General features: G+C 50.3%; 4 protein-coding genes, 1 long non-coding RNA gene, 1 other non-coding gene and 3 pseudogenes across 9 annotated transcripts; 4 read left to right on the top strand and 5 right to left on the bottom strand.

Annotated features, from left to right (window-relative positions):
• LOC119942090 overlaps positions 1-5,232 on the bottom strand; it is a 6,478-nt pseudogene extending 1,246 nt beyond the window's left edge.
• Positions 5,233-5,624: 392 nt separating this feature from the next.
• On the bottom strand, positions 5,625-16,862 carry LOC119942081 (maestro heat-like repeat family member 5). Its single transcript, XM_038762738.1, is given in 15 exon segments — positions 5,625-5,643; positions 7,020-7,075; positions 9,483-9,631; positions 10,405-10,629; positions 11,416-11,557; positions 13,708-13,754; positions 14,223-14,291; positions 14,510-14,612; positions 14,914-15,039; positions 15,153-15,308; positions 15,575-15,753; positions 15,957-16,098; positions 16,411-16,525; positions 16,706-16,781; positions 16,784-16,862. Coding segments are annotated over 15 exon segments (1,683 nt in total).
• A 21,111-nt stretch (positions 16,863-37,973) lies between these two features.
• On the top strand, positions 37,974-49,812 carry LOC119942070 (maestro heat-like repeat family member 5). Its single transcript, XM_038762728.1, is given in 15 exon segments — positions 37,974-38,011; positions 38,612-38,775; positions 39,586-39,647; positions 44,339-44,493; positions 44,826-44,976; positions 45,502-45,686; positions 46,373-46,510; positions 46,690-46,804; positions 47,123-47,266; positions 47,477-47,653; positions 47,921-48,076; positions 48,191-48,316; positions 48,607-48,709; positions 48,928-48,996; positions 49,465-49,812. Coding segments are annotated over 15 exon segments (1,881 nt in total). The 3' UTR covers positions 49,563-49,812.
• On the top strand, positions 49,626-57,107 carry LOC119942060 (annotated as a pseudogene).
• A 582-nt stretch (positions 57,108-57,689) lies between these two features.
• On the top strand, positions 57,690-68,979 carry LOC119942049 (annotated as a pseudogene).
• Positions 68,980-69,366: 387 nt separating this feature from the next.
• LOC119942038 (amine sulfotransferase-like) lies at positions 69,367-84,361 on the bottom strand. The gene is made up of 5 exons (XM_038762698.1): positions 84,210-84,361; positions 74,383-74,602; positions 73,548-73,679; positions 70,166-70,272; positions 69,367-69,406 (listed from the first exon to the last, which is right to left on the bottom strand). Exons 1-5 carry the CDS (start codon positions 84,359-84,361, stop codon positions 69,367-69,369), a joined length of 651 nt encoding a protein of 216 aa, XP_038618626.1.
• A 10,403-nt stretch (positions 84,362-94,764) lies between these two features.
• On the bottom strand, positions 94,765-122,331 carry LOC119947793 (amine sulfotransferase-like). Of its 3 annotated transcripts, none has more exons than XM_038769374.1 (8): positions 120,635-120,734; positions 118,308-118,425; positions 114,458-114,631; positions 109,100-109,308; positions 106,108-106,234; positions 98,551-98,645; positions 96,954-97,134; positions 94,765-94,967 (listed from the first exon to the last, which is right to left on the bottom strand). In XM_038769374.1, the coding sequence occupies exons 1-8, from the start codon at positions 120,704-120,706 to the stop codon at positions 94,843-94,845; spliced, it is 1,101 nt and encodes a 366-aa protein (XP_038625302.1). In that variant the 5' UTR covers positions 120,707-120,734; the 3' UTR covers positions 94,765-94,842. The 3 variants fall into 3 exon arrangements, with proteins under 3 accessions (XP_038625302.1, XP_038625310.1, XP_038625318.1); XM_038769382.1 differs by having other exon boundaries at positions 109,289-109,308; XM_038769390.1 differs by lacking the exons at positions 118,308-118,425; positions 120,635-120,734 and adding an exon at positions 122,193-122,331.
• On the bottom strand, positions 104,426-104,563 carry LOC119924495. The gene has a single exon (XR_005449206.1). It is a non-coding gene; the product is annotated as a small nucleolar RNA SNORA7 (small nucleolar RNA).
• Positions 122,332-132,944: 10,613 nt separating the features above from the next.
• On the top strand, positions 132,945-140,389 carry LOC119919523. 2 transcript variants are annotated; one of them, XR_005447699.1, is made up of 3 exons: positions 132,945-133,055; positions 134,465-134,548; positions 140,349-140,389. It is a non-coding gene; the product is annotated as an uncharacterized LOC119919523 (long non-coding RNA). The 2 variants fall into 2 exon arrangements; XR_005447700.1 differs by lacking the exon at positions 132,945-133,055 and adding an exon at positions 133,153-133,290.
• The last annotated feature ends 1,469 nt before the right edge of the window (positions 140,390-141,858 follow it).

Here is a 141,858-nt window from a genome sequence, read left to right as displayed (position 1 = left end):
GGCCTCCGACTTCCCCGCTCACCAAGGAAGAGCACAGCAGTTGCTTGCACCCCTGTCTAGGGGCTGTTGGTGTAGCCCAGAGCCTAGGAGATAAACATCTGGAGGCTGCCCTTTAATGTCTTCATTTGGGGAGGAAGAGAGTGAGACCGCAGCCCGACCCCTTCCCAACCTGCTGTGGATGCCAACACACCACAAACCTCCCTGGTCCCACGGTCTTCAGAGAATCACTGCCATCTCCATTCCCTCTCCAGGCACTAGGCATCGTCCTCCACCGGCCCTTCCAGGCTCCCGACCACCGAATCCCAGTGCTGTTGCGAGCTCACCCCAAGCCACCTCCCTATGGAATCCAGGGGTCTCCCCACAATTCCCACCGGAGCCCGCGAGGACTGCCCAAGACCGTCGTGAGCCCGCTCACCATATATAGCCAGATGGTGCAGGAGGCCCCGTGCAATCCCTGCTCCCCCATCAGTTCCAGCTCACTGATTTAATTTTCTCCCAACCCAGGCTGTGGGTCAGGGAGAAGAAAGTCTCTCTGGCTTTCTGGAGAAATAGGGACAGATGCCGGTCAGTGAGACAGAGAGGCCAGGTACCAAGTGACGGAGAGAAAGGGAGGGGCCGAGGCAAGGCTGGGCACACAGACGGCGAGTGACTTACTTTCTGTATGGCAGCATCCTCGTCCATCATGTGGACGAGGACGGGCAGGATATGCCGGATCAATTCCCGCCGGAGCCCAGTTTGCTTCTCCCTGACCCCGCCATGGCCCATGGCTCCAAGTAGCTCCAAGGCGGCAACGCACACTCGAGCTCTCTCCTTGGGGGAACACACAGCCGGGGTTGCCAGAGGGAAGGGCCGAAGGCAGGCAGTGGGTGGTTGGGTGGGGGTGGGGACAGCTGTGTTGGGGATGAATCTGGGGAAGGGGCAGCCCCGAGGTGGTTCTGAATGGGGAAAGGTGGGGCAGAGAGGAGAGAAGGGCAGAGTAGAGCAGAGGACAGTCCTTTCTGGCTAGGAGTCAGAGGGTCCTAGCCTCACGGCCCAGAAGCTCAACCCCGGACCCCAACTGCAGGCCTAGGAATCACGTCGTTGATGTAGGGGCCCAGCATTGAAGCGATCTCCTTCTGGAGACCCTTCAGACCCCACTGCCCCAGGCTGTGGGCCACTATGATTACAGTGGCCAAGGCCTCCATGAGGGACTCCTCTCCCTCGTAGTATAGTCCCTCCAGTAGGGCTGGAAGCTGGGCCTGGAGCAGTGACCCCTGAGGGGACAAGAAGAGAGAGCAGGGTCGAGAAGGGCTTTCGCCTCTGTCGGCCTCCTGCCGCCACCAGGCCCTCCCTGAGGAGATGATGGGGGTGGCGGGATCCAGGGCTGAGATCTCCCTGCCCCGGCTCCCTCAGGCTAGGCTCTGGGCTCTGGGCTCTGGGTCCTGGGGCGGTGGGGGCCGGGCCTCAGCCTCTCACCTTTTCCAGGTTAAGAGGTTGGCTGTTGAGGGCCTGGAAACTGGTGATCCGATCCGTGGGGTCGGGGTCCTCCAGGCCATCCTGCAGTATGCTCTGGAGAGCCGCAGGTACCAGGACTAACTCCCACTCGGGGATCCAGATGAGCTGCCGAGAGAAACACCATCTGTGGATGGGTCGTGGGAGGAGGCGGGCCCCTCGGGGAAGGGGAACTTGGGTCCCCCGAGAAAGTATGGAGATTCACCGGGCGCTGCAGGGGGAGGGCCGTCCACAGCGGAAGAGCTGGAGCAACGGATCAGCTCCTCCCGGCTCCTCCCTCTGCCCCCTGAATCCTGCCCACTCCCAACCCCACCCCACGCTGTCTCCTAGTGTCTGGGGCTCCACGGTCCCTGCCTGGCTCCACTGGCCCCACGCTTGGCACGGCACGGTCTTCACAGGCCCTGTGGCACTGGCACTTACATCAGCCAGGAGGCCCATGGCAACACCCCGTCCCTGCGAGCCCATCCCGGGCAGATGAGTCGCCATCACCGTCAGGAGGCCACCCACGACGGGGTACCTGTTCTGGACCATTGTCCTGGGGAAGACGGCACAGCCAGTCTGAGCCCAGGGGGTTGCCCCGGAGCCCTGGGGCTGGGAAACCGGAGCTTGGGGTATGGAAGAGCTGGGCCAGGGGGTTCCCGATTAGGCTCCTCCTGCCGGCCCCCTCCCCCAGCCCCATCTCCCCGGAGACCCTTGTGCTTCAGCTCCCCTTTACCTGGCCTGCAGGACCACGCCCTCCTGGAAGGTTTCCAGGAACGAGAACAGGTCCCAGCCGTCCTGCAGCTCCAATGAAGTGAATGTCGTCCAGCTGTCCTGGCTGGAGACCAGTCCCTTCAGGTCCTCCAGAGAGGTCCTGAGGAACATCCGATCCGTCACCAAAACGTGCCGATCTCACCTTCGCAACATCTCCAAGATCTGCCCTTTCCTCTCCATCCAAACTGCTACCCTGCTGGTTCAATCTCTCATCCAATCCCGACTGGATTACTGCATCAGCCTTCTCTCTGATCTCCCATCCTCCTGTCTCTCCCCAGTCCAGTCTATACTTCACACTGCTGCCCGGATCATCTCTGTGTAGAAACACTCTGGGCATGTCACTCCCCCCCCCTCAAAAATCTCCAGTGGCTAGCAGTCAACCGACGCATCAGACAAAGACTCCTCACTCTTGGCTTCAAGGCTCTCCATCACCTCACCCCCTCCTACCTCACCTCCCTTCATTACTTCTCCAGCCCAGCACGCACACTCCGCTCCTCTGCCTCATACCTCCTGCCTGTGCCTTGTTCTCACCTGTCCTGCCGTCGACCCCCGGCCCACGTCCTCCCCCTGGCCTGGAACGCCCTCCCTCCTCACATCTGCCAAGCTAGCTCTCTTCCTCTCTTCAAAGCCCTACTGAGAGCTCACCTCCTCCAGGAGGCCTTCCCAGCCTGAGCCCCCTCCTTCCCCTCACCATCCTCCCGGCCCTACCTGCTTTCCCTCCCCACAGCACCTGTATATATGTTTGTACAGATTTAGTACTCTATTTATTTTACTTGTACATAATAATAATAATAATAATAATAATGGTATTTGTTAAGCGCTTACTATCTGCAAAGCACTGTTCTAAGCGCTGGGGTAAATACAAGGTGATCAGGTTGTCACACATGGGGCTCAGGGTCTTATTCCCCATTTTACATATTTTACATATGAGGTAACTGAGGCCCAGAGACGCTAAGTGACTTGCCCAAAGTCACACAGCTGACAATTGGCAGAGCTGGGATTCGAACCCTTGACCTCTGACTCCAAAGCCCATGCTCTTTCCATTAAGCCACGCTGCTTCTCAGCATGTAGTAAATAGTAATAGTAGTAGTAATAGTAATAGTAGTAATAGTTGTAGTAATAGTAGTAATAGTTGTAGTAATAGTAGTAATAGTAAATAGTACATATTTACTATTCTATTTATTTTGTTAATGATGTGCATCTAGCTTTACTTCTGTTTATTCTAATGACTTGACACCTGTCCACATGTTTTGTTTTGTCGTCTGTCTCCCCCTTCTAGACTGTGAGTCCGTTAGTGGGTAGGGGCCATCTGTATATGCTGCCAACTTGTACTTCCCAAGCTCTTAGTGCAGTGTTCTGCACACAGTAAGTGCTCAATAAATATGAATGAATGAATGAATGAATAGCCGTGGGGGCGGGGAGGCGAAAGCGGTTGTTAGGAAAACGGACTTGAGGAAGTCACGGAAATGCCCTTGACTGTGACAGATTCCCCCAGCCTGAAGACTGGGACACATATCGGAGCAGCTCCCCAGTGGCCCCCAGCCCCACCAGTTGCCAGTTTCCAAATCCTGGTGTGCCCAGCCTCGCAGACCAGCAGGGACCACCCAGGCCCCACAACACCCTCTCGCCCTGCCCACCTCCCAGCGCTCCCTTAGTCCAGGATCCAACTTCCCCAGGCCCCTTTCCTGCTCAGAGCAGAAACTGGGACCCACATTTGTTTGCTGCATTTTTGTCCCTGTCAGTTTGGGCCCATTTAGAGGCAAAGGCAGCAAACTCTCCTCCCCGACTCAGTAGCCTCATCGACCATCCACAGAGCACCAGAATAGAAGTCAGGGACAGCTTCCTCCTGAGTAGAGCCAGTGTAGCCCCTCAAATCTCCACCGGCACCTCCCACCCACCATGTTGACACTACTACCCCCTTTGGTCGGTCCCTGCCTGCCAACATTTCAAACCCCAAGGACCGGGCCCAGCCCCAAACGCCGGCTTCGGCAGAAACCACCCGCCACATCAGGCTGTGGCTGCACCCACACCCGCAGGCCTGTGGGCCACCTTCTCCTGCCCCGTTTCCCAGCTCCCCTCACCTCCAGGGATGAGGGTGGAGGGCATGGTGTGCTCTGTGGCCTCCTGCTCCCTCTCTGCCCACAGGCCCAGCTCCAGCACAGAGTGCACCTGGGTGAGGAGGACCAGGAAGAGCTGGGGTGAGAACTGGGTTAATAAGATTCCTACCAGCAGCTGGACCTGAGCCCTCCCCCCAGCACAGACCCCAGTGGGCCTCACCCTGGGTTTGGAGGCCCCAACCTCTCCACTGTCTCTGCTCTCAACTGACCTTCCCTCTTCCCTTGAGGCTCTTTGGCCTCCTGCTCCCAGCCCCCCAGCAGGCCCGGTTCCAGCTTGAGACCCCAGGTTGGAATGGGTAGTGCTCAGCTAGGGGTCCTGTCCTGGTCCTTGGCTCCCCAGACCTTGGGATTCATGAGGGTGCCCTCCCCATAAGGCCCAGGAGTTGCCCCTCTTCCCAGCCAGGGAACAGAATGAAGAGCGTTAAAGTGGAAGGACTCAACGTAGTAGCAGTAATCAGTGCTTACACTCTCCTCTCAAGAAACAGTTGGGAAAGATGAGGGAGTAGATGGTGGAGTGGGGGTGCTGGAGCTGAGGAGATGGCTACGATTTTATCAGTGAAGTGGATGGCAAAACCAACATGGGCAAGAAATGGGAAGAAGTTGGCATTCGGGGTTAAAGGAGAGAATTAAAGGTCAGGCGTTGTCGGTGAGGGCAATTGTCGATAGGGGAAGAGAAGTTTTGCTGGGCAACAGTCTCTGCCCTTAATGAGCTTAGAGACTAGAGGGGGACAAGAGGGAACAAGAGGAAACTGCTACTTCTGGGGCCCTGAAGGACAAATTCAACCAGCCTCACCGAGCCATCTTCCCCTGAAGCTTCTACCTGGTGGGCTGTGGCTCCAGACTTGTGTAGCAGCCCGGGGAGAATCCCCATTGCATGGCTCACACTGGCTGAGCAAAAGCTCTTCAATCTGAAGCAGTGTGGCTCAGTGGATAGAATACGGGACTGAGAGTCAGAAGGTCATGGGTTCTGATCCCGGCTCTGCCACGTGTCTGCTGTGTGGCCTTGGGCAAGTCACCTCACTTCTATGAGCCTCACTTACCTCACCTGTAAAATGTTGATTAAGACTGTGAACCCTATGTGGGACAGGAACTGTGTCCAACCTGACTACCTTAGATTAATCCCAGCATTTAGAACAGTGTTTGGCACATAGTAAACACTGAACAAGTACCATAATAACAACAATAATAACAATCATGGTAATAATTAGTATTATTATTAATCTGGCCAGGACCTTCCTGTTTAGGCTTTCCCCTGGACTGTGGTCAGGGGGTCAGCAGAGGCCTGAGGAAAGAAGAGCCAGGAATGGGGAAAGTGTGGAGCTGCCCCTCACAGAGGTACTCCTACTGAAATGATAATAATAATAATAACGATGGCATTTGTTAAGCGCTTACTATGTGCCAGGCACTGTTCTGAGCTTGGGGGGTGGTGGAGGGGATACAAGGTAATCAGGTTGTCCCCCATGGGGCTCAGCATCTGAATCCCCATTTTACAGTTGAGGGAACTGAGGCCCAGAGAAGTTAAATGACTTGCCCAAAGTCACATAGCTGACGAGGGGCAGAGCCGGGATTCAAACTCTTTCCACCGAGCCATGCTGCTTCTCGCTACTGTAGCCACGGCTCTGCTCCCTGGCATGTGCTTGTAGGTAGGGTTTCACTATGGACTATGGGTTTTTTGGCTGTAGACAAATGAAAAGACATTAAAATGATCAAAATGGCAAAACAACATTGAAAAGTAAAGTCCAACGTCTGATATGAGAGCAAAAGAGCATCACAGCTCAAAGGGCAGTTTCAGATTTGGTGGGGCTGTTCTGAGTCCAACAGTCCCAACTGTCACAATCTTCCCAACATTCTCAAGGTTGGGGACGGTTGGGCCCCCCGGGCCTTCTGCCTGTCCGTTTGGGGGGCTTGGGTGGCATTTGGGTTGGGCCGATCCTTTGGCTGGCAGCGCTATAGGGTTCTGCTGTTGGAGGAGTTGCGGGATCTCACATCGCTACTATATCCTTATCCTGCCTTAGGCCGTGCTAGAAGAGAAGGTCTGCACACAGTACTCTGCATGCAGTAACTGCTCAAAAATAATTAGGATAATGATCGTGATGATGGTATTTATTAAGCACCTACTATGTGCCAGGCACCGTACTGAGTGCTGGAGTGGATACCAGCCTACTGGGTGGGACACAGTCCCTGTCCAGCATAGGGCCCACAGTCTTAATCCCCATTTCACAGATCAGGTAACCGATGCCCAGAAAAGTGAAGTAACGTGCCCCAGGCCACACAGCAGACAAGTGGCGGAGTCAGCATTCGAACCCATGACCTTAGGATCCCTGGGCCCGTGCTCTATCCACCGTGAGGATACCAAGGACGTCGATGATGGTGATAGAAGAGTTTTGTGGGGCACCCAGCAGACAACCAGCTGAGGACCAGGTGAGTAAATCCAAGATCTGAAAGTGCTTCAAGGAGAAGGGAATGAGTCACCCTAACCTAAGGCAGCTGGGAAATGAAGGAAGATTAGGACAGAGTAGGCCTTGTTGGATTTGGTTCTCGAGGAGGGATTGGAGCCCTTCTAGGGCAAATCTTGTTGACATGAAGGCATTAAAAAATGACTTTTTATTTGTCAAGAAGAGAGTTGGTGGAGTGGTGAAGGCAGCTGCTGCCTGTCACCTGTTTATGGACTTTTGAAAGTAACGGCCATACGGATGTGAGATGACAGCTGGAACCTGGGGATGCAGAGGACTTTCGTTGAATAGTTCATCTATAATTCATCTCTTTTTTGCTCTTTTATTGCTCCCTAATCAATTCCCACACCACAGTCCCCACCAAACCTTGAACTTGAGGTGACTTTTCCCGGGTCACACAGCAGTCAAATGGTGGAGTAGAATTAGAACCCAGTTCTTCCAACTGCCAGGTCCACGCTCTTTCTCCTAGTTTGCTCTTACTGTACCCGTATGTCTGTCTGCGAATGTAATTTGGCCTAGGGAAGCAGACTGTCCTTGACTAAAGAAGTTTCAGAGTGTAGGCAAAATGTCACTTGGAGTTTCTGTCACCCAGGAATGAATGAATGAATGAATGAATGAATGAATGAATGAATGAATGAATGAATGAATGAAGGGAGCAAGCCAGGGTGATGCCGAAGGGAGAGGGAGAAGAGGAAAGGAGGGTGTAGGCAGGGAAGGTCTCTCGACGGAGCTGTGCCTTCCATAAAGCTTGGAAAGGGGAGAGACTAACTGTCAGATTTGAGGGGGGGGGGGGGCATTCCAGGCCAGACATAGGACCTGGGCGAGAGGTTGGCGGCGAGAGAGATGAGCTCTAGGTACAGTGAGAAGGGTAACATTAGAGGAACGGAATGTGTGGGATGAGTTATTGTAGGAGAGTAGCGAGTTGAGGTAGGAGGGGGCGAGGTGACTGACTGCTCTAAGGCCAATGGCAAGGAACTTCTGTAGCATTCTGCAGAGGTGGATGGCAACCACTGGAGCCACCTGTATATATGTGTATATGTTTGCACGTATTTGTTACTCTATTTATTTTATTTGTACATATTTATTCTATTCATTTTATTTTGTTAATATGTTTTGTTTTGTTGTCTGTCTCCCAGTTCTAGACTGTGAGCCCACTGTTCGGTAGGGACCATCTCTATATGTTGCCAACTTGTTCTTCCCAAGTGCTTAGTACAGTGCTCTGCACACAGTAAGCACTCAATAAATACGATTGAATGAATGAATGAATGAATGAATGAAATCATTCAGTTTGAGGTGATGGGAGCACAGCCAAGTGGAGGTGTCTTGAAGACAGGAGACTATGCAAGACAGCAGAGAAGGAAAGAGCTCAGGGCTGGAGAGAGATCAGGGCTGGAGATGTAGGTGAGGATGGGTCTGAAATGGATGTGGTCGACCTGATAGCTGGATTTCTGCCCACAGGACTCTATGGGTTGAACACCTGAGGAGAGGAAGCTTACTGGAGATTGGTGCGAGATCACCAGAGGGAAAGGGGTACAAAGGACAGGCTCAATGGAAAGGGCAGAATTGAGGGTGGGGAGCTGGGCATCAAGAGAGGGGAGGTTGATGAGGTGATTTCAATATTGAACTTGATGGTCTGGGATAAGTGGAGGTGCTTAAGAGACTGGAGGTCTCTGGGGAGGGAGAAGACAGTCTGCAGAGGAGAGAAGGCAGCTGAGGAGGTGGTGGTTGGAGAATGGGATTTCACATTTGGCGAGTTGAAATGGGAGGAAACGAGACCCTGCCCACAATGGCCCGCTCCTGAGGATCTGAAAAAGAAGTTCTTGCTTGCCACGGCTAGGAAAAATCTTTATTCCTTGAGCGGAGAATACCCCCTCTTTACCATGCTGCGATTTGTCGGCGGTGCGGGGGAGGGTGTTGGGGAAAATTTCAAGGAGCTGCTGTGAAGCTGGAAATGGTTGCCTAATATCTGTCTTTTTCCTTTTTTTAAAAATGGTATCTGTTAAGCACCATATGCCAGGCACTGTACTAAGCACCGGAGTAGATGGTAGCGAATTAGATTGGTTACAGTCCATGTCCTACATGAAGTTTATAGTCTTAATCCCTGTTTTCCAGATGATGTAACTGAGGCACAGGGAAATTAAGTGACTTACCCAAGGTCACACAGCAGACACGTGGAAGAGCCAGGATCAGAACCCAGGTTCTTCGAACTCCCATGCCTGTGCTCTTTCCACTAGGTCACTTTGAACTGTGTTTCCTGAAGGATTAGGGTCATTTTGATCGTTGACCCATCTGTCAGGTGAAATCCTTCAAGATCACCAGCACACCGGTAATCCAGTCAATTGCACCTTAGGTAATTTGTTCATTTGTCTCGGACCCTGCTAAGCCTGTCTCCTCAACCCTCACTCCCCTCCAATCCCAGAGTTGAGACCCCCAGGCCCGGAGACATCAATTAATCAATCAATTGTATTTATTGAGCATTTACTGTATGAAGATCACTGTATTAAGCTCTTGGGAGAGTACTATGCAACGCTAGTACTATGCAACTATATTCCCTCCCCACACTGAACATAGAGCCTGGAGGGGGACAATGATAGGCAACTGCTACTTCTGGGGCCTGGAGGATAAATTCAACCAGGCCTTCCCAGTCACCTTCTCCTGAGGCTCCTACCTGATGGGCTGAGGCTTCAGACTTGTGCAGCATCACAGGGAGAATCCCACTTGCATGGCTCATCATGGCTGATCCGGAGCTCTTCGATCTGGCCAGGACCCTCCTGTTGAGGCCCGGCTCTGTACTGCCGACAGGGGGTCGGCCGAGGCCTGAGGAGAGAAGGGCCAGGAGTGGAGGAAGTGGGGAGCCGCCCCCTAGAGAAGTTCTCCTGCTGTAGCCTCCGCTCTGCTCCCTGGCACGTGCCGCTCAGGGTTAACGATAGATAAATGAGAAGAGCTTAAAATGATCAGAACAGCAAAACAATATGGAAAAATCAAGTTCAACGTTTGAGATGAGAGCAGAAGAGCTTTGCAGCTCAAAGAGGTTTTCCATCTCCTCACCACATTGACTGGGCTGTTGAGAGTCCAGCGGTCCCCAGAGTCGCAGTCTTCCCAACATTCTCAAAGTTGGAAAGGCCTGGGTCCCGCTGGGTCTTCTTCCTGCCTGATTGGTGCGGGGCACGATGGGAGTCTTGGATGGCATTTGGGTTGGGCTGACTCTTTCCCTGGCAGTGGGCTACAGGGTTCTGATGTTGGAGTGGCCAGGATCTCACACTGTTACTGTGTCCTTATCCTGCTTATTGCTGTGCTAGAGGAGAAGCTCTGCACACAGTATTCTGCACACAGTAAGTGCTCAAAGTGCTCTGTACTAATCGCCGGGGCAAGTACAAGGAAATCCGGTTGGACACAATCCCTGACCTGTGGAACTCTCAGTCTCAATCCCCATATGAAGTGTGCAGTTTGCACTTCAGCATATCACTTCCCATGATCACAGAGGAGCCAGACTGGTAGGCTCCAAGGGAAAAGGTAAATGTCGACACACCCATCGACTCTTCTAAGAGCAGAAGACAGTGGAACTATAATTAGTAGATTAGGGTCATAACGCGGAAGAAGCTCGATGTAACGGTCAACAAGCGTAGTATAAAGATTGGGGGGAAACGTCAGTTGCTGCTGCTCACTGCTATCCGAGAGGACAGCTGAGACAGTCTGGGCAGGGGACCTTCCGACGGGAACGTAGGCCTGTACTTGGCTGCTCACTGTCCTCCTTGGGGAAGGCAGGGGCAGCCTGGGCCTGAAGGGTTTCTTGGCCAGGAAATGCCCGTGTCGGTCTGACCCGTTAAGAACCCGGACATCAAATGGGACTGATCGCCCCACGATAGGAGATTTTCAGTGCTCCTGAGTTGAGGGCTTAAATAATGCCAGAGATCTCATCACCCCTGATTTGAGGGCTTAAGAGGAGCAGGATCGGTTGGCTAGATTTTTTTCTGTATGTCAATCAATATTTTCTTACTGTGATACTGAATACCGTGGTTTATTCTGTCTGTGAAACTGACTCACCAAACCCCTTCTCCTTAATTGACTCTATTGGGAAGTAACACCATTTCCAGATGAGGTAACTGAGGTGCAGAGAAGTGAAGTGACTTACCCAAGGCCACACAGCAGACAAGTGGTGGAGTAGGGATTAGAGCCCATGACCTTCTGACTCCCAGGCCCGTGCTCCCGGCCCCCCAGCAAGCCCAGTTCCAGCGTGAGACCCCAGGTCGCAATGTGTAGGGCTCAGCTAGGGGTCCTGTTCCGGTCCTTGGCTCCCCAGACCCTGAGATTCGTGAGGGTGCCCTCCCCACCAGGCCCAGGAGCTGCCCCTCTTCCCAGCCAGGGAACAGAATGAAGAGAGTCACAGTGGGAGGGCTCACCGTAGTAGCAGTAATCAGTGCTCACTCTCTCTCCTCTCAAGAAGCAGTTGGGAAAGAGAAGGGAGTAGATGATGGAGTTGGGGTGCTGGAGCTGAGGAGATGGTTACGATTTTGTCAGTGAAGTAGATGGCAAAACCAACATGCGCAAGAAATGGGAAGGCATTGGCATTCGGGGTTAAAGGAGAGAATTGAAGGTCAGGCCTTGTCGCTGAGGGCAATAGTCGATAGGGGAAGGGAAGTGCTGCTGGGCAAAGGCGAAGGCAAAGTTGGGGTTGAGGCTGAGATGGATGTGGTCGGGCTGGTGGCTGGATTTCTGCTCACAAGAGCTCCGCAGAATGAGCACCTGACAAGGGGAAGTTTACTGTGGAGTGGTGGGAGATTGTTGGAGGTATGGGGGCGCAAGGGATGGATGAACTCAGTGGAGAGGGCAGACTTGAGGATGGGGATTTGTGCATCAAGAACGGGGAGGTTGATGAGGGAACATTCAGATGGGACAAGATGGCCTGGAATAAGTGGAGGTGCTTAAGGTATTGAAGGTCTCTGTGTGAGGGAGAGGATAGTATGGGGAGGAATTGGGCTGTGTGAGATGGAAGGCACGTGAGGAGTTGGTGGTCAGAGAGTGTCAGTTCAGATCTGGCAAATTGATATAGGCAGAATCTATGCCCTGTGCCCTGTGTCCTGCTCCTGAAGATCAGAAAAAAGGCCCTCACTTGCCACAGCTCTGGGAAATATAATCCCTTTGTCTGAGAAAAGCCTCTCTTTCCTGGGCTGCCATTTTTCAGAGGTGAGTTGGAGTGGGCTGGAGGGACTCATATAAAAGTCAGGAATGCAATTTCTCCTCTGGAGATAACTCCTGATCACATGAAAAAGGGGAACTTCCAAAAGCTGGTGCAAAGTTCCAAGGTGATTGGCTAGCTGATTGCCAGATTCCAATCTTCTGGGTTTCCTGAAGTATTAGCATCATTTTACTGATCCTGTATCAACTGGAAGTGACTTGCCAATGTCCCACAGCAGTCGAATGGTGGAACTAGAAATAGAATTGTAGATTAGACTACTAGCCTGTAGGCCTTCTAGAACATAAGCCCGGTGTGAGCAGGGATTGTCTCGATGGCTGAATTCTACTTTCCGAGCACTTAGTACAGTGCTCTGCCCACAGAAAGCGCTCAATAAATACCAATGAATGAATGAATGAATGAAAGAACCCGTACCTTCTAGGGAAGCAGCGTGGCTCAGTGGAAAGTGCCCAGGTTTGGGAGTCAGAGGTCATGGGTTCTAATCCCACCTCCGCCACTTGTCAGCTGTGTGACTTTGGGCAAGTCACTTAACTTCTCTGGGCCTCAGTTACCTCAACTGTAAAATGGGGATTAAGACTGCGAGCCGCACGTGGGACAACCTCATCACCTTGCACCCTCCCCAGCGCTTAGAACAGTGCTTTGTGCATAGTAATCGCTGAACAAATGCCATCATTATTATTATGCTTATTATTCTGATTCCCAGGCCCACATCCTTTCCAGCAGGCCAGGCTGCTCTAATTACGTCCTTACATCTGTCTGCAGGTCTAATTTGGCCCAGGAAATGCGGGCGACTAAAAGTGATCCAGAGTGTAGACAGAAGGTACTTAGAGTTCTAAATTTAAATCCGGTTCAAAGTTTCCACACCCTCCTCCTTTATGTCACTTGGTCCATGGGCACAGGTGCCCAGACGTTGTGGAAGGATAGGAAGCAATGTCCAAGGTTGTAGTGGTTGCAGGAAAAGGTGAGGAAGTATGAAAAGGGTGGTGAGGGAGCAGAGTAGGAGAGGGCAGAGGCAGGAGACACAGGATCCCTAGGTGAAGTCCCCGGGAATGCTGGACCCGTCACCTTTACTTCAATGATGTAATGGCTCAAACTTCCCTGATTCAGGACAAAAACATTCACATGCCTCTACTACTCATCTGGAACAACCTGAGATTGCAATTCTGGGCAACTTGAAGAGAGGGTTATCCGGCTTCAGTTCAGGAACAATTTGAACGTTTTTACTTCAGATTCAGTCTTTGGGAACCAAAATGGCCGTGGCATCACGTTGAACCCTGCTGCTTTTGAGCAAAATGCTAGGGAGTCCTTGTGGACTCAGCTTCTCCAGCAGCCAACACCACAGTGGCAGCAACTGCCACTGCCCCGTCGGAAGGAGAGGATGGCATTGAGCTCATCAGCAGACCTCGAGAACCCGGGCCAGCTTTGATCTGCCTCAGCCAAGCAACAGTTCCTATTCAGTTCAGGGCAAAATGCTATGAGTGCAAAAGAGTAGCAGTAGGAGTAATGAGAGTTAGGGAGCAATGCTTTCTCTCACGTGGGCACATCCTTCAGAAGCCCCAGGCTACTCTGGGCTCTGTGAGACCATGTAGCAGCCTGGCACTTGGACTGGTCCCACCACCACCTCTTCCTGTTTCTCTTCTCCTCTCCCTCAGGTTGTCTCCCTCCAGCCCTGGCTCCTCTTTGTCCACATGGAGCTGACAAAGTCACAGATCCAGGGCAAAGGGTCTGTTCTTAGACGTTGAAATGCTGAAACGAGGGGAAAGTTCTTGGGAACCCGGAGCTGCATTTTCCTGGGCAACAACCAAACCCTCCACCTCCTTTTCTCCTCCTGCAGCTCAACCTCCCCCTTTTCCTCTTCCTCCTCATTCTCCTCCTGCTTGGACCCTCAAAGGGTTCTCCCTCTCTCTTCCCCATTCTTTCCCATCTTTGTTCAGTTTTCACGTATCCAGGCCAGAGGGGTCCAGGGACTGGAGGTAGAGGGCAAGGAATAGGTGGGAGAATGAAATGCTTAGCCGTGGAGACTGGAGGGGAGATCCTAAAAGAGAATAGATTGAGAAGAGAACAAAGCAGGGAAGAAGGGAAAGGGGAGAGAGTAGTGACAGAGTCCAGGGCAGGGGAGAGAGGGATGGGGAAAAAGGGAGAGTTGAAGTGGGGGAAATACAGGCTGGAGAGAGAGGCAGACAGAGGGCATCGATGCTGTTGTCCAGTCTCCACTCTGGGAGAGGTAGTTGAAATCGTATTCCGAGAGCCACGCCTCTCTCCTACTATAGTAGTTAGTGTACATTGGTGGGAAGAAATGAAGAATCTGCCATGTGCTAGGCCAGCACTCTGCCCAATCGGTTGCCTCCCTGGGGAACTTTCCAGGGCTGGGATCCACTTGGTGCCCCCAGAGCCCAGGGGCCCCAGTGGTAGTGGAGAGAAGGGTCCGAGAGGGGCCGTCCCTGGGGCCGGGGGTGGCCAGAGAGGCCGTTCCACCTGGGGGCTCTGACTTCTCCGCTCACCAAGGAAGAGCACAGCAGTTGCTCGCATCCCTGTCTGGGGGCTGTTGGTGTAGCCCAGAGACTGGGAGATAAATATCTGGCAGCTGCCCTTTAATGTCTTCATCTGGGGAGGAAGAGAGTGAGACCCCAGCCTGACCCCTTCCCAACCTCTTCCCAACCTGCTGTGGATTCCCAAACACCACGAACCTCCATGGCCCCGTGGTCTGCAGAGAATCACTGCCATCTCCATTCCCTCTCCAGGCACTAGGCATCGTCCTCCACCAGCCCTTCCAGGCTCCCAGCCACCTCATCCCAGTGCTGTTATGAGCTCACCCCCAGCTACCTCCCTACGGAATCCAGGGGTCTCCCCACAAGTTCCCACTGGAGCCCAGAAGACTGCCCCTGAGGGTCCTGAGCCCACTCACCATATAATTCCAGATGGTGGGGGAGGCCCCATGCACTCCCTTCTCCCCCATCAGTTTCCAGCTCACGGACTTGATTTGCCTCCAACCCAGGCTGTGGATCAGGGAAAAGAAGGTCGTTCTGGCTTTCTGGAGAAATACGGCAGATGCCAGTCAGTGAGACAGAGAGGCCAGGTACCAAGTGATGGAGAGAAAGGGAGGGGCCGAGGCAAGGCTGGGCACACAGACAGTGAGTGACTTACTTTCCGTACGGTAGCATCCTCATCCATCATGTGGACAAGGATGGGCAGAATATGCCGGATCAATTCCTGCCGGAGCCCAGTTTTCTTCTCCCTGACCCTGCCATGGGCCATGACTCCAAGCAGCTTTAAGACGGCAACGCACACTCGAGCTCTCTCCTTGGGGGAACACACAGCCGGGGTTGCCAGAGGGAAGGGCCAACGGCAGGCAGTTGGCGGGTCTGTGGGGGTGGGGACAGCTGTGTTGGGGAAGAATCTGGGGCAGGGGCAGCCCTAGGGTGGTTCTTAATGGGGGAAAGTGGGGCAGAGAGGAGAGAAGGGCAAAGCAGAGCAGAGGGCAGTCCTTTCTGGGTAAGAGTCAGCGGGTCCTGGCCTTGCGGCCCAGAAGCTGATCCTCAGACCCCACCTGCAGGCCTCGGAATCACGTTGTCAATGGAGGGGCCCAGCATCAAAGCAATCTCCTTCCAGAGACCCTTCAGACCCCAATGCCCCACGCTGTGGCCCACCCTGATCACAGTGGCCATGGCTGCCAAGAGGGACTCCTCTCCCTCGTGGTATAGTCCCTCCAGGAGAGCCGGAAGTTGGGCCTGGAGCAGTGACCCCTGAGGGGACGAGAAGAGAGAGCAGGGCGGAGAAGGGCTTTCGCCTTCATCAGCCTCCTGCCCCCAACTGGGCCCTCCCTGAGGAGATGATTGGGGTGGTGGGCTCCAGGGCTGAGCTCTCCCTGCCCTGGCTCCCTCAGGCTGGGCTCTGGGCTCTGGGCCCTGGGGCGGTGGGGGCCGGGCCTTGGCCTTAGCCTCTCATCTTTTTGCGGGTTGAGGGGTTGGCTGTTGAGGGCCTGGAGACTGCTAACCTGCACCGTGGGGTCAGGTTCCTCCAGGCCACCCTGCAGTATGCTCTGGAGAGCAGCAGTTTCCAGGACTGACTCCAACTCAGGGATCCAGATGAGCTGCCAAGAGAAACACCATATGTGGATGGGTCATGGGAGGAGGTGGGCCCCTTGGGGAAGGGGAACAAGGGTCCCCCGAGAAAATATGGAGACTGACCGGGCGCGGAAGTGGGAGGGCCGTCCGCAGCGGAAGAGCCGGAGCAATGGATCAGCTCCTCCCGGCTCCTCCCTCCGCCCCCTGAACCCTGCCCACTCCCAGCCCCACCCCACGGTGTCTCCTAGTGTCTGGGGCTCTATGGTCCCTGCCTGGCTCCACTGGACCCATGCTCGGCGCGGGACAGTCTCCGCGGGCTCTATGGCACCGGCATTTACCTGGGCCAGGAGGCCCATAGCAACGTGCGGTCCCTGCGGGCCCATCCTGGGCAGATGAGTCACCACCACCGTCAGGAGGCCACCCACGACGGGGTACCTGTTCTGGACCATTGTCCTGGGGGAGACAGCACAGCCAGTCTGAGCCCAGGGGGTTGTCCGGGAGCCCCGGGGCTGGGAAACCGGAGCTTGGGGCATGGAAGGGCCGTGCCAGGGGTTTCCCGATTAGGGTCCTCCTGCCGGCCCCCTCCCCCAGCCCCATCTCCCCGGAGACCCTTGTGCTTCATCTCCCCTTTACCTGGCCAGTAGGACCACGGCCTCCTGGAAGGTTTCCAGGCACGAGAACAGGTCCCAGCTGTCCTGCAGCTCCAATGAGTGAATGTTGTTCAGCTATCCTGGCTGAAGACCAGCCCCTTCAGGGCCTCCAGAGAGGTCCTGAGGAACATCCGATCCATCACCAAAACCTGCCGGTCTCGCCTCGGCAACATTGCCAAAATGCACCCTTATCTCTCTATCCAAACTGCTACCCTGCTGGTTCAATCTCTCATCCTATTCCGACTGGATTACTGCATCAGCCTCCTCTCAGATCTCCCACTGTCCTGTCTCTCCCAACTTCAGTCTATACTTCACACTGCTGCCCGGATCATCTCTGTGCAGAAACGATATGGTCATGTCACTCGGCTCCTCAAAAATCTCCAGTGGCTACCAGTCATCCTACGCATGACGCAAAAACTCATCCCTCTCGGCTAGTCATGAAGCTGACTCCCAGCAACTTGAGCCCCCCTCTCTGCAACCAGACCCTCTTATGGAGAAACATAAGGGAGCAATGCCTTCTCCCATGTGGGCGCATCCTTCAGAAGCCGCAGGCACTCTGGGCTCTGTGAGGCCATGGAGCAGCCTGGCACTGGCACTGGTCCCACCACCACCTCTTCCTGTTTCTCTTTTCCTCTCCCTCAGGTTGTCTCCCTCCTGCCCTGGCTCCTCTTTGTCCACATGGAGCTGACAAAGTCACGGATCCAGGGCAAAGGGTCTGTTCTCAGACGTTGAAACGCTGAAACGGGGGAAAAGTCATTGGGAACCCGGAGCCACATTCTCCTGGGCAACAACCAAACCCTCCACCTCCTCTTCTCCTCCTCCAACTCAACCTCCCCCTTTTCCTATTCCTCCTTATTCTCCTCCTGCTTGGACCCTCAAAGTGTTCTCCCTCTCTCTTCCCCATTCCTAAACATCTTCTCTTAGTCTTCACATATTCAGGCCATAGGGGTCCAGGGACTGGAGACAGAGGGCAAAGAAGAGGTGGGAGAATGAAATGCTTAGCCATGGAGACTGGAGGGGAGATCCTAAAAGAGAAGGTATGGAGTAGAGAACAAAGCAGGGAAGAAGAGGAAGGGGAGAAAGTAGTGACAGAGTCCAGGGCAGGGGAGAGAGGGATGAGGAGAAAGGGAGAATTGAAGTGGGGGAAATACAGGCTGGAGAGAGAGGCAGACAGAAGGCATTGATGCTGTTGTCCAGGACTCACTCTGGGAGAGGTAGTTGAACTCGTCTTCCGAGAGCCACTCCTCTCCCCTACTGTAGTAGGTGGTGTATACTGGTGGGAAGAAATGAAGAATCTGCCATGTTCTAGGCCAGTGCTCTATCCAATCTATCATCTCCCAGGGGAACTTTCCAGGCCGGGATCCACTTGGTGCCCCCAGAGCCCAGGGGCCCCGGTAGTAGTGGAGAGAAGGGTCCGAGAGGGGCCGTCCCTGGGACTGGAGGTGGCCAGAGAGGCCATTCCATCTGGGGACTCCGACTTGCCCACTCACCTAGGAAGAGCACAGCAGTTGCTCACACCCCTGTCTGGGGACTGTTGGTGTAGCCCAGAGCCTGGGAGATAAACATCTGGTGGCTGCCCTTTAATGTCTTCATCTGGAGAGGAAGAGAGTGAGACCCCAGCCCGACCCCTTCCCCAACCTGTTGTGGATGCCCACACACCACGAACCTCCCTGGTCCCACGGTCTGCAGAGAATCACTGCCATCTCCATTCCCTCTCCAGGCACAAGGCATTGTGCTGCACCGGTCCTTCCAGGCTCCCGGCCTCCTCACCCCAGTGCTGTTGCGAGCTCACCCCCAGACACCTCCCTACGGAACCCAGGGGTCTCCCCACAATTCCCACCAGGGACTCTGAGGACTGCCCCAGACGGTTCTGAGACTGCTCACCATGTAATTCCAGATGGTGGGGGAGGCCCTGTGCAATCCCTGCTCCCCCATCAGTTTCCAGCTCACGGACTTGATTGGCCTCCAACCCAGGCTGTGGGTCAGGGAAAAGAAGGTCGCTCTGGTTTTCTGGAGAAATAGGGCCAGATGCCGGTAAGTGAGACAGAGAGGCCAGGTACCAAGTGATGGAGAGAAGGGGAGGGGCTGGGGCAAGGCCGGGCACACAGACAGTGACTGACTCACTTTCCCTACGGCAGCATCCTCGTCCATCATGTGGACGAGGATGGGCAGGATATGCCGGATCAATTCCCGCCGGAGCCCAGTTTGCTTTTCCCCGACCCCGCCATGGGCCACGGCTCCAAGCAGCTCTAATGCGGCAATGTGCACTCGAGCTCTCTCCTTGGGGGAACACACAGCCGGGGTTGTCGGAGGGAAGGGCGGATGGCAGGCAGTGGGAGGGTGGGTGGGGTTGGGGACGGCTTTGTTGGGGATGAATCTGGGGAAGGGGCAGCCCTGGGGTTGTTCTGAATGGGGAAAGGTGGGGCAGAGAGGAGAGAAGGGCAGAGCAGAGCAGAAGGCAGTCCTTTCTGGGTACGAGAAAGAGGGTCCTGGCTTCGCGGCCCAGGAGTTGATCCCGGACCCAAACCGCGGGCCTTGGACACACGTCATCGATGTAGGGTCCCAGCATAGAAACGATCTCCTTCCGGAGACCCTTCAGACCCCACTGCCCCAGGCTGTGGGCCACCCTGAACGCCATGGCCAAGGCCGCCAAGAGGGACTCCTCTCCCTCAGGGTACAGTCCCTCCAGGAGGGCCAGAAGCTGGGCCTGGAGCAGTGACCCCTGAGGGGACAAGAAGAGAGAGCTGGGTCAAGAAGGGCTTTCATCTCCGCCGGCCTCCTGCCGCCAACTGGGCTGTCCCTGAGGAAATGATGGGGTTGTCGGGCTCCGGGGCTGAGATCTCCCTGCCCTAGCTCCCTCAGGCTGGGCTCTGGGCCCTGGGCCCTGGAGTGCTGGGGGCCGGGCCTCGGCCTCTCACCTTTTCTGGGTTGAGAGGTTGGCTGTTGAGGGCCTGGAGACTGGTGACCTGCACTGTGGGGTCAGGGTCCTCCAGACCACCCTGCAGTATGCTCTGGAGAGCAGCAAGGTCCAGGACTGACTCCAACGTGAGGATCCAGATGACTGCCAAGAGAAACACCGTATGTGCATGGGTCATGGGAGGAGGTGGGCCCCTCGGGGAAGGGGAACAAGGGTCTCCCGAGAAAAGATGGAGACTGACCGGGAGCGGCAGGGGGAGGGCCGTCCGCAGCGGAAGAGCTGGAGCAATGGATCAGCTCCTCCCGCCTCCTCCCACCACCCCCTGAACCCTGCCCACTCCCAGCTCCACCCCACGGTGTCTCCTAGTGTCTGGGGCTCCATGGTCCCTGCCTGGCTCCGCTGGCCCCACGCTTGCCACGACACGGTCTCCGTGGGCTCTATGGCACCGACATTTACCTGGGCCAGGAGGCCCATAGCAACCTGAGGTCCCTGCGGGCCCATCCTGGGCAGATGAGTCACCACCACCATCAGGAGGCCACCCACGATGGGGTGCCTGTTCTGGACCATTGTCCTGGGGGAGACGGCACAGCCAGTCTGAGCCCAGGGGGTTGTCTGGGAGCCCTGGGGCTGGGAAACCGGAGCTTGGTACATGGAAGGGCCGGGCCAGGGGGTTCCTGATTAGGCTCCTCCTTCCGGCCCCCTCCCCCAGCCCCATCTCCCCAGAGACCCTTGTGCTTCAGCTCCCCTTTACCTGGCCAGTAGGACCACGTCCTCCTGGAAGGTTTCCAGGCACAAGAACAAGTCCCAGCCGTCCTGCAGCTCCAATGAGTGAATGTTGTTCAGCTATCCTGGCTGAAGACCAGCCCCTTCAGGGCCTCCAGAGAGGTCCTGAGGAACATCCGATCCATCACCAAAACCTGCCGGTCTCACCTCTGCAACATTGCCAAGATCCACCCTTATCTCTCCATCCAAACCGCTACCCTGCTGGTTCAATCTCTCATCCTATCCCGACTGGATTACTGCATGTGCCTCTTCTCAGATCTCCCATCCTCCTGTCTCTCCCAATTTCAGTCTATACTTCACGCTGCTGCCCGGATCATCTCTGTGCTGAAGCGCTCTGGGCATGTCACTCCCCTCCTCAGAAATCTCCAGTGGCTACCAGTCATCCTACGCATCATGCAAAAACTCATCACTCTTGGCTAGTCATGAAGCTGACCCCCAGCAACTTGAGCCACCCTCTCTGGGACTAGGCCCTCTTATGGAGAAACATAAGGGAGCAGTGCCATCTCCCACGTGGGTGCATCCTTCAGAAGTCCCAGGCCCCTCTGGGCTCTGTGAGGCCATGGAGCAGCCTGGCACTGGGACTGCTCCCGCCACCACCTCTTCCTGTTTCTCTTTTCCTCTCCCTCAGGTTGTCTCCCTCCAGCCCTGGCTCCTCTTTGTCCACATGGAGCTAAGTCACAGATCCAGGGTGAAGGGTCTGTTCTCAGACGTTGAAACACTGAAATGGGGGGAAAGTTCATGGGAACCCAGAGCCGCATTCTCCTGGGCAACAACAAAACCCTCCACCTCCTCTTCTCCTCCTCCAGCTCAACCTCTCCTTTTTCCTCTTCCTCCTTATTCTCCTCCTGCTTGGACCCTCAAAGCGTTCTCCCTCTCTCTTCCCCATTCCTAACCATCTTCACTCAGTCTTCACATATTCAGGCCATAGGGGTCCAGGGACTGGAGATAGAGGGCAAGGAAGAGGTGGGAGATTGAAATGCTTAGCCATGGAGACTGGAGGGGAGATCCTAAAAGAGAAGACATGGAGAAGAGAACAAAGCAGGGAAGAAGGGAAAGGGGAGAAAGTAGTGACAGAGTCCAGGGCGGGGGAGAGAGGGATAAGGAGAAAGAGAGTGTTGAAGTGGGGGAAATACAGGCTGGAGAGAGAGGCAGACAGAGGGCATCGATGCTGTTGTCCAGGACTCACTCTGGGAGAGGTAGCTGAACTTGTCTTCTGAGAGCCACGCCTCTCCCCTACCAGTATGTGGTGTATACTGGTGGGAAGAAATGAAGAATCTGCCATGTTCTGGGCCAGCGCTCTGTGCAATCGGTCATCTTCCAGGGGAACATTCCAGGGCCGGGATCCACTTGGTGCACCCAGAGCCCAGGAGCCCCGGTGGTAGTGGAGAGAAGGGTCCGAGAGGGGCCGTCCCTGGGACCGGAGGTGGCCAGAGAGGCCGTTCCACCCGGGGGCTCCGACATGCCCACTCACCAAGGAAGAGCACAGCAGTTGCTCACACCCCTGTCTGGGGGCTGTTGGTGTAGCCCAGAGCCTGGGAGATAAACATCTGGTGGCTGCCCTTTAATATCTTCATCTGAGGAGGAAGAGAGTGAGACCCCAGCCTGACCCCTTCCCAACCCCTTCCCAACCTGCTGTGGATGCCCACACACCACGAACCTCCCTGGTCCCACGGTCTGCTGAGAATCACTGTCATCTCCATTCCCCCTCCAGGCACTAGGCATCATCCTGCACCGGCCCTTCCAGGCTCCCGGCCTCCTCATCCCAGTGCTGTTGAGAGCTCACTCCCAGATACCTCCCTACGGAACCCAGGGGTCTCCCCACAATTCCCACCAGAGACTCCTAGGACTGCCCCCGATGGTTCTGAGCCTGCTCACCATGTAATTCCAGATGGTGGGGGAGGCCCCGTGCACTCCCTTCTCCCCCATCAGTTTCCAGCTCACGGACTTGATTTGCCTCCAACCCAGGCTGTGGTTCAGGGAAAAGAAGGTCGCTCTGGCTTTCTGGAGAAATAGGGCCAGGTGCCGGTCAGTGAGACAGAGAGGCCAGGTACCAAGTGACGGAGAGAAGGGGAGGGGCCGGGGAAAGGCCGGGCACACAGACGGTGAGTGACTTACTTTCCATACGGCAGCATCCTCATCCATCATGTGGACGAGGACAGGCAGGATATGCCGGATCAACTCCCTCCGGAGCCCAGTTTGCTTATCCCCGACCCCGCCGTGGGCCACAGCTCCAAGCAGCTCTAATGCGGCAATGCACATTCAAGCTCTCTCCTTGGGGAGCACACAGCCGGGGTTGCCAGAGGGAAGGGCTGATGGCAGGTATTGGCTGGTTGGTTGGGGTTGGGAGTGGCGGTGTTGGGGATGCATCTGGGGAAGGGGCAGTGCTGGGGTGGTTCTGAATGGGGAAAGGTGGGGCAGAGAGGAGAGAAGGGCAGAGCAGAGCAGAGGGCAGTCTTTTCTGGGTACGAGTCAGAGAGTCCTAGCCTCGCGGCCCAGGGGCTGATCCCCGGACCCGACTCGCGGGCCTAGGACACACATCGTCGATATAGGGGCCCAGCATAGAAGCAATCTCCTTCCGGAGACCCTTCGGACCCCGCTGTCCCAGGCTGTGGGCCACCCTGATCGTCGTGGCCAAGGCCGCCAAAAGCTACTCCTCTCCCTCAGGGTACAGCCCTCCAGGAGGGCTGGAAGCTGGGCCTGAAGCAGTGACCCCTGAGAGGACAAGAACAGAGAGCTGGGTCGAGAAGAGTTTTCGCCTCCGCCGGCCTCCTGCCGCCAACCGGGCCCTCCCTGAGGGGATGTTGGGGTTGTCGGGCTCCAGGGCTGAGATCTCCCTGCCCTGGCTCCCTCAGGCTGGGCTCTGGGCTCTGGGCCCTGGACCCTGGGGTGGTGGGGGCCAGGCCTCGGCCTCTCACCTTTTCCAGGTTGAGGGGTTGGCTGTTGAGGGCCTGGAGACTGGTGACCTGCACTGCGGGGTCAGGGTCCTCCAGACCACCCTGCAGTATGCTCTGGAGAGCAGCAGGGTCCAGGACTGACTCCAACTCGGGGATCCAGATGAGCTGCCAAGAGGAACACCATATGTGCATGGGTCGTGGGGGGAGGTGGGGCCCTCGGGGAAGTGTAACAAGGGTCCCCCGAGAAAAGATGGAGACTGACCGGGAGCGGCAGGGGGAGGGCCCTCCACAGCGGAAGAGCCGGAGCAACGGATCGGCTTCTCCCGGATCCTCCCTCTGCCCCCTGAACCCTGCCCACTCCCAGCCCCACCCCACGGTGTCTCCTAGTTTATGGGGCTCCATGGTCGCTGCCTGGCTCTGCTGGCCCCACGCTCGGCATGGCACAGTCTCCACGGGCCCTATGGCAGAGGCACTTACCTTGGCCAGGAGGCCCATGGCAACGCTCGGTCCCTGCGGGCCCATCCCGGGCAGATGAGCCTCCAACAGCCTCACGATGGGGGACCTGTTCTGGACCATTGTCCTGGGGGAGACGGCACAGCCAGTCTGAGCCCAGGGGGTTGTCCGGGAGCCCTGGGGCTGGGAAACCGGAGCTTGGGGCATGGAAGGGCAGGGCCAGGGGGTTCCCAATTAGGGTCTTCCTGCCGGCCCCCTCCCCCAGCCCTATCTCCCCGGAAACCCTAGTGCTTCAGCTCTCCTTTACCTGGCCAGGAGGACCACGGCCTCCTGGAAGGTTTCCAGGCACGAGCACAGGTCCCAGCTGTCCTGCAGCTCCAATGAGTGAATGTTGTTCAGCTGTTCTGGCTGAAGACCAGCCCAGCCCCTTCAGGGCCTCCAGAGAGGTCCTGAGGAACATCCGATCCATCACCAAAACCTGCCGGTCTCACCTCTGCAACATTGCCAAGATCCGCCCTTATCTCTCCATTCAAACGGCTACCCTGCTGGTTCAATCTCTCATCCTATCCCGACTGGATTACTGCATCTGCCTCCTCTCAGATCTCCCATCCTCCTGTCTCTCCAAACTTCAGTCTATACTTCACGCTGCTGCCCGGATCATCTCTGTGCAGAAACGCTCTGGGCATGTCACTCCCCTCCTCAAAAATCTCCAGTGGGTACCAGTCATCCTACGTATCATGCAAAAACTCATCACTCTCGGCTAGTCATGAAGCTGGCTTCCGGCGACTTGAGCCCCCCCCCCTGGGACCAGGCCCTCTTATGGAGAAACATAAGGGAGCAATGCCTTCTACCACGTGGGCGTATCCTTCAGAAGCCCCAGACCACTCTGGGCTCTGTGAGGCCATGAAGCAGCCTGGCAATGGGACTGGTCCCACCACCACCTCTACCTGTTTCTCTTTTCCTCTCCCTCAGGTTGTCTCCCTCCAGCCCTGGCTCCTCTTTGTCCACATGGAGCTGACAAAGTCACGGATCCAGGGTGAAGGGTCTGTTCTCAGACGTTGAAACGCTGAAACGGGGGGAAAGTTCATGGGAACCCAGAGCCGCATTCTTCTGGGCAACAACCAAACCCTCCACCTCCTCTTCTTCTCCTCCAGCTCAACCTCTCCCTTTTCCTCTTCCTCCTTATTCTCCTCCTGCTTGGACCCTCAAAGCGTTCTCCCTCTCTATTCCCCATTCCTAACCATCTTCGCTCAGTCCTCACATATCCAGGACATAGGGGTCCAGGGACTGGAGATAGAGGGCAAGGAAGAGGTGGGAGAATGAAATGCTTAGCCGTGGAGACTGGAGGGGAGATCCTAAAAGAGAAGACATGGAGAAGAGAACAAAGCAGGGAAGAAGGGAAAGGGGAGAAAGTAGTGACAGAGTCCAGGGCAGGGGAGAGAGGGACGGCGAGAAAGGGAGAGTTGAAGTGGGGAAAATACAGGCTGGAGAGAGAGGCAGACAGAGGGCATCGATGCTGTTGTCCAGGACTCACTCTGGGAGAGGTAGTTGAACTCGTCTTCCGAGAGCCACGCCTCTCCCTTACTGTAGTAGGTGGTGTATACTGGTGGGAAGAAATGAAGAATCTGCCATGTTCTAGGCCAGCGCTCTGTCCAATCGGTCACCTCCCAGGGGAACATTCCAGGGCCGGGATCCACTTGGTGCCCCCAGAGCCCAGGGGCTCCGGTGGTAGTGGAGAGAAGGGTCTGAGAGGGGCTGTCCCTGGGACCGGAGGTGGCCAGAGAGGCCGTTCCTTCCGGGGACTCCGACTTGCCCACTCACCAAGGAGGGGCACAGCAGTTGCTCGCACCCCTGTCTGGGGGCTGTTGGTGTAGCCCAGAGACTGGGAGATAAACATTTGGTGGCTGCCCTTTAACGTCTTCATCTGGGGAGGAAGAGAGTGAGACCCCAGCCCGACCCCTTCCCCAACCTGTTGTGGATGCCCACACACCACGAACCTCCCTGGTCCCACGGTCTGCAGAGAATCACTACCATCTCCATTCCCTCTCCAGGCACTAGGCATCGTCCTCCACCGGCCTTTCCAGGCTCCTGGCCTCCTCATCCCAGTGCTGCTGCGAGCTCACCCCCAGACACCTCCCTACGGAAACCAGGGGTCTCCCCACAATTCCCACCAGAGCCTCCGAGGACTGCCCCCGACGGTTCTGAGCCCACTCACCATGTAATTCCAGATGGTGGGGGAGGCCCTGTGCAATCCCTGCTCCCCCATCAGTTTCCAGCTCACGGACTTGATTGGCCTCCAACGCAGGCCGTGGTTCAGGGAAAAGAAGGTCGCTCTGGCTTTCTGGAAAAATAGGACCAGATGCCGGTCAGTGAGACAGAGAGGCCAGGTACCAAGTGACGGAGAGAAAGGGAGGAGCCGGGGCAAGGCCGGGCACACAGACAGTGAGTGACTTACTTTCCGTACGGCAGCGTCCTCGTCCATCATGTGGATGAGGACAGGCAGGATATGCCGGATCAATTCTCGCCGGAGCCCAGTTTGCTTTTCCCTGACCCTGCCGTGGGCCATGGCTCCAAGCAGCTCTAATGCGGCAATGCGCACTCGAGCTCTCTCCTTGGGGGAACACACAGCCGGGGTTGTCGGAGGGAAGGGCGGATGGCAGGCAGTGGGAGGGTGGGTGGGGTTGGGGACGGCTTTGTTGGGGATGAATATGGGGGAGGGGCAGCCCTGGGGTGGTTCTGAATGGGGAAAGGTGGGGCAGAGAGGAGAGAAGGGCAGAGCAGAGCAGAGCAGAAGGCAGTCCTTTCTGGGTACAAGTCAGAGGGTCCTGGCCACGCGGCCCAGGGGCCGATCCCCGGACCCAACCCTCGGGCCTCAGACTCACGTCGTCGATGTAGGGTCCCAGCATAGAAGCGATCTCCTTCCGGAGACCCTTCAGACCCCGCTGCCCCAGGCTGTGGGCTACCCTGATCGCCGTGGCCAAGGCCGCCAAGAGGGACTCCTCTCCCTCAGGGTACAGTCCCTCCAGGACGGCCAGAAGCTGGGCCTGGAGCAGTGAACCCTGAGTGGACAAGAAGAGAGAGCTGGGTCGAGAAGGGCTTTCGCCTCCGCCGGCCTCCTGCCGCCAACTGGACCCTCCCTGAGGAGATGAGGCGGTTGTCGGGCTCCAGGGCTGAGATCTCCCTGCCCTGGCTCCCTCAGGCTGGGCTCTGGGCTCTGGTCCCTGGGCCCTGGGGTGGTGGGGGCCGGGACTCAGCCTCTCACCTTTTCCGGGTTGAGGGGTTGGCTGTTGAGGGCCTGGAGACTGGTGACCCGCACTGTGGGGCCAGGGTCCTCCAGACCACCCTGCAGTATGCTCTGGAGAGCAGCAGGGTCCAGGACTGACTCCAACTTGGGGATCCAGATGAGCTGCCAAGAGAAACACCATATGTGCATGGGTCGTGGGAGGAGTGGGCCCCTCGGGGAAGGGGAACAAGGGTCCCCCAAGAAAGGATGGAGACTGACCGGGAGCGGCAGGGGGAGGGCCGTCCGCAGCGGAAGAGGAAGAGCCGGAGCAAAGGATCGGCTCTTCCCAGCTCCTCCCTCCACCCCCTGAACCCTGCCCACTCCCAGCCCCACCCCATGGTGTCTCCTAGTGTTCGGGGCTTCACGGTCCCTGACTGGCTCTGCTGGACCCACACTCGGCGCGGCACGGTCTGCACGGGCCCTATGTCACCGGCACTTACCTTGGCCAGGAGGCCCACGGCAACGCTCCGTCCCTGCGGGCCCATCCCGGGCAGATGAGTCTCCAGCAGCCTCAGGAGGCCACCCACGATGGGGGACCTGTTCTGGACCATTGTCCTGGGGAAGACGGCACAGCCAGTCTGAGCCCAGGGGGTTGCCCGGCAGCCCCGGGGCTGGGAAACCGGAGCTTGGGGCATGGAAGAGCCGGGCCAGGGGGTTCCCGATTAGGCTCCTCCTGCCGGCCCCCTCCCCCAGCCCCATCTCCCCAGAGACCCTTGTGCTTCAACTCCCCTTTACCTGTCCAGCAGGACCACGACCTCCTGGAAGGTTTCCAGGCACGAGAACAGGTTCCAGCCGTCCTGCAGCTCCAAGGAAATGAATGTGTTCCAGCAGGCCCGGCTGGAGACCAGCCCCTTCAGGGCCTCCAGAGAGGTCCTGAGGAACAGCCGTGGGTGGCAGCGGGGGAGGGGAAAGCGGCTGTTAGGCAAATGGACTTGAGGGAGTCACGGAAACACCCTTGACTGTGACAGTCAATCCCACTGACCAGGCCACTAGAACCCCAGTTTACAGGAGGACACTCTTCCCACTGTTCCCAGAAACCACCTCACTGCCCATCCAGGGAACTGAGCCAGGGAACCTCTAGACTGTGAGCCCACTGTTGGGTAGGGACCGTCTTTATATGTTGCCAACTTGTACTTCCCATGCACTTAGTACAGTGCTCTGCACACAAAAAGTGCTCAATAAATACGATTGAATGAATGAACTAAGCAAAGGGGTCACAGGGGCACAGGGGCAGGGTTCAGGCTGAGGGGCCACAAGGGAAGGAACTCCGTGCCCCGGGGTCAGTCCTGCCCCTCATCCCCTCCCTCTGGGGCCAGTCGGGGTGTGGACTCACCGTAATGGACTCCAGGCTGTGTCTGTCCCAGGTAGCACAGTCGCTGGCCCCCGATGCCGGTCACTTCAGTATGCAGGACGTAAGCACCCCGAGTACATGGGAGGCGTGGTGGGCGTCGGCTCCCAAGGCTCTCCAAATCTCCAGGGCCAGTCTGTGGAGGCCTCGACTGGACTCAGCCTTCCCACCCTACCCCGACTCTGCCCAGCCCCCAGGAGCCCTTCCACCCCCGTAGCTGGTGTCTGGGACGCAGGAATGGTGGAGCTCGGCTGGGGGATGCAATGATCCGGAAGATGACTCTCGGCGGTCATAGCATGGTCACGAAGATGACTCCCGGCAACTCGTCGCCCCCCTCTCTGGGACCAGGCCCTCTTATGGAGAAACACCTGGGGCAAGCAGCCACGAAGGAGGGCTCTGGAGTCGCTCCACCTGGGGCCAGCCTGGCTGGGATCGCTTTGCACCCAGCCGGCAGTGGAGCAGGCCGTACCTGTCCAGCGGCAGCGAGTGCTCTAGTAAAACCAGCACCACGGTCTGAGAATGGCGGCAGGTGAGCGGGGCCAGGGCTTTCAGGAAGAGGGTCTTCCAGGCTGGAGTGCGGGAGGAGGCGAGGTGTAGAAACAGGCTCCTCCAGAGGTCGGCCACCTGGAGGGCAACAGGTGACAGAGGGCCGGTGTCAGACTCAGCTCCTCCCATGACCCTCTAACACAGCCCGTGCAGTTAGGAGGGAGTCGAATCCAGGCAGTGGGTTGGTGAGTGAAGACCGATCCCATTTCAGACACGGAGCAGAGAAAATCCCCGGGGATTGAAAACCGACCGGGAATATTCCTCTGGACCGTAACTATCTGAGAGCTTGCTTTGACTTGAGAGGGACTGAATTTGAGAGCTGTAGATTCTACCTGGAAATCATATTCCAGAATGGTAAGAATTGTGATATTTGTTACCCATTTGCTGTGGATCAAACACTGGGTTAAACACTAGGGTAGTCACTAGGGACTGAATGTTTTTGTAGAAAAATCGTCTGGGTAGCAGAGTTAAGCATAGATGTGAGTGGGGAGAGTCAGGAGGAAGGGAAGTCAGCCAGGAGGCTGATACAGTACTCAAGGGGGATAGAGTAAGTGCTTGGATTAATATGGTAGTGATTTGGATAGAGAGGAAAGGGTGGATTTCTATGACATTGTGAAAGTTGCTCTGATAGGATTGATCATTGACTAGACGTAGATCGAATGTGTGAGTTAAATGAGAGAGCCGAGTCAAGGATAATGTGGAGGTTTCGGGCTCATAAGGCCGGAAGGGTGGTTGTACCATCCACGGTGATGGGCGAAACAGGGGGAGGACAGGGTTTGGGTGGGAAGAGGAGGAGTTCTCTTTTGGACACCTTAGGTGGAAGGAATTGGTGGGACATCCAAGTAGCGACGCCTTGAAGGCGGGAAGAAATGTGAGACTGCAGAGAGGGAGAGAGATCAAGGATGGAGATGTAGAGTTGGGAATCATCTGCATAGAGGGGGTAGTCGAAGCCAGGGGAGTGAACGTGTTCTCCGAGGGACTGGGTGTAGATGGAGAATAGAAGGAGACCCAGAATTGAACTTTGAGGGATTCCCACAGTTATGGGGTGGGGGGCAGGGGAGGAGCCTGCCAGAGAGACTGAGAATGAGCAGCCAGAGAGATAGTGAGCAAAGAGGCACGGAGCCCCCATCGGGCAGACGAAGAAACTGAGGCCCAGAGAAGTTCAATGATCTTGGGATCACACACCTTGCAAGAAGTGGAGTCTCACTGAAAAGCCAGGTCCTCTGAGGCCCAGGCCCCAGGCCCTTTCCACCAGGCCATGCGATAGTGGCCATGCACTGGCAAATAGGTGACAACAAAGGCGCTAGCCTTGGGCCAAGACCAACGGTCCTATCCCTACTGAGTCGACCCCATTCCCCCCTCGACCCCATCTCCATCCACTCCACCGATAGTGTGGCTGGGCAGGCCTGGGAAGTGAGGAGAGGCGAGCCGGCCCCGCAGCCTCTGAGGACAATCCCGTTCAGGTCTTCTAGCCCTCTGTCCCCGGGTGGGGGGCCTCACCTGCTCAGCTGTGGCCCCGGGCTTCTGCAGCAGGACGGGGAGGACCCTGAATGCATCGCTCACCCTAGCCAACCTGGTGCTCTTCAAACCCATCAGGACCTCCTGGGTAAGGTCCCTCACCTGGACTGCTGTAAGATCCTTGGCCAAGACCTGAGGAGAGAAGAGCCAGGTGAGGGATGGTCTGGGTGCTGCCCCCCGGGGAGGCTCTCTCAGGCGCTGTCCTCCCCCCCAGCAGAAGCTCTTTGGTCCCAGAAGTCCCTGTTTCTGGTATTGCCCCCTCCCCACCCCACAAATCTCAGCAGCAGCTCCTCCTGGAGCACCCAGCCTCCCTCTACTGCCAGATCCTCTTCCAACAGTGATGCGGAGAACGCACCAGTCTGTCTGCTCCTTGTAAACCTCCAGTCGGATGGGTCTCTCTTCTGCAGGGTCTACCAGTCTCAAACATCCATTTCTGATCCTTGGATATTGGGCTCTCTGCCCGCTGTGTCCCACTTTTGGGATCTCTTCTCCCGCTACGTTCCAGTCTCCTAACTTCTCATCTCTACTTCCTTCTCAATTCTCCCATCTCTGACCCACTGCGCAAGCCGTTGCCCCTGCCTGGAATTCCCTTACCCTCACACCTGCCTCACCACCTCACTCCTCGCCTTCAAATCCCTCCTAACTAATCCCCTTCTTCAGGAGAAATTCCCGGATGAATCCCTACACATTCCCGGATGAATCCCTACCTCCATGTCGAAGCTCTTTCCGGTAGCCGTTTCAGCCAACCTCATCTATATTATCACGGTTTATTGTACTGATCTATTCCTTCTGGCCTTCCTTTGGCCGTCCAGGAGGTATTTAAGCTTTTTTTTGTGTTCCTCTTGTTACTGTACCTGCCAGGTCTCCCCACTTTAGATTGCAAGCTCCCAGAGGGCAGAACTCACACCTTCTAGTTCGATTGAGTGCTCCTGAGCACTTAGGACACACACTGTAGCTCCTCAGTAATTCATTGAACCTTGCTGGTTCAATCTCTCGTCTTATCCCGACTGGATTACTGCGGCAGCCTCCTCTCTGATCTCCCATCCTCTTCTCTCTCCCCAATTCAGTCTATACTTCCCGCTGCTGCCCGGATCATCTCTGTGCAGAAATGCTCCGGGCATGTCCCTCCCCTCCTCAAAAATCTCCAGTGGCTGCCTGTCAACCTGCACATCAAGCAAGCACTCCTCACTCTCGGCTTCAAGGCTGTCCATCACCTCGCCCCCTGCTACCTCACCTCCCTTCTCTCCCTCTCCAGCCCAGCCCACACCCTCCGCTCCTCAGCCGCTAAGCTCCTCACTGTACCTCGTTCTCACCTGTCCCGTCGTCGATCCCTGGGCCATGTTCTCCCCCGGGGCCTGGAATGCCCTTCCTCTGTACATCTGCCAAGTTAGCTCTCTTCCTCCCTTCAAAGCCCTACTGAGAGCTCACCTCTTCCAGGAGGCCTTCCCAGACTGAGCCCCCTTTTTACTCTCCTCCTCCCCATCACCGCCCCCCGCCCTACCCCCTTCCCCTCCACACAGCAACTGTATATATGGTGCTGTATATAGAGTAGGAGCTTTCTTACTCTACTTGTTTTACTGGTCCATATTTACTATCCTATTTATTTTGGTAAAGATGTGTATGTATTTAGCTTTAATTCTATTTGTTCTGAAGACTTTGCAGGCTCCTCCTCCCCCTCCCATCCCCTTACTGTGAGGGTTCGTCAAGGTTCAGTTCTTGGTCCCCTTCTGTTCTCGATCTACACTCACTCCCTTGGTGACCCCATTCGCTCCCATGGCTTTAACTGTCATCTCTACGCTGATGACACCCAGATCTACATCTCTGCCCCTACTCTCTCCCCCTCCCTCCAAGCTCGCATCTCCTCCTGCCTTCAGGACATCTCCATCTGGATGTCTGCCTGCCACCTAAAACTCAACATGTCCAAGACTGAACTCCTATTCTTCCCTCCCAAACCCTGCCCTCTCCCTGACTTTCCCATCACTGTTGATGGCACTACCATCCTTCCTGTCTCACAAGCCCGCAACCTTGGTGTCATCCTCGACTCCGCTCTCTCATTCACCCCTCACATCCAAGCCGTCGCCAAAACCTGCTGGTCTCAGCTCCGCAGCATTGCCAAGATCCGCCCTTTCCTCTCCATCCAAACCGCTACCCTGCTCGTTCAAGCTCTCATCCTATCACGTCTGGACTGCTGTATCAGCCTCCTCTTCGACCTCCCATCGTCTTGTCTCTCCCCACTTCAATCTATACTTCATGCCACTGCCTGGATTGTCTTTGTCCAGAAACGCTCTGGGCATGTTACTCCCCTCCTCAAAAATCTCCAGTGGTTACCAATCAACCTACGCATCAGGCAGAAACTCCTCACCCTCGGCTTCAAGGCTCTCCATCACCTCACCCCCTCCTACCTCGTCTCCCTTCTCTCATTCTACAGCCCGGCCCACACCCTCCGCTCCTCTTCCGCTAATCTCCTTACCGTGCCTCGTTCTCTCCTGTCCCACCATCGACCCCCGGCCCACGTCATCCTCCTGGCCTGGAATGCCCTCCCTCCCCACAGCCATCAAGCTAGCTCTCTTCCTCCCTTCAAGGCCCTACTGAGAGCTCACCTCCTCCAGGAGGCCTTCCCAGACTGAGCCCTCTCCTTCCTCTCCCCCTCCTCCCCCTCTCCATCACCCCCGCCTTACCTCCTTCCCTTCCCAACAGCACCTGCATAAATGTATATATGTTTGTACGTATTTATTACTCTATTCATTTGTTTATTTTACTTGTACATATCCATTCTGTTTATTTAATTTTGTTAACGTTTTATTTTGTTCTCTGTCTCCCCCTTCTAGACTGTCAGCCCACTGTTGGGTAGGGACCATCTCTGTGTGTTGCCAACTTGTACTTCCCAAATGCTTAGTACAGTGCTCTGCACACAGTAAGCACTCAATAAATATGATTGATTGATTGATTGATTGATTGACTTGACACCTGTCCACATGTTTTGTTTTGTTGTCTGTCTCCCCCTTCTAGACTGTGAGCCCATTGTTGGGTAGGGACCATCTCTATCTGTTGCCAACTTGTACTTCCCAAGTGCTTAGTCCAGTGCCCTGCATACAGTAAATGCTCAATAAATACGATTGAATGAATGAATGAATGAATGAATGAATGAATGAATTCTGATGATGATGGTGATGACTCTCGGTGTCTCTGGGCCCTGGAGTGTCTCAGTCCCAGAGTGCGTCTTGCTGGAAAGAGGAGGTGAAGTCTGGGCTGCTGGGGAATGTGTTCTTACCGGGAGATCTCCTTCGGCCTGGATCCCATGGGGCTCGTTAAGGATGAGCCGGAAGCAGCATTCTGAGAGAGGGAAACCTCGTTGTGAAAGCTGGATCAGAGGGGTGCTTCATTCATTCGCTCATTCATTCATTCATTCATTCATTCATTCATTCATTCATAATGCTTACTAAGTCCACAGCACTGTACCCAGTGCTTGTGAGAGTACAATCCAACAATAAGCTGACACATTCCCACTCCACAGTGAGCTTATAGACTAGAGGGGAGACAGACACTGCTATCAATGAATCAGTGAATAAATTGCAGACATGGACGTAAGCGCTGTGGGGCTGGGAGGAGGGATGAATAAAGGGATCGAGTCAGGGCCACACAGAAGGGAGTGGGAGAAGAGGAACAGAGTGCTTAGTCAGGGAAGACCTCTTGGAGGAGCTGTGGATTCAATAAGGCTTTGAATAGTGGGAGAATAATTGTCTATCGGAGAGAGGGAGTTCCAGGCCAGTAACGAGAAGTGGGTGAGTGGTCAGCAACGAGATAGACGGGATCTCTCCCCTACGCTCTCCGCCCCTATCTGGAGGACTCTAGGACTGGAGCTTCCCCTCCACCGGGCCCCGCCCCCACCCCCTGGCTCCTCACCTCTCTCCTGTACTTCTTGGCTGATGGTTGCCTCCCCAGGTGCTGGAACGATCCAGACGGGGCGTGGCCAAAACACTCTTCTAATGATCTTAGGGATGCAGCCCAGGCAGCTCCCCTCCCTAGGAGTCTCGCCTGCTGGAAAAATTCTCCTGGAGGACGGGGGAAAGGGACGAGTTAGGGACCGTACAGGAGCAGAGCAAGGCTCCTGGGGTGGGATGCTCCTGTCCCCCATCCCTCCCGGCTTCCCACCTGCAGAGCAGCGGGGAAGGACCTCCTGCCCTTCCCACCCCACTGCCAATGCCGACTTTCTTCCCCTTTCCCCCCTCTTCAGGTCTCTCTACATGTTTTCCTTCTGGGCCCAATCTACACCCCAGACCCCTCCCTCTGGATTTGCCCCCTCCAGGCCCTCCCGGTCAGATAGAAAGATGGACTCACCCTCTGGGACGAGGCATCCCGCAAACATGTTCACACACTCTCCTTCCACTAACCTCCTCTAGCTGAAACACCCTCTTCCTCAACCAATCAAAACCCCACTCCCAACACCTAAAAACAAAATCCTTCTCTCGCCTCTCCGAACTCCAATCTCCTCTCACTCTCCAACCAAACAAACCACCACCAAACCGCCACTGATATCTCTCCACCAACACCACCACCACTACCACCTCCACTCTCTCCAACTCCAACCCCTCACTGATCCTCTGGGGACTTTCTTTCCCAGAGTGGGCTGTGTCCATGGTGAGATCTGGGCTGCCTGGGATTAGTTTCATCTTCAGGTAGTTTTATTTTATGGGCCGGGTCCCCTTAACTATCCCTGCTCCCGGGACCATGTCCATCAAAAGGGAGAAACACCGTGGCCTAGTGGATAGAGCACAGGAGTGGGAGTTAGAGGGACCTCAGTTATGTCAAGCAGAGACTCAGCAGTGTGGCCTAGTGGAAAGAACATGGTCCTGGGGTCAGGAGAAGACCTGGATTCCAATCCCTGCTTGGTCACTTGCCCACTGTGTGACCTCGGGCAAGTCCCACAACATCTCTGTGCTTCAGTTTCCTCATCTGTAAAATAGGGACTCAATAGCTGTTCTCCCTCCCACTTAGACCGTGAGCCAGCCCCAAGTGGGATAGGGACTATGTCTGGCCAGATTAGCTCATATCTACCTCAGCGCTTAGTACAGGACTTGGCGCATAGTAAATGACACATAAAAACAGTAAAAGAAATTTGACCTTAAGGCTCTCAACCAGCTCTATCCCTCTTACAGAGAAGAAACACTGTCTAGTGGAAAGAGTATGAGCCTGGGACTCTGAGGAGCTAGGGTCTAATTCCAACTCTACCACATACCTCCTGGGTGAACACGGTCAAGTGGCTTAACTGTTCTGTGCCTCAGTTTCCTCATCTGTAAAATGAGGATTAAATGCCCGTTTTCTCTCCTCCTTAGACTGGGAGCCCCATGTGGGACAGGAACTGTGCCTGCCCTGCTTATCTCGCTTCTACCCCAGAACTTAGAAAAGTCCTTGACACATAATCGGTACTGAATAAATACAATAATGATTATGAGGTTTATCTACCTTCCTTTTCAGCTACTCTGCAACTCCTTCTCTTTGTTCTTTTCAAGCACCTATTCACCACGGTTCATCTCTCGCTGCTAACCCCTATCTCACACTCTCCCCACGGCCCTGGTCACCCCTCCCCATAAAGACCCAACTGACCACAGCTCCCCTCCTCTTCCAATCCCTTTGGAAATCTCACTTCCAGGAGAAAGCCATCTCTGACTCAACTCTATCCCCTCCGCCTCCCAGCTCAGAACCCCCAACTGCCACTTTGACATTTCTGCACCACTTAGGAATTCAAAACTTCCTGGAGTACTTCTGTGTATATCTTGCATACCCTATTTCAATCGAAATAATAGTAATAACAATAATAATAATAATAATAAATGCATTTGTTAACTATTTACTATGTGCCAACCACTGTTCTAAGCCCTGGGGTAGATTCAATAACAGTAATGATAATAATGATAATGATGGTATTTGTTAAGCGCTTACTTCATGCCAAGCACTGTTCCAAGCTCTGGGGGAGATACCAGGTAATCAGGTTGCCCCACATGGTACTCACAGTCTCAATCCCCATTTCACAGATGAGGCGACTGAAGCCCAGAGAAGTTCAGCGACTTGCCCAAGCTCACACAGCTGACAAGTGCCAGAGCCGGGATTAGAACCCATGTCCTCTGACTCCCAAGACAGCGCTCTTTCCACTAAGCCACGCTGTCCCTTTGCTCATTTCTTCCGTCTTTAATATCGCCTCTTCTCCTCCACTAGACTCCAGGCTCCCCAGAGGGCAGGGATCATGTCTTCTTCATAATCTCTGCTAAGTGCTTAGTACAGTTCCCTGCTCACTGTAGGGGCTCACTTATGTGAATTGATGGATTGCTTCAGGATCAATGCTGGAAAGCTCGACTACCCTGAAATGATTCTGTCGGTCTCTGGACTCGTGCTAGCTCACTAACTAAAAGGTACTAGTAAAACCATTTTATCCTATTGCTTTTTGGATTTTCATGGGATTTGTTAAGTGCATAGTACGTGCCAGGCATTGTACTGAGCACTGGGGGAGATAAAAGCTAAATCAGGCTGGACACAGTCCAAATCCTCCATGGGACTCACAGTCTTAATGGTCATTTACAAATGAGGTAACTGAGGCACAAAGAAGTTAAATGACTTGCCCAAGGTCACACAATAAACATGTGGTGCAGCTGGGATTAGAACCCAGGGCCTTCTGACTTCCAGGCCCATGCCCTACGCCCTAGACCAAGCTATTTCTGCTCCTCATTCAAGCAATAAGAAATCCCCCTTCGTCCAGGGAGATCTAGCTCCATTTACGGCTGAACATGTATCCATGTAATTTTGTGCTTGGTAATCTCTGAAAACAGATTTTTGTCCAAGTCTGATAAATTACATATCCTGGAAAAATAGTGGGAATTTGCTTTCAAACATAGTGCCTTGAATTTTTGTGAGTCCCTGAGTTTATATGATATTATTGTATGTGTCCACACACACACACACATATATATATATCTATACATATATATGTATATCTGCATGTGTATCAGCGCTATGTTCTTTGCACATAGTAAGTGCTTAATAAATGCCATCATGATCATTATTATATATGTCTTCTTCACTACGGATATGTTTGTACGTGTGTATGCTTGGTTTCTTTTTCAATAAGGTAGAGTGTGGGGCAAAGGCCGCAGACAGCAACCACAAGGCTCAACCACTCCCTGGGCCACCTCACGGACAGTACACCACAGTCCCAGAATGGGGGACTCGCCAACCAGGGAGGGCAGGAAAAGGGGACAAAGAGGCTTTTCCATCTCCCCCAAGTTAATGTCCTCAGCCCAGGAAGCTGAGGGGCACCGGATCAGCCTCACCCACGGGGCTGAGGACCAGCGGGTTCAGATGATGAAGGCGGTGAGGACTGGGGCAGAGGTCCCCCAGAGGGCATGGGAATACAGGGATGAAGTCTGCAGGTCCGAGACCCCTGAGCAGTTTGGAAAATGGGGGAGGGAAGGGGCTGGGCAGTGCTATCCCCTTTCTGGCTCCCACAGCTGACCCATCATGGCCCGGACCTACGAGGGGTCAATTGTGATCCATCGGTAATGTCACAACGGGCCTAGGAGGGGACTACCCGGCTCGGTGGTGGAAGGGCTTTTGTGAGGGGTTGGAGTTGGAGAGAGCAGAGGTGGTAGTGGTGTTGGTGTTGGTGGAGAGATATCAGTGATGGTTTGGTGGTGGTTTGTTTTGTTGGAGAACGAGAGGAGATTGGAGTTCAGAGAGGCGAGAGAAGGATTTTGTTTTTAGGGGCTGGGGGTGGGGTTTTGATTGGTTGAGGAAGAGGGTGTTTCATCTAGAGGAGGTTAGTGGAAGGAGAGTGTGTGAACTTGTTTGCGGGATGCCTCGTCCTGGAGGGTGAGTTCATCTTTCTATCTGACTGGGAGGGCCTGGAGGGGGCAAATCCAGAGGGAGGGGTCTGGGGTGTAGATTGGGCCCAGAAGGAAAATGTGTAGAGTGACCTGAAGAGGGGGGAAAGGGGAAGAAAGTCGGCATTGGCAGTGGGGTGGGAAGGGCAGGAGGTCCTTCCCCGCTGCTCTGCAGGTGGGGAGAAGGGAGGGATGGGGGACAGGAGCATCCCACCCCAGGAGCCTTGCTCTGCTCCTGTACGGTCCCTAACTTGTCCCTTTCCCCCTGTCCTCCAGGAGAATTTTTCCAGCAGGCGAGACTCCTAGGGAGGGGAGCTGCCTGGGCTACATCTGTAAGATCATTAGAAGAGTGTTTTGGCCACGCTCCGTCCAGGTCATTCCAGCACCTGGAGAGGCAGCCATCAGCCAGGAAGTACAGGAGAGAGCTGAGGAGCCAGGGGGTGGGGGCGGGACCCGGTGGAGGGGAAGCTTTAGTCTTAGGGTCCCCCAGGTAGGGGCGGAGTGCGTAGGGGAGAGATTCCGTTTATCTCGGCTACTGTGGCTCTGTGGAAAGAGCCTGGGCTTTGGAGTCAGAGGTCATGGGTTCAAATCCCAGCTCTGCCAACTCTCAGCTGTGTGACTTTGGGCAAGTCACTTAACTTCTCTGTGCTTCAGTTACCTCATCTGTAAAATGGGGATTAAAATTGTGAGCCCCTCGTGGGACAACCTGATCACCTTGTAGCCTCCCCAGCGCTTAGAACAGTGCTTTGCACATAGTAAGCGCTTAACAAATACCGACATTATTATTATCCCATTTATCTCCTCGCCGACCACTCACCCACATCTTGCCACTGGCCTGGAATGCCCTCTCTCTGACAGATAATTACTCTCCCACTATTCAAAACCTTATTGAATCCACAGCTCCTCCAAGAGGTCTTCCCTGACAAAGCACTCCATTCCTCTTCTCCCACTCCCTTCTGTGTGGCCCTGACTCGATCCCTTTATTCATCCCTCCTCCCAGCCCCACAGCGCTTATGTCCATGTCTGCAATTTATTCATTGGCTCATTTATAGTAATGTCTGTCTCCCCTCTAGTCTATAAGCTCACTGTAGAGTGGGAATGTGTCAGCTTATTGTTGGATTGTATTCTCCCGAGCACTGGGTACAGTGCTCTGGACTTAGTAAGCACTATGAATGAATGAATGAATGAATGAGCGAATGAATGAAGCACCCCTCTGATCCAGCTTTCACAGCGAGGTTTCCCTCTCTCAGAACGCAGCTTCCGGCTCATCCTTAACGAGCTCCATGGGATCCAGGCCGAAGGCAATCTCCCGGTAAGAACGCATTTCCCAACAGCCCAGACTTCACCTCCTCTTTCCAGCAAGACCCACTCTGGCACTGAGACACTCCAGGGCCCAGAGACACTGAGAGTCATCACCGTCGTCATCAGAATTCATTCATTCATTCATTCATTCATTTAATCAATCATATTTATTGAGCATTTACTGTGTGCAGGGCACTGGACTAAGCACTTGGGAAGTACAAGTTGGCAACAGATAGAGACGGTCCCTACCCAACAACGGGTTCACGGTCTAGAAGGGGGAGACAGACGACAAAACAAAACATGTGGACAGGTGTCAAGTCAATCAATCAATCAATCATATTTATTTAGCGCTTACTGTGTGTAGAGCACTGTACTAAGCGCTTGGGAAGTACAAGTTGGCAACACACAGAGACAGTCCCTACCCAACAGTGGGCTCACAGTCTAGAAAGGAGAGACAGAGAACAAAACAAAACATATTAACAAAATTAAATAAACAGAATGAATATGTACAAGTAAAATAAACAGAGTAATAAATACGTACAAACATATATACATTTATGCAGGTGCTGTTGGGAAGGGAAGGAGATAAGGCGGGGGATGGAGGGGGGAGGAGGGGGAGAGGAAGGAGGGGGCTCAGTCTGGGAAGGCCTCCTGGAGGAGGTGAGCTCTCAGTAGGGCCTTGAAGGGAGGAAGAGAGCTAGCTTGATGGATGTGGAGAGGGAGGGCATTCCAGGCCAGGGGGATGACGTGGGCCGGGGGTCGACGGCGGGACAGGCGAGAATGAGGCACAGTGAGGAGATTAGCGGCAGAGGAGTGGAGGGTGTGGGCCGGGCTGTAGAAGGAGAGAAGGGAGACGAGGTAGGAGGGGTTGAGGTGATGGAGAGCCTTGAAGCCGAGGGTGAGGAGTTTCTGCCTGAGGCGTCAGTTGATTGGTAGCCACTGGAGATTTTTGAGGAGGGGAGTAACATGCCCAGAGCGTTTCTGGACAAAGACAATCCGGGCAGTGGCGTGAAGTATGGATTGAAGTGGGGAGAGACAAGACGATGGGAGATCGAAGAGGAGGCTGATACAGTAGTCCAGACGTGATAGGATGAGAGCTTGAATGAGCAGGGTAGCGGTTTGGATGAAGAGAAAAGGGTGGATCTTGGCAATGTTGCGGAGCTGAGACCAGCTGGTTTTGGCGACGGCTTGGATGTGAGGGGTGAACGAGAGAGCGGAGTCAAGGATAACACCAAGGTTGCAGGCTTGTGAGACAGGAAGGATGGTAGTGCCATCAACAGTGATGGGAAAGTCAGGGAGAGGGCAGGGTTTGGGAGGGAAAACAAGGAGTTCAGTCTTGGACATGCTGAGATTTTGGTGGCAGGCAGACATCCAGATGGAGATGTCCTGAAGGCAGGAGGAGATGCGAGCCTGGAGGGAGGGGGAGAGAGCAGGGGCAGAGATGTAGATTTGGGTGTTGTCAGCATAGAGATGACAGTTGAAGCCATGGGAGCGAATGGGGTCACCAAGGGAGTGAGTGTAGATCGAGAACAGAAGGGGACCAAGAACTGAACCTTGATGAACCCTCACAGTAAGGGGATAGGAGGGGGAGGAGGAGCCTGCAAAGTCTTCAGAACAAATAGAATTCAAGCTAAATACACATCATTACCAAAATAAATAGGATAGTAAATATGGACCAGTAAAATAAGTAGAGTAAGAAAGCTCCTACTCTATATACAGCACCATATATACAGTTGCTGTGTGGAGGGGAAGGGGGTAGGGTGGGGGGGGGGGTGATGGGGAGGAGGAGGGTAAAAAGGGGGCTAAGTCTGGGAAGGCCTCCTGGAAGAGGTGAGCTCTCAGTAGGGCTTTGAAAGGAGGAAGAGAGCTAACTTGGCAGATGTACAGAGGAAGGGCATTCCAGGCCCCGGGGGAGAACATGGCCCAGGGATCGACGACGGGACAGGCGAGAACGAGGTACAGTGAGGAGCTTAGCGGCTGAGGAGTGGAGGGTGCGGGCTGGGCTGGAGAGGGAGAGAAGGGAGGTGAGGTAGCAGGGGGCGAGGTGATGGACAGCCTTGAAGCCGAGAGTGAGGAGTGCTTGCTTGATGTGCAGGTTGACAGGCAGCCACTGGAGATTTTTGAGGAGGGGAGGGACATGCCCGGAGCATTTCTGCACAGAGATGATCCGGGCAGCAGCGGGAAGTATAGACTGAATTGGGGAGAGACAAGAGGATGGGAGATCAGAGAGGAGGCTGCCGCAGTAATCCAGTCAGGATAAGACGAGAGATTGAACCAGTAAGGTTCAATGAATTACTGAGGAGCTACAGTGTGTGTCCTAAGTGCTCAGGAGCATTCAATCGAACTAGAAGGCGTGAGTTCTGCCCTCTGGGAGCTTACAATCTAAAGGGGGGAGACCTGGTAGGTACAGTAACAAGGGGAACACAAAAAAAAGCTTAAATACCTCCTGGATGGCCAAAGGAAGGCCAGAAGGAATAGATCAGTGCAATAAACCGTGATAATATAGATGCGGTTGGCTGAAACGGCTGCAGGAAAGAGCTTCGACATGGAGGTAGGGATTCATCCGGGAATGTGTAGGGATTCATCCGGGGATGTCTCCTGAAGAAGGGGATTAGTTAGGAGGGATTTGAAGGCGAGGATTGAGGTGGTGAGGCAGGTGTGAGGGTAAGGGAATTCCAGGCAGGGGCAACAGCTTACGCAGTCGGTCAGAGATGGGAGAATTGAGAAGGAAGTAGAGATGAGAAGCTAGGAGACTGGAAAGTAGCTGGAGAGGAGATCCCAAAAGTTGGACACAGTGGGCAGAGAGCCCAATATCCAAGGATCAGAAATAGATGTTTGAGGCTGGCAGACCCTGCAGAAGAGAGACCCATCCGACTGGAGGTTTACGAGAAGCAGACAGACCGGTGCATTCTCTGCATCACTGTTGGAAGAGGATCTGGCAGCAGAGGGAGGCTGGGTGCTCCAGGAGGAGCTGCTGTTGAGATTTGTGGGGTGGGGAGGGGGCAATACCAGAAACAGGGACTTCTGGGACCAAAGAGCTTCTGCTGGGGGGGAGGACAGCACCTGAGAGAGCCTCCCCGGGGGGCAGCACCCAGACCATCCCTCACCTGGCTCTTCTCTCCTCAGGTCTTGGCCAAGGATCTTACAGCAGTCCAGGTGAGGGACCTTACCCAGGAGGTCCTGATGGGTTTGAAGAGCAACTGCTTGGCTAGGGTGAGCAACGCAGTCAGGGTCCTCCCCGTCCTGCTGCAGAAGCCCGGGGCCACAGCTGAGCAGGTGAGGCCCCCCCACCCGGGGGCAGAGGGCTAGAAGACCTGAACGGGATTGTTCTCAGAGGCTGCGGGGCCAGCTCGCCTCTCCTCACTTCCCAGGCCTGCCCAGCCACACGATCGGCGGAGTGGATGGAGATGGGGTTAAGTGGGGAATGGGGTCGACTCAGTAGGGATAGGACCGTTGGTCTTGGCCCAAGGCTAGCGCCTTCATTGTCACCTATTTGCCAGTGCGTGGCCACTATCACATGGCCTGGTGGAAAGGGCCTGGGGCCTGGGCCTCAGAGGACCTGGCTTCTTAGTGAGGCTCCGCTTCTTGCAAGGTGTGTTATCCCAAGGTCATTGAACTTCTCTGGGCCTCAGTTTCTTTGTCTGCCCGATGGGGGCTCCGTGCCTGTTTGCTCACTATCTCTCTGGCTGCTCATTCTCAGTCTCTCTGGTGGGCTCCTCCCCTGCCCCCAAACCCTTAACTGTGGGAATCCCTCAAAGTTCAATTCTGGGTCTCCTTCTATTCTCCATCTACACCCAGTCCCTCAGAGAACACGTTTACTCCCCTGGCTTCGACTACCCCCTCTATGCGGATGATTTCCAACTCTACATCTCCATTCTTGATCTCTCTCCCTCTCTGCAGTCTCACATTTCTTCCTGCCTTCAAGGCATCACTACTTGGATGTCCCACCAATTCCTTCCACCTAAGGTGTCCAAAAGAGAACTCCTCCTCTTCCCACCCAAACCCTGTCCTCCCCCTGTTTCGCCCATCACCGTGGACGGTACGACCACCCTTCCTGCCTTATGAGCCTGAAACCTCCGCGTTATCCTTGACTTGGCTCTCTCATTTAACTCACACATTCGATCTACGTCTAGTCAACGATCAATCCTATCAGAGCAACTTTCACAATGTCATAGAAATCCACCCTTTCCTCTCCATCCAAATCGCTACCACATTAATCCAAGCACTTACCCTATCCCCCTTGATGATTTACTCCCTTCTGGCTGATTTCCCTTCCTCCTGACTCTCCCCACTCACATCTATGCTTAACTCTGCTACCCAGACGATTTTTCTACAAAAACATTCAGTCTCTAGTGACTACCCAAGTGTTTAACCCAGTGTTTGATCCACAGCAAATGGGTAACAAATATCACAATTCTTACCATTCTGGAATATGATTTCCAGGTAGAATCTACAGCTCTCAAATTCAGTCCCTCTCAAGTCAAAGCAAGCTCTCAGATAGACAGTTCCAGTCCAGAGGAGTATTCCCGGTTGGTTTTCAATTCCCGGGGATTTTCTCTGCTCCGTGTCTGAAATGGGATCGGTCTTCATTCACCAACCCACTGCCTGGATTCGACTCCCTCCTAACTGCACTGGCTATGTCAGAGGGTCGCGGGAGGAGCTGGGTCTGACACCGGCCCTCTGTCACCTGTTGCCCTCCAGGTGGCCGACCTCGGGAGGAGCCTGTTTCTACACCTCGCCTCCTCCCGCACCCCAGCCCGGAAGACCCTCTTCCTGAAAGCCCTGGCCCCGCTCACCTGCCACCATTCTCAGCCCGTGGTGCTGGTTTTACTAGAGCACTCGCTGCCCCTGGACAGGTACGGCTTGCCCCACTGCCGGCTGGGTACAAAGCGATCCCAGCCAGGCTGGCCCTAAGTGGAGCGACTCCAGAGCCCTCCTTCCTGGCTGCTTGCCCCAAGTGTTTCTCCATAAGAGGGCCTGGTCCCAGAGAGGGGGGTGACGAGTTGCCGGGAGTCATCTTCGTGACCACAATATGACCGCTGAAAGTCATCTTCCGGATCATTGCATCCCCCAGCCGAGCTCCCCATTCCTGCGTCCCAGACGCCTGCTACGGGGGTGGAAGGGCTCCTGGGGGTTGGGCAGAATCGGGGTAGGGTAGGAAGGCTGAGTCCAGTCGAGGCCTCCACAGACTGGCCCTGGAGATTTGAAGAGCCTTGGGAGCCGATGCCCACCATGCCCCCCATGTGCTTGGGGTGCTTACGTCCTGCATACTGGAGCGACCGGCATCGGGGGCCAGCGACTGTGCTACCTGGGAAATGCACAGCCTGGAGTCCATCACGGTGAGCCCGCCCCCTGACCAGCCCCAGAGGGAGGGGGCGGGGGCAGGGCTGACCCCGGGGCACAGAGTCCCTTCCTTTGTGGCCCCTCAGCCTGAACCCTGCCCCTGTGCCCCTGTGATCCCTTTGCTTAGTTCATTCATTCAATCGTATTAATTGAGCATTTTTTGTGTGCAGAGCACTGTACTAAGTGCATGGGAAGTACAAGTTGGCAACATATAAAGACGATCCCTACCCAACAGTGGGCTCACAGTCTAGAAGTTCCCTGGCTTAGTTCCTTGGCTGGGCAGTGAGGTGGCTTCTGGGAACAATGGGAAGAGCGTCCTCCTGTGAACCGGGGTTCCAGTGGCCTGGGCAATGGGATTGAACCCGACTTGGCCTCTGCCCATCCCTGCCTGGGGTTTCAGGCTCCAGAGGCACTTTGGGTTCAGGTCGGAGAGGACAGTGGAATGACACCAGCAGCTTCTCTGAGAGCAAGTCGGGTGGCATGAGGGAACTCCGGGCTGAGACCGTGCGTACTCCCCACAGGCCACCAACACCGTGTACGAACTAATCTTCGCACGGGAGTACTCCCAGCTTGTGACCGAGTTCTTACCCCAGCTCTTCCTGGCCCTCCTCACCCAGGTGCACTATGTGCTGGAGCTGGGCCTGCGGGCGGAGTGGGAGCAGGAGGCCAGAGAGCCCACCGTGCCCTCCACCCTCGGCCCCTGGAGGTGAGCGGAGCCGGGAAGCGGGGCGGGAGAGGGTGGCCCACAGGCCTGCGGGTGTGGCTGCGGCCACAGCCTGATGTGACGGGAGGTTTCTGCTGAAGCTGGGGTTTGGGGCTGGGCCCGGTCCTTGGGGTTTGAAATGTTGGCAGGCAGGGACTGACCAAAGGGGGTAGTACTGTCAACGTGGTGGGTGGGAGGTGCCGGTGGAGATCTAGGGGGCTACACAGGCTCTACTCGGGAGGAACCTGTTCCTGACTTCTGCTCTGGTGCTCTGTGGATGGTCGATGAAGCCACTGAGTCGGGGAGGAAGGTTTGCTGCCCTTGACTCGAAACGGGCTCAAACCGACAGGGACAAAGTGCAGCAAACAAACGTGGGCCCCAGTTTCCGCTCTGAGCAGGAAAGAGGCCTGGGGAAGTTGGATCCTGGACTGAGGGAGCGCTGGGAGGTGGGCAGGGTGAGAGGGTGCTGTGGGGCCTGGGTGGTCCCTGCTGGTCTGGGGGGCGGGGCACGGCAGGACTTGACAACTGGCAATTGGTGGGGCTGTGGGGCACCGGGGAGCAGCTCTGATATGTGTTCTGGTCTTCAGGTTGGGGGAGTCTGTCACAGTCAAGGGCATTTCCGTGACTCCCTCAAGTCCAATTGCCTAACGGCCGCTTTCCCCTCCCCCGCCTCCACGGCTGTTCCTCAGGACCTCTCTGGAGGCCCTGAAGCGGCTGGTCTCCAGCCGGGCCTGCTGGAAGACATTCATTTCCTTGGAGCTGCAGGACGGCTGGGACCTGTTCTCGTGCCTGGAAACCTTCCAGGAGGGCGTGGTCCTGCTGTCCAGGTAAAGGGGAGCTGAAGCACAAGGGTCTCCGGGGAGATGGGGCTAGGGGAGGGGCCGGCAGGAGGAGCCTAATCGGGAGCCCCCTGGCCCGGCTCTTCCATGCCCCAAGCTCCGGTTTCCCAGCCCCGGGGCTCCCGGGCAACCCCCTGGGCTCAGACTGGCTGTGCCGTCTTCCACAGGACAATGGTCCAGAACAGGTCCCCCATCGTGGGTGGCCTCCTGAGGCTGCTGGAGACTCATCTGCCGGGGATGGGCTCGCAGGGACGGAGCGTTGCCATGGGCCTCCTGGCCGAGGTAAGTGCCGGTGCCATTGGGCCCGCGGAGACCGTGCCGCGCCGAGTGTGGGTCCAGCGGAGCCAGTCAGGGACCGTGGAGCCCCGGACACTAGGAGACAGCGTGGGGTGGGGCTGGGAGTGGGCAGGGTTCAGGGGGTGGAGGGAGGAGCCGCGAGGAGCCGATCTTTTGCTCCGGCTCTTCCTCTTCCGCTGTGGACGGCCCTCCCCCTGCCGCGACCGGTCAGTCTCCATCCTCTCTCGGGGGACCCTTGTTCCCCTTACCTGAGGGGCCCACCTCCTCCCACGACCCATGCACATACGGTGTTTCTCTCGGCAGCTCATCTGGATCCCCGAGTTGGAGTCGGTCCTGGATCCTGCTGCTCTCCAGAGCATATTTCAGGGTGGCCTGGAGGACCCTGACCCCACGGTGCGGGTCACCAGTCTCCAGGCCCTCAACAGCCAACCCCTCAACCCGGAAAAGGTGAGAGGCCGAGGCCCGGCCCCCACCACCCCAGGGCCCAGGGCCCAGGGCCCAGAGCCCAGAGCCCAGCCTGAGGGAGCCAGAGCATGGAGATCTCAACCCTGGAGCCCGACAACCCCATCATTTCCTCAGGGACGGCCCGGTTGGCGGCAGGAGGCCGGCGGAGGCGAAAGCCCTTCTCGACCCTGCTCTCTCTTCTTGTCCCCTCAGGGGTCACTGCTCCAGGCCCAGCTTCCGGCCCTCCTGGAGGGACTGTACCCTGAGGGAGAGGAGTCCCTCTTGGCGGCCTTGACCACGGCGATCAGGGTGGCCCACAGCCTGGGGCAGCGGGGTCTGAAGGGTCTCCGGAAGGAGATCGCTTCTATGCTGGGCCCCTACATCGATGCCGTGAGTCCGAGTCCCGCGGGTGGGGTCCGGGGATCAGCCCCTGGGCCACGAGGCCAGGACCCTCTGACTCGTACCCAGAAAGGACTGCCCTCTGCTCTGCTCTGCCCTTCTCTCCTCTCTGCCCCTCCTTTCCCCATTCAGAACCACCCCAGGTCTGCCCCTTCCCCAGATTCCTCCCCAACACAGCCGTCCCCACCCCACCCCCACCCCCCCACTGCCTGCCGTCGGCCGTTCCCTCCGGCAACCCCGGCTGTGTGTTCCCCCAAGGAGCGAGCTCGAGTGCGCATTGGGGCATTGGAGCTGCTCGGAGCCGTGGCCCACGGCGGGGTCGGGGAAAAGCCAACTGGGCTCCGGCAGGAATTGATCCGGCATATCCTGCCCGTCCTCGTCCACATGATGGACGAGGATGCTGCCGTACGGAAAGTAAGTCACTCACCGTCCGTGTGCCCGGCCTGGCCCCGGCCCCTCCCTTTCTCTCCGTCACTTGGTACCTGGCCTCTCTGTCTCACTGACCGGCACCTGGCCCTATTTCTCCAGAAAGCCAGAGTGACCTTCTTTTCCCTGAACCACAGCCTGGGTTGGAGGCAAATCAAGTCTGTGAGCTGGAAACTGATGGGGGAGCAGGGACTGCACGGGGCCTCCCCCACCATCTGGGAGTACATGGTGAGCGGGCTCAGAACCGTCGGGGGCAGTCCTCGGAGGCTCTGGTGGAAATTGTGGGGAGACCCCTGGATTCCGTAGGGAGGTGTCTGGGGGTGAGCTCGCAACAGCACTGGGATGAGGAGGCCGGGAGCCTGGAAGGGCCGGTGGAGGACGATGCCCACTGCCTGGAGAGGGAATGGAGATGGCAGTGATTCTCTGCAGACCGTGGGACCAGGGAGGTTCGTGGTGTGTGGGCATCCACAGCAGGTTGGGTAGGGGTCGGGCTGGGGCCTCACTCTCTTCCTCCCCAGATGAAGACATTAAAGGGCAGCCGCCAGACGTTTATCTCCCAGGCTCTGGGCTACACCAACAGCCCCCAGACCGGGGTGCGAGCAACTGCTGTGCTCTTCCTTGGTGAGTGGCCAAGTCGGAGCCCCCGGGGGGAACGGCCTCTCTGGCCACCTCCGGTCCCAGGGCCGGCCCCTCTCGGACCCTTCTCTCCACTACCACCGGGGCCCCTGGGCTTTGGGGGCACCAAGTGGATCCCGACCCTGGAAAGTTCCCCTGGGAGGTGACCGATTGGACGGAGCGCTGGCCTAGAACATGGCAGATTCTTCATTTCTTCCCACCAGTATACACCACCTACTATGGTAGGGGAGAGGCGTGGCTCTCGGAAGACGAGTTCAACTACCTCTCCCAGAGTGAGTCCTGGACAACAGCATCGATACCCTCCGTCTGCCTCTCTCTCCAGCCTGTATTTCCCCCACTTCAACTCTCCCTTTCTCCCCGTCCCTCTCTCCCCTGCCCTGGACTCTGTCACTACTTTCTCCCCTTCCCCTTCTTCCCTGCTTTGTTCTCTTCTCCATCTCTTCTCGTTTAGGATCTCCCCTCCAGTCTCCACGGCTAAGCATTTCACTCTCCCACCTCTTCCTTGCCCTCTATCTCCAGTCCCTGGACCCCTATGGCGTGGATATGTGAAGAGTGCACGAAGTTGGGAAGGAATGGGGAAGAGAGAGGGAGAACCTTTTGAGGGTCCAAGCGGGAGGAGAATGAGGAGGAAGAGGAAAAGGGGGAGGTTGAGCTGGAGATGGAGAAGAGGAGGTGGAGGGTTTGGTTGTTGTCCAGGAGAATGTGGTTCCGGGTTCCCATGAACTTTCCCCTCGTTTCAGCGTTTCAACGTCTGAGAACAGACCCTTCTCCCTGGATCCGTGACTTTGTCAGCAACATGTGGACAAAGAGGAGCCAGGGCTGGAGGGAGACAACCTGAAGGAGAGGAGAAGAGAAAGAGGAAGAGGTGGTGGCGGGACCAGTCCCAGTGCCAGGCTGCTCCATGGCCTCACAGAGCCCAGAGTGGCCTGGGGCTTCTGAAGGATGCGCCCACATGGGAGCAGGCACTGCTCCCTTATGTTTCTCCATAAGAGGGCCTGGTCCCAGAGAGGGGGGCTCAAGTTTCTGGGAGTCAGCTTCATGACTACGTTAACCTCCGAGAGTCATCTTCCGGATCATTGCATCCCCAAGCCGAGCTCCACCATTTCTGCATCCGAGATGCCAGATACAGGGGTGGGAGGGCTACTGGGGGTTAGGAAGAATCGGGGTAGGGTGGAAAGGCTGAGTCCAGTCACGGCCTCCACAGACAGGCCACGGACATTTGGAGAGCCTTGGGAGCTCACACCCTTCTCACCTCCCATGTGCTCGGGTGCTGACATCTCGCATACTGGTGCAACCGGCATCGGGGGCAAGCGACTGTGCTGCCTGGGACAGGCACATCCTGGAATCCATTGTGGTGAGTCCCCAACCCTGCCGGCCCCAGTGGGAGGGGGTGAGGGGCAGGGCTAACCCCGGAGCCAAGAGTCCCTTCCCTTGTGGCCCCTCAGCCCGAACCCTGCTTCTGTGCCCCTGTGACCCCTTTGCTTAGTTCTCGGTCTGGGCAGTGAGGTGGCTTCTGGGAACAATGGGAAGAGCATCCTCCCATGATCCTGGGTTCCAGTGGCCTGGGCAATTGGATTGAGCCTGACCTGGCCTTTGCCCATCCCTGCTTGGGGTCTCAGGCTCCAGAGGCACCTTGGGTTCAGGTCAAAGGGGACAGTGGAATGACACCAGCAGCTTCTCTGAGAGCAAGTCAGGTGGCATGAGGGAACTCGGGGCTGAGACCGTGCATACTCCCCACAGGCCACCAACACCGTGTACGAACAACTCTTCCCTTGGGAGTACTCCAAAGTTGTGACTCAGTTTTCACCCCAGCTCTTCCTGGCCCTCCTCACCCAGGTGCACTCTGTGCTGGAGCTGAGCCTGTGGGCAGAGTGGGAGCAGGAGGCCAGAGAGCCCACCGTGCCCTTCGCCCTCGGCCCTGGAGGTGAGGGGAGCCGGGAAGCGGGGCGGGAGAGAGTGGCCCACAGGCCTGCGGGTGTGGCTGCGGCCACAGCCTGATGTGGTGGGTGGTTTCTGCTGAAGCCGGGGTTTGGGGCTGGGCCCAGTCCTTGGAGTTTGAAATGTTGGCAGGCAGGGACCGACCCACGGGGCTAGTAGTGTCAACGTGGTGGGTGGGAGATGCCGGTGGAGATTTGAGGGGGCTACACTGGCTCTACTCGGGAGGAAACTGTCCCTGACTTCTGCTCTGGTGCTCTGTGGATGACCGATGAGGCTACTGAGTTGGGCAGGAAGGTTCGCTGCTGTTGCCTCTAAACGGGACCAAAACAACAGGGACAAAACGCAGCAATCAAATGTGGGCCCCAGTTTCTGCTCTGAGAAGGAAAGGGGCCTGCGGAAGTTGGATCCTGGACTGAGGGAGCACTGGGAGGTGGGCAGGGCGAGACGGTGTTGAGGGGCCTGGGTGGTCCCTACTGGTCTGCGGGGCGGGGCGCGGCAGGATTTGGCAACTGGCAATTGGTGGGGCTGGGGGGCACTGGGTATCCGCTCTGATATGTGTCCCGGCTTCAGGTTGGGGGAATCTGTCACAGTCAAGGACATTTCCGTGACTTCCTCAAGTCCATTTGCCTAACAGCCGCTTTCCCCTCCCCCACCCCCAAGGCTATTCATTCATTCATTCATTCATTCATTCATTCATTCATTCATATTTATTGAGTGCTTACTGTGTGCAGAACACTGTGCTAAGCGCTTGGGAAGTACAAGTTGGCAGCATATAGAGATGGTCCCTACCCAACAACAGACTCACAGTCTGGAAGCGGGAGACAGATGACAAAACAAAACGTGGACAGGTGTCAAGTCATTAGAATAAACAGAAGTAAAGCTAGATGCGCATCATTAACAAAATAAATAGAATAGTAAATATATACTATTTACTATTACTACTATTACTATTACTATTACTATTTACTACATGCCGAGAAGCAGCATGGCTTAAAGGAAAGAGCATGGGCTTTGGAGTCAGAGGTCAAGGGTTCAAATTCCGGCTCTGCCAATTGTCAGCTGTGTGACTTTGGGCAAGTCACTTAGCATCTCTGGGCCTCAGTTACCTCATATGTAAAATGGGGAATAAGACCGTGAGCCCCATGTGGGACAACCTGATCACCTTGTATCTACCCCAGTACTTAGAACAGTGCTTTACACATAATAAGTGCTTAACAAATACCATTATTATTATTATTATTATTATTATTATTATGTACAAGTAAAATAGAGTAATAAATCTGTACAAACATATATACAGGTAATGTGGGGAGGGGAAGTGGGTAGGGCTGGGAGGATGGTGAGGGCAAGGAGGGGGCTCAGGCTGGGAAGGCCTCCTAGAGGAGCTGAGCTCTCAGTAGGGCTTTGAAGGGAGGAAGAGAGCTAGCTTGGCGGATGTGCGAAGGGAGGGCGTTCCAGGCCAGTGGGAGGATGTGGGCCGGGGGTCGACGATGGGACAGGTGAGAACGAGGCAGAGGGAGGAGGTATGAGGCAGAGGAGCGGAGTGTGCATGCTGGGCTGGAGAAGTAAAGAAGGGAGGTGAGGTAGGAGGGTGTGAGGTGATGGGGAGCCTTGAAGCCAAGAGTGAGGAGTTTTTGTCTGATGCATCGGTTGATTGGTAGCCACTGGAGATTTTTGAGGACGGGAGTGACATGGTCAGAGCATTTCTGCACAGAGATGATCCGGGCAGCAGTGTGAAGTACAGACTGGACTGGGAAGAGACAGGAGGATGGGAGATCAGAGAGAAGGCTGATGTGGTAATCCAGTCGGGATAGGATGAGAGATTGAACCAGCAGGGTAGCAGTTTAGATGGAGAGGAAAGGGCAGATCTTGGAGATATTGCGGAGGTGAGATCGGCACGTTTTGGTGACGGATCAGATGTTCCTCAGGACCTCTCTGGAGGACCTGAAGGGACTGGTCTCCAGCCAGGACAGCTGGACGACATTCAATTCATTGGAGCTGCAGGACGGTAGGGACCTGTTCTCGTGTCTGGAAACCTTCCAGGAGGGCGTGGTCCTGCAGGCCAGGTAAAGGGGTGCTGAAGCACAAGGGTCTCCGGGGAGATGGGGCTGGGGGAGGGGGCCGGCAGGAGAAGCCTAATCGGGAATCCCCTGGCCCGGATCTTCCATGCCCCAAGCTCCGGCTTCCCAGCCCCGGGGCTGCTGGGCACCCCCCTGGGCTCAGCCACACTGGCTGTGCCGTCTTCCCCAGGACAATGGTCCAGAACAGGTCCCCCTTCGTGGGTGGCCTCCTGAGGCTGCTGGAGACTCATCTGCCCGGGATGGGCCTGCAGGGACGGAGCGTTGCCATGGGCCTCCTGGCAGAGGTAAGTGCCGGTGCCATAGGGCCTGCGGAGACCGTGCCACGCCAAATGTGGGTCCAGCAGAGCCAGTCAGGGACCGTGGAGCCCCGGAAACTAGGAGACACCGTGGGGTGGGGCTAGGAGTGGGCAGGGTTCAGGGGGCAGAGGGAGGAGACGGGAGGAGCCCGATCCTTTGCTCCGGCTCTTCCTCTTCCGCTGCGGACGGCTCTCCCCCTGCCGCGCCAGCTCAGTCTCCGTCCTTTCTCGGGGGACACTTGTTCCCCTTCCCCGAGGGGCCCACCTCCTCCCACGACCCATCCACATATGGTGCTTCTCTCGGCAGCTCATCTGGATCCCCAAGTTGGAGTCAGTCCTGGACCCTGCTGCTCTCCAGAGCATACTGCAGGGTGGCCTGGAGGACCATGACCCCATAGTGCGGGTGACCAGTCTCCAGGCCCTCAACGGCTAACCCCTCAACCCGGAAAAGGTGAGAGGCCGAGGCCCGGCCCCCACCACCCCAGGGCCCAGGGACCAGAGCCCAGAGCCTAGCCTGAGGGAGCCAGGGCAGGGAGATCTCAGCCCTGGAGCCCAACAACCCCATCATCTCCTCAGGGATGGCCCGGTTGGTGGCAGGAGGCCAGTGGAGGTGAAAGCCCGTCTCAACCCTGCTCTCTCTTCTTGTCCCCTCAGGGGTCACTGCTCCAGGCCCAGCTTCCAGCCCTCCTGGAGGGACTGTACCCTGAGGGAGAGGAGTCCCTCTTGGCAGCCTTGGCCATGGCGATCAGGGTGGCCCACAGCCTGGGGCAGCAGGGTCTGAAGGGTCTCCGGAAGGAGATCGCTTCTATGCTGGGCCCCTACATAAACGACGTGTGTCTGAGGCCCGCGGTTCGGGTCCGGGGATCAACCCCTGGGCCGCGAGGCCAGGACCCTCTGACTCGTACCCAGAAAGGACTGCCCTCTGCTCTGCTCTGCCCTTCTCTCCTCTCTGCCCCACCTTTCCCCATTCAGAACCACCCCAGGGCTGCCCCTTCCCCAGATTCATCCCCAACACCCACCCACCTGCCCACTGCCTGACATCGGCCCTTCCCTCTGGCAACCCTGGCTGTGTGTTGTGTTCCCCAAGGAGAGAGCTTGAGGGCGCATTGCAGCATTAGAGTTGCTTGGAGCCGTGGCCCACGATGGGGTCGGGGAGAAGCAAACTGGGCTCCGGCGGGGATTGATCCGGCATATTCTGCCCGTCCTCGTCCACATGATGGACGAGGATGCTGCCATACAGAAAGTAAGTCACTCACCGTTTGTGTGCCCGGCCTTGCCTCGGCCCCTCCCCTTCTCTCCGTCACTTGGTACATGGCCTCTCTGTGTCACTGACCGGCATCTGGCCCTATTTCTCCAGAAAGCCAGAGGGACCTTCTTTTCCCTGAACCACAGCCTGGGTTGGAGGCAAATCAAGTCAGTGAGCTGGAAACTGATGGGGGAGCAGGGATTGCACGGTGCCTCCCCCACCATCTGGAATTACATGGTGAGCAGGCTCAGAACCATCGGGGGCAGTCCTCGGAGTCTCTGGTGGGAATTGTATGGAGACCCCTGGGTTCCGTAGGGAGGTGTCAGGGGGTGAGCTCGCAATGGCACTGGGATGAGGCCGGGAGCCTGGAAGGGCCAGTGCAGGACGATGCCTAGTGCCTGGAGAGGGAATGGAGATGGCAGTGATTCTCTGCAGACCGTGGGACCAGGAAGGTTCGTGGTGTGGGGCCCATCTCCTCCCACGACCCATGCACATACGGTGTTTCTCTTGGTAGCTCATCTGGATCCCCGAATTGGAGTCAGTCCTGGACCCTGCTGCTCTCCAGAGCATACTGCAGGGTGGTGTGGAAGACCCTGACCCCACAGTGCAGGTCACCAGTCTCCAGGCCCTCAACAGCCAACCTCTCAACCCGGAAAAGGTGAGAGGCCGAGACCTGGCCCCCAGCACTCCAGGGCCCAGGGCCCAGAGCCCAGAGCCCAGCCTGAGGGAGCCAGGGCAGGGAGATCTCAGCCCTGGAGCCTGACAACCCCATCATCTCCGCAGGGATGGCCCGTTTGACGGCAGGAGGCCGGCAGAGGCGAAAGCCCTTCTCGACCCAGCTCTCTCTTCTTATCCCCTCAGGGGTCACTTCTCCAGGCCCAGCTTCCAGCCCTTCTGGAGGGCTGTACCCTGAGGGAGAGGAGTCCCTCTTGGCAGCCTGGGCCACGGCGATCAGGGTGGCCCACAGTGGGAGCTGAAGGGTCTCCGGAAGGAGATCGCTTCTATGCTGGGCCCTTTCATCGATGACGTGTGTCTGAGGTCCGCGGGTCGGGTCCAGGGACCCTCTTACTCGTACCCAGAAAGAACTGCCCTCTGCTCTGCTCTGCCCTTCTCTCCTCTCTGCCCCACCTTTCCCCATTCAGAACCACCCCAGGGCTGCCCCTTCCCCAGATTCATCCCCAACACAGCCGTCCCCACCCCCACCCACCCGCCCACTGCCTGCCTTCAGCCCTTCCCTCCTGCAACCCCAGCTGTGTGCTCCCCAAGGAGAGAGCTCGAGTGTGCATTGCAGCATTAGAGTTGCTTGGAGCCGTGGCCCACGGCGGGGTCGGGGAGAAGCAAACTGGGCTCCAGAGGGAATTGATCCGGCATATTCTGCCCGTCCTCGTCCACACGATGGACGAGGATGCTGCTGTACGGAAAGTAAGTCACTCACTATCTGTGTGCCCGGCCTTGCCCCAGCCCCTCCCCTTCTCTCCGTCACTTGGTACCTGGCCTCTCTGTCTCACTGACCGGCATCTGGCCCTATTTCTCCAGAAACCCTGAGCGACCTTCTTTTCCCTGACCCACAGCCTGGGTTGGAGGCCAATCAAGTCCGTGAGCTGGAAACTGATGTGGGAGCAGGGATTGCACGGGGCCTCCCCTACCATCTGGAATTACATAGTGAGCGGGCTCAGAACCGTTGGGGGCAGTCCTTGGAGTCTCTGGTGGGAATTGTGGGGAGACCCCTGGATTCCGTAGGGAGGTGTCTGGGGCTGAGCTCGCAACAGCACTGGGATGAGGAGGCCAGGAGCCTGGAAAGGCCGGTGCAGGACGATGCCTAGTGCCTGGAGAGGGAACGGAGATGGCAGTGATTCTCTGCAGACGGTGGGACCAGGTAAGTTCGTGGTGTGTGGGTATCCACAGCAGGTTGGGAAGGGGTCAAGCTGGGGTCTCACTCTCTTCCTCCCCAGATGAAGACATTAAAGGCCAGCCACCAGATATTTATCTCCCAGGCTCTGGGCTACACCAACAGCCCCCAGACAGGGGTGCGAGCAACTGCTGTGCTCTTCCTTGGTGAGTGGGCAAGTCGGAACCCCCAGGTGGAACGGCCTCTCTGGCCACCTCCGGTCCCAGGGACGGCCCCTCTCGGACCCTTCTCTCCACTACCACTGGGGCCCCTGGGCTCTGGGGGCACCAAGTGGATCCCGGCCCTGGAAAATTCACCTGGGAGGCGACCGATTGGACAGAGCGCTGGCCTAGAACGTGGCAGATTCTTCATTTCTTCCCACCAGTATACACCACCTACTACAGTAGGGGAGAGGTGTGGCTCTCAGAAGACGAGTTCAACTACCTCTCCCAGAGTGAGTCCTGGACAACAGCATCGATGCCCTCTGTTTGCCTCTCTCTCCAGCCTGTATTTCCCCCACTTCAACTTTCCCTTTCTCCCTGTCCCTCTCTCCCCTGCCCTGGACTCTGTCACTACTTTCTCCCCTTTCCCTTCTTCCCTACTTTGTTCTCTTCCCCATCTCTTCTCTTTTAGGATCTCCCCTCCAGTCTCCATGGCTAAGCATTTCATTCTCCCACCTCTTCCTTGCCCTCTATCTCCAGTCCCTGGACCCCTGTGGCCTGGATACGTGAAGACTGAGCGAAGATGGTTAGGAATGGGGAAGAGAGAGGGAGAACGCTTTGAGGGTCCAAGCAGGAGGAGAATAAGGAGGAAGAGGAAAAGGGGGAGGTTGAGCTGGAGGAGGAGAAGAGGAGGTGGAGGGTTTGGTTGCCCAGGAGAATGCGGCTCTGGGTTCCCATGAACTTTCCCCCCGTTTCAGCGTTTCAACGTCTGAGAACAGACCCTTCGCCCTGGATTCGTGACTTTGTCAGCTCCATGTGGACAAAGAGGAGCCAGGGCGGGAGGGAGACAACCCGAGGGAGAGGAAAAGAGAAGCAGGAAGAGGTGGTGGCGGGACCAGTCCAAGTGCCAGGCTGCTCCATGGCCTCACAGAGCCCAGAGTGGCCTGGGGATTCCGAAGGATGCGCCCACGTGGGAGATGGCATTGCTCCCTTATGTTTCTCCATAAAAGGGCCTGGTCCCAGAGAGGGGGGCTCAAGTTGCCGGGAGTCAGCTTCATGACTAGCCGAGAGTGATGAGTTTTTGCGTGATGCGTAGGATGACTGGTAGCCACTGGAGATTTTTGAGGAGGGGAGTGACATGCCCAGAGCATTTCTGCACAGAGATGATCTGGGCAGCAGCGTGAAGTCTAGACTGAAGTTGGGAGAGACAGGAGGATGGGAGATCTGAGAGGAGGCAGATGCAGTAATCCAGTCGGGATAGGATGAGAGATTGAACCAGCAGGGTAGCAGTTTGGATGGAGAGATAAGGGCGGATCTTGGCAATGTTGCAGAGGTGAGACCGGCAGGTTTTGGTGATGGATCGGATGTTCCTCAGGACCTCTCTGGAGGCCCTGAAGGGGCTGGTCTTCATCCAGGATAGCTGAACAACATTCAGTCATTGGAGCTGCAGGACGGCTGGGACCTGTTCTTGTGCCTGGAAACCTTCCAGGAGGGCCTGGTCCTGCTGGCCAGGTAAAGGGGAGCTGAAGCACAAGGATCTCCGGGGAGATGGGGATGGGGGAGGGGGCCGGCAGAAGGAGCCCAATCGGGAACTCCCTGGCCCAGCCCTTCCATGCCCCAAGCTCCGGTTTCCCAGCCCCGGGGCTCCCGGACAACCCCCTGGGCTCAGACTGGCTGTGCTGTCTCCCCCAGGACAATGGTTCAGAACGGGTACCCTGTCGTGGGTGGCCTCTCGACGGTGGTGGAGACTCATCTGCCCGGGATGGGCCCGCAGGGACCTCACATTGCTATGGGTCTCCTGGCCCAGGTAAATGCCGGTGCCATAGAGCCCGTGGAGACCGTGCCGTGCCGAGCGTGGGGCCAGCGGAGCCAGGCAGGGACCATGGAGACCCAGACATTAGGAGACATCGTGGGGTGGGGCTGGGAGTGGGCAGGTTTCAGGGGGCAGAGGGAGGAGCTGGGAGGAGCCAATCCATTGCTCTGGCTCTTCCGCTGCGGACGGCCCTCCCCCTACCGCGCCTGCTCAGTCTCCATCTTTTCTCGGGGGACCCTTGTTCCCCTTTCCTGAGGGGGCTACCTCCTCCCATGACCCATGCACGTACGGTGTTTCTCTTGGCAGCTCATCTGGATCCCCAAGTTGGAGTCAGTCCTGGAACCTGCTGCTCTCCAGAGCATACTGCAGGGTGGCCTGGAGGACCCTGACCCCACGGTGCAGGACCCTGACCCCACGGTGCAGGTCACCAGTCTCCAGGCCCTCAACAGCCAACCCCTTAACCCGCGAAAAGATGAGAGGCCAAGGCCGAGGCCCGGCCCCCACCGCCCCAGGGCCCAGAGCCCAGAGCCCAGCCTGAGGGAGCCAGGGCAGGGAGATCTCAGCCCTGGAGCCCGCCACCCCCATCATCTCCTCAGGGAGGGCCCGGTTGGAGGCAGGAGGCTGAAGAAGGCGAAAGCCCTTCTCCACCCTACTCTCTCTTCTCATCCCCTCAGGGGTCACTACTCCAGGCCTAGCTTCTGGCTCTCCTGGAGGGACTATACCACGAGGGAGAGGAGTCCCTCTTGGCAGCCATGGCCACTGTGATCAGGGTGGCCCACAGCGTGGGGCATTGGGGTCTGAAGGGTCTCTTGAAGGAGATCGCTTTGATGCTGGGCCCCTACATCGACGACGTGATTCCGAGGCCTGCGGGTGGGGTCCGAGGATCAGCTTCTGGGCTGCAAGGCCAGGAGCCTCTGACTCTTACCCAGAAAGGACTGCCCTCTGCTCTGCTCTGCCCTTCTCTCCTCTCTGCCCCACTTTCCCCCATTAAGAACCACCCCAGGGCTGCCCCTGCCCCAGATTCTTCCCCAACACAGCCGTCCCTACCCCCACAGACCCGCCAACTGCCTGCCGTTGGCCCTTCCCTCCGGCAACCCCGGCTGTGTGTTCCCCCAAGGAGAGAGCTTGAGTGCGCGTTGCCGTCTTAAAGCTGCTTGGAGCCGTGGCCCACGACGGGGTCGGGGAGAAGCAAACTGGGCTCCGGCGGGAATTGATCCGGCATATGCTGCCCGTCCTTGTCCACATGATGGATGAGGATGCTGCCATACGGAAAGTAAGTCACTCACTGCCTGTGTGCCCAGCCTGGCCCCAGCCCCTCCCTTTCTCTCCATCACTTGGTACCTGGCCTCTCTGTCTCACTGACCAGCACCTGGCCGTATTTCTCCAGAAAGCCAGAATGACCTTCTTTTCCCTGACCCACAGCCTGGGTTGGACGCAAATCAAGTCAGTGAGCTGGAAACTGATGGGGGAGAAGGGAGTGCATGGGGCCTCCCCCACCATCTGGAATTATATGGTGAGCGGGCTCAGGACCATCAGGGCAGTCCTCGCGGGCTCCAGTGGGAACTTGTGGGGAGACCCCTGGATTCCATAGGGAGGTAGCTGGGGGTGAGCCCATAACAGCACTGGAATGAGGTGGCCAGGAGCCTGGAAGGGCTGGTGGAGGTCGATGCCTAGTGCCTGGAGAGGGAATGGAGATGGCAGTGATTCTCTGCAGACCGCGGGGCCATGGAGGTTCGTGGTGTGTGGGAATCTACAGCAGGTTGGGAAGGGGTTGGGAAGGGGTCAGGCTGCGGTCTCACTCTCTTCCTCCCCAGATGAAGACATTAAAGGGCAGCTGCCAGATATTTATCTCCCAGCCTCTGGGCTACACCAAAAGCCCCTAGACAGGGGTGCGAGCAACTGCTGTGCTCTTCCTTTGTGAGTGGGGAATTTGGAGCCCCCAGGTGGAACGGCCTCTCTGGCCACCCCCGGCCCCAGGGACGGCCCCTTTTGGACCCTTCTCTCCACTACCACCGGGGCCTCTGGGCTCTTGGGGCACCAAGTGGATCTCGGCCCTGGAAAGTTCCCCAGGGAGGCGACCGATTGGGCAGAGCACTGGCCTAGCACATGGCAGATTCTTCATTTCTTCCCACCAGTATACACCAACTACTACAGTAGGAGAGAGGCGTGGCTCTCGGAAGACGATTTCAACTACCTCTCCCAGAGTGGAGACTGGACAACAGCATCGATGCCCTCGGTCTGCCTCTCTCTCCAGCCTGTATTTCCCCCACTTCAACTCTCTCTTTCTCCCCATCCCTCTCTCCCCTGCCCTGGACTCTGTCACTACTTTCTCCCCTTTCCCTTCTTCCCTGCTTTGTTCTCTTCTCAATCTATTCTCTTTTAGGATCTCCCCTCCAGTCTCCACGGCTAAGCATTTCATTCTCCCACCTCTTCCTTGCCCTCTTCCTCCAGTCCCTGGACCCCTCTGGCCTGGATACGTGAAAACTGAGCAAAGATGGGAAGGAATGGGGAAGAGTGAGGGAGAACCCTTTGAGGGTCCAAGCAGGAGGAGAATGAGGAGGAAGAGGAAAAGGGGGAGGTTGAGCTGGAGGAGGAGAAGAGGAGGTGGAGGGTTTGGTTGTTGCCCAGGAAAATGCGGCTTCGGGTTCCCATGAACTTTCCCCTCATTTCAGCGTTTCAGTGTCTAAGAACGGACCCTTCACCCTGGATCCGTGACTTTGTCAGCTCCATGTGGACAAAGAGGAGCCAGGGCTGGAGGGAGACAACCTGAGGGAGAGGAGAAGGGAAACAGGAAGAGGTGGTGGCGGGACCTGTCCCAGTGCCAGGCTGCTCCATGGTCTCACAGAACCCAGAGTGGCCTGGGGTTTTTGAAGGATGTGCCCATGTGGGAGAAGGCATTGCTCCCTAACTCTCATTACTCCTACTGCTACTCTTTTGCACTCTTAACATTTTGCCCTGAACTGAATAGGAACTGTTGCTTGACTGAGGCAGATCAAAGCTGGCCCGGGTTCTCTAGGTCTGCTGATGAGCTCAATGCCATCCTCTCCTTCCGATGGGGCAGTGGCAGCTGCTGCCACGGTGGTGTCGGCTGCTGGAGAAGCTGAGTCCAGAAGGACTCCCTAGCATCCTGCTCAAAAGCAGCAGGGTTCAACGTGATGCCACGGCCATTTCGGTTCCCTAAGACTGAATCTGAAGTAAAAACGTTCAAATTGTTCCTGAACTGAAGCCGGATAACCCTCTCTCTTCAAGTTGCCCAGAATTGCAATCTCAGGTTGTTCCAGATGAGCAGTAGAGGGACGTGAATGTTTTTGTCATGAATCAGGGAAGTTTGAGCCATTATGTCATTGAAGTAAAGTTGATGGGTCCAGCATTCCCAGGGACTTCACCTGGGAATCCTGTTTCTCCTGCCTTTGCCCTCTCCTACTCTGCTCCCTCACCACCTTTTTCATACTTCCTCACCTTTTCCTGCAACCACTACAACCTTGGACATTGCTTCCTATCTTTCCACAATGTCTGGGCACCTGCGCCTAAGGACCAAGTGACATAAAGGAGGAGAGTGTGGAAACTTTGAACTGGATTTAAATTTAGAACTCTAAGTACCTTCTGTCTACTCTCTAGATCACCTTTAGTCGCTCGCATTTCCTGGCCCAAATTAGACATGTAGACAGAAGTACGGACGTAATTAGAACAGCCTGGCCTGCTGGAAAGGGCGTGGGCCTGGGAATCAGAATAATAAGCATAATAATAATGATGGCATTTGTTAAGCGATTACTATGCACAAAGCACTGTTCTAAGCGCTGGGGAGGGTGCAAGGTGATGAGGTTGTCCCACGTGCGGCTTGCAGTCTTAAACCCCATTTTACAGTTGAGGTAACTGAGGCCCAGAGAAGTTAAGTGACTTGCCCAAAGTCACACAGCTGACAAGTGGCGGAGGTGGGATTAGAACCCATGACCTCTGACCCAAACCTGGGCTCTTTCCACTGAGCCACGCTGCTTCCCTAGAAGGTACGGGTTCTTTCATTCATTCATTGGTATTTATTGAGCACTTTCTGTGGGCAGAGCACTGTACTAAGCGCTCAGAAAGTACAATTCAGCCATCGAGACAATCCCTGCTCACACCGGGCTTATGGTCTAGAAGGCTTACAGGCTAGTAGTCTAATCTACAATTCTATTTCTAGCTCCACCATTCGACTGCTGTGGGACCTTGGCAAGTCACTTTCAGTTGATACAGGATCAGTAAAATGATGCTAATACTTCAGGAAACCCAGAAGATTGGAATCTGGCAATCAGCTAGCCAATCACCTTGGAACTTTGCACCAGCTTTTGGAAGTTCCCCTTTTTCATGTGATCAGGAGTTATCTCCATTGGAGAAATTGCATTCCTGACTTCTATATGAGTCCCTCCAGCCCACTCCAACTCACCTCTGAAAAATGGCAGCCCAGGAAAGAGAGGCTTTTCTCAGACAAAGGGATTAGATTTCCCAGAGCTGTGGCAAGTGAGGGCTTTTTTTCTGATCTTCAGGAGCAGGACACAGGGCACAGGGCATAGATTCTGCCTATATCGATTTGCCAGATCTGAACTGACACTCTCTGACCACCACCTCCTCACTTGCCTTCTGTCTCACACAGCCCGATTCCTCCCCATACTATCCTCTCCCTCACACAGAGACCTCCAATACCTTAAGCACCTCCACTTATTCCAGGCCATCTTGTCCCATCTGAATATTCCCTCATCAACCTCCCCGTTCTTAATGCACAAATCCCCACCCTCAAGTCTGCCCTCTCCACTGAGTTCATCCATCCCTTGCGCCCCCATACCTCCAACAATCTCCCACCACTCCACAGTAAACTTCCCCTTGTCAGGTGCTCATCCTGCGGAGCTCTTGTGGGCAGAAATCCAGCCATCAGCCCGACCACATCCATTTCAGACTCATCCCCAACTCTGCCCTCACCTTTGTCCAGCAACACTTCTCTTCCCCTATCGACCATTGCCCTCACCGACAAGGCCTGACCTTTAATTCTCTCCTTTAACCCCGAATGCCAATGCCTTCCCATTTCTTGCGCAAGTTGGTTTTGCCATCTACTTCACTGACAAAATCGTAACCACCTCCTCAGCTCCAGGACCCCAACTCCATCATCTACTCCCTCATCTTTCCCAACTGTTTCTCGAGAGGAGAGAGAGTGAGCACTGATTACTGCTACTACGGTGAGCCCTCCCACTGTGACTCCCTTCATTCTGTTCCCTGGCTGGGAAGAGGGGCAGCTCCTGGGCCTGGTGGGGAGGGCACCCTCACGAATCTCAGGGTCTGGGGAGCCAAGGACCGGAACAGGACCCCTAGCTGAGCCCTACACATTCCGACCTGGGGTCTCACGCTGGAACTGGGCCTGCTGGGGGGCCGGGAGCACGGGCCTGGGAGTCAGAAGGTCATGGGCTCTAATCCCTACTCCGCCACTTGTCCGCTGTGTGGCCTTGGGTAAGTCATTTCACTTCTCTGCACCTCAGTTACCTCATCTGGAAATGGTGTTACTTCCCAATAGAGTCAATTAAGGAGAATGGGTATGGTGAGTCAGTTTCACAAACAGAATAAACCACGGTATTCAGTATCACAGTAAGAAAACTGATTGACATACAGAAAAAAATCTAGCCAACTGATCCTGCTCCTCTTAAGCCCTCAAATCAGGAGCATTGAAAATCTCCTATCGTAGGACAATCAGTCCCATTTGATGTTCGGGTCCTTAACGGGCCAGACCAACACAGGTGTTTCCTGGCCAAAAAACCCTTCAGGCCCAGGCTGCCCCTGCCTTCCCCAAGGAGGACAGTGAGCAGCCAAGTGTGGGCCTACGTTCCCGTCGGAAGGTCCCCTGCTCGGACTGTCTCAGTTGTCCTCTTGGATAGCAGCAAGGAGCAGCAACTGATGCTTCCCCCCAACCTTTATACTATGCTTGGTGACCGTTACATCGAGCTTCTTCCGCGTAATGACCCTAATCTACTAATTATAGTTCCATCATCTTCTGCTCTTAGAAGGGTCGATGGTGTGTCGACATTTACCTTTTCCCTTGGTGCCTACCAGTCTGGCTTATCTGCGATCATGGGAAGTGATATGCCGAGGTGCAAACTGCACACTTCATATGGGGATTGAGACTGAGCGTTCCACAGGTCAGCGATTGTATCCAACCGGATTTCCTTGTACTTGCCCCGGCGATTACTACAGTGCACTTTGAGCACCTACTGTGAGCAGAATACTGTGTGCAGAGCTTCTCCTCTAGCACAGCATTAAGCAGGATAAGGACACAGTAACAGTGTGAGATCCTGGCCACTCCTCCAACATCAGAACCCTGTAGCCCACTGCCAGGGAAAGAGTCAGCCCAACCCAAATGCCATCCAAGACTCCCATCGTGCCCCGCACCAATCAGGCAGGAAGAAGACCCAGCAGGACCCAGGCCTTCCCAACTTTTGGAATGTTGGGAAGACTGAGACTCTGGGGACCGCTGGACTCTCAAAAGCTCAGCCAATGTGGTGAGGAGATGGAAACCCCCTTTGAGCTGCAAAGCTCTTCTGCTCTCATCTCGAACGTTGAACTTGATTTTTCCATATTGTTTTGCTGTTCTGATCATTTTAAGCTCTTCTCATTTATCCATCGTTAACCCCGAGCAGCACGTGCCAGGGAGCAGAGCGGAGGCTACAGCAGGAGAACCTCTCTAGGGGGTGGCTCCCCATTTCCTCCACACCCGGCTCTTCTCTCCTCAGGCCTCGGCCAACCCCCTGTCAGCAGTCCAGAGCCGGGCCTCAACAGGAAGGTCCTGGCCAGATCGACGAGCTCCAGATCAGCCATGATGAGCCGTGCGAGTGGGATTCTCCCTGTGTTGCTGCATAAGTCCGAAGCCACAGCCCATCAGGTAGGAGCCTCAGGAGAAGGTGGCTGGGAAGGCCTGGTTGAATTTATCCTTCAGGCCCCAGAAGTAGCAGTTGCCTGTCATTGTCCCCCTCGAGGCTCTAAGTTCAGTGTGGGGAGGGAATGTAGTTGCGTAGTACTATCGTTGCGTAGTACTCTCCCAAGAGCTTAGTACAGTGGTCTTCATACAGTAAATGCTCAATAAATACAATTGATTGATTGATTGATTGATTGATGTCTCCGGGCCTGGGTGTCTAAACTCTGGGATTGGAGGGGAGTGAGGGTGAGGAGACAGGCTTAGCAGGGTCCGGGACAAATGAACAAATTACCTTAGGTGCATTTGATTGGATTATGGGTGTGCTGGTGATCTTGAAGGATTTCACCTGACAGATGGGTCAACGATCAAAATGACCCTAACCCTGCAGGAAGCACAGTACAAAGTGACCTAGTGGAAAGAGCACAGGCATGGGAGTTCGAAGAACCTGGGTTCTGATCCTGGCTCTTCCACGTGTCTGCTGTGTGACCTTGGGTAAGTCACTTAATTTCTCTGTGCCTCAGTTACTTCATCTGGAAAATGGAGATTAAGACTATAATCTTCATGTAGGACATGGACTGTAACCAATCTAATTCTCTACCATCTACTCCAGTGCTTAGTACAGTCCCTGGCATATATTGTTTTACAGACACCATAAAAAAAAGGAAAAAGACAGATATCAGGCAACCATTTCCAGCTTCACAGCAGCTTCTTGAAATTTCCCCCAACACCCCCCCATACTACTGACAAATAGCGTGGTAAAGAGGGGGTATTCTCCGCTAAAGGAATAAAGATTTTTCCTAGCTGTGGCAAGCAAGAGCTTCTTTTTCAGATCCTCAGGAGCGGGTCATGGGTGGCAGGGTCTCGTTCCTTCCCATTTCAATTTGCCAAATCTGAAATCCCATTCTCCAGCCACCACCTCCGCAACCGCCTTCTCTCCTCTGCAGACTGTCTTCTCCCTCCCAAAGACCTCCAGTCTCGTAAGCACCTCCACTTATCCGGGGCCATCAAGTCCAATATAGAAATCACCTCATCAACCTCCCCTCTCTTGATGCCCAGCTTCCATCAATTCTGGTCTTTCCATTGAGCCTGTCCTTTGTACCCCTTTCCCTCTGGTGATCTCACACCAATCCCCAGTAAGTTTCTTCTCCTCAGGTGCTCAACCCATAGAGTGCTGTGGGCAGAAATCCAGCTATCGGGTCGACCACATCCATTTCAGACCCATCCTCACTTATATCTCCAGCCCTGATCTCTCTCCAGCCCTGAGCTCTCTCCTTCTCTGCCATCTTGCATTTTCTCCTGTCTTCAAGACACCTCCACTTGGCTGTGCTCCCATCACCTCAAACTGAATGATTTCATTCATTCATTCATTCATTCAATCGTATTTATTGAGCACTTACTGTGTGCAGAGCACTGTACTAAGCACTTGGGAAGAACAAGTTGGCAACATGTAGAGATGGTCCCTACCCAACAGCGGGCTGACAGTCTAGAAGTGGGAGACAGACAACAAAACAAAACATAATAAATAAATAGAATAAATATGTACAAATAAAATCAATAAATAGAGTAATAAATACATACAAACCTATATACATATATTCAGGTGGTTCCAGTGGTTGCCATCCACCTCTGCAGAATGCAACAGAAGGTTCTTGCCATTGGCCTTAGAGCAGTCAGTCACCTCGCCCCCTCCTACCTCAACTCGCTACTCTCCTACAATAACTCAACCCACACATTCCGTTCCTCTAATGTTACCCTTCTCACTGTACCTAGAGCTCATCGCTCTCGCCGCCAACCTCTCACCCAGGTCCTATGTCTGGCCTGGAATGCCCCCCCACCCACCCCCGCCCCCTCAAATCTGACAATTAGTCTCTCCCCTTTCCAAGCTTTATGGAAGGCACAGCTCCTTTGAGAAACCTTCCCTGCCTACACCCTCCTTTCCTCTTCTCCCTCTCCCTTCAGCATCACCCTGGCTTGTTCCCTTCACTCATTCATTCATTCATTCATTCATTCATTCATTCATTCATTCATTCGTTCTTCATTCATTCATTCGTTCTTCATTCATTCATTCCTTGGTGACAGAAACTCCAAGTGACATTTTGCCTACACTCTGAAACTTCTTTAGTCAAGGACAGTCTGCTTCCCTGGGCCAAATTACATTCGCAGACAGACATACGGGTACAGTAAGAGCAAACTAGGAGAAAGAGCGTGGACCTGGCAGTCGTAAGAACTGGGTTCTAATTCTAGCTCCACCATTTGACTGCTGTGTGACCCGGGAAAAGTCACCTCAAGTTCAAGGTTTGGTGGGGACTGTGGTGTGGGAGTTGATTAGGGAGAAATAAAAGAGCAGAAAAGAGATGAATTATAGATGAACTATTCAACTAAAGTCCTCTGCATCCCTGGGTTCCAGCTGTCATCCCACATCCTTATGGCCATTACTTTCAAAAGTCCATAAACAGGTGACAGGCAGCGGCTGCCTTCACCACTCCACCAACTCTCTTCTTGACAAATAAAAAGTCATTTTTTAATGCCTTCATGTCAACAAGATTGTGCCCTAGAAGGGCTCCCATCCCTCCTCGAGAACCAAATCCAACAAGGCCTACTCTGTCCTAATCTTCCTTCATTTCCCAGCTGCCTTAGGTTAGGGTGACTCATTCCCTTCTCCTTGAAGCACTTTCAGATCTTGGATTCACTCACCTGGTCCTCAGCTGGTTGTCTGCTGGGTGTCCCACAAAACTCTTTTATCACCATCATCAACATCCTTGGTATCCTCACGGTGGATAGAGCACGGGCCCAGGGATCCTAAGGTCATGGGTTCGAATGCTGGCTCCGCCACTTGTCTGCTGTGTGGCCTGGGGCATGTTACTTCACTTTTCTGGGCATCGGTTACCTCATCTGTGAAACGGGGATGAAGACTGTTGGCCCTATGCTGGACAGGGACTGTGTCCCACTCAGTAGGCTGGTATCCACTCCAGCACTCAGTACGGTGTCTGGCACATAGTAGGTGCTTAATAAATACCATCATCACGATCATTATCTTAATTATTTTTGAGCACTTACTGTGTGCAGAGTAGTGTGTGCAGAGCTTCTCTTCTAGCACAGCCTAGAGCAGGATAAGGATATAGTAGCGGTGTGAGATCCCGCAACTCCTCCAACAGCAGAACCCTATAGCACGCTGCCAGCCAAGGGATCGGCCCAACCCAAATGCCCCCCAAGCCCCCCAAACGGACAGGTAGAAGGCCCAGAGGGGCCCAACCGTCCCCAACCTTGAGAATGTTGGGAAGATTGTGACAGTTGGGACTGTTGGACTCAGAACAGCCCCACCAAATCTGAAACTGCCCTTTGAGCTGTGATGCTCTTTTGCTCTCATCTCAGACGTTGGCCTTTACTTTTCAATATTGTTTTGCCATTTTGATCATTTTAATGTCTTTTCATTTGTCCACAGCCAAAACACCCATAGTCCGTAGCGAAACCCTACCTAAAAGCACATGCCAGGGAGCAGAGCCGTGGCTACAGTAGCGAGAAGCAGCATGCCTCGGTGGAAAGAGCCCGGGCTTGGGAGTCAGCGGTCATGGGTTTGAATCCCGGCTCTGCCCCTTGTCAGCTATGTGACTTTGGGCAAGTCATTTAACTTCTCTGGGCCTCAGTTCCCTCAACTGTAAAATGGGGATTCAGATGCTGAGCCCCATGGGGAACAACCTGATTACCTTGTATCCCCTCCACTGCCCCCCATGCTCAGAACAGTGCCTGGCATAGTAAGCACTTAACAAATGCCATCGTTATTATTATTATTATCATTTCAGTAGGAGTACCTCCGTGAGGGGCAGCTCCACACTTTCCCCATTCTTGGCTCTTCTTTCATCAGGCCTCTGCTGACCCCGTGACCACAGTCCAGGGCAAAGCCTAAACAGGAAGGTCCTGGCCAGATTAATATTAATACTAATCATTATCATGATTGTTATTATTGTTGTTATTATGGTACTTGTTCAGTGTTTACTATGTGCCAAGCACTGTCCTAAATGCTGGGATTAATCTGAGGTAGTCAGGTTGGACACAGTTCCTGTCCCACATAGGGTTCACACTCTTAATCAACATTTTACAGGTGAGGTAAGTGAGGCTCATAGAAGTGAGGTGACTTGCCCAAGGCCACACAGCAGACAAGTGGCAGAGCCGGGATCAGAACCCATGACCTTCTGACTCTCAGTCCCGTATTCTATCCACTGAGCCACACTGCTTCAGATTGAAGAGCTTTTGCTCAGCCAGTGTAAGCCACGTAATGGCGATTCTCCCAGGGCTACTGCACAAATCTGGAGCCACAGCCCATCAGGTAGAAGCTTCAGGGGAAGATGGCTCGGTGAGGCTGGTTGAATTTGTCCTTCAGGGCCCCAGAAGTAGCAGTTTCCTCTTGTTTCCCTCTTGTCCCCCTCTAGTCTCTAAGCTCATTAAGGGCAGAGAATGTTGCCCAGCAACACTTCTCTTCCCCTATCAACAATTGCCCTCACCGACAACGCCTGACCTTTAATTCTCTCCTTTAACCCCAAATGCCAACTTCTTCCCATTTCTTGCCCATGTTGGTTTTGCCATCTACTTCACTGACAAAATCATAACCATCTCCTCAGCTCCAGCACCCCCATTCCACCCTCTACTCCCTCATCTTTCCCAACTGTTTCTTGAGAGGAGAGTGTAAGCACTGATTACTGCTACTACGTTGAGTCCTTCCACTTTAACTCTCTTCATTCTGTTCCCTGGCTGGGAAGAGGGGCAACTCCTGGGCCTTGTCGGGAGGGCACCCTCGTGAATCCCAGGGTCTGGGGAGCCAAGGACCAGGACAGGACCCCTAGCTGAGCACTACCCATTCCAACCTGGGGTCTCAAGCTAGAACCGGGCCTGCTGGGGGGCTGGGAGCAGGAGGCCAAAGAGCCTCAAGGGAAGAGGGAAGGTTGGTTGAGAGCAGAGACAGTGTAGAGGCTGGGGACTTCAGACCCAGGGTGAGGCCCACAGGGGTCTGTGCTGCGGGGAGGGCTCAGGTCCAGCTGCTGGTGGGAATCTCATTAATCCTCCTCTATGGGGAGGATTTCAACCTTAACTCAGACCTGCACCAGCAGTTGGCATAAATTCTGGCATCGATGAGGATGGTGGGATTCTTTAGGGTCAGCCCGGAGAGTTCAGCTGATGGGAGATAGGGGAGTGGGTTGCTGGGCTAGGGGCAGTAGGGAGGGGCCTCTGGGAGCTGAACGAGGCTCCTTGAGGTACTATGGAAGAGGCAGTTGACCCGCTCTAGTACCTCTTACCCCTCATGTTGGGGGAGTCTAAGACAACCAGGGGCTGCTTGGTGACATCTAAACCAATCAATCCACCAATCATATTTATTGAGTACTTACTATGTGCAGAGCACTGTACTAAGCTCTTGGGAGAGTACACTGTAACAAAGTTGGTAGACACTTTTCTTCCTACAATGAGCTTACAGTCTAGAGGGGGAGAGACAATACTATAAATGAATAAATAATGGATATGTCTATAAGTGCAGTGTGTCTCAGAGGCATGGGCACAAATCCAAGTGCAAGACTGAGGCAGAAGGGTGTGGGAGAAAAGGAAAAGGAAATGAGGCCTTAATTGGGAAAGGCTTCTTGGAGAAGATGGGTATTTATTAAGGCTTTGAAGGTGAAGAGATCACCTCTTGGATATGAAAAGGAGGGCTAGGCCAGAGGTAAAACATGGGTGAGAGGTCAAGATAGACAAGATCAAGGTACAGTGATTAGGTTGGTATTCGAGTTGCAAAGTGTGCAGGCTGGGTCGTAATAGAGAAGCAGAGAAGCAGCATGGCTCAGTGGAAAGAGCCCAGGCTCGGGAATCAGAAGTCAAGGGTTCAAATCCCTGCTCAGCCACTTGTCAGCTGCGTGACTTTGGGCCAGTCAGTTCACTTCTCTGTGCCTCAGTTACCTCATATGTAAAATGAGGGTGAAGACTGTGAGCCCCACGTGGGACAACCTGATCACTTTGTAACCTCTCCAGCGCTTAGAACAGTGCTTTGCACGATGTGAGTGCTTAACAAATGCCATCATTGTCATTATTATTATTATTATAAATAGGAAATCAGGGAAGTAAGGTAGGAGTGGGCAAAGTGATTGAGTGCTTTAAAGTCTATGGTAAGGACTTCCTGTTTGATGGATAGTTGAATGGACAACAACTGGAGCTTTTGAGGAGTGAGAAAACATGGCATAACAGTTTTGTAGAAAAATCATCCAGGCAGCAGAGTGAAGAATGGACTGAAATGGGGAGACACAGGAGGCAGAGAGTCAGCAAGGAGGCTGATGCCGTAATGAAGGAGGGATAAGATAAATGCTTCGATAAACCTGGAAGAGTTTGGATAGAAAGGAAAGGGCAGATTTTGAAGAAACTGTGGAGGTTGACTTGGCAGGATTTGGTGACAGACTGAATATTATGTGGGTTAAATGAGAGAGATGAATCTAAGATAAAGTCAAGGTTATGGGCTCTGAGACAGGGCGGACAGTGATACTGTCTACAGTGATGGGAAAACCATGAAGAGGACAGGATTTGGATGTGAATTTAAGGAGTTCTGATCTGGACACAGTAGGTTTGAGGTGTTGGCATCCTTCCCGTCTCACAAGCCTGCAACCTTGGTGTCATCCTTGACTGCGCTCTCTCATTCACCCCACACATCCAATCCATCACCAAAACCTGCCGGTCTCATCTCCACAATATCACCAAGATCTGCCTTTCCCTCTCCATCCAAACCGCTACCTTGCTGGTTCAATCTCTCATCCTATCCCGACTGGATTACTGCATCAGCCTCCTCTCTGATCTCCCATCCTCCTGTCTCTCCTTACTTCAGTCTATACTTCACTCTGCTGCCCAGATTATCTTTGTACAGAAACACTCTGGGCATGTTACTCCCCTCCTCAAAAATCTCCAGTGGCTGCCTGTCAACCTACGCATCAAGCAAAAACTCCTCACTCTTGGCTTCAAGGCTGTCCATCACCTTGTCCCCTCATACCTCACCTCCCTTCTCTCCTTCTACAGTCCAGCCCACACCTTCCGCTCCTCTGCTGCTAACCTCCTCACTGTGCTTCGTTCTCACCTGTCCCACCGTCGACCTCTGGCCCATGTTCTCCCCCTGGCCTGGAATGCCCTCCCTCCACACATCCACCAAGCTAGCTCTCTTCCTTCCTTCAAAGCCCTACTGAAGGCTCACCTCCTCCAAGAGGCCTTCCCAGACTGAGCCCCCTTTTTCCTCTCCTCCTCCCCATCTCCCCCCTCTTCCCTACCTCCTTCCCCTCCCCACAGCACTTGTATATATTTGTACAGATTTATTACTCTATTTATTTTACTTGTACATATTGCTATTCTATTTGTTTTGTTAATGATGTGCATCTAGCTTTACTTCTGCTTATTCTGATGATTTTGACACCTGTCTACATGTTTTGTTTTGTCATCTGTCTCCCCCTTCTAGACTGTGAGCCTGTTGTTGGGTAGGGACCGTCTCTACATATTGTGGACTTGTACTTTCCAAGCACTTAGTACAATTCCCTGCACACAGTAAGTGTCAATAAATATGATTGAATGAATGAATGAATGCTTTAATACTAATGGTCAGGAGTTTCTGCTTGTTACCACAGAGATTTAATCTGGAGAGATGTGTGCTGCTTTGAAAAAATAATTTGGGTAGCACAGTGAAGTGTTGACTGGAGAGGGGAGAAGGAGTCCAAAGAGGAGGTGATGAATGCAGTAGTTTGCCCAGGCTATGACCAATACCTGGAGTAGGGTGGTAGTTGTTTACCAGGAGAGGAAAGATCAATCTGGAAAACCATAATTACTGGCCTCTTTGGGAGACATATAGTTTGTTGCATATGGTAACGCTGATGACTATTGATTCTCAACATGCTTTCTTTGAGTCAGGTAAGTTGCTCAGTTGGCCTTAATGACCAGGTCATCCAGAAAGAAGAGAGAATTGCTGTTCAACATTCATTCAGTAGCATTTATTGAGTGCTTACTGTGTGCAGAACCCTGTACTAAGCGCTTGGAAAGTACAATTTGGCAACAGATAGACCCTCCATCTTAGCAATGATTGATTAGGTGCAGCCTGGTCAATCGTGTTAGGCAGGTCGATCATCTCAAGAAACCAAACAGCAATTTTTTTTTTTAGTGGTACTTGTCAAACGCTTACTAGGTGCCCGGCTTTGTACTAAGCACTGGGTTAGATACAAGCTAATAAATGTTGGACACAGTCCACTACCCACATGGGGCTCACAGTCTTAACCCCCCTTTTACAGATGAGGGAACTGAGAAACAGAGAAAGTTAAGTGACTTGACAAGGTCACACAGCAGGTAAGTGGCAGAGCCAGGAGCAGGACCCAGGTCCTTCTGACGCCCAGGTCTGTGCTCTATCTACTAGGCAACACCACTTCTGTTACCAAAATAAGGAGGCTGCTACCTTTGAAGTACAATAAATTGAACATTATCATTCCCTGCTAAAAATCTCTCCATGAAATCCTCCGTTGTGTCTGTTGCCTCTAGATGTGTTAAGAGTCTTGTAAAATGATAAAATGAACTCATGGTAACCTTTGGATTTCGGTACACATATACAACCTGTCAAGTTGAAAAGATCCTGTTTCAGGACTTGTGAAGTATCATTATCATCATAATGGTAAATCATCACAATCAATAGTGTTTATTAAAAACACTGTTCCCCTCATTTTTCTCAAGAGAATTATTTCATGGACATCAAAGTGGTGAAAATGCTATGGAAACTCCTCTACCAGTTCAATCGTTCTGATCTAAATGAAGACCTTAAAAGTACTTTAGCAAGCAAAACCAAAATATAAGTATACTACAAGTCTTAATTTTCTGTGGTGATCAGCCTGGGAGAAGCATGGAGAAATGAAATCCACAGGTTAATCCATCACTGATATTTCTTGAGTGCTTGCTGTGTACAGACCACTATACAAAACGTTTGGGAGAGTACAATACAACTGAGCTGGTAGACATGATCCTTACCTGCAAGGAGCTTGCAGTGTACAAGTAATCCAAATACTTCATTTAAATCAATAGTTTCAACTTCTTCTCCATGAAATCTTTGCCAAAGTTGTCTACAAATAGCAAAGCAGATGGACTTAAGCATTTAGCACAGTACCCTGCACATAGTAAGCACGCAATAAATACCATTGATCAATTGATCGATTGATTGATCAATGGGCCTGAGAAGCGAAGATGGGGGATGTCGGGAAGTAGAGTTAAGCGAACGTGGTTCAAGCGGCAAATGCAAGCATAAAGAAATGAAAATGTTTCCTACCTTGCCCTTTTTGTTCCTCAGAGCTTTGGGCATAATATAGTAAGGCAGGTGGGAACTAAATATGCGGGGGCTTGGCCGGTGGACAAGGTCTATATTGTTTGTGCTGTACTCCAGACACGGAGCTCTCTCCAAATTCTCCACATTTTCTGTTCCATTCTGATGCTCATCATATAAAATTAAATTTACTATTTGCTGACTCCAAACTGTTCCTGAAAAAGGGAAAAAAAATCCCATTTTATACCATGAACAAAAGAAAACAATGGATTACACACTACCTTCTCCAATCTGTTTTCTCTGGATTTGAAACAAACAAAAGGAGTAGTCACTGTAGCTAGAGGTAAAACTATGGATTGTTTCTCTTTTCTTTAAAGAACCAGCAGGTCCAATGCCAGGAGTTAGATGGTAAACTCATTGTGGTCAGGGAATGTGCCTGTTTATTGTTATATTGTACTCTCCCAAGCACTTAGTACAGTGCTCTGCATGTGGTAAGTACTCAGTAAATAAGATTGAATGAATCAGCTCAAGGGCCATCACAGTATTGCTGCTGCTGCCCAAACAGAAGCTTCTACTGAATGCTGCTACTGCTGCTGCTGATAATAATAATAATAATAATACTTGTTCAGTGCCTTTAATGTGCTGAGTACTGTACTAAACACTGGAGTAGATACATTATAATCAGAATCCACTGGGAGCTCACAGCCTAAGTAGAAGGGAGAACAGGAATTGAATTCTCATTTTGCAGATGAGGAAAGTAAGGCACGGAGAAGTTGAGCGATTTGCCCCAAATCACACAGCAGGTAAGTGGTGTTGCAGGGATTAGAATCCAGTTCCTCTGACCCCCAGGCCTGTGCCATGGAATTCTCATAAAGATATGTAGGGTGGGGATGGGTAAAAAGGCTTCCATCAGTTCAATATCAAGATGAAATCTTACCTCAGTTACCTACCTCCTCCCTCCAAGAAATAAATTCAACCAATATCATAGGAGGGAACCCAAAAGAGGCATAGAAGTGCTTAGTATGCTCAGTAAATATGATTGAATGAATGAATGAGTGAATCTCAGATGTCAGGGATCTCAGGTGAATGAATATGGGGTCACAAGGAGGGAGAGAAACTAAACAAGCCCCAAGCACAAGGGGTAACAGACACCCCAAAACAGTAAAGGAGCAATCTTGACATGAACATTCTTCTTTTATTTGTATATAAAATCACATTATTATTACTACCATTATTATAAAATATAATGATGTGCTCAATTTTATGGTATTTATTAAGCGCTTACTATGTGTCAGGCATTGTTATAAGCTCTGGGATAGATAAAGGTTAATCAGGCTGGACATAGTCCCTGTCCTACATGGGACTCCTTGAAGCAGGAGAACGGGTATTAAATGAAACTGAGGCACCAAGAGGAAGTGAGTCACCTAAGGTGACATAGCAGACAAGTGGTAGAGCCGGGATTAGAACCCAAATCCTCTGATTCCCAAGCCCTTCATCTTTCCACTAGACCACAGTGCTTCTATCAATCAATCAATCGATCAATGGTATTTTTTGAGTGCTTACAGTGTGCAGAGCACTGTCCTAAGCACTTGGAAGAGTACAATCCAATAAAGTTGGTAGACACATTCCTTACCCAAAAGGAGGTCACAATCTAGAGGGGAGACAGACATTGAAACATTGAAATAAATTGCAGATGGGGTGATGAAAGAGAAAAAGGATATGTACATAAGTGCAGTGGGGCTGCGGGTGAGATGAGATCCAAGTGCATAGGTGATGTAGAAGGGAGGGTGAATAGAAGAAATGAGAGCTTAGTTAGGAAAGGTCTCTTGGAGGAGTAGTGTGGCCTAATGGAAAGAGCATAGGTCTGGGAATCAGAGGACCTGTGTTCTAATCCTGGCTCTGCCACTTGTCTGCTGTGTTACCTTGGGCGAGTCACTTCACTTCTCTGTCTCAGTTTCTTCATCTGTAAAATGAAGTCATTTAGTTATGCATATTTATTGAGCACTTACTCTTTGCAGAGCACTGTACTAAGTGTTCGGGAGAGTAAAATATGATACAGTACAGTCAGTGCAACAGGTAATTGACAGTAGGTTAATTCAGTTCTTGACCTACCTCCTCCCTAGTCTTTGAGCCCCTTGTGGGACAGGGACTATGTCCAGCTCTATTATTTTGTATCTACTCCAATGCTTAGTGCAGTGCTTGGCACACTGTTAGTGCTTAAAAAATGCCACGATAAGTTAATACAGCACCTGGTGTGTGCAAAGCACTATACTAAGTTTTAGTGAAGAATGTAATAAAGGATACGTAATATCATAGTTACTAGCATCACCTTCAAAAACCATAGGGCAATTACTAATTAGTGTGACTAATATTTCCCTAATTTAGGAGATTGCTTATAAAATGGGTGAGAGTACAGCAGTGCCTGCTGTTCATTCATTCATTCATCCATTCATTTGTATTTATTGAGCGCTTACTGTGTGCAGAGCACTGTACTAAGTGCTTGGAAAGTATAATTTACCAACAGATAGAGATAATCCCTACCCCAAAATGGGCTCACAGTCTAGAAGGTGGAGACAGACAACAAAACAAAACAAGTAGACAGGCATCAATACCATCAAAATAAATGAACAGAATTATAGATATATACACATCATTAATAAAATAAGTAGAGTAATAAATATGTACAAAAATACACAAGTGTTGTGGGTAGGGGAAGGGATAGAGTAGAGGGAGGAAGTAGGGGTGATGGGGAGTGGAGAAGGAGCAGATGAAAAGGTGGGGCTCAGTCTGGGAAGGCCTCCTGGAAGAGGCCTCGTATTCCCGCCTTCCTTCCTTCATTCATTCATCACATCGTATTTACTGAGCGCTTACTGTGCGCAGAGCACTGGACTGAGCGCTTGGGAGAGGACAAATAGAGACAAATGTATATATGTTTGTACATATTTATTACTCTATTTATTTGTTTTACTTGTACATATCTATTCTATTTATTTTATTTTGTTAGTATGTTTGGTTTTGTTGTCTGTCTCCCCCTTTTAGACTGTGAGCCCACTGTTGGGTAGGGACCGTCTCTAGATGTTGCCAACTTGGACTTCCCAAGCGCTTAGTACAGTGCTCTGCACACAGTAAGCACCCAATAAATACGATTGATTGATTGATTGATTGACAGTCCCTAGCCAAGGAGAAGCCACGTGGCTTAGTGGAAAGAGCCTGGGCTTTGGAGTCTACTTATTTATTTTATTTGTACCTATTGATTTTATTTGGTTAATATGTTTGGTTTTGTTGTCCGTCTCCCCCTTCTAGACTGTGAGCCCGCCGTTGGGTAGGGACCGTCTCTAGATGTTGCCAACTTGGACTTCCCAAGCGCTTAGTACATTGCTCTGCACACAGGAAGTGCTCAGTAAATACGATTGAGTGAATGAATGTATGTATTTATTACTCTATTTTATTTGTACATATTTATTCTATTTATTTTATTTTGTTAATATGTTTTGTTTTGTTGTCTGTCTTCCCCCTCTAGACTGTGAGCCCGCTGTTGGGTAGTGACCGTCTCTAGATGTTGCCAACTTGGACTTCCCAAGTGCTTAGTTCAGTGCTCTGCACACAGGAAGCGCTCAAAAAATACGATTGAATGAATGAATGAATGTACGTATTCATTACTCTATTTATTTTATTTGTACATATTTATTCTATTTATTTTATTTTGTTAATATGTTTTGTCTTGTTGTCTGTCTCCCCCTTCAAGACTGTGAGCTCGCTGTGGGGTAGGGACCGTCTCTCTATGTTGCCAACTTGCACTTCCCAAGCCCTTAGTACAGTGCTCTGCACACAGTAAGCGCTCAATAAATACAATTGAATGAATGAATGAAAAGGTGAGCTCTTAGTAGGCCTTTGCTATTAATGAGAACTCTGTCATACTGTACTCTCCCAAGCACTTTGTACAGTGCTCTGCACACAGAGGGTTCTCAATAAATACCATTGATTGATTGATTGATTATTCTGCATAGATTTTCTCTCTTTACTAGCCACCTAGTAAAACCTGCTATTGCACTCTCTCTCTCTCTATCGATCTCTCCTCATGTTATGGGGAAAGAGAGAGATATTTATACACATCTATAGCTGTATAGATGTCAGTGTCTGTCTCCCTTCTAGATTGTGAGCTCCTTTTGTGTAGAGAATGTGCCTACCAACTCTATTGGAGTATATTCTTCCAAGTGCTTAGGACAGTTCTCTTCGCACCTTAGGCACTCAAAAAATACCTTTGATTGATTGAAGCAGTGTTGCTTAGTGGAAAGCTTGGGAATCAGAGGATGTGGGTTCTAATCCTGGCTTTGCTGCTCATCTGCTGTGTTACCTTGAGCAAGTCACTTCACTTCTCTGTGCTTCAGTTTCTTCATCTGTTTCTGAATCTGCATTTGAAACTGAACCTTAGTTTCTTCATATTACATAAATATCTGTATAATTGATAGATATTTCAAAGATGATGGACATAAGAATGTAGATGAAAGTGCAAACCACTATCACTATTGCTAAAATTTCTCAAGAGTACGTTCTTTTGGCAATAGGATGCAAATTCCCTTGTACTTCTTCCAACCTGAGAGAATCCCATAGCCCTCAAGTGTATGTTACTTACAGCTCATCTCTAGACTAAGAGTTCATTGCCGGCAGGGAATGTTTCTGTTTATGTTGTATTGTACTCTCCCAAGAGCTTAGTACTCAATAAATACTGATGAATGAATGAATGAAAAATGCTACAGTTTTATCATTTGTATCTATATTTTACTCTTATATCTAATGTACATTTGTCCCCTTGAATCAGTTTGTCTTTCCTTTTGATTATAACCCCTTGAAGGTAGGAACTGCATCTTTTACTTCCACTGCATGCTTCCAAGTACCACTTTTTTCATGGTATTTGTTAAGCACCTACTATGTGATTGGTACCGTATTAAGTGCTGAGGTAAACACAAGATAAGAAGATTGGACACAATCTATGTCCCACCTGGGGCTGACTGTCTTAAAACCCATTTCACAGATGAGGCATGGAGAAATGAAGTGACTTTGCCCAAGGTCATACAGCAGGAAAGTGGCAGGGCCAGAATTGATGATGATGATGACGACGGTATTTGTTAAGCGCTTACTACGTGCCAAGCGCTGTTCTAAGCACTGGGGTAGATACAAGGTAATCAGGTTGTCCCATATGGGGCTCACAGTCTTCATCTCCATTTTACAGATGAGGTAACTGAGGCGCAGAGAAGTTAAGTGACTTGCCCAAAGTCATACAGCTGATAAATGGTGGAGCTGGGATTAGAACCCACGACCTCTGACTCCCAAGCCCATGTTCTTTCCACTAAGCCATGCTGCTCCCTGAATTGGGACCCAAAACCTTCCTACTCCCAGGCCTGTGCTCTTTACACTAGGCTACATTGCTTCTACCCTGCTCTGCACAAATAAGGCACTCAATAGTGCTATTGAATATGATGACATCCAATAGTAAAGTGGCCCTGATGTCCTCCTAATCCCTTGCATTCCACTAGTGATGCATCATATCGTAATGATGCATGTTTTTCACAACTCCGTCTGAGTTTGCCCAGACCTACAGGGTTTCTCCAGGAGGATCTGATCCCTACTTACTCATTCCAAAGGCTTTGGGCTCCCCTTCTTGGTCCCTCGGAAACAGGTGCCTGCTCTGAATAGCAGACTAGCTGGTTCTTCAGTGAGTCAGGATCCCCGGGGAATGGCTTAAACTATCATATTTTCTCAAGCCTCTCCGCTGACCTGGATTAACAAAGGCACATAAGGGATTTACAGCCTAGGGCTTTGGGCTCCGTGGGCCTTGCCTAAATAAATCCACAATCATACACATGAAAACCTGGCTCCCTCATTACAGAAGCAACGGTGGTAATGGTCTTTCCAGAGTCTGTCCCATGTCGATGTTGGCATTGTCCTTGCCCTCATAGATTTTTAAGCAGGAAAGACCAGCTCACCCTGTCCCATGAAGCCACTTGCAGTCAGTGTTGAGATAGCAGATCAACTCCTTGCCCTCTGACAGCAGGTCACTGCCCGGTAGGGAATGTGTCTGTTAATTGTTATATTGTACTCTACCAAGCACTTAGTTCAGTCCTCTGCACACAGTAAGCACTCAATAAATATGCCTGAATGAATCCCAGGCTGGGGAACTGTGGGGGTCCAATAATGATAATGATAATAATAATAATATTTGTTAAGCGCTTACTATGTGCCAGGCACTGTACTAAGCACTGGGGTGGATACAAGCATATCAGGTTGGACACTATCCCGGTCCTACATGGAGCTGATTGTCCTTCATGGGGCTCACAGTCTCAATCCCATTTTACAGAAGAATTGAGGCACAGAGCCGTTAAGTGACCTGCCTAAGGTCACACAGCAGATGCATGGAGGAGCCAGGATTAGAACCCAGGGCCTTCTGACTCCCAGGCCCCTGTTCTATCTGCTACATCATGCTGTTTCTGCATCATCTTTGTTAGACTGCAGGATAAGCTGAAGCACCTTTCACCCCCTGACCTAGCTTATTAGGGGAGTTAACCAGCCCCTTCCCCATCGGTCAGCCAACCCCAAGTCCCATTTCCCGTACATCTCCAGCCCACTACCACTGTCACTTTCCCAGTGGTGAACTGCAGCGCTGCCCTTCACTTCTTCCTGCTGCCCACTCACTGCTATCGTTGTTGTGTTGGAGAGAGGGCCATGGGGACAGATCGCTACTGGGAAAAGGTTCAGTTCGCCTCCATGGGTGCTGGACTGGATGCATTAGAGAAGCAGCATGATGTAGTGGACAGAGCACGGGCCTGGGGTCAGAAGTCATGGGCTCTAATCCCAGCTCTGGCACTTATCTGCTGTGTGAGCTTGGACAAGTCACTTCACTTCTCTGAGCCTCAGTTCCCTCATCTGTAAAATGGGGATTGAGACTGTGAGCCCCACATGGGACAGGGACTGTGTCCAGCTTGATTTGCTTGTATCTACCCCAGAGCTTAGTATAGTGCCTGGCTCATAGTAAGCGCTTTAAAAATACCATCATTCATTATTATTATTGTTAACAGCTCTCTTGCTAGCACCACATACACTGATGACAACAGAGGATGAGTTGCATGCCAGGCATGGAAGCATCAGAACAGGAGTCAACACAAGCTTCTGTCTAGGCACTGAGCACACTGATTCATTCAATCTTATTTATTGAGCACTTAATATGTGCACAGCACTGTACTAAGCACTTGGGAGAGAAAATTTAACAGTTAACAGACACATTCCCTGCCCATAACAAATTTACAGTCTAGAGAGGAAGAAAAACATTAATATAAAGAAATAAATAAATTCCAGATATGTACATAAGTGCTGTGGGGCTAGGAGACGGGGTTAATAAAAGAAGAAAGTCAGGGAGACATGGAAGGGAATGGGAGAAGAGGGAAGGAGGGCTTAGTCAGGGAAGTCCTCTTGGAGGAGATGTGCTTTCAATAAGGCTTTGAAGCAGGGAAGTATATTACTGCACACAGTAAGCGCTCAATGAATACGATTGATTGATTTGTCTGTGGGATGTGGGCGAGAGGTCAGCGGTGAGAGAGACAATATCAAGGCACAGTGAGAAGGTTAGCATTAGAGGAGTGAAGTGTGTGGGCTGGCTTGTAGAAGAGAATAGTTAGATGATGTAGAAGGGGGCAACGTGATTGAGTGCTTTAAAGCCAACAGAGAGGAGTTTCTGTCTGATGCAGAGGTGGATGATCCAACACTGGATGTTCTTGAGGAGAGGAGAAACAAGGCCTGAATACTTCTGTAGAAAAATTATCTGAGTAGCACAATGAAGTGTGGCCTAGAGTAGGGAGAGACGGGAGGCTGGTGGGGGCGGTCAGCAAGGAGACTGATACAATAATCAAAGAGGGTTAGGATATGTGCTTGGATGAACAGAGTAGCAGTTTGGATGGAGAGGAAAGGACTTAGCGATGTTGCGAAGGTGGATTTAGTGATGGATTGAATATGTGGGTTGAATGAAAGAGAGGAGTCAAGGATAATGCCAAGGGTACGGGCTTGTGAGACAGGAAGGCACTGATCGTGGCCACCTTGGGTGCAAGGGAAGAAGTGGGATCATTCTCTTACAATATCAGATTGGTGGGCAAGGATAGTGTTTGCTCTTTGGCCCTGTTTGCCCCCATTGATGAGCTAAATGATGGCAGTGGAGGGGGTATTGGTGCTGCAGAAGAATGAGGGCGAATCTGAGTTGATGATAACATAACTGACAGGCTAAGTTTCCATTCATTGGGTACCTATGCCGCACGTCCGAAGAACTGAACTAGGCACTTGGGAGAGTGATAATGATAAAAGAGAGAGTCTGAATAAAACGAAACAACAGATTATCCTCCATCCTGTAGAAGACTTCAGAACTCTTTTGGCAAAGGGCCCCATCGAATCTAATGATTAAGAAGCAGCATGACCTAATGGAAAAAGCACGGGAGAGTTAGGGGATTTAGGTTCTGATCCTGCCTCTACTGTGAGCCTGCTATGTGACTTTGGACAAGTCACTTATTGTCCCAGTGCCTCAGTTTCTTCATCTGTAAAATGGAGATTAAATCTCTGTTCTACTTCCTCCTAAGGCTATGAGGGCCTCTGTGGACCAGGGACAATGCCTGACTTGATTATCCCATATCGACCCCAGTGTTTAGTGCAGTTCTTGGCTCATACCATAATTATTACTGATGCTATTCTTTTTCTCTCTCAGTTCACAGGAGAGTTAATCTTGCACTCAAAAAATGCTACTTAATGATGATGATAATGATGAGGAGGAGGAGCAGGGGGAGGCTGAACCACCTCTGGGAAAAATGCCAGTTTTTTGGTTTTCAGTGCCCTGACCCTCTGGTGGTAAGCCCCACATTCAATGCCCTCCTAAATCCCACCCCTTCTAACACATCTTTTCCTATTTGTTCCCAGAATCCCAAGTCATACAGATCCACCAAAAATCTCTATTATTCTAAGCCGTTATTCATACCATCCCTTCTGGACCATAAGCGTCTGATAGGTAGGGAATGTGCCTAACAACTCTGTTGTATTCTCCCAAGGGCTTAGTACAGTGCTCTGCACTCAGGGCACACTCGAGAAATGTCATCGATTGATAGAACCTGAGGACTTAACTCTTCATTCAGGTACTTACTCTGATTCCTCTATTCCTAAATATTCTTATGATTGTCTCCCCCATTACAGTGTAAACTACTTGTGGTCAGGGATTGTAGCACTTCCCAGGTGTTTAGTGCACTGATTTCCACTCAGTGGGCACTCACTAAATACTATGACTTCTGCAAATAACTAAGAACTGATCCTAGGCCTCAGTCCAGCCCTGGCAGTTTTAAAACTGGCAGTTCACAGGCCTGGCAGTCTTAGCATTGGTATAGAGGACAACAGAGTGCCTTCACCATCATCATCAAATGCCATCGAGTTGTTTCCAATCCACAGCGACTCTGGACATATTTTCTCCAGAACATCCTATCTTCTGCCATAGCTGAGTCGTTCTGATATATATATATCATAGAGTTTTCTTGGTAAAAAATCTGGAAGTGTTTTACCTTTACCTTCTTCCAACAATGTGCCTTACAGTATAAATTATTTAAAAGGTTAAATTGCTATATTAAATAATCCCTTGACCTCTTCCATCATAAATGAAGCACTGCTCTAATATGTCCTGCCCCAGTCCTGGCTGCCTTCAGGGAGATGTGTTCAGATGAAAACCCCAACACAGGTTCAAATACTCATGAAAAAAAAAACAAACCTGGATTGAATAATGTATAAAAAACATCAACATCACCTACCTGATTTGGGGCTAAGTGATTAGAAAGATATCACTGTCTTTGATTTCAAAGTCATCCAGGGCTTTTAGGAACTCTAGATCAGTAAATGAGTGAAACAAATTGAAGTTTTTAAATGACACCAAGTAGTTCTCCTTCCCCTGGGCTGCAGTCTCCTGTTCTTCCATGGTTCCAGGGATCTGCAAGGAAGAGCAGGGAGTCGATCAGAGCTCTTGAATTCTACCCCTTTCCCTCAGCCAGATCAAGGATTTTAAGAAGGGGAAAGAAGAAGCTGGACTCACACCATGCCTTCACTGGTGAAATACTTCAAATCAATCAATCATATTTATTGAGCACTTTCTGTGTGCAGAGCACCTAACTGAGTGCTTGGGAGCATACAATATAACAGAGTTGATAGACATGTTCCCTGCCCACAGTGAGTTTATGATCTAGCAGCGTTTATGAGAAGCAGCGTGGCTCAGTGAGAATCAGCGTGGCTCAGTGGAAAGAGCATGGGCTTTAGAGTCAGAGGTCGTGGGCTCGAATCCCGGCTCCACCACATGCCTGCTGTGTGACCTTGGGCAAGTCACTTCACTTCTCTGAGCCTCAGTTACCTCATCTGGAAAATGGGGATTAAGACTGTGAGCCCCGCGTGGGGCAACCTGATTACCTTGTATCCCCCCAGCGCTTAGAAAACTGCTTGGCACATAGTAAGCGCTTAACAAATGCCATCATTATTATTATTATTATTATCTAGTGGGTAGATAGACATTAATATAAATAAATAAATAAATGACAGATATGTCCATGAGTGCTCTGGGGCTGAGGGAGGGGTGAATAAACAGTTCCATTCCAAGTGCAAGGGTGATGCAGAAGGGAATGGAAGAAGAAGAAATGAGGGCTTAGTTGGGTCAGGTCTCTTGGAGGAGATATGCTTTTAATATTTCTTTTAAAGTGGGGAGAGTAATCGTCTGATGGATATTTAAAAGAGAGGGCAATCCAGGCCAGAGACAGGACATGGTCAAGAGGCCAGAAGTAAGACAATTGAGATTGATGTACAGTGAGTAGGGAGCCATTAGAGGAGTGAAATCTATGGCCTGGGCTAGAGTAGGAAATCAGAGAGGTAAAGTAGGAATGAATGGACAGACGTAGGGGGAAACAGTAGACAGCTAGATCAATGAGGAAACTGATACAGTAATCAAGGTGAGCTAAGTGCTTGGATTTATATGGTAGCAATTTGAACGGAGAGGAAAGGGTGGATTTTAGCAATATTGTGAAGGCTGAACTCGTAGTATTTGATGACATCGAATATGTGGGTTGAATGAGAGAGATGAGCCAAGGATAGTGTCAGTTATGGTCTTGTGAGACAGGGTGGATGGTGGTGTTGTCTACAGTGATGGGAAAATCTTGGTGAGGACAGACTTTGGTGAAAATATGAAGAGTTGTTTTGGACATGTTAAGTTTGAGGTGTCAGCAGGACCTCCAAATAGAGATTTCCAGAAGACAGGGGAAGTGTCAGATTTTGGAGAAGGAGAGAGATCAGGTCTGATGATGCAATTGTAGTTGTAGTTGTAGTAGGTGAGATAGTTGAAGTCATGGAGGAAATGAGTTCTCCAAGGAAGAGGATGACTATGGACAATAAAACGGCTCAGAACTGAGCTTTGAGAAACTCCCATAGTTATAGGGTGGGAGGCATTCATTCATTCATCCATTCAATCATATTTATTGAGTGCTTACTGTGTGTAGAACACTGTACCAAGTGCTCAGGAGAGGACAACAGTAAACGTACCCATTCCCCACCCACAACAAACTTACAGTCCAGAGGAGGGGAGACGAACATCAAGGAGAAGCCCATGGAAGAGACTTAGAAATGAGTGGGCAGAGAGATAGGAGAAGAACCAGGAGAGGACAATGTCAGTGAAGCCAAGGTGGGATGCTTTTTCTAGGAGAAAGAGGGCGGTTGGCAATGTCTAAAGCAACTGAGAGGTTGAGCAGGAGTAGGATGGAGAAGAGGCCATCGGATTTGTCAAGAAGGAGATCATTGGTGACGTTGGAGAGGGCAATTCTGGTGGAGTGAAGGGGGAGAAAGCCAGATTGAAGGGTTCAAGGAGAAAACTGGAAAGGAGGAAGTGGAGGCAGTTGAGAAAGTTGAGAGGAGGAAGTTGAGAAGCAGCATGGCTTAGTGGCAAGAGCACGGACTTGGGAGTCAGAGGACGTCGGTTCTAATCCCAGTTCCTCCACTTATCAGCTGTGTGACCTTGGGCAAGTCACTTAACTTCTCTGTGCTTCAGTTACCTCCATCTTTAAAATGGGGAATAAGACTGTGAGCCCCACGTGGGACGACATGATTAGCTTGTATCAACCCCAGTGCTTACAACAGTGCTTGGCACATAGTAAGTGGTTAACAAATACCATTATTATTGTTATAATTATTATTAAGAATAGTAGTAGACAACATGCTTGATGAGTTTGGAGAACAATGCTAGGAGGGATATGGGATGACAACTGGATGATGATGTAGGGTCAAGGGAGGGTTTTGTAGGATAGGGGAGACCTGAGTATGTTGGAAAGCAGGAGAGAAGTCATCCTTTTGTCTGCTGCACAAATTATTTTTCCAAAAAACCTTTCAGTCCACATTCCCCCAGTCCTCAAGAACTTGCAGTGGTTGTCCATCTACCCCTGCACCAAACACAATCCCTGTACCATTGTCTTTAAATTGCAACCTTCAAGTGCTTAGTACAGTGCTCTGTACACAGAAGGCACTCAATAAATATTACAGATTGATTTAAAGCACTTAATCATCTCGATCCTCCTCCCTGATGTCAGTGATTTGCTATTGCGACCCAGTCTGCACAATTCACTCCTCTAAAGCCGATTTATTCGAAGTCCCTTGATCTCATCTATCTTGCCACTGACCCATTGCCCAGGTTTGTTCATCTGGGCTGAAAGTCACTTCCCCATCATTTAAAACAGAACTCTTATCTCCCCAACTTCAAAGCCTTACTAAAATCACATCTCCTCCAAGAGGCCTTCCCAAATTAAGCCTTCTTTTCCCCTACTCCTTCTACCTTCTGCATCACCTCTCACTAGGATCTGTATCCTTCAGACACTTGCTATTCACTCCACCCTCAGCCCCTGCAGCATTTATGTACAATCTGAATGCCTACTCCCGTTGTAAATGGTAAGTTCCTTTTGGGTAGGGTACATGTCTAGAAACTCTGATATACTGCACTTTCCCAAATGCTTAGTAGAGAGCTCTGCACATCCTAAGAGCTTAATAAATACCATTGATTGATAGATTGATCATTGATTGATTAACAGAATATTAAAATAACCACACTAGTTCTTAGAAAAATCAGCCAGTTCAAAGAAAAATAAGTTCACTTGACTAAGGGAGATCATTTTGTAGAGGTATCAGTGGATGAATCACAAGACTCTTCCTGAAAAAAATGGACAGCAGAGAATGGAAGCACTTACCTGGTTATAAATACCAGGTGAAACCAAACCCTCTTTCATGTGAATCACCTACTCCATTGGAGAACTCATTTGCTCCCGTGGCTTTAACTACCACCTTTTTGCAGACGATTCCCAATTCTGTCTCTCCAGCCATGATCACTCTCCTTCTCTACAGTCTCACACGTCCTCCTGCCTTCACAACAGCTCTACTTGGATGTCCTGCCAACACCTCAAACTTAACATGTTCAAAACAGAACTCCTCATATTCGCACACAAACTTGTCTTCCCCCCTGGCTTGCCCATCACTGTTGAGAGGACCACCATCCTCCCTGACTCACAAACCTGGAAACCTGCTGTTATCTTCGACTCGTCTCTCTCATTCAACCTGCATATTCAGGCTGCCACTAAATTCTGTGGGTCAACCTTCACGACATCACTAAAATCTGTTCCTTCCTCTCCATCCAAACGGCTACCGTGTTAATCTGAGCACTTATCCTATCGCACCTTGATTACTATGTCAGCCTCCTTGCTGACCTCGCTGCCTCCTGTCTCTCCCCATTCCAATCCATACTTCATTCTGCTGCCCAAATCATTTTTCTACCAAGTTTCCCCAATCCTCAAGAACCTCCAGTGATTGTGCATCCACCTCTGCATTAAACAGAAATTCTTTATCATTAACCTTAAAGCACTTAATCACCTTGCCCTCTCCAAACTTATCTCACCCCTCTCCTATTACAACCCAGCCCATATACTTCACTCCTTTAATGCCAAATTACACACTGTACCTCGATCTCATCTATCTCACTGCTAACCTTTTGACCACTTCCTGTCTCTGGCTGCAATGCCCTTCCTCTTCACATTTAATGACATTAGTAATGACATTTATTAAGCACTTACTATGTGCAAAGCACTGTTCTAAGCGCTGGGGAGGTTACAAGGTGATCAGGTTGTCCCACAGGGGGCACACAGTCTTAATCCCCATTGTACAGATGAGGGAACTGAGGCACAGAGAAGTTAAGTGACTTGCTCAAAGTCACACAGCTGACAATTGGTGGAGCCAGGATTTGAACCCATGACCTCTGACTCCAAAGCCCATGCTCTTTCCACTGAGCCATGCTTCTTCTTCATATCTGTCAGAAAATCATTCTCCCCACCTTCAAAGCCTTATTGAAGGCACAGCTCTTCCAAGAAGTCTTCTCTAACTCATTTCTTCTTCTCTCACTCCTTTTTGTGTCACCCTTGCACTTAGATTTGCTCCCTTTATTCACCCCTCCCTCAACCCCACAGCACTTCTGTCCATATCTGTAATTTATTCATATTAATGTCAGTCTCCCCCGCTAGAGGAAATGGGTCTACCAACTCTGTCCTATTGTTCTCTCTCAAGTGTTAGTACAATGCTCTGCACACAGTAAGTGCTCAATAAATACAATTGATTGATTGCGCTGCCTAGAACTCCTCAACAACAACTCTCTCCTCGACCCCCTCCAGTCTGGCTTCCGTCCCCTACATTCCACGGAAACTGCTCTCTCAAAGGTCACCAATGACCTCCTGCTTGCCAAATCCAACGGCTCATACTCCGTCCTAATCCTCCTCGACCTCTTAGCTGCCTTCGACACTGTGGACCACCCCCTTCTCCTCAACACGCTATCTGACCTTGGCTTCACAGACTCCATCCTCTCCTGGTTCTCCTCTTATCTCTCCGATCGCTCTTTCTCAGTCTCTTTTGCCGGCTCCTCCTCCCCCTCCCATCCTCCTACTGTTGGGATCCCCAAGGTTCAGTACTTGGTCCCCTTCTGTTCTCAATCTACACGCACTCCCTTGGTGACCTCATTCGCTCCCACGGCTTCCACTATCATCTCTACACTGATGACACCCAGATCTACATCACTGCCCCTGTTCTCTCCCCCTCCCTCCAGGCTCGCATCTCCTCCTGCCTTCAGGACATCTCCATCTGGTTGTCTGCCCGCCACCTAAAGCTCAACATGTCCAAGACTGAACTCCTTGTTTTCCCTCCCAAACCTTGCCTTCTCCCTAACTTTCCCATCTCTGTTGACGGCACTACCATCCTTCCCGTCTCACAAGCCCGCAACCTTGGTGTCATCTTCGACTCCGCTCTCTCATTCACCCCTCACATCCAAGCCATCACCAAAACCTGCCGGTCTCAGCTCCGCAACATTGCCAAGATCCGCCCTTTCCTCTCCATCCATACCACTACCCTGCTCGTTCAAGCTCTCATCCTATCCTGTCTGGACTACTGCATCAGCCTTCTCTCTGATCTCCCATCCTCGTGTCTCTCTCCACTTCAATCCATACTTCATGCTGCTGCCCGGATTATCTTTGTCCAGAAACACTCTGGGCATATTACTCCCCTCCTCAATAATCTCCAGTGGCTACCAATCAATCTGTGCATCAGGCAGAAACTCCTCACCCTGGGCTTCAAGGCTGTCCATCTCCTCGCCCCCTCCTACCTCACCTCCCTTCTCTCCTTCTACAGCCCAGCCCGCACCCTCAGCTCCTCCGCCGCTAATCTCCTCACCGTACCTCGTTCTCGCCTGTCCCGCCATCGACCCCCGGCCCACGTCTTCCCCCGGGCCTGGAATGCCCTCCCTCTGCCCATCCACCAAGCTAGCTCTCTTCCTCCCTTCAAGGACCTGCTGAGAGCTCACCTCCTCTAGGAGGCCTTCCCAGACTGAGCCCCTTCCTTCCTCTCCCCCTCGTCCCCCTCTCCCTCCCCCCATCGTACCTCCTTCCCTTCCCCACAGCACCTGTATATATGAATATATGTTTGTACATATTTATTACTCTATTTATTTATTTTACTTGTACATATCTATTCTATTTATTTTATTTTGTTAGTATGTTTCATTTTTTTTTTCTCTGTCTCCCCCTTTTAGACTGTGAGCCCAATGTTGTGTAGGGACTGTCTCTATATGTTGCCAATTTGTACTTCCCAAGCGCTTAGTACAGTGCTCTGCACATAGTAAGCGCTCAATAAATATGATTGATTGATTGATAAATGATTACTCATATTAAGTCCTTCAATTCTTTTATTTGAGCTGTAGAGAGCTGACTAACTTGAATGAGTTGTGGTCAACAGGAAAGAAACCTTCAATTTTGACTGTTATTTGAGAAACGTGAAACAAAGTTCAAAGTCCCGGGGCAGGAAACTAACCTATTCTGATATTGAAACTGCCATGCTGAGGCCTACATATTTCCTTTAGATAATTAGGGTATATCAAAACGATTACCTTTTTGACCTGGCTTTACTGTTTGTCAACCCGTCTTCTACCTACATTTGTTCATCTGCAACAGACAAGATAGATACAATCCCAAGACCAGCCACAGAGGCAGATGCCAAGGAGTCCCCTGCTTCAGCTAAAGTGAATTTAGGAAATGGACTCTTGTCCTTTATAGTATTTTCTTCCTCTGCAAGAGCTGATAAGATGTCCTAAATTGGAAGTTTTCAAAATGTGATTGAGCCCACAATAATGAATTATGAATTTAACTACCTTCTGAAGTCTACAGGGTTCTCTTCTCCATCCACTCTGGTTTCCGATAACCTTGCCAACTATTTGTTTGATAAACTCAAAACCATCAAGTGTAAACTCCCCGGAGTCACCTCTCCAACTCCCTCCCAATCCCGCATCCACTCTCTCTCGTCCTTCTCAGTCATCTCTCAAGAGATCTTCTGCCTGCCTTTAAAATCTGCCCCCTTCCAGAATTTCCAATTCCATTCCCCCTCACTTTTAAGAAAAGTTCTGCTTACACTTCTTCCCTCCCTGATTGCAATCTTCACCTGCTCACTCTCTGATGGCTCCTTCCCCTCTGCATTCAAACATTTTTTTATGGCATTTGTTAATTGGTTATTATGTGCCAGTCACTGTACCAAGAGCTGGGGTACATACAGTCAGGTTACACACAGTCCTTGTCACAAATGGGGCTCACAGTCTTAATCCCCGTTTTCCAGATGAGGTAACTGAGGCACAGAGAAGAGAAGTGACTTGCCCAACTCACACAGCAGGCAAGTGGTGAGCCAGAATTAGAACCCCAGGCCCATGCTCTATCCACTGGGGAATACTGTTTCTCAGACACTCTCACATCTCCACTTTACCAAAAAAAGCCTTCTATGGATCCCACTGCAATCTCCAGTTATTGCTCCACATCTCTGCTCATAGCAATACTAATAATAATTGTATTTGTTAAGGACTTCCTATACACCAAGTACTGTACTAAGTGCTGGGGTAAATATAGGATAATCAGGTCCCACATAGGGCTTACAGTATAAGTAGGGAGAACAGCTATTGAACCCCAATTCTGCTGATGAGGAAACTGAAACACAGAGAAGGTAAGTGACTTGTCCAAGATCACTCAGCAGGTAAGTGGCAGAACAGGCTTTAGAACCCAGCACCTCTGACTCTCAAGCTTGGGTTCTTTCCAATAGGTCACACTGCTTCTTGTCCAAACTCCTTGAACATGCTGTGTAAACCTGCTGCTTCCCCTTTCTCTCTTCCAAGTCCCATCTTAATTCTCTACAATCTTGTTTGTACCCTCTTCACTCTAATGACCCTATTTTGGCTGAAGAGTGCAATGACCTCCTCGTTGCCAAATCTAATGGACTCTATCTGAATATTTCCCAACCCCTTAGATGTCATTGATCAATCAATCAATCAATCATATTTATTGGGCGCTTACTGTGTGCAGAGCACTGTACTAAGCACTTGGGAAGTACAAGTTGGCAACATATAGAGACAGTACAGGGCTCTGCACACAGTAAGTGCTCAATAAATACGATTGATTGATTGATTGACCTTCTGACTCCCAGGCCAATACTTTATTCACTAGGCCCTGAGTTCGTTGACACATTCCGTACTCAAAAAGAGCTTACAGTTTAGAGTGGACAATAGACATTCAAAAGGTACATAAGTGCTGTGGGGCTGAGGGTGGAGTGAATAGCAAGTGTTTGTAAGATAAAGATCCCAGTGTAGAGGTGTGGCAGAAGGGGGAAGGAGTAGGGGAAAAGAGGGCTTAATTGGGGAAGTCCTCTTGGAGGAGATGTAATTTGAATAGGGCTTTGAAGAGAGGAGATCTGCTGTAAATGAAAGGGACAGGACTTTAAGGCCAAAGGAAATGACTCTGAGAGAATGGGAGGTAATTCCAGACACTGAGATGGAGGGTTTCATGGATTTGACCAAACAATCAAAGCTAAAGATTCATTCTGAAGGACCAAACAATCAAAGCTAAAGATTCATTCTGAAGAACAATGATTTGAGTTGGAGCCTTGAGGTTGAAGCAGACAATAGCATTTTGTTGATCTCTCTCCTCAACTAAAGTCCCTCAATTCACTCCTGGGACTCCCATGGAAAATAAACATAAATTTAATTTGGTATCAGGTCAGAAATCAAGGTTTAAAAACAGTGCCTTGCATCCATGGGCTCTCTCCCCTCTAGACTGTAAGCTTGTTGTGGGCAAGCAATGTATCTGTCTGTTATACTGCTCCCTCTCAAGAGAAGCAGCATGGCACAGAGGAAAGAGCACGGGCTTTGGAGTCAGAGGTCATGGGTTCAAATCCCACCTCCGCCAACTGTCAGCTGGGTGACTTTGGGCAAGTCACTTAACTTCTCTGGGCCTCAGTTCTCTCATCTGTAAAATGGAGATTAAGACTGTGAGCCCCACGTGGGACAACCTGATCACCTTGTATCCCCCCAGCGCTTAGAACAGTACTTTGCACATAGTAAGCGCTTAACAAACACCATCATCATCATCATCATCTCAAGCACTTAGTACAGTGCTCTGCATGCAGTAAGCACTCAAGAAATAGGATTGACTGACTGGCTGACTCCCAGTGGTGTGACAGGATCCCAAGACTGGATATGTAGAGCACAAACCCTAGAATTCAACCAAGCCCTTTGAAATGAAATGTACATCAGTGGAACTAAGTGCAGACAGTCTCCCATGTGAAGGAATTGATTATAAGTGTCCTCCTCCCGCAAATCCGCCGAGCTAGCATTCTTCCCCGCTTCAAGCCCTACTGAGAGCTCACCTCCTCCAGGAGGCCTTCCCAGACTGAGCCCCCTCCTTCCTCTCCCCCTCCTCCCACTCCCCATCCCCCCACCCTACCTCATTTCCCTCCCCACAGCACCTGTATATATGTTTGTACATATTTATTACTCTATTTATTTTACTTGTACATATTTACTATTCTATTTATTTTATTTTGTCAATATGTTTTGTTGTCTGTCTCCCTCTTCTAGACTGTGAGCCCGCTGTTGGGTAGGGACCATCTCTGTGTGTTGCCAACTTGTACTTCCCAAGCACTTAGTACAGTGCTCTCCACACAGTAAGTGCTCAATAAATGCAATTGAAAGAATGAATGAATGCCAATTTGTACTTCCCAGGCGTTCAGTACAGTGCTCTGCACACAGAAAGCGCTCAATACATGTGATTGATGATGATGACTACTATTTGCCCTCTCTCATTCCTGCTAGGTCTGCTCCACTGGGGCACAGAGAGCATTGAGTAAGGTAGCAGGCACCATCACAAAGGAGATGCAAATGTTTTTCCCACACAGGACCTTTTTAAGGCAAAATGGTGGGGAGTGTGTTGTGGAAGGGAGTGGGGGCAGGAGGAGGAAGAGGGTTGGAGGAAACTGCGGTGGCATCAGCCAACTTGGGAACAGGGATGTGCTGGCCTTCCTCCTTCCCTGTGAGCTTTGAATGTGCTAAGTCTCTGGCGATGGGGCAGCTAGGTCTTTCGCCACTCAGAGTTGACCTTCCTAGTGGATGGGGTAGAGGCATCATCAGGGACGCCTCTGGGGCTACAGCTTCAGCGTCTGCCCACTCAGCCTCTTTGGGTTTCTTGAACTGTCCTGCAAAAACAGAGCTGGGAGGTGACCACATCTCATCTCCCGCTGGAGGCATGGAGTCAAGGCTGGGCAAGGAGAGGGTGGGGTGGCGATGGGCAGAGTGTGATGGACACCTATATTGTCCAGCCCCTCCCCACCAGGGCAATGGCTTGCCAACCAGAGCAGGTCTTCTGGGCCTCCAGCCTACCTGCTCAGAACCGAGAGGTATTCAGAGTCTACCACAGGGCACAAATGAGATACAGTCTTATCAGAACAAATAACTCAGATAGAGGATTCCGAGATCTATAGCGCTGTGCTGGAACACATCTATTTAATTCAATTGTAAATGATTGATTTTCTGCAGCATGGCATCTAAAGATCTTCATTCATATCCCAGATGAACTTCAAAGGTAAATCTTTCATCTGCTCCTGAAAAACCTTGTCGAATCTCTCACTTTGAGACACAGTCAAGCAATTTTTCCAGTCCCCAATGATGCCTGGAAGGGAGGAGAAGAAATCTAGCATTTGTATGTAAGATAACCAAATGGGGAGAGGGGTGTTATATACTCATTTTTGGATAACGATAAAGAACCTGAGAAAGAAACTTTTTAGGAGTGGATCAATTTTTTGGATTCCCAGTGGCTTTTAGGCTCAGTTTCCTTTATAATGATGGCATTTATTAATTGCTTACTATGTGCAGAGCACTGTTCTAAGTGCTGGCGAGGTTACAAGGCGATCAGGTTGTCCCAAGTGGGGCTCACAGTCTTCATCCCCATTTTACAGATGAGGTAACTGAGGCACAGAGAAGCTAAGTGACCTGTCCAGAGTCACATAGCCAACAAGTGGCGGAGCCTTGGATTTGAACCCATGACCTCTGACTCCAAAGCCCATGCTCTTTCCACTGACCCATGCTGCTTCTCTGCTTCCTTTAATAAATGGCCCACTAAATTTGAGGGTACACTAGTGGAGTATTTTGAAACCAGACATTTACAAATAAAAGTCCACATTGTTGGTCTCCAGTGTCAAAGCAATTTTTCCTTCCAGTGGAATGGAAATCCCCTAGTTGGATGACCTATGCATTGTGATGAACCCATTTCTGAGTACTCCATCCTATTTTCATGTAAAAAGTGGTCAGTGTCCAAGTTTACCAAAGTCTTTCCCATCCTCATCACATATGCTCTTGGCTGAGCATTCCTTAAGCACTTAGATACTCAACTCAACCGCACACACTTATATACATAGCACTAGATTCTTACAATTTCCTCTCTATCTGTAGTTTATTTTAATGTTTGTCTCCCCCTGTAGCTTGCAAGGTCCTGGTGGGCAGGAATCATGTCACGCAAACACTATTGTATTGTACTCTCCCAAGTGCTTAGTTCAGCGCTCTGCTCACAGTAAGTGCTCAATAAATACCATGAACTGATTGACTGATGGAGAGAGCTGACTGCAGGGAATGTGTCTGATGTTGTATTGTAATACTACTACTACTACTAATAATAATAATGGTATTTGGTAAGCTCTTACTATGTGACAAGCACAGTTCTAAGCGCTGGGATAGATACAAGATAATTAGGTTGTCCCATGTGGAGCTCACAGTCTTCATCCCCATTATACAGATGAGGTAACTGAGGCACAGAGAAGTCAAGTGATTTGCGAAAAGTCACACAGCTGACAAGTGGCAGAGGCAGGATTAGAACTCACGACCTCGACTCACAAGCCTGTGCTCTTTCCACTAAGCCACGCTGCTTCTCCCAAAGTTCTGAGTACGGTGCTTTGCACACAGTAAGTGCTCAATGAATATAATAGAATGAATGAATGAACGAATTGAGGGTCTTAAAGCTAATGATCTGGAGTTTGTTTGATATGGAGAGGAATGAGTACCACAGGAGGTTTTTGAGGGGCGGGCAGACACATGCAGGATGGCGTTTTCGAAAAATGATCCAGGCCACAAAATGTAGTACGGACTGGAGAAGAGAGAGACTGGAGGCAAATAGATTGGCAGGGAGGCTGATACAATAGTCAAGCCAGTAGATGACAAGTGCCTGAGCCAGAATGGAGACTGTTTGGATGGATTTATACTTCCCAAGCGCTTAGTCCGGTGCTCTGCACACAGGAAGCACTGAAGAAATACGATGGAATGAATGAATGAATAAGCACTGGAGGAGATACAAGACAATCCAAACTGTCCCAGTCCTTGTCCCGTATGGGGTTCACAGTCTAAGATGGAGAGAAAATAGGCATTTAATCCCCATTTTACAGATGAGAAAACTGAGGCACCAAGAAGTTAAGTGACCTGCCCAAGAGCACAGAGTAAGTGAAAATGGTTGAGCCGGGATTAGGACCCAAGCCTAGGACTCCCAGGCCTGTGCTCCTTCTATTAGGCTACACTGCCTCCCACCTGAATCCCGCTAACCCAGGAACTTCCTTCTGGTGACAGCAACTTCGAACAAGCCCTGAAGTTATTGGTTTCCAGGCGGTGATACCTTTACGAAGAAAATCTTGTTCGTGCGTCCTTCCAAGTTCTCTAGTTATAGCGTCATAATTCGCCCTGGGATCGTTTTTCATGTTCTCGAAAGTTGCTTGTTTCACCACAGACTCCACATCTTCATCAGTCAGCTTCTTTCCCAGGAATTTGCTGATCTTTAGAACAGCATTTCTGAGGTCCTAAGAATTGAATTTACATGGACATCCATGGAGCACAAACAAGAGCTCATACAAATAAATACCCCCAACCCAGGAAATTTAAAGGGGGCCCCATAGTGTAGGCTCAGAAGAGCTATGGGAACACGAAGTCTAAGTTTTAAGAGCTCTCCCAGACATGGCCCGAGGAATGAAATTCCTCTCCTTATCATCATTGTTATCATCATCATCATCCTGCTTTATGCTCTCTGGGAAATTACCAGAAGTGAGGAACACAGTCCTGGCTCTTGAGAATTTTACTATCTCTTGGAACAGGGTCATTTTTAGCTAGGTGAGGAGTAGGGCAAGGATTGACAATAAAACTAATGTTAGGATTAGAATTAGGGTGTTGGCTAAGGGTTGGGGCATTACTGAGGCTGTTAGAGCTAGAGCAAATGATAGGGTTATGAGTTAGGAAGGAAAGGGGGTTGGATTACTTGTCTACAGTAATCATCATTTTTGCCTCTATCAGTCCCTGAATGTATGACTTTTTAATGTTTTGAAATTATATCTCTATATCATAGATTATGTGTCTCTAGAAGGCAGAGTCTACGTCATGCACTTTAGTACAGTGCTCTACATGCAAAAGATTTTTTACTGGTATTTGTTAAGCACTTACTATGTTCCAGGCACTGAACTAAGTGCTGGAGTAGATGTGATTTATTCAGATTGGACACAGTCCATGTCCCACATGGGGCTCGCAGTCTTAATGTTCAATTTACAGATAAGGTAATTGAGGCACAGAGAAGTTAAGTGACTCACCCAAGGTCACACAGGAGACAAGTGGGGAACAGGAATTACAACACAGGTCCTTCTGACCCCCAGGTCTCTATCCACTATCCTCTAGGCCACCTTGCTTCTCTAAATGCCATGTATGTAGATGCTCAATAAATAGCATGGATTACTTTAGTGTACTTAAGATTACTGAAGTCTATTTGGGGAAAATAGTGTAATGCAAATCTGTGAAAAATTAATTTAGATTATTTTAAGTTCGCGGCCATGGATTGCTATCTCAGGAACTAGCACATTACATGAGCTCACATGTCTCTCTCACTTATCTTAGCATGCACTTTGTCACCTCTCTCTTGTGAATCATAACCAGTGCTTGCAAAATTCTTGGTGATTTTAAAAGAAAAAGAATTGTGACTATGTAAAGAGAAATCATACACATTGAGGATGCCCTTCAATGGATCAATTAAAATCCAATTTATGGTGTGCAGGGCATTGTACTAAGCGCTTGGGCAGATACATTATAACAGAGATAGTAGACATGTTACCTGCTCACAAGGAGCTTAATCTAGAGGGAGTGGATTCCCTCAAATTCAAATTCAGCATCAATCTAGGGCATATTGGAGAGTGGGTCATGGAATTGGAATTACAGTCCCTGCCCCACCATTTTACCTTCTTCATCTCCTCATAGGACAAGAAGAGAATATTGAAGTTATTCTTGTGACTGTACCAGCCCTTGATATGGTCAAACCACAAATTGGCAAACACTGTTAAAAAGAGCAATACCATCCAGGGTTAATTGATATTTTCCCAAATATGTTTCTATCTAGATGGCTTCTCCACCTAGAAAATGCATTATTTCCTTTAAAATGGATAAACTCAACAATATTACCATTGGTCTTATACATAGAAAGAGAAATATCATAGACATGAAGCACCACATACTTGTTGAATTCATGGGTCAGCTGATTTTGATTGGAAGAAATAGCTCCTGCTACAACATTATGTAGTTGCTTTGCTCAAACACCCGCTGTCTTCGGATCTCAATTCCATGAGTTTGAGATCCTAGCTTCTATCTATCATATCCAGTCTTAATTACTCTATCAGCCTCCACCTTCAGACCTCCATGCCTCCTCTTCACTCTATACTTCTCCATACTTCACTCTGCTGCCCCGATCATTATTCTCAAAAAGTATTGAGTTCTCAATTCCCATTTCTCTGCAAGACTCTCTACGGGGTGCCCATTCACCTCTCCATCAAACAGAAACTCCTTACCATGGCTGTAAAGCACTCAATCAGCTCAGCCCCACTTACCTTACCTGACTGATTTCCTATTACAACCCAGGCCACACTCATCACTCCTCCAATGTCAACTGTCCCACTGCACCTCAAATTCAACTACCTCGCTGCCGACCCCTTGCCCAAGTCCCACTTCTGACCTGGAACTCCTTCTCAATCAATCAATCAATCAATCAATCAATCAATCAATCGTATTTATTGAGCACTTACTGTGTGCAGAGCACTGTACTAAGCACTTGGGCAGTACAAGTTGGCAACTTATAGAGACAGTCCTTACCCAACTGTGGGCTCACAGTCTACAAAGAGGAGACAGAGAACAAAATAAAACATACCAATAAAATAAAATAAATATTATAGATATGTACAGGTAAAATAAATGAATAAATAGAGTAATAAATATGTACAAACATATATACATATATACAGGTGCTGTGGGGAAGGGAAGGAGGAAAGATGGGGGGATGGAGAGGGGGACGAGGGGGAGAGGAAGGAAGGGGCTCAGTCTGGGAAGGCCTCCTGGAGGAGATTGCCAATTTGTACTTCCCAAGCGCTTAGTACAGTGCTCTGCACATAGTAAGCGCTCAATAAATACGATTGATTGATTGATTGATTGAGGTGAGCTCTCAGTAGGGCCTTGAAGGGAGGAAGAGAACTAGCTTGGCAGATGGGCAGAGGGAGGGCATTCCAGGCCCGGGGAATAACTTGGGCCGGGGATCGACGGCGGGACAGGCGAGAACGAGGCACGGTGAGGAGATTAGCGGCAGAGGAGCGGAGTGTTCGGGCTGGGCTGGAGAAGGAGAGAAGGGAGGTGAGGTAGGAGGGGGCGAGGTGATGGACAGCCTTGAAGCCCAGGGTGAGGAGTTTCTGCCTGATGCGCAGATTGATTGGTAGCCACTGGAGATTTTTGAGGAGGGGAGTGATATGCCCAGAGCATTTCTGGACAAAGACAATCCGGGCAGCAGCATGAAGTATGGACTGAAATGGGGAGAAACACGAGGATGGGAGATCAGAGAGGAGGCTGATGCAGTAGTCCAGACGGGATAGGATGAGAGCTTGAACGAGCAGGGTAGCGGTTTGGATGGAGAGGAAAGGGCGGATCTTGGCAATGTTGCGGAAATGAGCCCGGCAGGTTTTGGTGACGGCTTGGATGTGAGGGGTGAATGAGAGAGGGGAGTCGAGGATGACACCAAGTTTGCGGGCTTGTGAGACGGGAAGGATGGTAGTGCCGTTACCAGAGATGGGAAAGCCAGGGAGAGGGCAGGGTTTGGGAGGAAAGACAAGAAGTTCAGTCTTGGATATGTTGAGCTTTAGGTGGCAGGCAGACATCCAGATGGAGATGTCCTGAAGGCAGGAGGAGATGCGAGCCTGGAGGGAGGGGGAGAGAGCAGGGGCAGAGATGTAGATCTGGGTGTCATCAGTGTAGAGGTGATAGTTGAAGCCGTGGGAGTGAATGAGTTCACCAAGGTAATGCGTGTAGATCGAGAACAGAAGGGGACCAAGCACTGAACCTTGGGGAACCCCCACAGTAAGGGGATGGGAGGGGGAGGAGGAGCCTGCAAAAGAGAATGAGAATATAGGACCGGAGAGATAAGAGGAGAACCAGGAGAGGACGGAGTCTGTGTAGCCAAGGTCGGATAGCGTGTTGAGGAGAAGGGGGTGGTCCACAGTGTCGAAGGCAGCTGAGAGGTCGAGGAGGATTAGGACGGAGTATGAGCCGTTGGATTTGGCAAGCAGAAGGTCATTGGTGACCTTTGAGAGCGCAGTTTCCGTGGAATGAAGGGGACGGAAGCCAGACTGGAGGGGGTCGAGGAGAGAGTTGGTTTTGAGGAATTCGAGGCAGCGCGTGTAGACGACTCGTTCAAGGAGTTTGGAAAGGAATGGTAGGAGGGATTTGGGGCGGTAACTAGAAGGTGAGGTGGAGTCAAGAGAGAGTTTTTTTAGGATGGGAGAGACATGGGCACGTTTGAAGGCAGATTGGAAGGAACCAGTGGAGAGTGAGCAGTTGAAGATGGAAGGTAAGGAGGGGAGAAGGGATGGAGCGAGAGATTTCATCAATCAATCAATCAATCAATCAATCAATCGTATTTATTGAGCGCTTACTATGTGCAGAGCACTGTACTAAGCACTTGGGAAGTACAAATTGGCATCACATAGAGACAGTCCCTACCCAACAGTGGGCTCACAGTCTAAAAGGGGGAGACAGAGAACAGAACCAAACATACCAACAAAATAAAATAAGTAGGATAGAAATGTACAAGTAAAATAAATAAATAAATAGATAAATAGAGTAATAAATATGTACAACCATATATACATATATACAGGTGCTGTGGGGAAGGGAAGGAGGTAAGACGGGAGGATGGAGAGGGGGACGAGGGGGAGAGGAAAGAAGGGGCTCAGTCTGGGAAGGCCTCCTGGAGGAGGTGAGCTCTCAGCAGGGCCTTGAAGGGAGGAAGAGAGCTAGCTTGGCGGATGGGCAGAGGGAGGGCATTCCAGGCCCGGAGGATGACGTGGGCCGGGGGTCGATGGCGGGACAGACGAGAGCGAGGTACAGTGAGGAGATTAGTGGTGGAGGAGCGGAGGGTGCGGGCTGGGCAGTAGAAGGAGAGAAGGGAGGTGAGGTAGGAGGGGGCGAGGTGATGGAGAGCCTTGAAGCCCAGGGTGAGGAGTTTCTGCTTGATGCGCAGATTGATCGGTAGCCATTGGAGGTTTTTGAGGAGGGGAGTAATATGTGCAGAGCGTTTCTGGACAAAGATAATCCGGGCAGCAGCATGAAGTATGGATTGAAGTGGAGAGAGACACGAGGATGGGAGATCAGAGAGAAGGCTAGTGCAGTAGTCCAGACGGGATAGGATGAGAGCTTGAATTAGCAGGGTAGCGGTTTGGATGGAGAGGAAAGGGCGGATCTTGGCAATGTTGCGGAGCTGAGACCGGCAGGTTTTGGTGACGGCTTGGATGTGAGGGGTGAATGAGAGAGCGGAGTCCAGGATGACACCAAGTTTGCGGGCTTGTGAGACGGGAAGGATGGTAGTGCCGTCAACAGAGATGGGAAAGTCAGGGAGAGGACAAGGTTTGGGAGGGAAGACAAGGAGCTCAGTCTTCGACATGTTGAGCTTTAGGTGGCTCTCATGAGATGAGAGGGAGATGGGGTCTGAAGCACAGGTGGCTGGAGTAGTTCTCCCCTTCATATATGACAGACTGACACTCTCCCCACCTTCAGTACCTTATTAAAATCACATCTGCTCCAAGAGGTCTTCCTCAACTGAGCCCTCATTTCCCCTACTCCTTTCTCCTCCTTCCTTGCCTATGCACTTAGGATCTGTACCATTTGGGTACTTGATATTCACCCCACCTTCAGCCCCACAGCACATATACACATCTGTGCAACTCATTTTAATGTCTGTCTCCCCCTCTGAACTGTAAGCTCTTTGTCGGCAAGAAATGTGTCTACCAGAAAAGAGCCCAGTCCTGGGAGTCAGAGGACCTGGATTCTAATCCCAGCTCTGCCACATATCTGCTGTGAGACCCTGGGCAAGTACCATAATTATTATAAGTACCATATTATTACATTAATTTTTATTATAAACCCGGACAACAGTATTGATAGAAGGGATCCTGGCCTAGTGGGAAGTGTGCCTCAGTTTTCACATCTGCAATACGGGAATAAGACACCTACCCCTTCATTTCTCCTAGATTGTGAATCCTGTTTGGGATTATCTTCTATCTACACTAGTGCTTGGCAAATAGCACTTAATGAATACCACTATTGATTAATGGTCTAATAGGCCTAATGTAGGCCTGAGCCAACTACGTAGACTTGGTTTTAAAGTCTGTTGCACCTTTTGACTGCTGTTCTCTCAAATTGGCTAATGCCTGGTCCCTACATGTATTTATATCTGTGCAACTGTTCTCTCTCGGGCAAGACACTTCATTTCTCTGTGCTTCGGTTACCTCATCTGTAAAATGGGGATTAAGAATGTGAGCTCCATGTGGGACAGAGACTGTGTCCAGCCTAATTATCTTGTATTTACCCCAGTGCTGAGAACAGTGACTGGCACATAGTAAGTGCTTGGGAGAGTACGATACAACACAGTTGGTAGATGCAGTCCCCCTCCACAATGAGCTTACAGGCTAGGGTGGGAAGACAGAAACTAATATAAATAAAGAAATGATGGATATGGACATTAGTGCTGTGAGGCTGAGAGAGGGGTGAAAAAGGGAGCAAATCCAAGGGAGGTTACCCTCTTTCAGTAGCCTCTTGTCTTTGTTAATGGAAAGTGGGCCTCTTTCCACTCTTGAGAAAAGTGTCAATTTTTGTACAGAAATTGGATCACTGACCTCCTCCACTGCCATTTCATCCATCCTAAGATGGAGACAATGAGTACAACGCTCATTGTAGACAATGAGTACTACACCAGGTACATCAGGTCTGAATGTAGAAGAGATAAAATACAAGCAGAAAAGAACATCCCATCTTCAAACTTCTTGTGGGAAGGGATCATTTCTACTTATTGTATTGTTCTATACTCTCCCAAGTGCTTAATACAGTTCTCTACACACAGTAATAATAATAATAATAATGACATTTATTAAGCACTTACTATGTGCAAAGCACTGTTCTATGCACTGGGGAGGTTACAAGGTGATCAAGCTGTCCCACAGGGGGCTCACATTCTTCATCCCCATTTTACAGATGAGGTCACTGAGGCCCAGAGAAGTGAAGTGACTTGCCCAAAGTCACACAGCTGACAACTGGCAGAGCTGGGATTTGAACCCATAACCTCTGACTGCAAAGCCCGTGCTCTTTCCACCGTGTCACGCTGCTTCTCTATATTGCCTGCAGCCCAGCCGCTCGATGACTACTTAAGGAGATCACGTCCCTTTCAAAACTTGGGCCTTGCTACACAGGCAAATCTTTCAAAATTGAAGGTTCTGGAATGTTTTAATGGGACTTTGGGAGACAGACCTGGAAAATCATTATCCTCAGTCTCAGTCTCATTGGTAGGCGCTTAGAGTTTCCTTGTCCTGTCTTATGCTGTACAGTCATCTCTTGACCCATAGCAACTCCACTGACACATCTACCCCAGATGCTCCATCTCCATCTGCAATCATTCTAGTACTGTATCCATAGAGTTTTCTTGGTAAAAATACAGAAGTGGTTTACCATGGCTTCCTTCCATGCAGTCAACTTGAGTCTCCACCTTCAACCCTCTCCCGTGCCACTGCTGCCCAGCCCAGGTGAGTCCTGACCTGTAACTGATTGCCTTCCACTCACTAGCCACTGCCCAAGCTAGGAATGGAATGGGTGTGCCTCTACTTGACTCTCCCTTCCGCAGTTGAGACTGGTAGAGTATTGGAAACCCTCCAGGTGCGATCCTGAGAGGGGATGAGAGTTTCCTGAATATATTAATTCATTCAATTATATATATTGAGCACTTACTGTGTGCAGAGCACTGTACTAAGAGCTTGGGAAGTACAAGTTGGCAAGATATAGAGATGGTCCCTACCCAACAGCAGGCTCACAGTCTAGAATATATCATCAATGAAACAATCAATCGTATTTATTGAGCGCTTACTGTGTGCAGAGCACTGTTCTAAGTGCTTGGAAAGTACAAGTTGGTAACATAGAGAGACAGTCCCTACCCAACAGTGGGCTCACAGTCTAGAAGGGGGAGATATATATATACATATATATAGTGAATATAGTAAAATTGATGACTCTTCATTCTCAACATACATGCTCAAGTCAGATCAGTTGCTCAGCTGGCCCTAATGACCAGGCCATATTGAAAGAGGACAGAATGGCTATTATTCAGCAAACTGCAACAGCAATTTGGCAAAAAGCCTTGACTTGAGATCTCCAAGCACTTACCTGATCCTGCCTTGACTCCTGCATCAGCCTCTTCACTGACCTCTCTGCTGCCTGTCTTCCCCTTTCCAGTCCATAATTCACTCTGCTGCCCAGATCATTTTCTAAAAAAAAAGCTCAGTCCACATCCCCCCTCTCCTAATAAACCTCCAGAGGCTGCTCATCCAGCCCTGCGTCAAACAGAAACTCATTACCGTCAGCTAGAATTCATTCAATTCATTCAGATTTACTGAGTGCTTACTGTGTGCACAACACTGTACTAAGCACTTGGGAAGTACCAATCATCAACATATAGAAACAGTCCCTACCCAAAACAGGGCTCACAGTCTAGAAAGTACCCACTAGTTGTAAGTCACTCAATCCGTTCTCCCACTCCTGCCTTGCTTCTCTGATCTTCTACTAAAACCCAACCTCCATTTCACTAGTATATCAACTTAATCACTGTACCCTGATCTCAGCTTTACTGCCATCAACACATTGCCCAAGTTTCTCCTTGGGCCTGGAAATCCCTCCCCCTTCATATCTGGCGGTCCACCACTCTCCCCAACTTCAATTTCTTGTTCAAATTGTATGTCCTCCAAGATGCCTTCCCAGACTAAGGCCTCATTTCCCCATCCACCCTCTCCTATGTGTCGATTCTGAACCGTGTAACCCTTAAGCGCTTTTAGATTACCCCAACCTCACACCACTTAATGCAAATATTTTTAGGCTCTACTGATTCCCTTATTCCTAATCTATTTTAATGTCTTCCTCCCCCTGTAGACTTTAAGCTCCTCATATCTAACTATTCTATTATACTGTACTTTTCCAAGCTCTTAGTAAGGTGCCCCACAAATATCACTGACTGAATGGATGCAGCCTAGCCAATTATACGATGAAAACAAAGAGGTCTCTTGTCGAAACATGGAGGCCTATATACTTTTCCAAGCTCCTGGGAAGGTGTCCAGTAAATATCACTGATTGAAAGGATGCGGCCTCGCTGATTACATTTTGAAGACAAAGAGCTCTCTTTTCCAAAAATGGAAGCTTATGACTTTGAAGGAAAATGAATTGATCATTACCATCTCCTGCTAAAAATCTCTCCATGAAATCCTCCATTGTGTCTGATGTCTGTAGTTTTGTCAAGAGTTTTGAGAAATGATAAAATGAGGTCATAACATCCTTAGGGTTTCGGTACACGTATATAACCTGTAAATTGAAAAGACACCATTTTAGACTTGTGAAATATCGTTATCATACTTATGGTATACCATCATCATTATCATTACTTAGACTGTGAGCCCACTGTTGGGTAGGCACTGTCTCTATATGTTGCCAACTTGTGCTTCCCAAGTGCTTAGTACAGTGCTTTGCACACAGTAATCGCTCAATAAATACGATTGATTGATTGATCAATGGGATTTCTTACGGATATTATTGATCTAATTTTTCTTGATTATATCTATTTTTTTTGATCATATTCATATTATTTCATGAATCATGAGATGCTTACAATGCATCTTATTCTCCTCTACTCAAGTTCTTCTCTGGGTGGGATTTTTCTAATCTAATTAAAGAAATAAACAAACTTTACCATCCTCCCTGTCTCACAGACCCATAACCTTGGCATTGTCCTTAACTCAAGTCTCTCACTTAAACTGCATATTCAGTTTGACATCAGATTAATCAATTTATTAAGTGCTTACTCTGTGTGTGTGTGTGTGTGCGTGTGTGTGTGTGTGTTTGTGTGTGTGTGTAGAACTGTACTAAGAGGTTGGGAGAGTACAATATTGGGAGAGTACAATATAATAGAGTTGGTAGACATGTTCCCTGCCCACAATAAGTTTACAATCTAGAGGGAGAGACAGATGATAATATAAATGTGATGCCAATTTGTACTTCCCAAGCGCTTAGTACAGTGCTCTGCACATAGTAAGCGCTCAATAAATACGATTGATTGATTGATTGATTAAATGTTATTTATAACATATAATTTATAGACATGTTCATAAGTCCTGTAAGTCCTCTCCTCACATCTCTAGAATCCTGCCCTCCATTTCCAACCAAACTGTTGCCATCCTTTTCCAAGCACGTAGAGTTTGGGCCTGGGAGTCAGAAGGTCATGGGTTCTAATCCTGCCTCTGCTGCTTGTCTGGTTTTTGACCTTGGGCAAGTCACTTCACTTTTCTTTGCCTCAGTTACCTCATCTGCAAAATCGGGATTAAGACTGTGATCCATATGTGGGACAGGGACTGCATCCAACCCGATTTATATGTATCCAACCCAGTGCTTAATACAGTGCCTTGCACAAGTAAGTGCTTAACAAATACCATTATTATTATTATTATTTTCCAACTTGACTATTTTATCGGCTTCCTCAATGACTTCCCCTCCTCCAGCCTACTCCTCACCCCTAACAGTAACTATTTCACTCTGCTGTCTGGATCATTTTTCAAAAATTCATTCTGCATATTCATTCAATGGCATTTCTTGAGCACTTGGTGTGTGCAAAGCACTGTATTATATCTCCCCACTCCTCAAAACCCTCCAGAGGTTGTCCATCCATCTCGGCATCAAACAGAAACTCCTCAACATCCCCTTTAAGGGACTCACAGCTCTCTACCTCTTTCTTATTCTTTTCTCCTCCCTTACTACAACTCCGAGAGCACATTTCTCCCCTTTAACACCAATCTACTCAATGTACCCCGCTTTCATCTCTCTCCCCTCTGACCTTTGATCGAGTCCTACCTCCTGCCTGCCTCCCCCTTCAACTCTGACAGACCACCATTCTCCCCACCTTCAAAGTCCTACTAAAATTGTTTCTTCTACATGAGGCGTCCTCTCACTAACCTCTCTTCTCCTCACCTTATTTTCCCACCCTTCTGCATAAACTATGTCCATGGGTCTGTAATCCTTAGACATTTTGCTACTCACTTCACCCCCAGCCCCAAAGTGCTTATGCACATATCCTTATATTCTGCTGCATCTCTTATTTGTAATTTTTTTTAACGTACATTGTAACCTCCTTGAGGGGAGGGATAGTGTCTACTAATTCTATTGTACTGTATTCTCCCAAGTTCTTAGTGCTCTGTCCACAATAAGCAAACAAAAACCATTGATTGATTGATTAATTAAAAACTCTCTCTCTATATAGTTAGATATAGATATAGATAGCTATAGATATTGATAGAGAGCTATAAGTCTCTCAATTTTTCGTGGTGATTGAAGTGAGAAAAGCATGGATAAATGAAATCATTTCATTAAAGGCAATAGTTTTGATTTCTTCCCCCTCTAATACTTTGCTAAAGCTGTTCACAAATAACGAAATCGACAGACTGGAGTGTCTCCTTCCATTTCCTCTGTCCCCCTGGTGGGGTGAAAGTGCCAAGTGTCAGTAAGTGGAGCTATGTAAATAGTAATAATAGTGATGGTATTTGTTAAGTGCTTATTATGTGCCAAGCACTGTCCTAAGCAGTGGGGTACATACAAGATAGTCAGGTTGGACACAGTCCTGAGATTCTGGGGCTCAGAATCTCCATCTCCATTTAACAGTTGAGGTAATGAGGAACAGAGAAGTAAAGTGACTTGCCCACGGTCACACAGCAGACATATGGCGGAGCCAGGATGAGAATCCAGGTCTTTCTGACCCCCAGCCCTGTGCTCTGTCCACTAGGACACACTTCTTTAGTAATAATGGTACTTGTTCATTCATTTGTTCATTCAATCTCATTTATTGAGTGCTTACTCTGTGCAGAGCACTGTACTAAGCGCTTGGGAAGTACAAGTCGGCAACATATAAATACAGTCCCTACCCAACAACGGGCTCAGAGTCAGAAGGGGGAGACAGACAACAAAACAAAATATGTGGACAGGTGTCAAGTTGTCAGAATAAATAGAAGTCAAGCTAGATGCACATCATGAACCAAATAAATAAGTGCTTAGTATTTGCCAAGCACTATTCTAAGTGCTGGGGTAGACACAAGTTAATCAGGTTGAAAAGAGTCCCGGTCCCACATGGGGTCATACTCTTAATCCCATCCTATGCAGACATTAAGAAGTAAAAATGTTGCCTACTTTGACTTTTTGGCTCTGCACACCCTTGGGCAACAAATTGTAAGGCAGATGGGTGCTAAAGACTCGAGGGCTTGGCAGGAGGGTATAATTAGCCTTGCGCATGTTGTACTCAATCCATGGAGCTCTCTCTATGTTCTCCAGATTTTGCATTCCGTTCCGATGTTCATCGTATAAAATTAAATTCACTACCTGCTGAGTCCAAACAGTTCCTGTAAAAAGGAAAAAGAAATACCATTTTATTCCCCCCAAATAAGAAAATGATGGATTACACACTGCCTTCTCCAATCTATTTTCTCCAGATGTGATAAAACAAAAGGAGTATGCAGTGTAGCTAAAGGTAAAACTAGCAATTGCTTCTCTTTTCCTTAAAGGGCCAGGAGGCCCAGTGCCTAGAACTTAGGGCCCATCACAGTGCTGCTGCTGTTGCTGCTGTTCAATCATATTTATTGAATGCTTACTGTGTGCAGCGCACTGTACTAAGCACTTGGGAAGTCCAAATTGGCAACATGTAGAGATGGTCCCTACCCAAAAGTGGGCTCACAGTCTAGAAGGGGGAGACAGACAACAAAACAAAAGAGGTTGTGGGATCAAACAGTAATAATAATAATAATAATGGCATTTGTTAAGCACTTACTAGGTGCAAAGCGCTGTTCTAAGCTCTGGTTGGGGGGGGGGGGATAGAAGGTGATTGGGTTGGCCCACGTGGGGCTCAGAGTCTTAATCCCCATTTTACAGGTGTGGTAACTGAGGCACAGAGAAGTGAAGTGACTTGCCCAAAGTCACAGAGCTGACAAGTGGTGGAGCCGGGATTAGAACCCATGACCTCTGACTCCCAAGCCTGTGCTCTTTCCACTGAGCCATGCTGCTTCTGGTATTTCATATGCGCTTACTATGTGCAAAGCACTGTTCTAAGTGCTGGAGAGGATACAAGGAGATCAGATTGTCCCATGTGAGGCTCACAGTCTTCATCCCCATTTTACAGATGAGGTAACTGAGGCACAGAGAAGTTAAGTGACTTGCCCAAAGTCAAACAGCTGGCAATTGGCAGATTCGGCATTTGAACCCATGACCTCTGACTCCCAAGACCATGCTCTTTCCATTGAGCGAAGCAGCTCCTTCTGAAGACTTGGAATTCTTATGAAGGATGTATTTACTTACTTCTTGCCTTCAAGTAAGAAATTCAACCAATATCCCAGAGGATGACCCAGACCAAATACCCTCAGAAGCCAAAACAGAGGGATTGGATCCGAGCCACTCAGTAGGAATAGGGGCTCAGGCAGACTCAAGGAAAGAGGAGACAAGCAAAAATGCAGAGGAAAAATGTAGGAAGAACCAATTCTGGACCGTTTACTCTTGTTTACTTTGCCATCGGTGGACAAAATGCGGAAAGAAAATCAATGTGGTCCTAACTGCGGGTTTTCTCCTCCAGGATTGATAGATGATTTCTCCTGGTGCTATCAATTGGAATGACTTCCTTAGAAAAGAGAATCTGAAAGAGCAATAAGACCAACTTCAAGTATGGGAGAGAACAGATCCAGTAACACTATAAGGAGCATTTACATGCAGAGTAGGGAGCGATCTTTATATACACATAGTAGGAAAGCAGCTTTGTTCTGATCATCATCATCAATTGTATTTATTGAGCACTTACTGTGTGCAGAGCACTGTACTAAGCACTTGGGAAGTACAAGTTGGCAACATATAGAGACAGTCCCTACCCAACAGTGGGCTCACAGTCTAAAAGGGGGAGACAGAGAACAAAACCAAACATACTAACAAAAAATAAAAAAATTGAATAGATCCGTACAAGTAAAATAAATAGAGTAATAAATATATACAAACATATATACATATATACAGGTGCTGTCGGGAAGGGAAGGAAGCAAGATGGGGGGATGGAGAGGGGGACGAGGGGGAGAGGAAGGAAGGGGCTCAGTCTGGGAAGGCCTCCTGGAGGAGGTGAGCTCTCAGTAGGGCCTTGAAGGGAGGAAGAGAGCTAGCTTGGCAGTTGGGCAGAGGGAGGGCATTCCAGGCCCGGGGGATGACGTGGGCCAGGGGTCGATGGCCGGACAGGCGAGAACGAGGCACAGTGAGGAGATTAGTGGCAGAAGAGCGGAGGGTGCAGTCTGGGCTGGAGAAGGAGTGAAGGGAGGTGAGGCAGGAGGGGGTGAGGTGATGGACAGCCTTGAATTTGAGAGTGAGGAGTTTTTGCCTGATGCGTAGGTTGATTGGTAGCTACTGGAGATTTTTGAGGAGGGGAGTAACATGCCCAGAGCGTTTCTGCACAGAGACGATCCAGGCAGCAGTGTGAAGTGAAGTGGGGAGAGACAGGAGGATGGGAGATTGGAGAGGAGGCTGATGCAGTAATCCACTCGGGATAGGAGGAGAGATTGAATGAGTAGGGTAGCAGTTTGGATGGAAAGGAAAGGGCAGATCTTGGTGATGTTGCGGATGTGAGACCGGCAGAATTTGGTGACGGATTGGAGGTGAGGGGTGAACGAGAGAGCGCGGAGTCGAGGATGACACCAAGGTTGCGGGCTTGTGAGACCAGAAGGATGGTAGTGCCATCAACAGTGATGGGAAAGTCAGGGAGAGGGCAGGGATTGGGAGGGAAGACAAGGAGTTCAGTCCTTGACATGTTGAGTTTTAGAAGGCAGGCAGACATCCAAATGGTGATGTCCTGAAGGTAGGAGGAGATACGAGCCTGGAGGGAGGGAGAGTGAGCAGGGGCAGAGAGATGTAGATTTGGGTGTCATCAGTGTAGAGATGATAGTTGAAGCTGTGGGAGCGAATGAGTTCACCAAGTGTCTGAGTGTAGATAGAGAACAGAAGGGGACTGAAAACTGACCCTTAAGGAACCCTTACAGGAAGGGGATGGGAGGGGGAGGAGGAGCCCGTGAAAGAGACTGAGAGTGAACGGCCGGAGAGATAAGAGAAGAACCAGGAGAGGACAGAGCCTGTGAAGCCAAGGTTGGATAGCGTGTTGAGGAGAAGGGGGTGATCCACAGTTGTCAAAGGCAGCTGAGAGGTCAAGGAGGATTAGGATAGAGTAGGAGCCATTGGATTTGGCAAGCAGGAGGTCATTGGTGACCTGTGAGAGGGTAGTTTCCGTGGAAGGTAGGGGATGGTAGCTAGATCGGCGGGGATCAAGGAGAGAGTTGTCGTTGAGGAATTCGAGGCAGCATGTGTAGACGACTCATTCAAGGAGTTTGGAAAGGAATGGTAGGAGGGAGATAGGGCGATAACTAGAAGGTGAGGTGGGGTCAAGGGAGGATTTTTTTAAGATGGGAGAGACATGGGCATGTTTGAAGGCAGAGGGGAAGGAACCAGTGGAGAGTGAGTGGTTGAAGATGGAAGTTAAGGAGGGGAGAAGGGATGGAGCGAGAGATTTCATAAAATGAGGAGGAATAGGGTCAGAAGCACAGGTGGCCGGAGTAGCACTTGAGAGGAGGGAGGAGAGCTCCTCTGAGGATAGTGCTGGGAAGGATGGGAGAGTACCGGAGAGGGCTGAGAGCCGGGGGGTTGGAGAAGTTGGGGGAGTGACTTTGGGGAGTCTCAGACTTGATGGATTTAATTTTATTAATGAAGTAGGAGGCCAGATCGTTGTGGGGGAGGGAAGAAGGAGGGGGAGGAACGGGGGCCTAGGAAAGGAGTTAAGTGCACGGAAGAGCTGACGGGGATGATGGGCATGGGTGTCAATAAGGGAGGAGAAAGAGTTTGGTCTGGCAGAGGAGAGGGCAGAGTTAAGGCCGGAAAAGATCAACTTGAAGTGAACTAGGTTGGCATGGTGTTTAGACTTTCGCCAGCAGCATTCAGCTGCTCGAGCATAAGAGCGAAGGAGGCGGACAGTGGCAGTGATCCGGGGCTGTGGGTTAGTGGTACGAGACTTCCATTCCATTTCTCCCCACCACTCGTTCTCAAGCCTTTTTTTAAAAATGGTATTTGTTAAGCACTTCCTGTGTGTCAGGCACTGTACTAAGGTCTGGGATAGATACAAGTTACTCAGGTTGAACGCAGAATCTGTCCCACATAGGGCTCGCTGTCTTAATCCCCATTTTCCAGATGAGGTAACTGAGGCCCAGAGAAGTGAAGCAAGTTGCCCAAAGTCACAGAGCAGAGACATGGCACAGCCAGGATTTGAATCTGCACACAGAAAGCACCCAATAAATACGATTGAATGAATGAATGGATCCAGGTCCTTCTGACTCCCAAGCCCATGTTCTATGCCACATTTCTTATTTGCTTATTTGTTCTGGGAGGATTTAGGTCTAGAGGAGGAGACAGACATTAAAAATGAGCCTCAAGCCTTTCAAAGGAGACTGATCCATTCCTGGGACAGTTGCCAGCTGGCTGACGTTCATGGCCCAGGCCCCTCTCCCGAGGGAACATTACTAGCCAGTCCTACAATTTACCAGACTTCACCTAGTGTCTCTACACAATTGGCAGTTTAGCAGTGTGGCTTAGTGGACAGAGCCAGGAGTCAGAAGGACCTGGGTTCTAGTACCAGCTCCGCCATACGTCTGCTATGGGACCTTGGGCAAGTCACTTCACTGGACCTCAGTTACTTCATCTGCAAAATGGGGATTAAGACCGTGAACCCCATGTGGGACAGGGACCCACCTGACTAACTTGCACTTACCCCGGCACTCAGAACAGTGCTTGATACATAGTAAGCATTTAACATGTACTGTCATTATTATTACCCCTAGCAGTATTATCGTTAATATTAAGGACAGTGATGTGCCCTATACGCTAAATTATTGCAAACATGAATTGCATTTTATTGTCTAATCCCTTAAACTCCAGGACCTCTTACATGATCAATGAAGCGAGTACTCTACAGAAGCAGCTTGGCTTAGTGGCAAAAGGACGGGCTTGTGAGTCAGAGGTCGGGAGTTCTAATCCTGCCTTTCCCACTTGCATTCACGCATTCAACTGAATTTATTGAGCGCTTACTGTGTGCAGAGCACTGTACTAAGCGCCTGGGAAGTGCAAGTCGGCCGCATAGAGAGACGGTCCCTACCCAACAACGGGCTCACACTTGTCAGCTGTGTGACTTGGGGCAAGTCACTTCACCTCTCTGTGCCTCAGGGACCTCATTTGTAAAATGGGGATTAAGACTGTGAGCCCTATGTGGGATAAACTGATTACCTTGTCTCTTCCCCAGCACTTAGAACAGTGGTTGGCACATAGTAAGTGCTTAACAGATACAATCGTTTTTTTTCCTCATTAGGCTCTGAGACAGGCTGCCTTCAGGTAGGCCTATTCAGGTGAAACTCCGCACAGGTTCAAAAGCTCATGAAAAATAAAAACACCTGGCTTTGAAAAAAATGGATCAGAGACATCCACTTTACCCACCTGATTTTGGATAGGTGGCTATAAAGATATCATTGTCTCTGATTTCGAAGTCCTCCATGATTTCTAGAAACTCTGGATTAACCATTGAACGTATGAAGTTAAAGTCTTTAAACCTCAGCAAATATAAGTCCCTCCTCAGCTCTGCAGTCTGTTCTTCAGCCATGATGCAATGTTCTACAAAGAAGAACAGGTAGTTACTTCATAAATTTCAATTAGAGTTGTCAGCTTCCACCCCTTTCCCGCAACTAGAGTTTTGAGAAGGACAAGGAAAGCAATATTCATTCAATCGTATTTATTGAGGGCTTACTGTGTGCAGAGCACAGTACCAAGCGCTTGGGAAGTACAAGTTGGCAACGTATAAAAACGGTCCCTACCTAACAGCGGGCTCACAGTCTAGAAGGGGGAGACAGACAACAAAACAAAACATATTAACAAAATAAAATAAATTGAATAAATATGTACAAGTAAAATCAATAAATAAATAAAGCAATAAATACTTACAAACATATATACATGCATACATATATACAGATGCTGTGGGGAGGGGAAGGAGGTAAGGCGGGGGGATGGGGAGGGGGAGACAGAACAGTGGCACATAGTAAGTGCTTAATAATGATACTAATGGCATTTATTACCAGTCAATACCCATTTTACAGATGAGGGGACTGAGGCCCAGAGAAGTTAAGTGTACATATTTACTATTCGATTGATTTTGTTAACCTGTTTTCCTTTGTTGCCTGTCTCCCCCTTCTAGACTATTAGCCCGCCGCTGGGGAGGGACCGTCTCCATATGTTGCCAACCTGCACTTCCCAAGCGCCCAGTACAGTGATCTGCACACAGTAAGCGCTCAACAAATGCGATTGAACGAATCTTCCCTCCTTCATTTACTGCTTCATCAGCTCCTCCCAAACAGGGTTTTATGCTCAGTTCCTAACTGAGAAGCCTAAAAATTGATCCCCGGAATAGAGGAACAGTCAGGTCTGCTTATGGTGTATTTACCCCAGCATTTAGTACAGTGCTTGACATCTAATAAGCATTTAACAGATGACACAATTATCATTATTATTACTGAATTCCTGTACTGGCCATTTTTTTGTCATATCCTTTCACTGGGCCTACCCAGGCCCAACGCAGCATACCTCAAAGAGATTCTTTGAGCCTTGGAAAGATCACAGGTCCTCCGGTGGGGATTGGTAGCATACCAGCATTTCACTGACAGAAACCTCCCTGTTTCTGAGTGTAAGTGCAAGGCCTGAGACAACTGAAGCAGCCTGGCCTGGTGGATAGAGCATGGGCCTTGGGAGTTCTCCCAGTTCTCCCATTTGTGGGCAAGGAATGCGTCTGTTTATTGTCATCTTGTACTCTCCCAAGCGCTCAGTACAGTGTTTGCACACAGTAAACACTCAACAAATATGTTCAAATGAATGAATGTTGTGTGACTTTGGATAAGTCACTTGACTTCTCTGTATCTCAGTTAGCTCACCTGGGATTAAGACTGTGAACCCCATGTGGGACGGGGACTGGGTTCAACCCCATTACCTTGTATCTACCCTAACACTTAGTACAGTGCCTGGCACATAGTAAACAATACCAAAAAAAAAAAAACCAAGTGGGCTAGGAAGTGACTTAACCGAGAACATCAAGCCGAATCGGCCCCTTCCCCAGTGGGGATGTGGTCTTCTGGGAGTCGGAGATTGGTGGGAGAGAGGGGAAGCAACCTTCTGGCCAGGCCCAACTCTAAGGTCTTGTTACCTCATCTGTAAAATGGGGATTAAGACTGTGAGCCAGATGTGGGACGGTGACTGTGTCCAACCTGATTCGCTCGTATCTCCCAGAGCTAAGTTCAGTGCCTGGCACATAGTAAGTGTGTAACCAATACCACAATTCTTATTATTACTCTTAATAGGGGGACAAAGGTACAGATGCCCAGGCTGTGCTAAGAAGGGAATGAGTTCCACCCTGTTCCTGCCACTAAAAGCAAAGATACCAACACCCAGAGGCTGGGGGTGGCAAAGGACAAAGATGAAAAGGAGGGCAAGGAGGGTACGTGGTCGGGGGGGAAGGCCCACACAGGGAAGAAGAGAGCAGCAGCAGTAGCAGCAGAAATCAGCTGGCGCTTGCTCATACGGTGGATATCCAGATATTTGTCTGATGGCCTGGCTTACTGGTGGCCTGACTCTCTAGTGGCCCAAAGGTCTGGGGTGTCCAAAGTAGCTGCTGTGTGGCCTAATGGAAAGAGCACAGACCTGGGAGCTGGAGGACTGGGGTTCTAATCGCTTGTCTAACCGCTAATCCCTTGTCTAATCGCTTGTCTAACACCCCCCCCACCCCAGGCCGAGCGGCCTCCTCATGGCGGCGGCGAGGTCAGTGACGGGCGGCGAGGCAGGCGCTGCTCCGACCGCTACCGACTCGCCACCGGGACGATGGTGAAGTACTACCAGAGGGGGACCTGGGTCGGGAGTCAGACGGTGACCAGGGCCAGGAGGCTGAGGACAAGCAGCAGCAGGAGGAGCAGCAGCAGCAGCAGCAGCAGCAGCAGCCGCCCGCGTGTCTCTCTGCCCAGAAGGCCAGATGCCCGCTCTACAACCAGAACCAACACACTGAGGCAAAGGCCGCGGGACGGCCCAGCCCGCACCCTCCGCTCCTCTGCCGCTAATCTCCTCACCGTGCCTCATTCTCGCCTGTCCCGCCGTCGACCCCCGGCCCACGTCTTCCCCCGGGCCTGGAATGCCCTCCCTCTGCCCATCCGCCAAGCTAGCTCTCTTCCTCCCTTCAAGGCCCTACTGAGAGCTCACCTCCTCTGGGAGGCCTTCCCATACTGAGCCCCTTCCTTCCTCTCCCCCTCGCCCCTCTCTCCATCCCCCTCATCTTACCTCCTTCCCTTCCCCACTGCACCTGTATATATGTATATATGTTTGTACAGATTTATTACTCAATTTATTTATGTATTTTACTTGTACATATCTATTCTATTTATTTGATTTTGTTAGTATGGTTTTGTTCTCTGTCTCCCCACTTTTAGACTGTGAGCCCACTGTTGGGTAGGGACCGTCTCTATATGTTGCCAACTTGTACTTCCCAAGCGCTTAGTACAGTGCTCTGCACACCGTAAGTGCTCAATAAATACAACATTGATTGATTGTCTGTTGTGTGACCTTGGTCAAGTCACTTCACTTGTCTGTTCCTCAGTTACCTCCTCTGTAAGACGGCGATTAATAATAATAATAATGATAGCATTTATTAAGCGCTTACTATGTGCAAAGCACTATTCTAAGTGCTGGAAGCACCGTTCTAAGTGCTGGGCACTGCTCTAAGCTCTGGATTAAGACTCTGAGCCCCATATGGGACAGGGCCTGCGTCCAACTCAATTACCTTATATCTATCGCAGCACTCAGTACAGTGCCTGCGATGTAGTAAACGCTTCACAAATACCACAGTTATTATTATTTGGACTCTGCTCAGTTTTTTCAGAATTTCCACTGGATTGGCTGAACTGACTGCTGTCAATGGTCAGATTCTCCAGACAATAAGGAGCCTGTTCTCAACTTCTAGGGCAACGTTAGAACCTGGCTCCAAATCCAGGACCAGCCCTGCTCTGCTCTGGGCTATGACCCACACCCAGCAAGTTTCCAGTCGAAGGCCAGCCATGGTTGGTTGAATGAGAAATTGTCGAAAAACAGAGTTTCCAAAAAATGCAAATCAACTCACTAAGACCTTCAATCCATCAAGCATCTGGGCTAATAGGAGATCCCTAACCAGTGGGATTTCACATTTGGTGGTCCCCCAGGCAGCTGAAAGGCAGAGATTATTGAAAGTGCACTCTTGATTCAAATCAAGGATCCAATTTACCTGCATCAAGTAACTCCCTCTCCCTTGCACTCCTCCTAGAGTATGCCAGGTCACCCCTGCAGCCATATTTGATGAGCACATGGCATAATTTTAATGTTTTTCCCTTCCGTGATGGAAGCTGAAGTCAGCAAAGTACAAAGGGTAGAGAACGGGTTAGGGCAGGTGAAAAACTCCTGAACTGTGAGACTCCAACCCTTAACCTGAATCCTTGAAAGGGGTCCAAGATAAAGAGAAGCCAGACCTGATCAGATTTACCAAAAAAAGTCTACAATTATAATGCAAGTCGATACACCAATGTACATACACACATGTACACAAAATTGCCTAAAGTGTGTTGATTACTTCATCTGCCTCCCTGCTGATCTCCCCGTCCAGTCTCCCCCCAATTAGAAGTAGCACGGCTTAGTGGAAGGAGCTCGGGCTTGGGAGTCAGAGAACGTGGGTTCCAATTCCGGCTCCGCCACTTGCCTGTTGTGTGACTTTGGGCAAGTCGCTTCACTTCTCTGTGCTTCAGTTACCTGATCTGCAAAATGGGGATTAAGACTGTGTGCCCTCCGTGGGACAACCCGATTACCTTGTATCTACCCCAGTACTTAGAACAGTGTTTGGCACGTAATAAGTGCTTAACAAGCACCATAATAACTATAACTTCACTCTGTTGCATAGGTCATTTATAAATAAATTCACTCAGTCCCTGTCTCCAAACTCCTCAAGAACCTCCAATGTCTGCCCATCCACGTCCTCGACTCCTCTCTCTTGTTCACCCCTCACATCCAATCCAACACCAAAACCTGCCGGTCTCACCTCCGCAACATCGCCAAGATTCGCCCTTTCCTCTCCATTCAAACCGCTACCCTGCTGGTTCAATCTCTCATCCCATCCCGACTGGATTACTGCATCAGCCTCCTCTCTGATCTCCCATCCTCCTGTCTCTCCCCACTTCAATCCATACTTCACGCTGCTGCCCGGATCATCTTTGTGCAGAAACGCTCTGGGCATGTTACTCCCCTCCTCCAAAATCTCCAGTGGCTACCAATCAACCTACACATCAGGCAAAAACTCCTCACTCTTAGCTTCAAGGCTGTCCATCACCTCACCCCCTCCTACCTCACCTCCCTTCTTTCCTTCTCCAGCCCAGCCCACACCCTCCGCTCCTCTGCTGCTAACCTCCTCACTATGCCTTGTTCTTGCCTGTCCCACCGTCGACCCCCGACCCACATCCTACCCCTGGGCTGGAATGCCCTCCCTCCGCACATCAGGCAAACTAGCTCCCTTCCTCCCTTCAAAGCCCTACTGAGAGCTCACCTCTTCCAGGAGGCCTTCCCAGACTGAGCCCCCTCCTTCCTCTCCCCCTCCTTCCCCTCCTCGTCCCCCCGCCCTACCTCTTTCCCCTCCCCACAGCACCTGTATATATGTTTGTACATATTAATTGCTCATTTATTTTACTTGTACATATTTACCATTCTATTAATTTTATTTTGTTAATATGTTTTGTTTTGTTGTCCGTCTCCCCCTTCTAGACTGTGAGCCTGCTGTTGGGTAGGGACTGTGTCTATATGATGCCAACTTGTACTTCCCAAGCGCTTAGTACAGTGCTCTGAACACAATAAGTGCTCAATAAAGATGAATGAATGAATGAATGAAAGCACAAACTCCTTACCACTGGCTTTAAAGCACTCAGCCGGCTTGCCCCATCCTACCTCACCTCACTAATCTCCTACTCCAGCCCAGCCCACACACTCTGCTCCTCTAGAGCCAGCTTACTCACTGGGCTCCGATCTCATCTATCTTCCCGCCGACAACCTCTTTCCTCCATCCTCCCCCAGTCAGGAACTCCCTCCGCCTCCATATACACCAGACCACCACTCTCCCCACCTTCAAAGCCTTCTGAAGTTCACATCACCTCCAAGAGGCCTTCCCTGACTAAGCCCTCTTTTCCCTAGCTCACTCTCCCTTCTGCATCATTTATGTCCTTGGATCTGTGATCTTTGGACATCTGATATTTGCCCCATTCTCGACCCCACAGCATCTAAATACATATCTTTAAATTACTCGTTATAAATTACTTATTCATATTAATGTCTGTCTTCCCCTCTAGACTTTTAGCTCGTTATTGGGCAGGGACCATGCCTGTGAGTTTTGTTGTATTGTTCTCTCCTAAGTGCTTAGCACTTGTAGCAAGTGCTCAATAAATACCATTAATTGATGGATTGATTGTGTGCATCTCTCTGTTTCTATCTTTCACACACACACACCAATCTATATAGTGGACCCCGACTCCCAAGGAATGCCCAAAAATGAAAAAGCTTGCTAATGATGCCACTTACAATCCCTTGTTTCCTTTTCAGAAGTTGAAGTGGATGGTCAAATCGAGAGAAAATAGAGCCATTTGAGACCATGGATGGGAGAACCCTCACCCACACTCAGGAATCTTGGTATCTTTCCTTTAACATTCTCACCCCTATGAGCGGTACTCTTAGCAGATGGAGTATTGTTTTTTCTCTTTGTCTTCCACAAGGTGAAACTGAGCCTGTTTCCCTTCTCTGAACCCAACAAAAACCTGTTCTGGCTGATTTCAGTGCCTGGTTCATAACACCATATGTTGCCAACTTGTACTTCCCAAGCGCTTAGTACAGTGATCTGCACACAGTAAGTGCTCAATAAATACAATTTAATGAATGAATGAATGAATGAATGAATGAATGAACACTGGTTGCCGAGTTTCTTAATGTGCATTTACTGGAATATTAATACTTCCAATCCCCAAACTCGTTCTCAGAAAAATCAGCCAAATAATTCGAGGAGAAATGAACAATGGAGATAAGTCTGTAGAGGTATTACTGGATGAAATATTAAGGCTTTTAGTAATGATAATAATGATGCCATTTATTAAGTGCTTACTATGTGGAAAGCACTGTTCTAAGCACTGGGGAGGTTACAAGGTGATCAGGTTGTCCCACGTGGGGCTCACAGTCTTAATCCCCATATTACAGATGAGGAAAATGAGGCACAGAGAAGTTAAGTGACTTGGCCAAAGTCACACAGCTGACAAGTGGTGGAGCGGGGATTGGAACCCATGACCTGTGACTCCAAAGCCCATACTCTTTCCACTGAGCCACACTGCTTTCCTGCGGCTTTACTGAAAAAGCAGAGAATTGAAGTACCTGGTTCTAAATACCTGTCAAACCCAAACCTTTTTTGACAAATGCTCTCATGAATTGCTTCATCATCATCACCATCATCAATCGTACTTATTGAGCGCTTACTATGTGCAGAGCACTGTACTAAGCGCTTGGGAAGTACAAATTGGCAACATATGGAGACAGTCCCTACCCAACAGTGGGCTCACAGTCTAAAAATTCAATTCTCTGCTTTGAGCTGTGGAGATATGACCAGTAGGAGACTGTGAGCCTCATGTGGGACATGGACTGTGTCAAATCCCAGCTTTGCTAAACGTCAGCTGTGTGACTTTGGGCAAGTTACTTAACTTCTCTGTGCCTCAGTTACCTCATCTGTAAAATGGGGATTAAGACTGTGAGCCCAACATGGGACAACCTGATCACCTTGTATTCTCCCCAGCAATTAGAACAGTGCTTTGCACATAGTAAGCGCCATTAATATTATTATTATTATCACTATTATTATTATTATCTGAGTTTGTATCCACCCCAGCACTTAGAACAGTCTTGACACTTAGTAAGCACTTAAGTACCATCATTATTAGAAGAAACCTTCTCAGATTTGTCTTGGGGAAAGGAAAACAAAATTCAAAACCTCTGGACAGGAAAAAAAATCATTGCTGATATTGAACCTGCCAGTCAATTGCTCTTGTGCTGAAGCACACATAGTTCCCTAAGATAAATTAGGGTGTTTAGAAATGATTACCTTTTTGTGCTGGCTTTACTGCTTGGCAACCCGACTTCTACTCGGACTCGTTCACCTGCAATATGTAAGACAGATATAATTCTCAAAGCAGCCAATACAGCAGATGCCGAAGAGTCCCTTGTTTCTTCCCAAGGGGACTGTGGAAACTGATCTGGCCCTTTTTATATTCCTGCCCTCCCAGCACTGATCAGTGTGATATCCTGAAATGGGTGTTATCTTTGAAAAGATGAGTCCTCTGAATCTGAAGGCAAATATTGACTCTTGCCTGGTGTCATGGTGGGGCCTCTCTTCTTGCCTTCACAAGAGTGGTAGCACTACCCAGTGCCTCCTGACAATACTGTACCCTGGAGGTGGAAGGGATTTCCTTGTTTCTCGGAGTGGCGATCCCAGCACCCCAAAGTCCCAAAACTCGGGAGTCAAAGCTGCTTAGTCAACTACCTGGACACCTGTAAATTAATCAATCAATTAATCAGTGGTCTTTATTGAGCACTTACTGTGTGCAAAGCATTCATTCATTCATTCAATCGTATCTATTGAGCGCTTCCTGTGTGCAGAGCACTGTACTAAGCGCTTGGGAAGTCCAAGTTGGCAACATATAGAGACGGTCCCTACCCAACAGTGGGCTCACAGTCTAGAAAGTTGAGACAGAGAACAAAACAAAACATATTAACATAATAAAATAGATAGAATAAATGTGTACAAGTAAAATAAATAAATAAATAGAGTAATAAATACGTACAAACATATATACCTACAGGTGCTGTGGGGAAGGGAAGGAGGTAAGGCGGGGGGATGGAGGGGGGGGGAGGGGGAGGGGAAGGAGGGGGCTCAGTCTGGGAAGGCCCCCTGGAGAAGGTGAGCTCTCAGTAGGGCCCTGAAGGGAGGAAGAGAGCTAGCTTGGTGGATATACGGAGGGAGGGCATTCCAGGCCAGGGGGATGACGTGGGCCGGGGGTCGACGGCGGGACAGGCGAGAACAAGGCAAGGTGAGGAGATTAGCAGCGGAGGAGCGGAGGGTGTGGGCTGGGCTGGAGAAGGAGAGAAGGGAGGTGAGGTAGGAGGGGGTGAGGTGATGGACAGCCTTGAAGCCAAGGGTGAGGAGTTTTTGCCTGATGCATAGGTTGAATGGTAGGCTTATGTATTTGTTTGCTAGTTCAGTAAAGCACTGTACTAAATGCTTAGAAGAGTACAATCAATGTGTTTTCTGCCCACAACAAACTTCGTCTAGAGACTGCCATGGTGGCTTCTTCTATAGCCACTGAGGGAAAAGGAGCACTGAGGGGGGAGATTCCTTTTTTGAGTCAGCAAGGAAGGTCCAGATTTTCTTTCAGAAATAGAGAAATCAGAGCTTTCTACTGACCAAATGCCTCATTTCACCGCTCTGTCCATTTTCCCGGAAAGTCCTGTTTGGAGAGGACAAATAGCTATCCTGTATTTGAAGGACATAAGTCCTGACTCTCAATAAGAATGCATTCATTCATTCAATGGTATTTATTGAGTGCTTACTGTATGCAGAGCAGTGTACTAAGCACTTAGGAGAGTACAATCTAACTGTGTCTCTTCCCACAATGAGTTTACAGTCTAGAGAAGCAGCAAAGCATAGTGAGAAGCAGCATGGCATAGTGGATAGAGCATGGGCCTGGGAGTTAGAAGTCATGGATTCTAATCCCGACTCAGCCACTTGTCTGCTATTGGACCTTAGGCAAGTCACTTCAGTTCCCTGTACCTCAGTCACCTTCTCTGTAAAATGGGGATTGAGACTGTGAGCCTCACGTGGGACGGGGACTATGTCCAACCCGATTTGCTTGTATCCACCTCAGCTGTTAATACAGTGCCTGGCACATAATAAGTTCTTAATAAATGCCATAACTATTCTTATTATTAGAGGGGGAGAAAGACATTAATATAAATAAATAAATTGCAGACATGTACATAAGCGCTGTGGTGCTGGGAGGAGGGATGAATAAAGGGATCAAGTCAGGGCCACATAAAAGGGAGTGGGAGAAGAGGAAAGGAGGACTTAGTCAGGGAAGACCTCTTGGAGGAGCTGTACATTCAATAAGCCTTTGAAAGCAGGGAAAGTAATTGTCTGTCTGCTATAAGCGGGGAGGGCATTCCAGGACAGAGGAGGGTTGGCAGTGCTTTAGATTCATTCATTCATTCATTCATTCAATCGTATTTATTGAGCACTTACTGTGTGCTGAGCACTGTCCTAAGTGCTTGGAAAGTACAATTCGGCAACAGTGAGAGACAATCCTACCCAACAACGGGCTCACAGTCTAGAAGGGGGAGACAGACAACAAAACAAAACAAGTAGACAGGTGTCAATACCGTCAGAACAAATAGAATTATAGATATATACACAACATTAATAAAATAGAGTAATAAATACGTACAAATATACACAAGTGCTGTGGGGGAGGGGAAGGGGGTAGAGCAGAGGGAGGGAGTAGGGGTGATGGGGAGGGGAGGAGGAGAAGAGGAAAAGTGGGGCTCAGTCTGGGAAGGCCTCCTGAAGGAGGTGAGCTCTCAGTAGGGCTTTGAAGAGGGGAAGAGAGCTAATTGGGTGGATGTGAGGAGCGAGGGCATTCCAGGCCAGAGGGAGGACGTGGGCCAGGGGTCGATGGCCGGATAGGCGAGAATGAGGCACAGTGAGGAGGTTATCATTAATCGTATTTATTGAGCGCTTACTGGGTGCAGAGCACTGTACTAAGGTTAGCAGCAGAGGAGCGGAGTGTGCAGGCTGGACTGTAGAAGGAGAGAAGGGAGGTGAGGTAGGAGAGGGCAAGGTGATGGAGAGCTTTGAAGACAATAGTGAGAAGTTTTTGCTTCATGGTTGATAGGCAACCACTGGAGATTTTTGAGGAGGGGAGTGACATTCCCAGAGCATTTCTGTTCTAGTGCCGGCTTTGCCACTCGTCTGCTCTGTGACCTTGGCCAAGTCACACTTCTCTGTACCTCAATCACCTCATCTGTAAAATGGGGATTAAGACTGTGAGCCCCATGTGGGAAATGGACTGTGTCCAACCTGATTACGTTGTACCTACCACAGCGCTAAGCACAGCATGTGACACATAGTCCTTAACAAACTCTACAGAAAAAAAACCAAAAATAAAAAAACAACCAAAAAGCTTGGAAAGCTCTCTAGTGGTCCAAACAGCTCCCCCGTCCACCTGAGATTGTTAAGATTAAAAAGAAAATGGCAGTATCAGGAGTGATCAACTCCCTATTCATGTGGTTTGATGAGCCCCTGGTGCTTAAGAACTACCAAAGATGCACCAAATCAGAGTTTCACTGGAGAGGGAATTTTAGACGAGTGGTGATTTGTTTCTCCAAAGGACATCTGATTGTGAAAAGGAATGAGATGAGGAGAGTAACCAGACTGGAGAGGGACCAATCCAGCAAGGAGAAGGACGGAGCGTAGCCTGCCAGCCGAAGGGCGATTCGGACACTGACGTTGATGGGATTGCATTTTTCATCGTGGATCTTCTGCGGTCAGAGTTCCTGTGGCTCTCGCAGCCCTGGGGAAACCAGCTTGACAGATATGATCGAGCGCTGAGCCAGTGGGCTGTGACCAGCTGGCAGATGCAGGCATCGCTCTGGGGCACCCCTCACAACCTCTACACGTGGCATTTGCATCAGGCAAAGCAGAACAGCCGAGAACCCACGTCGGGCTCTGAGGCAGCCTGTCAATAATCGTGAGTTGATTTGGGGGGTCAGCAGAGAATGGAGCCTGGCAGTAAGTCTGAAAATGTCTGCTGCCCAGACCAAGGAAATCCTCCATCAATCAATCGCATTTATTGAATGCTTACTATGTGCTAAGCACTGTATTGAGCACTTGGGAGAGTGCAATGCAACAGAATTAGCAAACAATTTCCCTGCCCATAATGTGCATACACAGTCTAGAAGGGGACACAGACATTTATATGAAAAATGCAACCAAGGGTTTCCCTTGAATGGCAATCAATCGTATTTATTGAGTGCTTACTGTGGGCAGAGCACTGTACTAAGTGTTTAGAGAAGTTCAATAGAATTGGGTAGACATGTTCCCCACCCACAATGAGCTTACAGTCTAGAATGTCAAAGAAAATGGGACTCAGCATATTTCTCTGATCTTCCCTAAAATAGCAGAAGTGAATGCCACTTCAGATTGAGCATTCAGAGAAGACAGAGCAAACCGAATCAGAGCCACTACATCCCTCAGCCCCTCAGAACTTATATACATGTCCTTACACTGTGCCACGTCCTCTATCGGTAATTTATTTTAATGTCTGTCTAGACTGCAAGCTCCCTGCAGGCAGGGATTGGGTCTAGCCAATTCTATCGTACTTCTCCAAATGTTTAGCACAGTGCTCCGCACACAGGAAGGACTCACTAAGTACCCCTGATTTATTGACTGACTGATAGACTGAGGAAATGTAGGAACAATGAAGCTTAGATCAAATTGGAGTGCTCCAAAGGCAGAGCAATGTCCTTCCTTCTAGGTTTCCAAGAGCTCTGCACCTATCCAGAAGGTGAAATAAACTTCTTCAAGTAGGTTCACTAACATCACCCTACAAGCCTGCCAGATTCAAAAAGCAGGGCGGTATTACCAATTCTAAAAGCCTGGGATGAGTTCTGTCAGTATTAAGACAATGCTCACAGCGACACAGTGCCTGACACATAGAAAGTGCTTAACCAAATACCATAAAAAATATACAGCTTCAGTAAGTGGGACATCGAAGAAAATAGACAATATTGCAGTGCCCAAGGGGCAATTTATTCATTCATTCATTCAATCATATTTATTGAGCACTTACTGTGTGCAGAACACTGCACTAAGCGCTTGGGAAGTACAATTTGGCAACATATAGAGACGGTCCCTACCCAATAGTGGGCTCACAGTCTAGAAGGGGGAGACAGACGACAAAACAAAACATATTAACAAAATAAAATAGAACAGGAAATATGTACAAGTAAAACAAATAGAGTAATAAATATGTACAAACATATATACAGGTGCTGTGGGGAGGGGAAGGAGGTAAGGCGGGGGGGTGGGGAGGGGGAGGAGAGGGAGAGGAAAGAGGGGGCTTAGTCTGGGGACTGAGTGCCTTATTGAGTGCCCTGCTTTAAATCTCTCCCTGTTGTAGTCTAATGAAGGGAGCAAGTTAGGGTGATATAGAAGGGAGTGAGAAAAGAGGAAAGGAGGGCTTAGTCAGGGAAGGATGAACAGTATATCTGTCTCCCCTGCTAGATTGTAATCACCTTGAAGGCCGGGAACATGCCTACTAACTCTGTTACACTGTACTCTCCCAAATACTTAGGGCAGTGTTCTGCACACAGTAAGCACACAATAAATACCATTCCTTGATTGACCAAGAGTAACCCCGCTGAAGCAAACGTTAGCGTAGTGGATAGACATGGGCATGGGAGTCAGAAGGTCATGGGTTCTAATCCTGACCCCACCACCTTGCTGTGTGACCTTGGGCAAGTCACTTCATTTCTCTGGGCCTCAGTTACCACGTCTGTAAAATAGGGAGTAGGACTGTGAGCCCCAAGTGGGACAACCTGACAACCTTGTATCTACCCCAGTGCTCAGAACAGTGTCCGGCACATAATAAGTGCTTTAGAAGTATCATAATTATTATTATTAAACAGTTCATTCAGCCTTTGAGAAACTCAGAACCAACATTCTAACACCGTCTCCAAGAATAGGAAAATAATCTTTCGATACTTTTACACAATTAGGGCCTTGGGTAGTTGGCTACAGTGTGACCCTCCATCCAATATGACTGCCAAAGTGAGATTAAAAAAAGACACTGATGTTGAAAGAATAATAATCGTCATGATAATAATTATTAAGTGCTTACTATGTGCCAAACACTGTACCAAGCACTGGGGTATATACAAAATAATCCTTTTGGACACAGTCCCTGTCCCAGAGGAATCTCAGCCAAAGTCAGAGAGGGCTGTAGGCAGGAAATGCATCTGCTATATTTTTTATGGTATTTGTTAAGCACTTACTATGTGCCAGGAACTGTACTACGCCAGTAGATCCAAGATAATCAGGTTGGACACAGTCCCCATCCCATGTGGGACTCACAGTCTTTAATCCCCATTTTATATGTGAGGGAACTGAGGCCCAGATAAGTGAAGGGAACTGCCCAAGGTCACAGCAGACAAATGACCGGGCCAGTATTAGAACCCAGGCCCTTCTGAGTACCAGGCCCACACTCTATCCACTGGGCAATTCTGCTTATGTTGTCTTCTCCCAAGTGCTTCGTACAGTGCCCTGCTTGCAGTAAGCGTACGAGAAATATGATTGATCGACGAAGACTGAATCTCGTTTTTACAGGTGAGACCCAGAGAATTTAAGTGACTTGCCCAAGGTCACAGAGCAGGTAAGTGGCACAGCTGGGATAAGTCCTCGGACTGCCAGGCCCGGGTTCTTTCCACAGGGTCCTGATGTTTAAGTGATCTTTTCCTTCCAAAAGTGGCATTGGATTCAGCCAGCAAGAGCCCTCTGGGGAGAAATGTCTTGCCAAGCCACCCTGCCCAGCTGGTTAACGGAGCCAATTCTGGGACCTGAAATCCTAATGCCAGGTGCTCTGAAACGCTTTGAACCGTGCTACATTTGAAAATTGCGGCCAAATTAAATTTAGCCTTTTGAGAAACACAATATGCTCATTCAGAGCTAATTCTCATGGTAGCTAGTTTTTAATGTTCTAACGTTTTGAATTCCATTCTCTGGGTCTCTGTCTGCTTAACATTTGCCCGTGTTTCATACTAAAGGCATTTTGAATTATGCAAACCAAAAAAATAAGCCACAGATCAAAAACTAAATGTGTGCTCTCTACCGTGGAAATGTTGATTCAAGTGCTTTGTAATAATCTTACCAAGCAGGTCTTTTCCAAATCTAATCACACTCACAGAAAGGGAAATCATTTTGGAAGTATAAATGTACACATAGCTGAAGAAATGTTGATTTGGTCTAAGTTTACTGTTCTCTGATGCTCAAACACCAAGGGTAAGAATGTAAGAACATAAGTGACTCTGCCTTGGGGCAGATCACTGGTCTGAATACACTGGTCCAAGTCGCCCAGTGTCCTGCTTCTGAGAATGGTATAAATGCTCAGAGGTGGTGGTGTGGCCTGACGCGAGCCTGGGAGCCGGAGGACCTGGGTTCCAATCCCAGCCCCGCCGCATATCTGCTGTGTGACCTTGGGCAAGTCACTTAAGTTCTCTTTGCCTCAATCACCTGGAAAGAGCTCTGGCTTGGAAGTCAGAGGCCATGGGTTGAAATCCCAGCTCTGCCAATTGTCAGCTTTGTGACTTTGGGCAAGTCACTTATATGAGAATCAGGAACGAGGCACGAACTAGGAGCAAGGGTATCAATCAGTCAATCAATCAATCGTATTTACTGAGCGCTTACTGTGTGCAGAACACTGTACTAAGCGTTTGGGAAGTACAAGTCGGCAACACATAGAGACGGTCCCTACCCAACAGTGGGCTCACAGTCTAGAAGGAGGGGGCAGACAACAAAACAAAACATGTGGACAGGTGTAGCAAGGTGAGGTAGGAGGGGGCAAGGTGATTGACTGATTTAGAGCCAATAGTGAGGAGATTTTTTTGTCTGATGCAGAGGTGGATGGGCAACTACTAGAGTTTCTTCATAAGTGGGGAAACATGGCCTGAATATTTCTGTAGGAAAATGATCTGGGCAGCAAAGGAAACAATAGACTGTTGTCGGGTGGGGAGAGACAGGACGCAGAAAGATCAGCAAAGAAACTGATACAATAATAAAGGTGGGCTAGGATAAGTGATTGGATTAATGGGATAGCAGTTTGGATCGGGGGGACGGGGCAGATCTCAGCAACGTTGTGAAGGTGGAACCAACAGTATTTGGTGATGGAATGAATATGTGAATTGAATGAGAGGAGTCAAGGAAGGCTTGTGAGACAGGAAGGATGGTAGTGCTGTCTACAGTGATGGGAAAGTTGGGGGTGAACAACAGGGTTTGGGTGGGAAGCTAAGAAGTTCTGTTTTAGACCTTAAATTTGAGGTGTTGGGAGGACACCCAAGAGCCATAGGCTATCAGGGTTTGGTCACACAAGCCTAAATCTCCATAGTATGCAGTATTTAGGTGCCCAGAATAGAAAAACAAAGAGTCACCACATTTTGGGTTGAATTTGAGACCTAGGAGATCAAAATATGGCAATATGGGATTCTTCATTTTTCATTCCCCTCTTGATTGTGCCTGCTTCGCCCCCATCATTCTCACTAACTTCTTGCTCATATCCTCCCTCATATCTGAAATTCTCTCCCCCTTCACGTCCAACAGATCATTTCTCCTCTCCAAATCTCCCAAAACTCTCCAAAGCCACTACGGCCCTTCTAAGCACTTTCGTTCCCATTATCCCTATAGCACTTGGGTACAATTTATATTCTCCCTAGCTCTTCCTAGCTGTAGTTAATTTCAGTGTGTGTTGCCTCTTCAGACTTTTAGTGACTTGAGAGCAGGGACCGGGTCTTTTAATTTTATTGTACTCACCCATGTATTCTGTACAGTACTCTGCACGCAGCAGGCGCTCAACAAATATTAGTGGTTGATTGACATTAACACTGCAGCAGAGCAGACAGGGCAGGTCCTCACTCTCACGGGACTGACTGCCAGAGAAGGAAAACGGTCAGAGACCATGTCCCTAACCTGTTCTCTGTCCTGGATGGAGTCTTTGGGCCTGAAATAAATCTAGGGAAAAAGCTTTCTGAGAAGGAGGGGCAGATGGTATTCGAGCCAGTGGCAACTGAAGACAGTGAGGAGGGGAAGGTGTACGAAGGAAGCCACACCATGAGCATGACCCCACTTAGTACAGTGCTCTGCAAACAGTAAGCGCTCAATAAATACGATTGAATGAATGCTCTAGACTGTGAGCTCATTATGGGCAGGGACTGTGTCTGTGTGTTGTTTGATTGTACTCTCCCAAGCACTTAGTACAGTGCTTTGCACACAGTCAGAGTTCAATAAATATGAATGAATGAATTTTCAGCTGGATCAAAATGTCTTCCAACCCGGAACTTTCTAACCAGAAATATGAAGCATTTCGTGGCACCCGTCAGCCTGATTTTCAGAGATCATATCAAATATAAAAATCAACCTGAAATATACTAGCAAAACAGTTGTCAGGAGGGCACAACTTGTGGCTTTCTTTTTCCTGCCTGTCAACATACAAGATGCCATGTACTCTCCATATCCATTTAGGATCATTTACCCCTCCCTAGTGCCCTGGCATTTTTTTAAAGATCATTAAGAATGGTTTAGGAACAGTCCTAATGCAGTCTGCCTGGAGATGTTTCTGTGAGTCTTGCTTACTTTGGGGGAGAGTGCTGACTGCTCACTGACCACTCACATTCATTCAATCGTATTTATTGAGCACTTCCTGTGTGCAGAGCAATGTACTAAGTGCTTGGAAAGTACAATACAGCAATTAAGAGAGACAATCCCTGCCCACAACATGTTCACAGTCTAGAGGGGGAAAGGCAGACATCAATACAAGTAAACAGGCATCAATGGAGATAAATAGAATTATATATACTCTGTATATTATGTACATTCTACATACATAAGTGCTGTGGGGAGGGGAGAGAAGGGAAGAGCAAAGGGATTGAGTGGAGATGAGGTGGAAGGGAGGGGGAGCTGAGGAAAAGGGGGCTTAACCCGGGAAGGCCTCTTGGAGGAGGTGTGTCTTCAGTAGGGCTTTGAAGGGAGGAAGAGTGATACTTGGCAGATTTGAGGAGGGAGGGCATTCCAGAGGAGGGACTTGGGCCAGGGGTTGGCGGCGAGACAGGAGAGATGGAGGCACAGTGAGAAGGTTAACACCAGAGGGCTGGGATGTTTCAAGCGCTTAGTACAGTGCTCTGCTCACACTAAGTGCTCAATAAATACGATTGAATGAATGAATGGATGTAGAAAGAGAGAAGGGAGGTGAGGTAGGAGGGGGTAAGGTGATGGAGAGCTTTAAAGCCAATAGTGAGGAGCTTTTGTTTGATGCAAGAGTTGGCTAGGCCACCACTGGACATTTTTGCGGAGGGGGGTGACATGCCCTGAACGTTTCTCTAGCGCTTAGAACAGTGCTTCGCACATAGTAAGTGCTTAACAAATACCATCCTCATCATTTTCCAGAAAGATAATCCGGGCAGCATAGTGAAGTAGGGACTGAAGTGGGGAGAGGCAGGAGGTTGGGAGATCAGAAAGGAAGCTGATGCAGTAATCCAGTCGGGTTAGGATCAGCAAGGTAGCGGTTTGGATGGAGGGGAAAGGGCGGATCTTGGCGATGTTGTGGAGGTGAGACCGGCAGGATTTGGTGATTGATTGGAGGTGTGGGGTGAATGAGAGAGCGGAGTCGAGGATGACACCAAGGTTGCGGGCTTGTGAGACGGGAAGGATGGTTGTGCCGTCTACAGTGATGGGAAATAACAGTGATGGTATTTGTTAAGCGTTTACTATGTGCAAAAGACACTGAGCCGGGCCGGGGCCGGGGGAGGGGGAGCTGCGGCGGGGAGCTCTAGGGCAGCCTCAGCTACGATTGAGAAAAGCATCCCGAGTGACTGGCGGGACGCGGTGGGCGCGGAGGGGCGGGGCGGGGCGGTCCATGGCCCTGGCAACGGGGCGCGCATCCTAGCAACGCCCCGCCTCCCAGCCCGGCCGCGGTTGCCATGGAGACGAGGCTGCTAGGACGCGCAGTTGGACGAAACCAAGGCGACGGATCGATCGCTCGCCGGCCTCCCGGGCCGGACCGGCCCCCAGAAGCGATGGAGGAACCGGGCCCCCTCAGTCCGGCCCCCGAGGATCCCTCCAAAGCCTATGCCGAGGAAGAGCCCACTCTGGGTGATGCCCTGGCCGCCTCCGCGGGCCCTATGCGGGGGGGCAATTCCCCGTCGGCGTCCGAGTCCTCGGACAGGCCCATCCCACTCCGGGGCCGGAGCCCGAGCACCTCGGGGACTGTGGGGCAGGGCGGCCCCGAGACCCCCGCCCGGCCCAGCCGAGCAGCACAAAGAAGTGTGGACTAGAGTGGTGGGGGCGGTCAGCAAGGAGGCTGATACAGTAATCACAGAGGGATAGGGTATGTGCTTGGATGGACAGAGGAGCCGTTTGGGTGGAGAGGAAAGGACTTCTTTTCGCCATGTTGTGAAGGTGGATTTAGTGATGGATTGAATATGTGGGTTGAATGAAAGAGAGGAGTCAAGGATAATGCCAAGGGTACGGGCTTGTGAGACACGAAGGCACCGATTGTGGCCACCTGGGGTGCAAGGGAAGAAGTGGGATGATTCTCTTACAATATCGGATCCGTGGGAAAGGATAGTGTTTGCTCTTTGGCCCTGTTGCCCCCATTGATGAGCTAAATGATGGCAGTGGAGGGGGCATTTGTGCTGCAGGAGAACGAGGGGGAGTCTGAGTTGGTGACAACGTTAACAGACAGCCTGAGCTTCCATTCGCTGGGTACCTATGCTGCATTTCCAGAGAACTGAACTAGGCACTTGGGAGAGTGATAATGATGAAAGAGAGAGTCCCGAATCAAATAAAACAACAAGTTATCCTCCATCCTGTAGAAGACTTCAGAACTTTTTTGGCAAAGGACCCCGTCGAATCTAATGATTAAGAAGCAGCATGACGTAGTGAAACAAGCACGGGGGAGTTAGGGGATTTAGGTTCTGATCCTGCCTCTGCTGTGAGCCTGCTATGTGACTTTGGGCAAGTCACTTAACGTCCCAGTGCCTCAGTTTCCTCGTCTGTAAAATGGAAGATTAAATCCCTGTTCTCTTTCCTGCTAAGGCTATGAGGGCCTGTGTGGACCAGGGACAATGCCTCACTTGATTATCCCGTATCGACCCCAGTGTTCAGTGCGGTGCTTGGCTCATGCCGCAATCATTACTAATGCCATTCTTTTTAGCTCTGAGTTCACAGGAGAGTTAATCTTGCCCTCAAAAAATGCTACTTAGCTATGATGATAATGATGAGGAGGAGGAGCAGGGGGAGGCTGAACCACCTCTGGGAAAAATGCCAGTTTTTTTGGTTTTCAGTGCCCTGACCCTCTGGTGGTAAGCCCCACATTCAGTGCCCTCCTAAATCCCACCCCTTCTAACACATTTTTTCCTATTTGTTCCCAGAATCCCAAGTCACACAGATCCACCAAAAATCTCTATTAGTCTAAGCCATTATTCATACCATCCCCTTCTAGACCATAAGCTCCTGGTAGGTAGGAAATGTGTCTAACACCTCCATTGTATTCTCCCAAGGGCCTAGTACAGTGCTCTGCACTCAGGGCACACTCGAGAAATGTCATCGATTGATAGAACCTGAGGACTTAACTCTTCATTCAGGTACTTACTCTGATTCCTCTATTCCTAAATATTCTTATGTTTGTCTCCCCCATTACAGTGTAAACTACTTGTGGTCAGAGATTGTAGCACTTCCTAGGTGTTTAGTGCACTGATTTCCACTCAGTGGGCACTCACTAAATACTATGACTTCTGCAAATAGCTAAGAACTGATCCTGGGCCTCAGTCCAGCCCTGACAGTTTTAAAACTGGCAGTTCACAGGCCTGGCAGTCTTAGCACTGGTATAGAGGACAAAAGAGTGCCTTCACCATCATCATCAAATGCCATCGAGTCATTTCCAATCCACAGCGACTCTGGACATATTTTCTTCAGAACATCCTATCTTCTGCCACAGCTGAGTCGATCTGATATACATATCATAGAGTTTTCTTGGGAAAAAATCCAGAAGTGGTTTACCTTTACCTTCTTCCGACAATGTGCCTTACAGTATATTACCAAAAAGGTTAAATTGCTATATAAAATAATCCCTTGACCTCTTCCATCATAAATGAAGCACTGCTCTAAGATGTCCTGCCCCAGTCCTGTCTGCCTTCAGGGAGATGTGTTCAGATGAAAACCCCAACACAGGTTCAAATATTCGTGAAAAAAAAGAAACCTAGATTGAATAATGTATAAAAATCATCAACATCACCTACCCGATTTGGGGCTAAGTGATTAGAACGATATCACTGTCTTTGATTTCAAAGTCATTCAGAGCTCTTAGGAACTCGAGATCAGTAAATGAGAGAAACAAATTGAAGTTTTTAAATGACACCAAGTAGTTCTCCTTCCCCTGAGCTGCAGTCTCCTGTTCTTCCATGGTTCCAGGGATCTGTAAGGAAGAGCAGGGAGTCGATTAGAGTTCTTGAACTCTACCCCTTTCCCTCAGCCGGATCAAGGATTTTAAGAAGGGGAAAGAAGAAGCTGGACTCACACCATCCCTTCCCTGGAGAAAAACTTCAAATCAATCAATCATATTTATTGAGTGCTTTCTGTGTGCAAAGCACCTGAGTGCTTGGGAGCATGCTATAGAACAGAGTCGTTAGACGTGTTCCCTGCCCACAGTGAGTTCATGATCTAGGGGGTAGACAGGCATTAATATAAATAAATAAATGACAGATATGTCCATGAGTGCTCTGGGGCTGAGGGAGGGATGAGTAAACAGTTCCATTCCAAGTGCAAGAGTGATGCAGAAGGGAAAGGAAGAAGAAGAAATGAGGGCCTAGTTGGGGCAGGTCTCTTGGAGGAGATATGCTTTTAATATGGCTTTTCAAGTGGGGAGAGGGATCGCCTGATGGATATTTAAAAGAGAGGGAGATCCAGGCCAGAGACAGGACATGGTCAAGAGGCCAGAAGGAAGACAATCGAGATTGAGGTACAGTGAGTAGGGAGGCATTAGAGGAGTGAAATCTATGGCCTGGGTTAGAGTAGGAAATCAGGGAGGTAAAGTAGGAATGAAGTATGGACAGAAGTAGGGGGAGACAGTAGACAGCTAGGTCAATGAGGAAACTGATACAGTAATCAAGCTGAGCTAAGTGCTTGGATTTATATGGTAGCAGTTTGAACGGAGAGAAAAGGGTGAATTTTAGCAATATTGTGAAGGCTGAACTCGTAGTGTTTGATGACATCGAATATGTAGGTTGAATGAGAGAGATGAGTCAAGGATAGTGTTAGTTATGGTCTTGTGAGACAGGGTGGATGGTGGTGCTGTCTACAGTGATGGGAAAATCTTGGCGAGGACAGGTTTTGGTGAAAATGTGCGGAGTTGTTTTGGACATGTTAAGTTTGAGGTGTCAGCAGGACATCCAAATAGAGATTTCCTGAAGATGGGGGAAGTGTCAGACTTTGGAGAAAGAGAGAGATCAGGTCTGATGATGCAATTGTAGTTGTAGTTGTAGTAGGTGTGATAGTTGAAGCAATGGAGGAAATGAGTTCTCCAAGGAAGAGGATGACTATGGAGAATAAAACGGCTCAGAACTGAGCTTTGAGAAACTCCCATAGTTAGAGGGTGGGAGGCATTCATTCATTCATCCATTCAATCATATTTATTGAGTGCTTACTGTGTGTAGAACACTGTACAAAGTGCTCGGGAGAGGACAACAGTAAACAGACACATTCCCCACCCACAACAAACTTACAGTCCAGAGGAGGGGAGACGAACATCAAGGAGAAGCCCATGGAAGAGACTTTGAATGAGTGGGCAGAGAGAGAGGAGAGGAACCAGGAGAGGACAATGTCAGTGAAGCCAAGGTGGGATGCTTTTCCTAGGAGAAAGAGGGCGGTTGGCAATGTCTAAAGCAACTGAGAGGTTGAGCAGGAGTAGGACGGAGAAGAGGCCATCAGATTTGTCAAGAAGGAGATCATTGGTGACGTTGGAGAGGGCGATTCTGGTGGAGTGAAGGGGGAGAAAGCCAGATTGAAGGGTTCAAGGAGAGAACTGGAAAAGAGGAAGTGGAGGCAATTGAGAAAGTTGAGAGGAGGAAGTTGAGAAGCCGCATGGCTTAGTGGCAAGAGCACTGACTTGGGAGTCAGAGGATGTCGGTTCTAATCCCAGCTCCTCCACTTCTCAGCCGTGTGACCTTGGGCAAGTCACTTAACTTCTCTGTGCTTCAGTTACCTCCATCTTTAAAATGGAGAATAGGACTGTGAGCCCCACATGGGACAACATGTTTAGCTTGTATCTACCCCAGTGCTTACAACAGTGCTTGGCACATAGTAAGTGGTTAACAAATACCATTTTTATTGTTATAATTATTACTAAGAATAGTAGTAGACAACTTGCTCCATGAGTTTGGAGAACAACGCTAGGAGGGATATGGGATGACAACTGGATGATGATGTAGGGTCAAGGGAGGGTTTTATAGGATAGGGGAGACCTAAGTATGTTGGAAAGCAGCAGAGAAGTCATCCTTTTGTCTGCTGCCCAAATTATTTTTCCAAAAAACAGTTCAGTCCACATTCCCCCAGTCCTCAAGAACTTCCAGTTGTTGTCCATCTACCCCTGCACCAAACACAATCCCTGTACCATTGTCTTTAAATTACAACCTTCAAGTGCTTAGTACAGTGCTCTGTACACAGAAGGCACTCAATAAATATTACAGATTGATTTAAAGCACTTAATCATCTCGATCCTCCTCCCTGATGTCAGTGATTTGCTATTACGACCCAGTCTGCACAATTCACTCCTCTAAAGCCGATTTATTCGAAGTCCCTTGATCTCATCTATCTTGCCACTGACCCATTACCCAGGTTTGTTCATCTGGGCTGAAAGTCACCTCCCCATCATTTACAACAGAACTCATCTCCTCGACTTCAAAGCCTTACTCAAATCACATCTCTTCCAAGAGGCCTTCCCAAATTAAGCCTTCTTTTCCCCTACTCCTTCTACCTTCTGCATCACCTCTCACTAGGATCTGTATCCTTCAGACACTTGCTATTCACTCCACCCTCAGCCCCTGCAGCATTTATGTACAATCTGAATGCCTACTCCCGTTGTAAATGGTAAGTTCCTTTCGGGTAGGGTACATGTCTAACAACTCTGATGTATTGCACTTTCCCAAATGCTTAGTAGAGAGCTCTGCACATCCTAAGAGCTTAATAAATACCATTGATTGATAGATTGATCATTGATTGATTAACAGAATATTAAATCAACCACACTTGTTCTTAGAAAAATCAGCCAACTAATTCAAAGAAAAATAAGTTCACTTGACTAAGGGAGATCATTTTGTAGAGGTATCGGTGGATGAGACACAGGACTCTTCCTGAAAAAAATGGACAGTAGAGAATGGAAGCACTTACCTGGTTATAAATGCCAGGTGAAACCAAACCCTCTTTCATGTGAATCACCCACTCCATTGGAGAACTCATTTGCTCCCGTGGCTTCAACTACCATCTTTTTGCAGACGATTCCCAATTCTGTCTCTCCAGCCATGATCTCTCTCCTTCTCTACAGTCTCACACTTCCTCCTGCCTTCACAACAGCTCTACTTGGATGTCCTGCCAACACCTCAAACTTAACATGTTCAAAACAGAACACCTCATATTTGCACACAAACTTGTCTTCCCCCCTGGCTTTCTCATCACTGTTGAGAGCACCACCATCCTCCCTGACTCACAAACCTGGAAACCTGCTGTTATCTTCGACTCCTCTCTCTCATTTAACCTGCATATTCAGGCTGCCACTAAATTCTGTGGGTCAACCTTCACGACATCACTAAATCTGTTCCTTCCTCTCCATCCAAACGGCTACCGTGTTAATCTGAGCACTTATCCTATCGCACCTTGATTACTGCGTCAGCCTCCTTGCTAACCTCGCTGCCTCCTGTCTCTCCCCATTCCAATCCATACTTCATTCTGCCGCCCGAATCTTTTTTCTACAAAGTTTCCCCCAATCCTCAAGAACCTCCAGTGATTGTGCATCCACCTCTGCATTAAACAGAAATTCTTTATCATTAACCTTAAAGCACTTAATCACCTTGCCCTCTCCAAACTTATCTCACCGCTCTCCTGTTACAACCCAGCCCATATACTTCACTCCTTTAATGCCAAATTACACACTGTACCTCGATCTCATCTATATCACCGCTAACCTTTTGACCACTTCCTGCCTCTGGCTGCAATGCCCTTCCTCTTCATATATAATGACATTAATAATGACATTTATTAAGCACTTACTATGTGCAAAGCACTGTTCTAAGCACTGGGGAGGTTACAAGGTGATCAGGTTGTCCCACAGGGGGCTCACAGTCTTAATCCCCATTGTACAGATGAGGGAACTGAGGCACAGAGAAGTTACGTGACTTGCTCAAAGTCACACAGCTGACAATTGGTGGAGCCAGGATTTGAACCCATGACCTCTGACTCTAAAGCCCATGCTTTTTCCACTGAGCCATACTTCTCCTTCAGATCTGACAGACAATCATTCTCCCTACCTTCAAAGCCTTATTAAAGGCACAGCTCTTCCAAGAAGTCTTCTCTAACTCATTTCTTCTTCTCTCACTCCTTTTTGTGTCACCCTTGCACTTAGATTTGCTCCCTTTATTCACCCCTCCCTCAACCCCACAGCACTTCTGTCCATATCTGTAATTTATTCATATTAATGTCAGTCTCCCCGGCTAGAGGAAATGGGTCTACCAACTGTGTTTTATTGTTCTCTCTCAAGTGTTAGTACAATGCTCTGCACACAGTAGGTGCTCAATAAATAAAATTGATTGATTGATAAATGATTACCCCTATTAAGTCCCTCAGTTCTTTTCTTTGAGCTGTAGAGAGCTGACTAACTTGAATGAGTGGTGGTCAACAGGAAAGAAACCTTCAATTTAGACTGTTATTAGAGAAACGTGAAACAAAGTTCAAAGTCCCGGGGCAGGAAACTAACCTATTCTGATACTGAAACTGCCATGCTGAGGCCTACATATTTCCTTTAGGTAATTAGGGTATATCAAGAGGATTACCTTTTTGACCTGGCTTTACTGTTTGTCAACCCGTCTTCTACCTAGATTCGTTCATCTGCAACAGACAAGATAGATACAATCCCAAGACCAGCCACAGAGGCAAATGCCAAGGAGTCCCCTGCTTCAGCTAAAGTGAATTTAGGAAATGGACTCTGGTCCTTTATATTATTTTCTTCCTTTGCAAGAGCTGATAAGATGTCCTAAAATGGAAGTTTTCAAAATGTGATTGAACTCTGTTGCCCACTAGCAGACTTGACATGACTGACTGCATTTTGCGTATGCTGACAGTAACCCTCCATTTTGTGCAGGCTGTGAGAACAACTCCTTTTTTTGTATTTTATGCAAGGCTCAGCAACAGATGTCTTCAAGGCCAGTAACACCTATCTATGCAAGGCCATGGGGCAGATAACAACAACCTGCACAAGGCAGTGAGAACAGAGAATAATGAGAATTTATAACATCTTGTTGATCCTAATTGGATTCCTGAAATTCCCAATTGCTCCGCTCCCATGTTGCTGTAACTCAATTAAAGACACAGTGAGAATGGGATCGGGGCTGCTTGCCACTCGTACCTCTCCCGAGAGGTGAATGGGCAGGTAGCCACTTTCCTTCTTTGCTGGTCTATCTGAACTCATGTCTCCGAGTCATTTTTCCTATCTGCGTCACCACCCTGGGTACAAGAACCCTGTGGCCGATTTACACCGATTAACCTATTTTGCACGCTACTTGTCGGTAACAAACCCACAATATTGAATTATGAATTTAACTATCTCTTGAAGTCTACAGAGTTCTCTTCTCCAGCCACTCTGGTTTCCGATAACCTTGCCAACTTTTTGTTTGATAAACTCAAAACCATCAAGTGTAAGCTCCTCGAGTCACCTCTCCAACTCCCTCCCAAACGCACATCCACTCTCTCTCATCCTTCTCAGTCATCTCTCAAGAGATCTTCTGCCTGCCTTTAAAATCTGCCCCCTTCCAGCATTTCCAATTTCATTCCCCCTCACTTTAAGAAAAGTTCTGCTCACACTTCTTCCCTCCCTGATTGCAGTCTTCAACTGCTCACTCTCTGATGTCTCCTTCCCCTCTGCCTTCAAACTTTTTTTTATGGCATTTGTTAAGTGGTTATTGTGTGCCAGTCACTGTACCAAGAGCTGGGGTACATACAGTCAGGTTACGCACAGTCCTTGTCCCAAATGGGGCTCACAGTCTTAATCCCCATTTTCCAGATGAGGTAACTGAAGCACAGAGAAGTGAAGTGACTTGCCCAACTCATACAACAGACAAGTGGTGAGCCAGAATTAGAACCCCAGGCCCATGCTCTATCCACTGGGGAACATTGTTTCTCAGACAGGCTCACATCTCCACTTTACCCCAAAAAAGCCTTCTATGGATCCTACTGCAATCTCCAGTTATTGCTATACATCTCTGCTCATAGCAATACTAATATTAATCGTGTTTGTTAAGGACTTCCTATATGCCAAGTACTGTACTAAGTGCTGGGGGAAATATAGGATAATCAGGTCCCACATGGGGCTCACAGTATAAGTAGGGAGAACAGCTATTGAACCCCCATTCTGCTGATGAGGAAACCGAAACACAGAGAAGGTAAGTGACTTGCCCAAGATCACTCAGCAGGTAAGTGGCAGAACAGGCTTTAGAACCCAGCACCTCTGACTCTCAAGCTTGGGTTCTTTCCAATAGGTCACACTGCTTCTTGTCCAAACTCCTTCAACAGGCTGTATAAAGCAGCTGCTTCCCCTTTCTCTCTTCCAAGTCCCATCTTAATTCTCTACAATCTTGTTTGTACCCTCTTCACTCTAATGAGCCTGTTTTGGCTGAAGAGTGCAATGACCTCC

The sequence above is a fragment of the Tachyglossus aculeatus genome, chromosome 2 (genome assembly GCF_015852505.1).
Source record: "Tachyglossus aculeatus isolate mTacAcu1 chromosome 2, mTacAcu1.pri, whole genome shotgun sequence".
NCBI classification, from domain to species: Eukaryota; Metazoa; Chordata; class Mammalia; order Monotremata; family Tachyglossidae; genus Tachyglossus; species Tachyglossus aculeatus.
Note: the sequence above shows the minus strand (reverse complement) of the source record. Positions and strands in the feature narration are given on the sequence as shown.

Bases quoted from the DNA above. Each gene is read 5' to 3' on its own strand.
- LOC119942038 (XM_038762698.1), bottom strand. From the start codon at position 84,361: ATGGAAGAACAGGAGACTGCAGCCCAGGGGAAGGAGAACTACTTGGTG. The intron at 70,273-73,547 runs GTTCAATTTATT...TACTGCCCCTAG, and splicing joins TTTTAGCAGGGAATGATAAT to CCCAGCAACCCACTCCCCTA. The intron at 69,407-70,165 runs GTCTGAGTTAAG...CTTCCCCTGAAG, and splicing joins TATGCCAACTGCTGGTGCAG to CTTCTACCTGATGGGCTGTG.
- LOC119947793 (XM_038769374.1), bottom strand. From the start codon at position 120,706: ATGGTCTCAAATGGCTCTATTTTCTCTCGATTTGACCATCCACTTCAA. The intron at 109,309-114,457 runs GTGGGTAAAGTG...TCCTTTTTACAG, and splicing joins AGCCACCTATCCAAAATCAG to GAACTGTTTGGACTCAGCAG. The intron at 106,235-109,099 runs GTAGGCAACATT...TTCAATTTACAG, and splicing joins TGCAGAGCCAAAAAGTCAAA to GTTATATACGTGTACCGAAA.